General features: G+C 56.1%; 5 protein-coding genes and 1 long non-coding RNA gene across 10 annotated transcripts in view; 4 read left to right on the top strand and 2 right to left on the bottom strand.

Annotated features, from left to right (window-relative positions):
- Positions 1-8952: 8952 nt before the first annotated feature.
- On the bottom strand, positions 8953-14329 carry LOC308637589 (leukocyte immunoglobulin-like receptor subfamily A member 6). 5 transcript variants are annotated; one of them, XM_081274117.1, is made up of 6 exons: positions 13725-14329; positions 13555-13590; positions 13106-13387; positions 12666-12968; positions 12161-12231; positions 9306-9629 (listed from the first exon to the last, which is right to left on the bottom strand). In XM_081274117.1, exons 1-6 carry the CDS (start codon positions 13756-13758, stop codon positions 9525-9527), a joined length of 831 nt encoding a protein of 276 aa, XP_081130243.1. In that variant the 5' UTR covers positions 13759-14329; the 3' UTR covers positions 9306-9524. The 5 variants fall into 5 exon arrangements, with proteins under 5 accessions (XP_081130245.1, XP_081130243.1, XP_081130242.1 ...); XM_081274116.1 differs by having other exon boundaries at positions 12161-12457; positions 13725-14326; XM_081274115.1 differs by lacking the exon at positions 9306-9629 and adding an exon at positions 11675-11899 and having other exon boundaries at positions 12161-12457; positions 13725-14326.
- Positions 14330-19760: 5431 nt separating this feature from the next.
- Positions 19761-52300, top strand: LOC308637323 (leukocyte immunoglobulin-like receptor subfamily B member 5; the record flags this gene model as incomplete). The annotated part of the gene is given in 17 exon segments (XM_081273635.1): positions 19761-19862; positions 20016-20051; positions 20220-20504; positions 31758-32060; positions 32773-33079; positions 33377-33427; positions 40305-40401; positions 48000-48129; positions 48258-48560; positions 48713-48754; positions 48757-49057; positions 49093-49577; positions 49877-49927; positions 50194-50244; positions 50816-50923; positions 51090-51136; positions 52154-52300. Coding segments are annotated over 17 exon segments (2778 nt in total). The 5' UTR covers positions 19761-19828.
- Positions 33589-36010, top strand: LOC308637607. The gene is made up of 3 exons (XR_014019640.1): positions 33589-34427; positions 34594-34640; positions 35673-36010. It is a non-coding gene; the product is annotated as an uncharacterized lncRNA (long non-coding RNA).
- A 10236-nt stretch (positions 52301-62536) lies between the features above and the next one.
- Positions 62537-81461, top strand: LOC308637581 (leukocyte immunoglobulin-like receptor subfamily B member 5). Its single transcript, XM_081274100.1, has 11 exons — positions 62537-62651; positions 62823-62858; positions 63012-63296; positions 63425-63727; positions 64436-64738; positions 65038-65088; positions 65355-65405; positions 79832-79939; positions 80108-80154; positions 80957-81112; positions 81190-81461. The coding sequence occupies exons 1-11, from the start codon at positions 62618-62620 to the stop codon at positions 81334-81336; spliced, it is 1521 nt and encodes a 506-aa protein (XP_081130226.1). The 5' UTR covers positions 62537-62617; the 3' UTR covers positions 81337-81461.
- Positions 81462-106820: 25359 nt separating this feature from the next.
- The window catches only part of LOC308637576 (leukocyte immunoglobulin-like receptor subfamily A member 6), a 147611-nt gene continuing 115208 nt past the window's right edge, over positions 106821-139223 (top strand). Inside the window, 7 exon segments of the mRNA XM_081274093.1 lie at positions 106821-106924; positions 107080-107115; positions 107284-107568; positions 107706-108008; positions 108222-108263; positions 108266-108517; positions 108783-109085. Of these exon segments, the coding sequence (XP_081130219.1) occupies positions 106891-106924; positions 107080-107115; positions 107284-107568; positions 107706-108008; positions 108222-108263; positions 108266-108517; positions 108783-109085 (1255 nt within the window). The 5' untranslated portion in view covers positions 106821-106890.
- LOC308637593 (leukocyte-associated immunoglobulin-like receptor 1) overlaps positions 134954-139223 on the bottom strand; it is a gene marked incomplete at its 5' end in the record, with an annotated part of 5999 nt that continues 1729 nt past the window's right edge. Inside the window, 6 exons of the mRNA XM_081274123.1 lie at positions 134954-135443; positions 135903-135955; positions 136140-136177; positions 136260-136302; positions 136399-136524; positions 138625-138954. Coding sequence (XP_081130249.1) covers positions 135309-135443; positions 135903-135955; positions 136140-136177; positions 136260-136302; positions 136399-136524; positions 138625-138954 — 725 coding nt within the window. The 3' untranslated portion in view covers positions 134954-135308. The remainder of the gene's footprint in view (positions 135444-135902; positions 135956-136139; positions 136178-136259; positions 136303-136398; positions 136525-138624; positions 138955-139223) is intronic.

Genomic DNA, 139223 nt, shown 5'->3' with positions numbered 1-139223 from the left:
AGGGCGTCTCAGCTCCTGCGCTCAGACTCTCCACCGTCCTGCTCACGTGGGCAGCAGGGCCACCCCGTCCTGAGTTTCCACCTTGGCAGCTGAAGGGGGCACAGGACCCGCCAGCCACGCCCCCTGGATGAGGTCCCACAGGGTCGCCTGGATGGTGTGGCCTGTGGGCAGGACAGAGGGTCCCTGAGGGCTGGACAGGTCACACTGGCCCTTTAAGCCCAGCTGGGTGTTGGTCCTCTGCACCCTGAGAGGGAATCTCCTGCTGCTCCTCTCTCCGGGGCTCTGGCTGGTGGCGATGGCCCAGAATCAGGAGGTGCTAAGAACAGGGAGGGCAGAGGGAGGGGCAGCTGGGGGTGGGGACCCCTCTGTCCTGCTCGTGCAGGTGACCTCGGCGCCTTCTCAGGAGGGCCTGTGTGGCCTGGCTGACCTCACGCCCCCCTGAGGCTGGGCAGCCGTGGCCCCTGCCCTTGGTTCTTCTTAGGACAGTCTCGGGGACACTATGAAGGTGGTGCTAGGAGGGAAGATCAGGGCATGAAGTGCCCACATGAACAACCAGAGAGATCCCAAATGAAAACCAAATGATTCATCAAATACCCCTCGAAGCTCAGGGACAGACTACTTCCAACATCAGTATGAGACAGGAAACAATAAGGTTTGACCCAAAATGAAGGAAATAGACAATTAAACAAATTCAAAGCATCAATGCAACAAAGAGTCAGTTCTTCCTAAAGGTCAGCAAGACTGAGAAACCCTTAGCCAGACTGACCAAAAGAAGGACAAGGCAGACCAAAGGACACTGAAGGAAAAGGAGGTGTCACCACAGACACAGCTGGAATCCAGAGGTCACTGGAGATTACTGAGACCTTGTATTCTAATAAACAGGAAAAGACAGAAGGTCATACGTATTTCTAAACACATTTCACCTATCAAAATGGATCCCAATGATATGGAAATCTTAAAAAACAATTATCAGGTGAAGCAATTTAGCAAAAGCCTTCCAACAAAGAAAAGGCCAGGACCAAATAGATTCTCACCTGATTTTCCACCAGACCTTTAAAGAAGAATCAAGGCAAAATTACTCAAATATTCTGTGAAACAGAGAGAAAGGGAGCACACAAAACTTATTCAGGAGCCTGTATCACCCTGATAACAAAAGCAGATAAAGACACACGAAGAAAAGAAAACTACAGACCAATATCCCTGATGACCATAGATGACAAACCTCATAATAAAATAACAGCAACCCACCTTCAAAACACTTTAGGAAGACTGCATACCATGATCAAGTTAGAGTCGCCCCAGGGATGCAAGGTTGGTTCAACATACACAAATCAGAAAATGGAATTCATAACACAAATAAAACCAAGGGAAAAATCACACAATTCTACAGATAGAGCAGAAAATGCCCTGGATGAAATTCAGCCACATGTTCATGTTAGAAACAGTGAAGGGGGCTGGGCGTGGGGCTCAGTGGTAGAGCACTTGCCTAGCAGGCACGAGGCCCGGGGTTCAGTCTCCAGCACTGCAAATCACAAGCAAAAAGACACGGATGAAGCTGGGGACAGAAGGAACTCGCTTTAGCATCATGAAATCTGTATGAGACAAAACCAAAGTCCACATCATGCTGAGCAGAGGGAAACTGAAAGCATTTCCTCGGAGATCAGAAAGAAGAAAGGATCTCCCTCTCACCACACCTGTGCAATACAGTTCTTGAAACTGTAGCCAGAGCAATCAGGCAAGAAAAGGAAATTAAAGGGATACAAATAGAAGAAGAAGGAGTCCAAATATCTTTGTTTACTTTTGACATAATCTTACACCTAAAGGAACCAAAACACTGCCCCAGAAGACTTCTAGATCCAATACAGAGAATGTGACAAAATCTTTGCCAGCTTCTCTTTCAATAGGAAATAAATAAAAACAATATTAAATAACTGAAAAAACATAACACCCAAAAAAGTAATAACTTACTCAATAAATGGCTAAATGACCCGAAGAGACATTGCTCAAATGAGAAATGCAAGTGGCCAACAATAATATGAAAAAAGTTCAACATCTTTAACAATCAGAGCCATAAGTGAGATCACACTAAGATCCCACCCGCTCTAGTTAGAATGGCCATCACTGAGAATACAAATAAGAGTGGCTACTGGCAAGAATGTGGGGAGAAAGGACACCTATACCTTTTTGGTGGGACTGCAAAGAAGCTCAACCACTTTGCAAAGCTATATGGAGATTCTTCAAAAGACTAGAGTGAGAACCACCATATGACCCAGGGACCCCAGTCCTTGGTATGTATCTAAAAGAATCAAAATTAGCAGACTATAGTGACACAGCCACATCATTGTATAGATCAGCACAATGCACAATAGCCAAATTATGGAACCAGCCCAGGTGCCTGTCAACAGATAAATGAATAAAAAAATTAAATTTATACCCACAATGGAGTTCTACTCACCAAAAAGAAGAATGAAATTATGGTATTTTCTGTGAAAGCTAAAGAGAAAAAGGGAATAAAAAAGGGATCTTACAAAAATAGAGGGAGAGTTGGGGACCAAGGATCAGGAAGGAGGGAGGGCAACAGGGAGGACCTGGGGAGGGAAGTGGACCGGGTCATGCTGTGTGCAGTGTGAACAGACCTGGATGCATATCAATTTATATTTAACAGAAATGCACCAACTAAAACTAACTTAGTAGAAAGAAGACCGACCAGTAGAGTGAAGGAAGGCAGGGGAGGGGGGTGGGGGAAGAGGGAGCCCTGGGTTTGATGTGGGCAGACTGCTGTGTGCACTATGATCATGTCAAATGAACCCCACTGGTGTGCATTCCTACACGGCACTGGTGGATATTACACACATGGACTCCACAGCCCACGCAGGTTTGCAAGAGCTTGAGCTCACTGTTACCATGCAGCAGGGGCTTCTGGAACCTGGTATGCAAAGGGTGGGGGGTCTTCCCTGACCCTCAGCCAGGCTGAGCCCTGGGCTTCCTTCCTGCCCTGGGATCCCCGAGGCCCTGACACAGCTCAGGTCTGCGCCGCCATCAAGGTGAGACCAGGGCTGTGCTCAGGGCACTTGGGGACCGTCCCTTCCACTCTGGCCTGCTCCTCCTTGGTCTAGTCTTTATCTACACTGGGACACCCTCAAGGTGTTAAAGTCCTGTTTGGACTTTGGCAAATGCTCCCTTAGAGGTTCAGCAGGAGTGCGGTTCCCACACTGAGCATGAGGACACCCAGCTTTCAGGGTCTAACGTCTTTCCCAGGACAGACAGTGGCTCTTTGTGGAGCTGGTGGGACCCAGTCAGTCTGTAGCAGGGCCTGTGTTCTGCCTTGTCCCCTAGATTGACAGTGAGGCCCAGGTCAGGGGACACTCAGCGCATGTGAGCACAGGTCAGAATGTCCCAGCAGCCGAGGCCTCCCTCTGTCACTGTGGGAAGAGGAAAGGAGGCAGCGACCTCTTCCTCTTTCTGTGGGGCATGATGTAGACACCCCAGAGGGGCCCAGCCAGCACATCCTGTCCCCTGTGTCCTCTGTGGGCCCAGCTCCAGACAGGGAGGCTGCAGGAGCCTGAGCCATGGCCCCCTGCTCCATTGCCCTCCTGGCCCTTGGTGAGTCCTGGAAGGTGGGGACTGGATGGGGGGAGGTGACAGGGCAGGAAGAGGTCCCTTCCCTGCACAGGCCTGAGCCCAGCCAACCCAGCAGACTCTGTGTCCTCCCCCGGGGCTGCCCCTCACCTCTGCCCAGGCTCAGTGTGACCAGGAGCACTGGGTCCTAGAGGCAGACACCTGTGTTGGGGACAGGCCCAGCCTTGGGAAGGACTGGGCAGCAGAGAGCCTCTTGGAAGGGGACCTGGAGGTCTCGCAGCCACCCTAGAGCAGGAAGAAAGCCAAGCTGACCCTGGGAGCAGGTGGCCTGAGAAGCAGGGAGGCTGAATGCCCAGGCTCCACCAGGCCCTGCTGGCCCAGCTCTGGGGGAACCGGGGCGCTCTTCTCACTGGGCTTCTCTTCCAGGGCTCTGCCTGGGCCAGGCGATCCACGCACAGGAGGGTGAGTGCAGGTCCCAGGGCCTCCTCAAGGTCTACCACAACAGAGATGAAAGAGCAAAACGCCAAAAATGCCAGATGTTGGCCCAGGTGTTACAGGGCTGCTTCCAACCTATGGAAAGGGGGAGACACAACCCCCCTAACAAGAACCCCTGGGCCCTGCTTTCAGTGTGGTGATGAAGGACATTGGGCTAGAGCTTGCCCTGACCCCAGGGCACCACCCAGACCGTGCCCCAGGTGCAGATGTCCTGGCCACTGGGATCAGACTGCCCCAATTCCTGGATTGGAGCTGAGGTCAGTCACCCCGCCAGTGACTTGCTGGGCCTAGTAGCCGAGGATTGGCGGGGCCCTGGGTCTTCTGTCCCGACCTATTCAATCACCAAGCAGGAACCCGGGTGGTTATCCGAGTGAATGGGCGTCCCATAAACTTTTTGGTAGACACCGGGGCCACATTCTGGGTTCTGAGAGAGGTTTGGGGAAGTACCCATCCCTCTGAGTCTCCTATTGTCAGGGTAGGAGGTCAAACCTTCATCCCGCCAGAACTCCTCCCCTCACGTGCTCCTTATCTGAGTTCTCCTTTTCACACCATTTTTTGGTTATGCCTCAGTGTGCAGTGCCCTTGCTGGGAAGGGATATATCATCCTTCTTGAAGGCCCCATAACCTCACCCTTATTGTCCTCCCCTACTCATATCTTTGTCATGGCTTTACTCCCCAACTTTACTTCTTTGTGTCTGGTGTGGAGACCCCAGGGACCACCAGAACACACACTTTCCCCTCCCCTGTAAAATGGTAGATCCAATTGTATGGGACACTGAAACCCCTTCCCGTGCTAATTGCTCTCCCTTGGAAGTGCATCTTAAAGACCCTGACCACTTCCCAAACCAGGCTCAATACCCACTGCCAACTGCCAGTCCTAAGGGCCTAAAGCCAGTCATTCAGAGCTTACCAAGAAAGGGGTTCCTCCGTCCCACACACTCTCCAATTTTAGCAGTAAAAAAGCCTAATGGAACATACCGTTTGGTGCAGGATTTAAGGTTAATAAATTCTTCAACCAGGCCCATACATCCCCTGGTTCCAAACTCTTATACTATCCTTTCCTCCATTTCTGCAAACTCCACCTATTTTTCAGTTACTGATCTTAAAGATGCCTTCTTTTCGATTCCACTATCTGTCTCTTCCCAAGACATATTTGCCTTCACCTGGACTGATCCAGAAACTAGACATTCCCGACAGTTAACCTGGACTGTCCTGCCCCAGGGGTTTTGAGACAGCCCACATAGTTTTGGACAAGTCCTCGCTGGAGATCTTGAAATTTTTTTCCCTCTATGCCCCGACTCAACCCTCCTACTATACTCCCTCATTAGAAACCTCAAAGTCGGACACAGCCACCCTTCTGAATTTTCTTGCTCACCGAGGATATAGGGTTTCTCCACAAAAGGTGCAGCTCTCTCTCTCTGAGGTTGTTTACTTAGGGTTCCACATTTCCCCAGGGAAGAAAGCTATCACCACAGATAGAAAAGGCCTTATTGAAAGCCTTCCAGTACCAAAAACTAAAGAGGAGATTCTCTCGTTCCTGGGTCTGGCAGGCTATGTTAGGGCCTGGGTACCAAAGTACTCATTACTTTCCAGACCATTATATGATCCAGCAAAGGGGAACAAGCATGAGCCCTTGTGACTTTCAGCAGCACCACATTTCAGAACCCTCCAGAAGGCCCTCTTACAAGCACGGCTCTACACCTGCCAGATGTTAATAGGCCTTTTACTCTCTATGTTCATGAAAAAAAGGGCAAGGCTTGGGGGTGCTGGGACAAATGTATGGGCCCACCTTTGCTCCGGTGGCATACCTTTCCAAACAGTTAGATCCAACTGCCCAGGGATGGGCTCCTTGTCTCCGCGCCCTAGCGGCCTCCTATGTTTTATTAAAGGAATCACAAAAGCTTACCTTTGGAGCCCAAATCACTGTCACCTCCCCTCATCACCTCAAGGACTTGCTAACATACAAAGGACTGCAAGCCCCCCTCCCTGTCACTTCTCTCTCTTGGTCTCTTTCCTCTACGACTCCTCCGTGTCCTTCCAAACCTGCGCCCCTCTCAACCCGGCAGCTCTGTTACCCATTCAGGCCCAAGGTCAAACACAGTCCCCAATACATAAATGCAGGGAAAATCTAGAAAACTTCCTCCCATGCCCAATTAATATCACTGAGGGACCTCTAGACCAACCTGATTACACCTGGTTCACTGATGGCAGCTCCTTTATGCATGAGGGGATCAGAAAAGCTGGATATGCCATAGTGTCCCTATCAGCCAATCCCCTGCCTGCAAATACCACCAACCAACAGGCTGAGCTGGTAGCTGCAATGCCAGCCTGCGAATTGGCAGCAGGGAAAAATCTTACGCTTTATACTGATTCCAAATATGTTTTCCACATTCCTTTATCTCATGCAGCAATTTGGAAGGAGAGAGGTCTCCTGAACTCAAAGGGCACCTCTGTAACCACCTGCACATCCATCACCCAGCTACTACAAGCCTCCCAGCTTCCTAAAAAACTTGGAGTTGTCCCTTGCAGATCTCACCAAAATGACTCCTCCCCCCTCACACAGGGGAATTCAAAAGCAGATCAGGCAGCCAAGTCAGCCGCCCTTTCAGAACCCACTGGATCTCATCGCCATGTGCTCTCCATCGTTACCCAATAACGGAGACCCACCTCAGCATGCCCTCTTTACTCACCTCCACTCCATTTTCCACTCCAGTCCGCAGACTCTCAAAGTGTTTCTCCACTCTTTCTTTACTCTGACTCCCCAGGATAAAGAAGTGATACAGCAAACTACAGCCTCATGCCAGATATGCAAAAGAGTGAATTCCAATATGTCTTTAAAGCCCGGAACCTTCCCTTCTCATCAGGCTAGGGGCCATATTCCTGGGGCAGATTGGCAAATCGACTTTACCAACATGCCCAGAGTAAAAAACTTCAAATACATACTAGTTTTAATAGACACATTCTCAGGTTGGGTAGAGGCCTTCCCCACCTCAAATAAGCGGGCTACCACAGGATCCTGGCTTTGTCCCCAGGGTCCAGGTGGACGATTGCTGTGTCCACTGAAGACCCAATGCTGGGCGCTCTGCCCTTGTCCCAGCTCTGCAGGAGAGGGAGCTACACAGCCCGCCTGCTGGGGCTTTACCAGAGCCTGGCTGACCTGGACGGGATGGGCCAGCTCCTGCCCCCTGCAACCCTCGGGTCTCCCCTATGTGGGACAGAAACCCTGAGAAGCACCGTGAAGCTCCCTGTCCAGGCACATGCTCACGGAGAGACAGAGCTGACCGTGCACTGCTGGACACGTGCCCAGCTGCACCCCCTAGGTTTCCTGAAAAGCCCATGTACAGGAACTGCCACCCCAGGGGATGATGCCGAGGGACTGGGCCAGAGGAGACAGCTCCAGGTGCACCCTGGGGGCTGCAGAAGGAACCCAGGGCCACCAGCTTGTCTTCTGCAACAGCAGGACAGGAGGAGCCCAAGGCCTGCAGGAGGCGGGCAGGGCCAGGGCCACAGCAGGGACCTGGGCTTCCTCAGAAGTATGCACATGACCAGTGTTAGTGACAGCCCCTGCTGCAGAGCCCGCAGGCCACACTCCCCTGGAGCCTTAACCCTCTGCAACAAAGAGGGTGAAACCCTGGCCAGGGGCACCTGGGGGCGGAAGGGTGGTCAGGACCCTGAGGGCTGCAGCACCTCTCCCACCTCTCCAGGGTCTCTTAGGGCTGACCCTATCCAGCACAGGTGAGTGGTCAGGAAGTGGACCCCAGGTGTCCCCAGGGGGAGAACACAGCTGGAAATACAGGGCTACCCTGGGAGCCCACAGGCAGGGAGGTGGGAGTGGAGAGAACAGGAATCTAAAACAGTCACAGAGATGCCCGGGGCTCTGCTAACAGTGAGCAGTTCTCAAGAACAGATGGGCGTCCCAGGAAGAGACTTAGAGGGCCACCAGAGGCCAGAAGGGCTGGCAGGACACGGGGAGGGCCTCAGGGGCGCTCGGGATGGCACCAGGAGGGCAGCTCTCAGCTGGAGGTTGCAGCAGCGGAAACCTCAAGACTGGAAAAGAACTATGACTGCAAGGTCAGAGCCTCCAGGACCAAGGGACACAGGGGTCACCTCTGCACCTGGAGCACCAGGAGGAGAAAGGGGGACACAGAGACCCAGTGGGAGGACAATGACAGGGAGTCCCCAGTTACCATCAGACACAGACCCCAGACCCAGGAACTCAGAGACGCCGCCCAGGACCAGGCAGGAGAGCCACTGAGCACCTGAGCTCAGGTGCAGGAATCCAGGGTGACGATGGCCACCAGCCCACCTGCAGAGGGACGGACACAGGTCTGCAGGACCACGCAGAGACCAGGGGGGCAGGACCAGGGCCGGGACAGAGCAGGGAGGAGAGCACCTGCCCCACGCTCTGCCCTGGGAGTGCCCCTCAAGGTGGAGGGAGAGAGCGGCTGCTCATGGCCACGCTGAGGGGCTCTGCCTGCAGCCCACCTGCCTTGAAATGCTAAGCCAAGGTCCTGGGGCAGGAAAGTGCACACCATCAACCACATGCACTACCAGTGAAGGGAAGGCCTGGAGGGTGCCTTACCTTCATTGATAGTCTCTGAACTATCAGTGGACTCTCAAGTCCCTTCATTGAAACAGCTCTGTTTCTGTCACAATGGGCAGCGCATGACCTAGTGATTCCATGAAGAGAGAAACCCTGCAGGACCCAGGGAGCCATGTCAGGAGGTGACTCTATGTGACACTGCAGGTTGATACTTCTCTACACTCCAGCAGTGAGCAGAGGAATTTGGATTTAGCACCAGGACCTGGTGACGCAGTGGTGCCTAGGCATGTGAGGGTGGGAGGAGGGGACATGGACAGTAAGAGCAAACACACAGCAGGACTCTCAGGGTTTTAATGTGATTTTTCAACAGTCATGTCCACAGGACCAGCACCTGTTACACAGTCCCTCAGACACCAGCCTGTGGCTTGCATGTCCCGTGTTTCAGGGGTATCTTCACAGCTCCCAGTGGGGACTGGCGCGTGGAGGGCTGCAGAGAGTGGTGGGCCAGCCCTGGGTGTGCACAGCATGGTGGGGAAGGCTCTGCAGCCAGCACCCAGCTGGTCCTGCACCCAGTCACCTCTGCTGCCAGGACAGTCTCAGGTGCAGCCCCACCTGTCCAGGTGGTCTTCAGACTCCTGAGGGTCCTTCGTCTCCCAGCTCTGCACTCTGAGTGTGCCCTGTTCTCTCCTGTTCACCTCCTGGCTGCATCTTGGGTCCCTCTCTGGCTGTACTGAGCCTGAAACAGCAGGATCCCGAGGACCAGCAGGACCAGGCTGGCCACGCCCATCCGGATGAGGTTCTGCACTGTGTAATCCTGGGGAGGTGAGGCTGGGAATTGGACACAGAGGTCAGAGGTCGGGGAGGCCAGGATCCCCACACGTCCACTCAGGGCAGCCACCTCCCCTGGTCAGGACGTGACCCTCAGAGTCCAGTCCCATAGCTGAGAATCCTCCCAACTCCCCTGAGCTGGGGTCTGAGCTGCTCTGCGCTGGGCTGATGGTCTCAGTGGCTCCTGAGAACCAAGTAGAGGAGGGGACCTGTGACCTGCGGAGCCCCGTCCTGCCTGGGACCCACCTCCTCGCCTCATTCTCACCACAGGACTCTCTGGAGCCCCTCTGAGCCCTTCCTGGTCCTCAGGGTCCCCTCTGCTCCTCTCCCTGGTCCTTCACCCTCTCTGTGCTCTGCGAGGTCAGGACTCTGTCTGAGTCACGTTGGAGCAAAGTTCAGCTGAGCCCAGAGCTCAGGGTTGGTGGGGAGAGTGGTCCCTGGTTCAGGGTTCCCCCACCCTGTGTGCTCTGTGGGGTCTGGGACCTTGAACCACGGAGCCAGGACCCCTGGAGAGGAGGTTCAGTTGTTCCCCAACTGAGTGCCCAGGGCCAGGGTGAGGGGTGGTTTGGGGTGCCTGATGGTCAGGAGCAGAAAGGTGACAGTCTCTGGCCACCCCCTGCACCTCTCTAGCCAGTTCCCCTTGGGTGTCCTCGTCAGTTCAGCCTCATTAACTAATCATTGTGTAGCCAGAGACCCCCGCACCAGCGCCTCACACACCAGGTAAGAGGTGCAGTGCTCCAGTAGGGTCCTACCCTTGGCTCCCATAAGCATCTACTTTGTAGAAATATAAATCTATGCAGCCTAGTAACCATAGCAACACGTAAAACCCCACCAGCTGAATGACATTAAGAATGTGGATATAATATGTATATTCTTATACAGTGAGAATCAGATAATTGAATTATATAATTAGGGATTAATATTTAGATATTTATATAATTGTAGATATGTGTAACTACACACACACACACATATACACATATATCGAAGCAAGAGAAATCGGTGTGCAATTATGAAGTCAAGAAGTGAAATTTCCACCTGATTTTGTTTGACATAAATTTCTTCAGTTAATCACAAGAGATTTAAAAACCATCAGAAGGGAGAGAATCCTAAGTTAATATGAAATAAAATTAATACACCAAACTAACAGCTTCCTATACTTAATTACTATTTAGAAAATAAAGACTGACCTTATAAATTCCTAAGATAGTCAAACAATTCTGAAAATCACCCATGAATGGACCCCATTTCAACTTCGCAATATTTCTCATGTTCCTTCATAAACTTCTATGCCAAGTGTCTTGGGAAAGAGGACTTGGTCGTAGGAAGAAGGTATTCCCCACAATTAATGCAGGAATATAATCTAGACCCAGGGAAATTGGAGTAGAATTTTTTTTTTATTTTTAAGCTATAAATCCAAATATCTCAAGCTAAATTTTCAGCTTCAACAGTTTTAGAAAGGAGAGAAAACAGAGTGGAGACAGTCCTGCTGCAGAGGGTGACGTCGGAGTGGCTACAGGGAGCAGGGCCCTCCTTAGTCTCAGGTGTGCCCTGAGGCCACCAGGTGATCCCTGGAGGAGCCCAGTGGCATCCCTGCCTGGGACACCGTGTCTGGTGGGGCTCCAGCCTCACCCCCACCACACCCCACTGTGGCCTGAGCAGCCTCCGCGGTGACCTGAGAGGGCCCAGGGACCCTGCAGGGGGGGTGAGGGCTGCATCTCGCAGCTCAGAAATGAGAAATGAGAGCTGCTCAGGGGACCCCCCGCTGGCCGCTGCTCCCCACCACGGGCCCTGTTTCCTGGAGGTCCCTGCCCACCTGCTGGAGGCGAGGGGTCATGCAGAGTAAAACCTGAGTGATTTTGTGTGACCCGCGGAGGGGAGGTTCTCAACCAGGAGAGTTTGATCAATCTTTGTTGTTTCCAAAATGCTGTGTCTCTGCTTTCCAAGCCGCGCCCCGGGACGGCTGAGGAGGGCCCTGCTCCCCACCTTGGTGCTTCGGTCCTCACAGACACAGTCACTGAGAGAAGCGGTGCAGGCCCAGAGAGCGCTGGCCAGGACCCGCTCCAGGACCCGCTGCCCAGGACCCAGAGGCCAGGAACCAGGATTGGTGCTCAGGACAGGCAGCTCCCCTGATCAGATGGGGAGCCCAGGGCTGGAGGGAAAGGCCTTCCCAGAGAGCAGGCCTCCCAGGAGAAGTGGGAGGGACAGAATCCATCCCTGTAGGTGCCCTGCCCAGCAGGGGCTGAGCTCACAGCCCTCATGGAGGATTGTGCCTGGGAGTGGAGCTTGAAGCTCTGATCTTAAACACGGCGGCTGGGGTGTCAGCTGCCCCCTCCTTGCACAGGAGGAAAGTGTCCATCTTGATCTGTGACTGACACAGCAGGGTCACGTTCTCCCCTGAGGACACTGTGGGACCAGGTGGTACTGAGAGGGAGGGTGTGACAGGGAGCTGTCCTGGAGAGAGGAAGGAGGGTGAGGGTGGCCCCAGCTTGTTCTGAGCTGAGACCTCCCCAGGCCTCTCTCTGAGGACCCTGTGCTCTCTGTCTGTCTCATTGTCTCTGATTCTTCCTGTCCCTGTGTCCCCTGTCTCTGTCCTCTCTGCCCCTTTGTGTCTCTCTCCTGAGACCCCACCTCACCCTGCCCATCACCTCCTGGGGCTCCCCAACAGGGCTGTGCAGAGGCTGGGTCCCTGACTGCACCCTCTGGGCTTCTCACCTGAGACCAGGATGTCCAGGGGGTCACTGGGGGCTGACCACTCAGAGGAGAGGCCTTGTCCACCGTAGCACCTGTACTGACCCCCGTGAGAGCTGCTCACAGGGCCCAGCAAGAAGTCGGCCTGAGAGAGCCCAGCCTGGGGCTGCTGGGCAGGGCGCTGGGGGAGGTCCTGTGTCCCCTCCTTGGACAGAGTGAATCTGTCATAGGTGACGTCTGAGTGACACTGGAGGGTCAGGGTCCCTCCAGGGGCCAGGACAGGGCCCTGCTGGGTCAGGAGGGAGGGCCTCCTGAACACCCCTGGAGGAAGAGGAGCCTGGGCTGAGGGCTGGACCCTGCCAACCCCCTGCCTCCCCCGTCCTGCCTGCAGGTCACTCTGGGTCTCTGGCTCAGTGTGTCCAAGTTCCTGTGAGCCACCCTCCCCACTGGGGCTCCCTTGAGAGCAGGGATCATAGAAAATCTTTTGGGTACTCAAAAGACAGCTGAGTGAAGAATAAGGCTCTCTCACCTGAGACCTGGAGCTCCAGGGGGTCGCTAGGAACTGACCACAGCTGGGGGGTTCTCCTGTAAGAGCCGTAGCATGTGAATGTCCACCTGTGGCTGGGGGTCACGGGTCCCACAGGGAACAGGGCCTGGACCTGCCCACTGGGGTCTTGCTGTGAGTCCAGGGTCCAGGTGAGGTGGTGTCCTCCTTCCTTGGTGAGAACAAACCTGTCATATCTCTGCCCTGAGCCACACTGGAGGGTCACGTTCCCTCCTGAGGTCACCACAGGGCTGGGCAGGGCTGAGAGCCTGGGTTTGCTGTAGAATCCTAGGAGAGAAGGACGCAGGTGTTCATGGCTCCCTCCTCCCACACCACCCCCAGCTGGGCTGTGAGAGGGACCCCTGGGAGCAGACCCCCTCCCTGAGGGCAGAGCCTGGGGCTGGGACCCCTGAATGTCCTCTTACCTGTCACCACCAGCTCCAGGGGGTCACTGCGCTCTGACCACCCAGCAGGGCTGTGATAGTAGCATTGATATCTCCCTGCATGGTGCTCACTCATGGTGGGGATGGAGAACTTGGCCTTGTTCTCTGGCTCCAGCGGAGACTCTCTGGAAGCCTGTGCATGTCCTTCTTTATGCAGATAGTACTCCTGGGCCTCCAGGGGCCCCTCACACCAGATGGTCACTGGCCTTCCCCGGGCGACCACAGAGCCTGGCTCAGCCCACAGGGTGGGCTTGGGGAGGGTCCCTGCAAGGGAATCAGAGGCTGGGTCCCAGCACAGCCCCTCAGATCCCAGCCCTCAGCCCAGCCCCCTCCAGGCTCCCCAGCCTCAGCCCCCAACTCTGTTCTCCACCCACTGCCCAGGGTGGCTCCTGGTCCCCAGGAGGAGGACCTGGACAGCTGGGGACACTCACCTGCCTGCCCTCGGGTCCCGGGGCCCAGACTCAGCCCTGGAAGAGAGTTCCTGTGAGAGGGGAGCCCCTGAGGCCTGAGCAGGCCCTGTCCCCCCACAGCCTCCTGGGTTCTGGGTCTCCTGGTGGCCAGGGCCTGGCTGTGGGCTGGCTCCCCCCTCCCTTCTTCTCACCCAGGCAGAGCAGGGCCGTGAGGATGGGGATCATGGCGTCTCTCCCCAGTGGTCCCAGTGGAGGTCACAGAGCCTGGAGGACAGACACACACACAGGGTGGGGCCACTGGGAGGCGGTGTCCTGCCCGTCAAAGGGCTGTCCCATCAGCTGCCCACAGGAAGGGGAACTGCCCTCCCCAGGAGCCTGGTTCTCATTTCCAACTGGGTCTGGCCTGGGTTCCTGTGGGCAGCTCAGACAGCCATGGTGCCCTCCTCACCCCTTCCGCTGTCTGCCTGACCTGTCCTGCTCTCACTGAGGGCCAGTGTGCTGAGGCAGGTACACCTAGTGCCACAGTGACCCTGGGGCTGCTCCTCCTCCCTGGCTCTCCTTCAGCCTGCCCACGGCCCAGGGTTGTGGGCTCCTTGTCAGGACCAGCCGTCTGCCCAGCCTGGAGATGCTGCAGAGATGCAGGTCCGTCTGCTGGTGGCCCAGCTCAGCAGGCCTGAGCCCCTGATGCGCAGCTCCCTGGACCCCGTTCCAAGTCCCTCTGTCACGGATTCTTCACATGCCAGGTCCAGGCCATTCCTTCCAAGCCTTTTGTAAATTCAATATTTTCTCTCCTACACCATCCCCCAGTGGCCACTGAGTCCTCACCATGTCCAGCCTTGGGGCCAGGCATGGGGATGCTCGACGGCTGAGGGGTTCCTTCCTTGGGCCCACGGATCTCAGACCGGTGGAGACAGGACCAGCACACGGGGCAGTGGGCAATTCTGCTCGAGTCTCTGCTTCTCAGGATGGAGAAAAGGGGACGAGACTCAACAACAGGTGGAGAGGCCACCACCTGACCCGGAGCAAGGGCCGCTCTGGAGAAGGGTGGGAGCAGGGGCCTAGGGGGCTGTCATCTTGCAGGGCCTCTTGCACCACACAAGCACTTTTAAGACCATCACCAGGAAGGAAGTGGATGGTAGCAGGGCGGTCTTGAGAGCAAAGGGACACTTCTCCAACAGTTATCTGAACCCAGATGATGTGCCCACTGGTGTTCTGAGTGGTGCCCGTGGACCTCCTGCCTCTCCCACGGACCCCAGGCTGTGAACCCATTTACAGCGGAGGAGTGACACTGGGAGATCCTTGGCCTGGTGAGGAGCGTGGGCAGGTGTCGTCGGGGCTCCGCGTGTCTCTGGAGCTGACGGAGAGGCGCAGTGTGTCCGGGGCCCTGGGAGTCGTGTCTGTAGGGCAGGTCTGTGGGGAGCTGGCTGAGGGGGCTGCCGTCTAGGGAGGAGCTGGGTTTGCTGGTGCGGAGTCAGCTTCGCTGGTCACCACGGCCCTGAACCTCAGGCCGAGATCCCGAGTACAGCCCGGGGGTCTGGTGTGATGGCGTGGACAGGACTTCCGAAGCCCTCTCCAGGCCTGGGCTGTGCAGATGGCCAGGGGACGTGGGTCGGAAGGGCTCTGGGCAGTGCTGTCTGGAGCTAAGCTCTGCACAGGGGAGAAGAGCCCCAGGGCTGAGGGTAGCTCCCTCTGTGCCTGGGCTGGTGGGAGCAGCCAGCGGGCGTCCCGGGATGATGGCGTCAGGGAGAAGGAGGCTCAGGAAAAGGTTCGCCAGACTTCACTGGCGCACAGAGGGAGGTCGGAGTCCGCCAGCCGGTTGCGTCATTCTGTTGCTTCCAAACTTCCTCCTTGGACTTCCTCATTTCTGTAAGAGGCAGCGTCTCCCGCGCTCCTCCGTCCACTCCTGGGGCCATCCCTGCCTCCTCTCCCTCTTCTCTGACCCGCAGCTCCTCCTCTGGCCCTGTGGACTCTGCTCGGTGCTGGTCACTATTACTCCTGGGAGGAGAGCCGCCGGCGTCTGCTCACGAGTGGGGGTGGCCTGGATCACTAGTCAACCTGGAGCAGGAGACAGCCCCCCACCATCCTCCTCACGGGGCGAGGGGCATGGCAGCTTCTAGAAGGGCAGTTCCTGAGGAGGAAGAGGCTCCCTCTGAAGGGTTTTCCCTGGAGGAGTCCGCTGTGGGGAAGGCTCCGCTCCTCCCCAGACCTGCCCTCCGAGCCCAGAACACCACGAGAAGCCATCCTGCTCCCTGGGTCGCCAGGACTGGGATCTGAACGCTCACGGATTGAAGGCCTGTCCCCGTGCAGCGTGTTTGCCTTTGAGGGGTGATGGGTTGGATCATGGGGGCTCTGACTTCATCAACGGATTAATCCACTCAGGGATTCGTATCCTGAGGCTTTGAGGAAAGGATTTTTGTTATAAAAGTGAGTGCACTGTTCTCTCTGTCTCTCTCCCCGCCATGTTGTTCTACCCCTCACAGCCCATAACAACGGGGCCCGGGGTCCAGGGGCTGAAATCTCTGACACGATGAGCCAAAATGAACCTTTCCTGCTCGAAGATGGTGTTCTTCAGGCATTTTGTCACTGCAGCAGAAAGCTGGCTAAAAGGTGGGTGGAACGGAGAGAACCACAGAGGCGTACAGGGTGCTGGGGTGCAGCCGATCCTATACCCAGCTAAACTATCACCCAACCTGCTGGTGGGAATTTCATCAGTGTGAGGGCGCCTGAGCCCGGTGGAACTTCGGGCTTGTCTAATTTGGAGGGACTCCCATTTCACTTGACCCTCTGGGGACAGCTGCCTGCACTGCTACTGCCATTGGTGCCTCTGATTCTGCTGCTGCCAGCCTGAGGTCGCCTGGAGGTCTTCTTTCTAGGCTAGGGCAGAAGCCACTGCTGCGCCCAGAGGTCTCTTCCTGGGCACGGCCTTGGTTACCCCGGACACGAGTTCCCTCACTACCTCAAAACTACTCCACGATTTCATCTCACCCCTGTCAGAATGGCAATCATCAAGAATTCAGGCAGCAATGAATGTTGGTGAGGATGTGGGGGGGAGGCACACTCATACACTGCTGGTGGGACTGCAAATGGGAAAGCAGTATGGAGACCTGAAAAGAAAACTGGGAATGGAACATACAACATAGCATGTGCACGCCGCCCGGAACTCCTAAGGGAAGGAAAATGAGAAGAAGAACCGGAGGACGGTGGGAATCGCCCACAGTTGGAGGAACCTTAGGACCACGTGGGCCCTGGACTGTATTCTGAGCATCCGGGTCTCAGCACTGGCTTGAGGCTGAAATGGGGCGAGGACTGGGATTTTGCATAGAACATGGCCCAGCTGAGGAGGAACTCAGCCTCGCATCCTGCGATTCCTCAGACTTTGAAATGTGCTCAGTGAAAGGCAGACACCAAGTGCCCGGTGGCAAGGGGGTCCGCGCACAGGCCACAGGCCAAGGAGGCCATCCAGATGCAGAAAGCAGGAGCTGGGGCGTGGGGCACGTGGGGACGGCTTACCGGGCATAGGGTTCTCTTTGGGGGCTGAAATGTCTGGGAACTAAACAAACACAGGTGGACAGAGCGTGATGTGCTGTGCGCTCAGTGTCGCTGGACTGTGCACTTCCAAGTGCTCAGTGGCTACTTGGGTTATATAAATTATGGTTCAATAACAAAAAGGGGAAAATGATAGGATACCCTATAAATTCCTTACACCTTAAGGAGGCACCTCATGTCCTATTGGGGAGTTCGGGCAATAAAGGAGTTCCTGTTTGAACCTACAAGTGCCTCGTGACAGCTCGGTTACTTTGTGTCCAGCCAGACTGCGGCAACCTTTGCTCCCACTCTCACAGGGTGTCTGGTCTGATTCCCAGGTTGTTGATCCACTCTGAGTTGAGTCTTGTGCCTGGTGAGAGAGCGGGGTTTAGCGTCCGTCGGCTGCTTATGGCTCTGTAGTTCTCCCAGTGACGAGGCCATCTGTCCTCCAATGTGTGTTTTTGGTGCCTTTTTCTCGTATGAGACAACTGCACTTTTGATTGATTGGTGCCGATCGATCATACAGAGCAGCGGGGTTCACGGAGGCACCTCACCCCGCCGCAGGGCAGTCCTGTCCGTTCTGCTCCCGGCCCCCTCCCTCCCCTCTCCGCCCCTCTCCCTGGTCACTCCTCTCCTCCGATGGGCTCCCTTCCTTCCCCCCTTTTCCTCTCCAGCTTCCGGTGAGACAGAAAACTGCTCTTCCTGAGTCTGGCTTGTTTTCTTTGATAGGATGCTCTTCAGTTCCAAATGTTTTCCTGAAAATGAAACAATGTTTTTCTTCTTTATGCCAAAAAAAATAATAATTCCATGGTGTGTGAGACCACATGTCCTTCACCCACCCATCAGAGGACAGAACCCAGCTGGTTCTGAAGGTGGCCACTGCGAGTTTGCTGCTATCAACCCGGGAACGCCCTGACCTCTGCACTGAGCTTTCATGGCCTTGTGGGGACAGACGCCATGCACTGGGACAGCCGGATCAGATGGCGATGTTGATCTCAGTCTTTTGAGGACTTTCCACAGGGCATGAAGTCCCAGCAACAGTGTATGAAGTTCACTGTTCTGCACTTATTGTTATTTGTATCCTCAATGACTGTCTTTCTGAGTGTGGGGCTGGGGACAAGCTCCAGGCCAGAGCAGGGGCTTCTGTGCGTCGCCTGGCGCTGGGAGCTGTGGGGAACTATCGAGGCTCTGCTGAGGGTGAGCTACTCTTTCACATGTTTGCCAGGAAGCGATTCCCTTATCCAAAGTGCATGTATGAAGGCCCGAATTGGTGTGAGTATACTTGATATACAACCAGAGGGATGACAAATTATGCTGTCTGTGTGTAATATGAATGGTGATGCGTTCAGCTGTCATACATAAAAATCAATAATAACAGGAAAAAAAGAAGTGATTCCTTGGGAATAATCCCAGCCATATTAAGAATTCATGCAGTTATGGGTTAAGGTTTCTCTTCTTTGCCTCTGTTTGTAACTCTCTGATCCCTTTTGCACCAAGTGGAATTGATCTGCTACATGTAACACCCGCGGCTCCTTTGGTTGATACCTTGAGTCCCTAATTTTGTATCTACCCTTTCTACACTGGGTCCCCTCCTGCTGCTCACAGAGGGAGCTTCTGCCCCCCTGACCTCGGCTGGCCCCTGCATGGCTGACCACATCACTCCTTGCTGAGGGTTCTTTCCCACTCAGGAACTTTCATTTCTCTCTTCCCACCGTAAGTGCCATGGTGCCCATTTCAGAAATATCAGGTGGAGCGTTTCTGAGTGTTAGGAGCAGGTGAGGATTTTCAGCAATCATCCACCTTGACCCTGGGGCCCAAAGGCAAGATTTTCTCAGGTCACAGCCTCCCCAGCCCACGTCCTAAGGAGGTTTGCAGATTAACCAGGCACAGCCCTTCCCATGCACCTGCACCACTGACCCAGATCCCTCTGTGGAGAGAGTTTGTGACGACTTCCTCAAGATGAGGAAACTGAGGGTCAGAGAGGGCAGCTCAATGCTCGTGGGTACTCGGGCAAACCCAGAGCTCACCCCTCAGTGTTGTGCCCCAGACGTGACACAGCAATGGGCAGAGGTACCAAAGGGGCCCAAGGGGAAATGCAGTGCGGGGGCAGGGTCTACTCGGGTTGTTTCTCAGAACAGGGGAGTGGGGGTGCTGGATACCGGGAGGGGAAGTCAACGGGGCAGACTTAAGCAGAGAACCAACCACACTCCAGAGTCCCGAAAAGACACTTGTTACTTTCTTGGACTTCTCTGCGTCTCTCTGCTGCTCTGCCCTCCCCTGAAGAGGGAGCCTGCATCTCCCCAGAAGCATCTCCAGGGCTGGGGGATGACTGCCCTGGCAAGGGGCTCACCACCCTGTGCCCTGGACAGGCTGCAGGGGAGATGGAGCCCCAGGGAGGCCCTGAGAGGGGAGGCCCAGCCCTGGGTCACTCTCACCTGGAAGGGTCTGGCTCAGGAGGGCAGCAGGTGTATTTGGTGCTGTGTCCCCTGGAGGGATGAGGACAGACCAGACAGACCGTGGGGGTGGACAGAGGAGACCCCACTCTGTCTGAAGGGCCTGCAGAGACACTGCATCCTGAGAGGGCCACATTCCTAGGAAAACAAGACCACGCTGGGAGGTGGGCTGTCCCCTTCCTGTGGGGCTGCTGTGTCACAGTCCCAGGGAGGGAAGAACTAGTCTCCAGTCTCCACGTAGTTACACCCTGTGTGTGTCTGTCCTCCAGCTCTGTGACCTCCTCCATCTGGACCCTGGGACCACGGGAGGACACACCATGACCCCCACCCTCACGGCCCTGCTCTGCCTGGGTGAGATGTGAAGGAGGGGGGGACACCCTGTTCTGGGGGGACCCAGCCCACAGCCAGGCCCTGGCCACCAGGAGACCCAGGGCCCAGGAGGCTGTGGGGGGACAGGGCCTGTCAGGCCTCAGGGGCTCCCCTCTCACAGGAACTCTCTTCCAGGGCTGAGTCTGGGCCCCGGGACCCGAGGGCAGGCAGGTGAGTGTCCCCAGCTGTCCAGGTCCTCCTCCTGGGGACCAGGAGCCACCCTGGACAGTTGGGTGGAGAACAGAGTTGGGGGCTGAGGCTGGGGAGCCTGGAGGGGTCTGGGCTGAGGGTTGGGATCTGAGGGGCTGTGCTGGGACCCAGCCTCTGATCCCCTTGCAGGGACCCTCCCCAAGCCCACCCTGTGGGCTGAGCCAGGCTCTGTGGTCACCTGGGGAAGGCCAGTGACCATCTGGTGTGAGGGGCCCCTGGAGGCTCAGGAGTTCCGTCTGGATAAAGAGGGAACCTCAGTGTCCTGGGACAGACAGAGCCCACTGGGGCCCAGGAACAAGGCCAAGTTCTCCATCCCAACCATGACTGAGCGCCATGCAGGGAGATATCAATGCCTCTATCTCAGCCCTTCTGGGTGGTCAGAGCGCAGTGACCCCCTGGAGCTGGTGGTGACAGGTGAGAGGACACTCAGGGGTCCCAGCCCCAGGCTCTGCCCTCAGGGAGGGGGTCTGCTCCCAGGGGTCCCTCTCACAGCCCAGCTGGGGGTGGTGTGGGAGGAGGGAGCCATGAACACCTGCCTCCTTCTCTCCTAGGATCCTTCAGCAAACCCAGGCTCTCAGCCCTGCCCAGCCCTGTGGTGACCTCAGGAGGGAACGTGACCCTCCAGTGTGGCTCAGGGGAGGGATATGGCAGGTTTGTTCTCACCAAGGAAGGAGGACACCACCTCAACTGGACCCTGGACTCACAGCGACACCCCAGTGGACAGGTCCAGGCCCTGTTCCCTGTGGGCCTGTTGACCTCTGGTCAGAGGTGGACATTCAGATGCTACGGCTATTATAGGAGCAAACCCCAGGTGTGGTCAGAGCCCAGTGACCCCCGGGAGCTCCAGGTCTCAGGTGAGGAAACCTTAGCCTTTCCCGTGAATGACTCAGGTGGGACCCATGTCCCCCGGTGTTGACCTGGTGGTTGGATGCGGTGAGAGGAACCGGGTTCCTGAGCCCATTTGAAGGAGGTTGGGAGACAGTGACAGCAGAGATTCAGAACTGGGCAGATGGGGACAGGACCAGCAGAGGCTCCAGCAGACAGAGGTTCTTCACAGCCGCTTGGCTGCGGTGCTATTCGGGGATCAGCTTGAATGTCACCTTTAAGTGTGGCTTCTCAGTGCCCGACTGAGAACCCAGATGGCCTCCTCCCCTCCTGCCTGGTATGTGTGCACACACCTCTGTGCTTACAGCGCACAGACCTGTGATCTGATTACTCCATGCTGAACACGCATACACGTGTGTCACGCCTACCTGTTTATGCTTCCCGGTACACGCGTCACTCCCTGGGTGGTCTGTGGCACAGCCTGTTCTTCCATCTGTGGAGGGGCCTGACCCCCTGAAGTCATGGGGGGCGCACCTGTGTGGAGGGCACACCTGTGTGGAGGGGGCACTGTGTGGAGGGGGCACTGTGTGGAGGGGGCACTGTGTGGAGGGGGCACTGTGTGGAGGGCCTGTATAGGGAGCAGGCCAACCGGGCAGGGAGGGCAGCCAGCCGCCGCCCCCTCCTTGGTGCTGAAATCTTGGGTTCTGGAGGGTCATTCCCGCTACCAGGACCCCACCTTGAAACGTAGGGTACAGGGGCCTCTCAATTTGTCGACAGGGTTTGGGGACCACTGAGGGTGACTGCTGCAAGTTGAGTGGTCTCAGGTCTCTTGGGGTGACACCTTTGGCTAAATCTCTCCAAATCTGGGGCTGTCTCCTGTCCATCAAAGGCCACATCCTGTCCCTGTTGTCCAAAGGTCGCCACCTCTGAACTTCTCGGGTTCTTTAGGAGGGGAGGTGTCTGGCTGACCTCCCTGGGGACTGCAGTCCACTCTGGACTCTAACCAGTCCCTGTGGTCATGGTGAGGAGGGCTTCTGTGACCCGGGGAGGGCAGCCCAGCTGCGAAGACGCGAACCTGAATCCACTCTGGACTGGACAGAGCTCTGCCGCTGTCCTGGACAGCCCCACACATTCCCCGCGATTAATTCTCCTCCTCCTCCCCAGACTCAGCCACAGACTCGGTTTTCAGGATGTGAAATAGGGAAAGGAAAGAGAAAGTGCGCGTGGGGTTCAAGCCACCCTGGAAATGTGTGGCCAATTCACAAGGGAGAGGCCAGGCTGAGTGTGGGGAGGAGTGGGCAGGCGGCCCAGGCACCGTGAATCCAGGGCCCGGAGGGCACTCAGCACTGGAGCCTGAACCTGGCGCCTGGGTGCTGCTTAGATCTGGGCCAAGGTTCCGTGAAGGGAGCGCAGACCCAGAATTCTCCTGTGGGGACATCGTTGCAGGTGTGGGTGGGCCCCACACTTGACCTGCCCTCTTGACCACCTCACCTGCAGCTCAAGGAGCCGGGCATTGGGGCAAGACGCACGTGCCCTTCACACAACCCACCAACACAGGATTATAGGTCCAGCCTCGAACATTCCATTTAACATCCGAAACCCACCCCTCCCCTGGCCTGGGATTCAAACCCCTGTCCCCGCTGAGCCCTGTGGTCTCCACTCCTACCTGCACCCCCTCTCCAGCCCGTCTTCTCTCCCCAGCCTCCTTCTCCTGCCTCCGCAGTCCTCCCTGGGCCCTTCTCCCACACGAAGCCAATCGGAGCAGTTTAAAGGTTTTGTTGGTTCCGTTGTTCTACATGACGGTAGAATCCGTCTGGCGTGGTTATAAAAGCATGGCAGATAATTTGCTCCAAGTCAGCCCCCAGTACTTCCCCTTCCCCTCTCCTCCTCCCTCCTGTTCCCTCCCCTCTACTGGTCTTTCTGTGATTTCCTTATAGTGGTTTACTTTTTGTTAGTGTCTGGTGACGTACACGTGGTGGATTCGCTGTGGGTGTTTTAATTCCTATTCCTGCTCTTGATCAAATTCTGGAGTCTCTAGCAGAAGGTCCCCAGGGGCAAGAAGAGCTGCCCTAGTGTTGAGGACACCTGGTCCCCTCTTCCCAGTGCCACCTGCAGGGGCAGCAGGCCCCTCCTCTGCTTCCTCCTGTCCTGTCCCACCACGCGCCTGGTCCCAGCCATGTTCTGTGACGCAGGGCTGCACTGTGGGCAGGCGCTTCTTGCGACCCCTGCTTGGTGCAGGATACTCTCTCTGGGCTTTTATTAGGGCAATACAGTCACATAGCAGCCCATGGACAGGTCCAGGTGGCTCACAGCATAGCTGGCCCGTCCTGTCCCAGGGCGTCCCCCTCTGCCCCTCCCGTCCTCTCTCTCCTGTCTCCCTGCGGTCCCTGTCGCTGATCCTCACCATCACGCGCTTCCCATGACGCACCTCTGTGGACAGACGGCCTCCAGAACATCGGGACACAGATCTGCCACCTGTATGCGTTAATTCCAGACTCTGCTCCTGTGTTGAGGATTTTCTTTGGGTATTTTCTAACGTGAGTAAGTTCTTCCCTTGCTCATCAGCGAACAAATCAGTCAATCAATACTTCTTCCTGAGAAAAGCGGTTCCGTGGTCTTGGCTGGTATTCCCTCCTGTTTTTAAACATGCTGCTGATATTTCAGATCTCCAGCCAGATCCTTTCCATTTGTCCACCTGAATCTGTAAAAAAAACTATCTTTTTGAAGATTCCTCTGCTTTTCACATTTGCGCCCCTACTTGAAGGGACTTTCGGAGTCTTGCTCACTGTAGATTCCCATCTCCCGAAAGAGGCGCTCTGAGGCTGAGGCCGCCCTCCCTTTATCCTAGAACAGACAACGGGAGGGGGGCACAGTCATCGGTACCACTGCAACGGCCATCAGTAATGAGCTCCCTAGTGTCCTGCTGGCCCTGGCCTGGTGTCCCCAGGGGGATGCACAGACTTGGCAGTGACAGGTGGTGATGGCTGGGATCTCCACCTAGAGGGTGCAGCTGGGGCTGAGCTAACCACAGAGCATCTGGAGAGCAGGGTCTGCAGACCCCCTCCTCCCTCCCCTGAGCTGCAGTGCAACACTAGAGGCCCAACCTCTCCAACACTGAGGGCTCCGTCCTGGTCAGGATGAGCAGGGGCTCCGGCTGCCCAGCCTCAGGGGGGCGTGAGGTCAGCCAGGCCACAGAGGCCCTCCTGAGAAGGCGGCGAGGTCACCTGCACGAGCAGGACAGAGGGGTCCCCACCCCCCAGCTGCCCCTTCCTCTGCCCTCCCTGTTCTTAGCAGCTCCTGATTCTGGGCCATCGCCACCAGCCAGAGCCCCGGAGAGAGGAGCAGCAGGAGATTCCCTCTCAGGGTGCAGAGGACCAACACCCAGCTGGGCTTAAAGGGCCAGTGTGACCTGTCCAGCCCTCAGGGACCCTCTGTCCTGACCACAGGACACACCATCCAGGCGACCCTGTGGGACCTCATCCAGGGGGCGTGGCTGGCGGGTCCCCCATCAGCTGCCAAGGTGGAAACTCAGGACGGGGTGGCCCTGCTGCCCATGTGAGCAGGACGGTGGAGAGTCTGAGCGCAGGAGCTGAGACGCCCTGAGGAAGGGGACAGCCAGCTGCAGCCACGTCCTGGGTGAGGTCGGCCTGGGGACTCCACAGCAGCCCCCCCTGCAGTGCTGCTCAGAGACAGTGCAGGACAGAGAGGGCCTCACACCTGAGAGGACACCACCTTGGAAACCCTGTTCCCCTCATTGGGGTTCTCAAGAAAACCCCTGACCCGGCGGGTCCCCTGCAGCACACAGCTCTGCCCACAGGAGCCCCCACCTGGCCCTCGGCCTCTGGGATGGTCCCAGGCCCAACCAGCCTCCTGTCCACCCAGTGCCCTGCTGGCTGCCTGAAGGTGGCCCAGGATTTCCTCCCCAGGAAGGAGACACATTTTCTCTCTATTTTGAACCAAAGATTGAAAATGACATTTTCCACTTGCTTCCTTTCTAATGTGAAGGGCTGTGAACGCTTCTCTTCAGGACGACGCTGTGAAGTGGTCATTTTTAAACCCTCGTATATTTGAAGCAATGAACACTGAACAGAAGATTAGAAAATAGACTCAGACCCTCATCTTCCAGGACACAGGACCAGAGACCAAACCCCTGGTCCAGACAAGATCTGAGGACCCAGGAGGAGAAAGGGTCTGGGCACCGTTTCCTTCTGAGTCGTCTCCCCAGTGTGGACACCTGAAAGCGCTGCCCACCACCTGCCAGGTCCTCCCACAACATGTGGCCGAGAGGAGGAAGGAGGGACATGGGCTGTCACTGGGGACCAGGAAACCCTCGAGGGGAGACAGGAGGCCTTGCCAGACCCAGCAGCTGCCCCGTCCTACCTCTGCCCCCTCTAGGGGATGATGCTGATCTCAGCCCAGGACGAGAAAGGGGGTGAGCAATGGCCACGGGGAGACCTCACGCAGCTTCTCTCAAACCCCAGAGATGCCTGACCTGGCTCATGCTTCTCCCCTAGTGCTGGGTGGGGTCCAGGCCTCCCCACTGCCCCTCCCCAGCCCTCCTTAATGTAACCGTCCATGGAGAAAGTGAAGGAGCAACCCACGCTGAGGCCTGTCCACTCTGGGAGAAACCAAGGTCATGGTGAAGACTCCTGGGGATTTATTTATAGTTAATGACACATAAGTATTTCTCGTATTTGGGGCACTCAAATTGTCGAGTTGGGATATGTCTACACTGTGACATGAGCTCCACACTGAGCTCATGGACACACCCAGCTGCCCCACAGCTACGGTTGTCCCTTGTTCCTTCTCATGGTGAGAGCACCACAGATCCACCCTCTGCAAATCTCACCTGCACAACATGGCTGTGTGCACAACAGTCCCCAGGGCTGGGGTGGTGACTCAGGAGTTGCCACAACAGAGCACCCAGTGTGGTTCTGCAGGACACAGAACTTCTAGAGGTCAGCGTGTCCCTTGGTGACCACAGCTCGCAGGGCCTTCAGGTTCCACTTGGTTCTCGAGGCGTGTCTTTGTCAGGGTGGGGGTGGACAACAGGACCTGGACATGGGGAGCAGTCACCCAGCCCCACCCAGTGGGACAGCAGCTGGTCTCTGCTCTTCACACTGTACCTGCTGAGGGTTTGCTTGTTGTTGAGGCAGGACTCTTGTGCTGCCCACACTGGCCTCCTGGATTAAGACATCCCTGGGCTCCTGAGCCTCGGAGTAGCTGGGACCTCAGGAGCCCAAAGCCTCACTAGGCCCCACAGGGCTTGAAGGGGGAGCTTCTCCCTCTCTGTGCTGTCCACGTGCTCCTCTGAGATAAAGGACTGTGGGAGGAGTCGGCCACTGGGCACCAGGAGCAGCAGGTTTGGTGGGACGTGAGGTGCCCTCCACCCCTGTCACAAGGGCCCCACCCAGCACCATGCCTGCGCCCGTGGCCTTCTGCAGAGGGCTCATCCCTCCAGGCTTAGGGAGCCCTCAGCACTGAGCAGAGTTCGACTCCGCAGCATCTCCAGAAAGAAACAGGGAACGCACCACCATGAAGCACCTGTGACACGGAGAGAAATTGTTCAGAGCTGATGCAGACAAATAGGTACCATGGTCTCTGAGCTCTAGATGCACCTGAGTCTCTCTCAAAGACGACACAGCAATTCAGCATCAAAACCTGAAAAGTACTGTGAGTTAGAAGAGGGTGTTTTACTCATTTCAATTATAGTAGGAGACGGAGGAGATGGATGGAAACTAGTGAAGACTTTAGAGAGACCAGGAAGGCTCAGAGGCCCAGGGATTTAATTCCAGCGACTCCGGAGGCCAAGGCAGGAGGATGGCAAGCTCAAGGCGACTGGGGAACTGAGGAAACTCACGACTCAACATGAAAAGGGAAGAAGAAAACAAAACTGGGGCCGTAGCTCATGGGGGAGGCTGCAGAGCTCCCCAGGGCCTGGGGCCCTTCCTCAGTGCCTCAGAGAAATCAGAACAAACCAACCATGATATCAGATAAATGGAGGTACTGAAAGGTGGTCAAGGGGGCTGGGGTGGGCTCAGCGGGAGAGCGCTGGTCTAGCACCTGCGAGGCGCTGGGTTCCATCCTCAGCACCACATATAAATAAATAAATAAAATAGAGTTATTAACTCAAAAAAGGTCAGGAAGGCAGAGTCAGCAGAGCTGCCACCAGAGAGGCTCAGGGGCGAGCTCCCCGAGGGCGGAGAAGGCAAAGGACACGAAACAGTGGCCACCCGGGACACCAGGACCTGGAAGGCAGGCCAAGTCTGCTGACCTGGAGTTGCTGACAGGGACACAGCAACAGGAGCACAGAGCACGCTTGTGACTTACTCCTGAACAACAGGAGACCCTCATCACCCTGGGACTGTGACATGGAACCCATTGCACCCCACAGGCCCCAACAAAGGCAGTGAGATGCAGTAATGTCGCGAGTTTTGTGCACGGCCACAACAGGCCAGCAGTGTGAAATGGGGTGGTCAGCAGGAGGTGGAGCTGCACCCAGGCCTCATCTGCAGCTGTCCATCCCAGGCCCCTTGCTGGGGAGAGAGCTGGTCACCTTGCTGTGGGGAGAAGGCAGCAAACCTGCAGGGTGTGAGGGTCCTGTGACCACATCCTGCTCACTTTGCTCAGCTCTGCATCCTGGCCCCAATGTGGCCCCAATTCACCCACCTCCTGTCCCTGCTGGGCCCTGGAAGGGGAGGCAGCAGAGGACATGGTGGAAAGTCCCTCCTGAAGACACTGGGCCTCCAGAGCCCAGGCAAGAGGACGGAGCCCTGGGAAGCTGAGGTCATGCACTGAGGAGCCCAGGGTGACCTGCCACGGCCAGCACTAGGGACAGGCAGAGTCCTGGGAGGGAGAGTCCACAAGGGAATAGTCACCTCTGTGTGGTTGTCCCTCCAGGATTCTGTCTGGGCAACATGGTTAGGGACATATTGTTAATAATTCAAGCCCAGGTTGTGACTTTGGCCAAATTGAGGGTTCCTCCCAGGCAGGAGGGGTGGGGACAATGAGGGGACCTGGGACCTTCTGCACTGGGTCCTCTGGAAGCAAAGGAAAAGGACGCTGGACCCTGACGCTCCCACTCTCCTCTGAGACCTGCCTGGACGCCTCCTTGGCCTCAGCCAGATCCGCAAAAGGCTGAAGTGATCACGTTCTGGGGTCTCCAGGGTGGGCGGGTCACCTGGTGAGCAGGGAAGCTCCAGTGCTGGACACAGGGACCCCTGGGGACCAGGCACTGCCCGAGGGTCTCCACCTGACAGGGGACTGAGGTCAGGGTGCCCCTGCTGCAGTCACGGGGACTGGCCAGCAGCAAGTGACCTCCAGACCTTGAGCACTTTCTGATGAAGAAGAATCTTAAATGGGCTTCAGTTTTGTCTTGTTTTGCTTGATCTGGGGGATGTCACTCTAGGGCTTTCGCTGGTTCCTGGTCTTCTATCAGAATTCACAGGCTCTGACCCTGCCCCGTCCACGCCAGCCTCAGGGTGTCCTGGGGGAGCTACTCCAAGGAGGTGGGCCTCCTCCTGAGCTCCGGAGGGGACCTTTCCCAACAGCTCCCATGAGCCTGTGACCTGGCCCTCGGGCACCTGCAGTGAGTGGTTCCTCACCAGGACTCACCCTCGCAGAGCTCCTCACACAGAGACCCCTGGAGCTCAGGGTCGCAGGAGGGAGAGGTCCAGCCCATTCCATGTCCACGCAGTGTCCACAGGGCACCCCACCAGAGCCACAGCAGTGGAGCTGGCAGGGAGCCGAGGTGACAGAGACCTTGAACACGGAAGGGTCAGAGACAGACTGGACTCTAGTCCTGGGGCTGGTGTCCTCGTCAGTGAACTCAGGGAGAATCCACTCCTTGACCAGGACATGAGGCTGAGATGCCTCCTCCTGACCCTGAGCTGGGGAGGGCTCACAGATTCAGATGTCCTCCCATAACAGCAGGGTCCAGGAGCAGCCCTGCTCAGCATGTGTCCACCTGAGCCCACTCCTGCTGCCCCTGATCCTCCGCTGCCCCACCCTGGCCACTCCTGCAGGGAGCAGGCTTCAGAGCAAGCTGAGATCACAGCAGCCCACACTGGACCTGTCCCCAACCTCTGGCCACCTACTCTTTGGCTCTCAGGAGGTACACCCTTGGGGGCTGAGGGGCAGCAGGGAAACAGTGCTCAGCCACAGGAGGTGGACGACCTTCCTGCTCTGGCCAGAATCTCCGCCTCTTCCCAGGGCAGCAGCAAAGAGCACTTGGGGTGTGGGATGGACCTGGGCTAGACGTCCACGTCCCTTCCTGGCTCCCTGATTGCACAGATGTGCCCACTGCTCCTGGAGCTGGGGGTGCCTCTTGGAATAGAGAGAGTGGCTGGGGGGTGAGGGCTGGGGACTCAGGAACCAGCACACACTGCAGGCCACTGGGGTCCCCTCACACAGCCACCAGCACAGGTGCTCAGGGGTGTGCTGATGACAGATGCACCAGGTCCTCCAGGATGGGCCACCAAGCTGACTCCCTCAGTGGACCTGGGGTAGCTGGTCTCCCTGGCACTGTCCTCTGTGCTAACTGTCACTGGTGTTCCATCAAACCCAGGTCCAAAGGGGCCAGGACGGGGTCATAGAGCTAATGGGGTGAATGGTGCAGAGGTGAGGGTCCCCTTCCCCAGGCTGACCTGTGGGGTGTTGAGGACCATGGTGGACACCAGGACCCTGGACTTCTCTTAACTGGCTGCCCACATCCCTGCTCCTCAGGCCCAGGGTTGCTGACCTGCAAAAGGAGATGGTGGATGGGCAATGTGGCAGGATGGGGCATGGATTAGAGGGGACAATGGGGAGGTGGAGGTTGGCCTGGGGGATGTGGGGTAAGTTGTCAGGATCTAGGGGGGAGGGCTGAGCAACCTCAGGCACACCCCTGCCCCATTCTGGTCTTGATGGAGGACCAGGAGAACATGCCCAGGGCCTCGCTCCCCCTTCACCCCACACATCTGCCTTGAAGACCCAGAGCCCAGGGAGGACCCCGGGAAGGACAGGAGGTGACATCTGCAGCCCTCACCTCAGCTGCCACCCTAGTCCTGTGGCCTCCTTCCCCTGTGCAGCCTCACCCTCAGCCGTCCCTTCCCTGCTGTGTGGACCCTGCAGCCAAGGACACACAGGAAGTGATGAGCCAGGTAGAGCTCTGAGGCCCGACAGGAGGGTCCCACCCCACCTGGCACAGTGTGGAGCATTCAGTTTAGGATGAAGAGCATTTTCCTACAAGGACAGCCAGGCTCCAGGGTTGGTGACGCTCACCTCAGCTCTCAGCCATGCTGCTCTGTTGATGGTGGGACAGGCTGGAGCATGGACTCCAGAGCAGATGGGACGGATCGTCCCCCACACCCCAGAACAGAGCATTTCATGTGCAGCACGGGGACCTGGTTCAGGGAGGAGGGCTCGGTCCTTTCAGCTGCTGTGTCAGTCAGCTCTGCGCTACTGCAACAAAACACCAGAGACCACCAACTTAAATAGACCAGAGCTGCTGAGGGAGGGGTTTGCTCCTGCACAGGCTGCGCCATGGTGGGCTGCACTGGAAATCAGCCCTGAGCTCCTTCAGCTGGTCCAGCTCCCAGAGGGCAGGATGCTGGCCTCCACCATGCTGGGCCTCTGGAGCCTGGCACCCACCTGCCCAGTAGCTGATCATGTTTCACCTGGTCTAGGAGTGACCCCCACATTCCCTTCCTGGATCCTCTGAGGACATAATCCTGGGTTGGACTCAGCCTGTGTGGGGCCGACTCAGGTGGGGCCTGGGGCCTGGCCTGGCTGGGCAGCATTCAGGTCAGTCATGAGGGCCTCAGGGTCAGGGCGGACCTCAGCTCTTTACTGAGATGTCCCCAAGGGGCGTGATCTTTGTGAGCCTTGCCCTGGGGAAACCAGAGAAAGGACAGGAGGGGCCGTCCCCATCCGGTGGGTGCGCAGCTCAGGGGACAAGGGGCCAGCAGCAGCCCCTGCTTACCACTTCCGTGCTGTCTGACCTGCAGGGCCTGCACTCTCCTCTCTGGACGCTGGAGTCTTCAGAGCAGGCGGCATGAGGTCCACCCTGCCTGTCCTCCTCTGCCTCGGTCAGTGTTGGAGGGAGGGACACAGGCTGGGTGGGGAGGGTCCCAGGTGCCTGTTCACAGGGAACCCTCAGGTCTTAGTCTCATATGGTACCCAATGGCTGCTGTGACCACAAGGGACAATAATTCTCCCCAACACTGAGATGCCAGCTCCTCACGGGGACCTCTCTTCCAGGGCTGAGTCTGCAACAGAGCCTCCGGGGGTCTTCAGGTGAGGGCCCTGCAGCTTCCCACGTCCTGCCCAGGCTCAGCCCCTGGGGTCTCAGGAGAGAAGAGAGCAGCCTGGGCGGAGGGTGGTGACAAGGTAGGGCAGTGGGACCTGGGGTAGGTACAGGTCAGGACCCAGCCTCTGGTTTTCTTGCAGGGACCCTCCCTAAGCCCATTCTGTGGGCGGAACCAGGCCCTGTCATTCCCCGTGGAAGGTCAGTGACCCTCTGGTGTCAGGGATCACAGGACGCCACGTGGAACTGTCTCAGTAAGGAAAAACCCTGGAGCCCCACTTGCAGAAGACCCTTACAAGGTCCAGGGAACAGGGCCATGTTCCCCATCCCCACCATGACTGCGCAGGATGCAGGAGGGTATCAATGCTACTATCAGAGCCCTGCTGGCTCCTCCCAGCACAGTGAACGCCTAGAGCTGGTGGTGACAGGTGAGTGGACACTCAGGGGTCCCAGCCCCTTGCTCTGCCTCAGGAAAGCGGTCTGCCCCCAGGTGTCCCTCTCACAGCCCATTAATGGGGGAGGAGGGAGCCATGAACACCTGCCTCCTTCTCTCCTAGGATTCTACAGCAAACCCAGGCTCTCAGCCCTGCCCAGCCCTGTGGTGACCTCAGGAGGGAATGTGACCCTCCAGTGTGGCTCATGGAAGGAATTTGACGGCTTTATTTTGGTGAAGGAAGGAGAACACCACCTCACCTGGACCCTGGACTCACAGCAAAAACCCAGTGGGCAGTTCCAGGCCCACTTCCCCGTGGGGCCTCTTAACCCCACCGACAGATGGACATTCACATGTTATGGCTATTTCAGGAGCAGACCCCAGGTGTGGTCAGAACCCAGTGACCCACTGGACCTCCTGGTCTCAGGTAAGGAATTCCCATCCTTCACTCCAATATTTGGTGAGGCTGCGACCTTGTGGGCAGAGACTCAGGGTATGAGAGGGTGACCTGCAGGTAGGACGGGGAGGCAGGGGGTTGGCAGGATCCAGCCCTCAGCCCAGATACCTCTTCCCTCCAGGGGTGTGCAGGAAGGCCTCCCTTCTGACCCAGCAGGGCACTGTCCTGCCCCTAGAGAGAAGCTGGCCCTCAGTGTCACACTGACATTGGCTATGACCAATTTGCTGTGTCCAAGAGGGGACACAGGACCTCCCCCAGCGCCCTGCCCAGCAGCCCCAGGCTGGGCTCTCTCAGGCCGACTTCCTGCTGGGCCCTGTGAGCAGCTCCCACGGGGGTCGGTACAGGTGCTACGGTGGACACAGCCTCTCCTCTGAGTGGTCAGCCCACAATGACCCCCTTAACGTTGTGGTCACAGGAGAGGATCCCAGAGGGTGCAGTCAGGGACCCAGCCTCTGCACAGCCCTGTTGGGGAGCCCCAGGAGGTGATGGCCAGGGTGATGTGGGGTCTCAGGAGGGAGAGAGACAGGGAGGGGCAGAGAGGACAGAGACAGGGGGACACAGGGACAGGAAGAATCAGAGACAATGAGACAGACAGAGAGCACAGGGTCCTCAGAGAGAGGCCCTGGGGAGGTCTCAGCTAAGAACAGGCTGGGGCCACCCTCACCCTCCTTCCTCTCTCCAGGACAGCTCCCTGTCACACCCTCCCTCTCAGTGCAGCCGGGTCCCACAGTGTCCTCAGGGGAGAACGTGACCCTGCTGTGTCAGTCACAGATCAAGATGGACACTTTCCTCCTGTGCAAGGAGGGGGCAGCTGATCCCCCCCTGCGTCTGAGAGCAGAGTACCGAGCCCCATGGTACCAGGCAGAGTTCTCCATGAGAGCTGTGACCCCAGCCCTCGGGGGGACCTACAGGTGCTATGGCTCTCACAGCTCATCCCCCTACCTGCTGTCATGGCCCAGTGCCCCCCTGGACCTGGTCATCTCATGGGAGTGACCCCTGACCCCATCCTCTTTGAGCTCAAGGATTCCCCCAGGGCCCTGCCCAGGACAGCTCTGGGTGGAATGGGAGGGAGGGGCCCTAGGGAGGGTCGGCCAGTGGGACTCACCCCTCAGAGAGGAGGGGCCAACGGGGTCCTCCAGCCTGTGCACCCACCCACCACTGGAATCAGGAAGGTGCAGGTGGGCACAGGAGGGTGCTGGGGAGGCCAGGCAGGTGTAGGAGGATGGGCAGAGACAGTCCCCAGGGGCAGCCTGCACCCCTCACCCTCCTGTTCTCCTCATTCCCAGGACCCTCTGGGGGAACCAGCCCCCCACCCTTAGGACCCAAGTCAACAGCTGGTGAGTCTCACGGGCCTCTGTGCAGACAGTGTCCTGCATTCTTGGGCCACCAAGAATCACTCTGAGCTACAAAGTCCAATTACAAACTCAGCTCAGCTGTGTCCAGGGCACTGCAGAGAATGGTCAGGATCTCAGGCCCTGGGGCTGAGGGCTGGGAGGCATGAGGGGGAGGTCCAGGCAGAGGTGACTCTGGGCCCAGCCTGGGGAGGAGCAGCCAGCTGAAGTGGGGGGCAGGCAGCCCAGCCCTCACCTCCCACCCACCCCAGGAGGCCCTGAGGACCAGCCCCCCACCCCCACGGACCCAGGACCCCAGAGTGGTGAGTGAGGGGCTCTGGTGGGAGGTGGGTCCAGGGCAGGGCTGAGCTGAGGGGGAGCAGCCCCCTCTGGAGATGCTGACGGGGACCAGCCCCTCCCCTCTGGGCCTCAGTTTCTCCCAGGGCAGAGGAGAGGCCTGGCCCTGACCTTCAGGTGCCTCTCAGGCTGACCTTGGCTGTGCCCTGCTGGGAGAGGGGCCTCCAGGGAAGCCTCCAGGACCTGAGTCTGCAGGGCCCTGTCCCCTCTGTGCAGTGACAGTGACACTGAGCAGGGGAGGGCTCAGGGCCATCGGGGGGTCAGGCTCTTTTCCTCCAGCTCAGGGCTGAGCTCTGGGGGAGAGAAGGAGACTGGGAGTCAGACCCCCCAGTTCAGGCCCCGCTCTGCTGCTTCCTGCTGGGTGACTGGGCAGGGGACCCCCCTCTGAGCCTCAGTTTCCTCATCTGTCCTGGGGAGTGGGTGGCAGTGCCATGATGCCTGAGTGACAGGGCTGGAGGTGACGGGTGGAAAGACCAGCAGGGCTGGCACACAGTAGGTGCTCAGGTAAGCACCGTGGCTCCTCGTCCACACCCGTGCCCAGGACTGGGAAGGAGTCTGAAGATTCTGGTGGGGGTCTCGGTTCCCCTCCTCCTGCTGCCCCTCTTCCTCCTCCTGGGACATCAGTGTCGGGGACCATGCAGGAAGGCAGGTGAGTGGGGAGGGGAGACGTGGTGGCGTCCCAGGGAATCAGCAAGTTGTGCTCAGGGCACACAGGATGGGAAGTCCTGGTTGTCACCCCGACCAGCAGGACCACCCAGGTGACCCAGCAAGAGCCCGTGTGGGCCTCACAGGTCTGCCTTCTTCTCGTCACACAGGGCTCAGCACTGCTGTCACCTCCCCAGAGGCCACCCAAGGCCACCAGGTGACCTGTCGTCTCCTCCGCCCTCCTCTCTGCCCGCTGCCCTCTTCTCTCCTCCCAGCTGATTGTGCTGATGGACTCGGGTCGGCCTCCTGCCCTGAGGCCTGGGCGCTGGCCTCTCTCCTCTGCCTCCTCCCCCTGCTGAGCTGGCTGCACCTGCTCCTGAGGAGGACGTGGACCTGGCCACAGCCCTGCCCTGCACTGGCCCCCTCCCAGCCACACAGATGGCCGACTCCTGGGGGTTTGCTGTTGGCAAGGCTCTATTGGGGGCTTGTACAGCAGCAGCAAACACAGTCTGGTGTTCAGACACAGGACAGCCCCGGGACAGACAGACGGGGCAGAGGCAGACAGGTGTGGGGAGACCAGGCAGGGCAACGGCTATGAACCCAGGATAGAGCCAGGTGGGGCGGGGGCCATGGGCAGGAGCAGGAGGGTTAACTGGACAGTCAAGGAGGGTTCCCTGGGGAGGACCTGGACAGAGCCCTCACCACAGGGACAGGCCTGAGAGCATCTCAGGAAGAGGGTCCTGCCAAGGGAGGAGCAGTGTGAGGCCAGTGGGCACAGGCTGACCTGTCCAGCAGGCACGAGTCCTGGTGTTGCAGGTGATGCATGAGGAGCAGGTGTGATGGTGGCAGGACAGAGGTGGGCAGGGCTCAGTCCTGCAGGTGCCTCTGCTCTGGCAGAGCCTGAGAAGCCCCTGGAAGTTCTGCTGGGCATGGAGAGCTGACTGCTGGCTGCAGGTCCCTCCAGCTCCCTGTGGGAGGTGAGGGGCACAGCCAGAGGGGACTCAGGAATCGCCTGCCTCTGTCCCCTGCATAGAGCCCTGTGGATGAAGACGCCTAGGCTGTCACCTGTGCCCAGAATCAGGGCCATTGTGGAGTGTCCACTTATCCCCTGAGTCAGGGCCATTCCTGGTCATGAAGGACACATCAGAGGGAGAGGACAGCCTGAAGGGTGTCATGTGGGTCCTGTCCCATCTAGGCCCCAGCTCCCCAGGCACCACCCTCACCTGTCACCACTCTGTCCTCACTCCAGGTGGCTGCATCTGGTGTCCCCCAGGATGTGACCTACGCCCAGCTGAATTACCTCAAGCTCATGCAGGGGACAGCCACTCCTCCTTCCTCCCAGGGACAGGAGCGTCCAGCTGAGTCCAGTGTCTACACCACCCTGGCCTTCCACTAGCCCAGGACACCACTCAGATCCCACGCTGCAAGGACAGGGACACGGGGACCCCAGCAGGCACTAGACAGCCCATGGACATGCAGCTGGGTGTCACGGCCAGCCTGGGGCCTGACATGCATGGCCAGCAGCATCTGAGACCTGCTGGACGTCACCTGATTCCCAGTCACAATAACTGGTCCCCAACCATGTGCCACGTTGGGCCATTTTATTCTCCTAGTCACCAACAGGCAAGGGGAGGAGTCACAAGGCAAGTGAGCAGATGTGTGACGGGAAAGTGCATCCAGCTGGTGACGCACAGAAATGAAGTGACTTTGATCAAAGGAAACTTACAATAAAGTTCAAAATGTGCTGGGGTGACCCTGGGGGTCCATGTCACCTGGCTTCCTGCTGATTTTCACATCTGGCTGGGACCCCTCTGTCCAGCAGCATGACCTGGGCTGAGTGGCAGCCTGCAGGGGTCCCCTGCCCACCTCAGGAAAGGTCAGTGGAAAGGGGAACAGCAGACCTGGAGCCACCCAGGAGCCCAGTGGGAGCAGAGCCTGGGGACCCAGAGACAGAGGAACAGAGGGAGGGACGGGGGGGTGCAGGGGGTGGGCGAGGGGCATGGACACCCAGGGGCATGGAGACATGGAGGGGACAGACAGACGGCAGGGCGACCTCACTCCCCCAGCTCCCAGGGGGGAGGGGGAGTCCCCAGCTCACACCTCCTTGTCCTCAGGGTCCACAGAGAACCCCCCTCCAGATGCTCCTGCGGGGGCTCTGGTTCCCACTGCCCTGTCCTCCTCCTCCTCCTACTCCTCCTCCCTCTCTTCCTCCCCTCCTCCTCCTCCCTCTCTTCCTCCTCCTCCCCTCCTCTTCCTCCACCTCCTCCCTCTCTCTAATGCCCTCCTTCTTCCTTCTCCTCCTCTTTTCTTCTTCCCCTCCTTCCCTCCTTCTCTCCTCTTCCTCCTCCTCCTTCTTCCCCTCCCTCCTCCATTGCCTCCTTTCCCTTATTCTCTGTCCCTCCTCCTTCCCTCCTCCCCCTGTCCTCCTCCTCCCCTTAACTTCCCTCCCCCTCCCCTTCTCTCCCCCTCCCCTTCCCTCGCCCTCCCGTCCCCCTCCCCCTCCCCCTCCCCTCCCCCCCTCCCCTCCTCCCCCTGCAGGGTGGTGCATCCCCTTGTGATCATCCCTCCTCCCCCCTCCTCCTTTCCCTTCCCCTTCACTGACTCACTCTCCCTCTACCTTCTCACACTCCTCATGGTTTTTCTGAGGCTGCTTTTGGGGCTCTATTTCTATGGGCATGAATTCAAGTGCATAAAATCATCCAAACGTGAATTCTCCCTTTCCCTAGCAAATGTAGGGACCCTACAAGAAAACCTCAAAGTTGGAGTCCTTAGAACACAAGGCCATACCTCCCTGTGTCCTAACCTCCCAGGCTTATTTCTCTTGATGGACCACATTCACACTTAGCAGGAATCATTTCAAAAAGCAGATATGAAAGTATGTTCTAAGTCTGTTTGACTCTTATATTTTCCTTGGTTCAGTCTTGGTCTCAGCTCAGGATCAAGAAACTCTCTTCCCCTGTCCCAGGCCCCAGCCTCCTTCTTGGTGGCCGGCCTGTTACACCTCTTAGTCTCCAGAATGAGCATACGCAGACTCTTCTTAAGACTGAAGTCAAGAATTGCAGCACTTGTTATGGTTTAGATGTGACTTGTCCCCAGAAGCTCACGTAGGAGACAATGCAAGAGCTTTCAGAGGGACATGATCAGGGGAGGAGTCCTGTGGCACCTGGTAACTTGATCCAGGCTTAATGCCCTGATTGGTGACTGGGCAATAACTGTGGGCAGGTTGGCACAGCTGGAGGAGGGGTCCCTGGGGCTGTCCTGGGGGTTTCTGTCTGGTCCCTGGTGGGCAGACGCTGTGTCTGCTGCTCTGTTGCTGCATCCTGAGCTGCTTTCCTGCCCCAGGCCCTTCTGCCATGATGCCCTCCCCCTCTGGGGCCCAGAGCAGTGGGGTTGGCCACTGGGAACTGAGGCCTGGGACTGTTGAGAGCCACAGCCCAAGTGGCCCCAGCAAACTTCCAGCTGCCAGCTGATTGGCTCCTCTGCGGTGATGCTCATTGGGCTGTTTCCCCGCCCTTTCAGACCCCGGAGCTGCTCATTGGGGGACTCCTTTGTCTCCGCCCACGTGACCCAGCCAATCGGCCTCCAAACAGGAGGAGGGGGCGGGGTTGAGAGGCTTGTGGGAAGCCCTTGGTGGCAGTTGGGCTCTGAGGGGATTCCTGAAGAGCTGTGTGGTGTGGTGTGTGTGTTCTAAAAATAAAGTTCCTTTCTGCTTGAGAAGTGGCTTGTGAATTGTGCCCAGCCAGACTGCGGCATTGGACACTGTGAGCCAAATAAACCTCTCCTCCTCTAATTGTTCATGTCAGGTCTTTGTCACAGTGATGCAAAAGGTGACTTAAACAGCCACCTTAAAAACAGAGAAACAGAGAGGGAGGAAGAGAGGGAGAGGGAGAAAGAGAGAGGGATGGAGCTAGGGGGAGAGAGACAGAGTGAGGGAAAGAGGGAGGGAGAGAGAGGGAGGGAGGGGGAGAGGGAGAGAGAGAGGGAGAGAGAGGGAGGGAGAGAGAGAGGGACGGAGCTAGGGGGAGAGAGAGAGGGAGGGGGAGAGGGAGAGAGAGAGGGATGGAGAGGGAGGGAGAGAGAGAGGGTGAGAGAGAGGAAAGGGGGGAGAGAGGGAGAGAGAGAGAGGGAGGGAGAGAGATAGAGTTAGGGAAAGAGGGAGGGAGGGAGAGGGAGGGAGGGGGAGAGAGAGAGTGAGGGAGAGAGAAGGAGAGAGTGAGGGAGAGAGAGGGAGGGAGGGGAGAGAGAGGGAGAGAAGGAGAGGGAGAGGGAGAGGAAGAGAGGGAGAGAGGGAGAGAGAGAGAGGGTGAGAGAGAGGAAAGGGGGGAGAGAGGGAGAGAGAGGGAGGGGGAGAGAGAGGAAAGGGGGGAGAGAGGGAGAGAGAGGGAGGGGGAAAGAGAGGGGGAGGGAGGGAGGGAGAGGGAAATGCTCTTCTTTTGACCCCTAAGAATTTCATAGAAAATTTCCATAACCGCAAGTTTTCTATTTGGTCTTTGTTAACACTGGAGGTGTCTCTGGTGTGTGTAGTCAAGGACTGGTCAATAGAATATTAGGGATGGAAATATTTTGCATTTATCTCACCACAAATAATGAGAGATTAAAATATTTAATAGTAATGTGTTAGAGTGATTTTCCTTATAATTCATTTATGGGTAAATGGCCATCTTCACGTGGGGAAGCACACACCACTGGTGAGCACCTGCTATGACACACACACATCATGTGAACAGGTGAGCGAGTGACAGGTTCACAGGACGGGGTGTGAACAGTCACGAAAGCTGCTGTTTTGTTTTGCGTAAGTGTGCAGGACAAGGATTCATTTCATTTCTTTTTACTGGTGATGTTTTTGTGGGATTTCTGTAGTGAGGAGTGGACAGGCCAGTAAGAGCAAGGGCTCACAGCCCTTGGGGGAGGCCTTGCTTTGCCTGTCCTTGATGAGAGGTCCACCTTGGGCCTACCCTCCCCGAGGTAGGAGGCTGAGCAGGTGCTGTGTGTCCTGAATGTATGACCTCTTGGGAGTTTCCCTAAGAACTCCCCAGGTCTTTCAGATAAGGAGCCCCTAATGCAATATGGCAGCAGGGAAATGGCCAGTGGGCGGATAACAAGTGGTTTTGAAAATTCTCTAATTGGTCCTCCCATCTTCCGCACTTGTGGACAGTTCATGATCCCCATGAATCTTAAGCAAGGCGGACATGCGTGCGCCGTAGGTGATGACCTGACCTTTACTATGATTGGCCCCAGGAGCTTCCTGGTTGAAGATAACTGACTCTCACTTTCTCTATAAGATAGCAGCAGCTTGCAATAAAGTGCTTCATCTTTGTCACTGCTGTCTGTGGGTGTGCATTTTAATCTCCGACCACGAACCTTGGCTGTCATGACCCAGCTCACAGAGACAGAGCAAAGCCAGAGACAGAGGGAGGCCTCGGCTGCTGGGACATTTCTGACCTGTGCTCACAGGCGCTGAGTGTCCCCTGACCTGGGCCTCACTGTCAATCTAGGGGACAGTGCTACAGACTGACTGGGTCCCACCAGCTCCACAAAGAGCCACTGTCTGTCCTGGGAAAGACGTTAGACCCTGAAAGCTGGGTGTCCTCGTGCTCAGTGTGGGAACCGCACTCCTGCTGAGCCTCTAAGGGAGCATTTGCCAAAGTCCAAACAGGACATTAACACCTTGAGGGTGTCCCAGTGTAGATAAAGACTAGACCAAGGAGGAGCAGGCCAGAGTGGAAGGGACAGTCCCCAAGTGCCCTGAGCAGAGCCCTGGTCTCACCTTGATGGCGGTGCAGACCTGAGCTGTGTCAGGGCCTCGGGGATCCCAGGGCAGGAAGGAAGCCCAGGGCTCAGCCTGGTTGAGGTTCAGGGACAACCCCCGTTTGCTTACCAGGTTCCAGAAGCCCCTGCTGCATGGTAACAGTGAGCTCAAGCTCTTGCAAACCTGCGTGGGCTGTGGAGTCCGTGTGTGTAATATCCACCAGTGCCGTGTAGGAAGGCACCACAGTGGGGTTCATTTGACATGTTCATAGTGCACACAGCAGTCTGCCCTATGTCAGTCCCCAGGGCTCCCTCCTCCCCCACCCCCCTCCCCTGCCTTCCTTCACTCTACTGGTCGGTCTTCTTTCTACTAAGTTACCTTTAGTTGGTGCGTTTCTCTTACATATGAATTGATATGCATCCAGGTCTGTTCACACTGCACACAGCATGACCCGGTCCACTTCCCTCCCCAGGTCCTCCCTGTTGCCCTCCCTCCTTCCTGACCCTTGGTCCCCAATTCTGCTCGACTGGTCTCCCTCTATTTTTGTGAGATCTCTTTTTTATTCCTTTTTTATCTTTAGCATATCTAGCAAATGCTGTAATATCATTCTTCTTTATGGCTGAGTAGAACTCCACTGTGTATCAATCGTATTTTCTTTGTTCATGTATCTGTTGACAGGCACCTGGGCTGGTTCCATAATTTGGCTATAAACATTGATGTGGCTGAATCACTACACTATGCTGATTTAAGTTCTATTGGATAAACACCAAGAAGTGGGGTCACTGGGTCATATGTGGCTCTATTCCTAGTCTTTTGAGGAATCTCCATAGTGTTCTCCAAAGTAGTTGTGCTATTTTGCAGTCCCACCAACAGGGTATGCGTGTTCTTTCTCCCCATATTCTTGCCTCTATTCATTGTTATTTGTATTCTTGATGATCATGTGATTTTGCTTTGTATCTCCCTGATTGTTAGAGTTGTGGAACCTTTTTTCCTATGATTGTTGGCCACTCACATTTCTTGTTTTGAGAAATGCCTCTTTAGGTCATTTGGCCGTTTATTGAGTAGGTTGTTAGTTTTTTAGGTGTTACGCTTTTTAGTTCTTTATATATCCTTGTTATTAATTCCTTATTGGAAGAGAAGCTGGCAAATTCCTTGTCACATTATGTTTACCAGATCTAGAAGTTTCTGGTGAAGTTTTCAGTTCCTTTAAGCATCAGTCATCAAAGATATTTGAACTTATTCTGTCCTATTTGTATCCCTAGAATGTCCTTGTCTTGCCTGATTGCTCTGGCTACACTCTCAAGAACGATCCTGGATAGGAGTGGTGAGAATGGAGATCCTTGTCATGTTTCTGACTCTGGAGGCAATGCTCAGTATGACGTGGGCTTTGGATTTCTCACATAGGGATTTCATGATGCTAAGGTGAGTTCCTTCTGTCCCTAGTTTCATCAGAGTTTTGTTTTGTTTGTTTGGTTGGTTGTTATTTGCAGTGCTGGAGATTCAACCTGGGGCCTACACATGCTAGCCATCGTTAAACCACTGAGCCAGTGAATGTGTGCTGGATTCTGTCCCCAGGGTTTTCTGCATCTATTGAGATGATCATGTGATTGTTGTCTTTGGTTTTACTTATGTGATGAATTATGTTGATTGACTGGTGGGTACTGAACCAAGCTTGTATCCTGGGTTGAGTCTAACTTGATCATCGTATGCAGCCTTTATAAGGGGTTTTGAATATGGTTTGCTATTATTTTATTACCAAGTTTTGCATCTATGTTCATCGTGGAAATTGGTCTACAGTTTTATTTTCTTCGTGTGTCTTTATCTGGTTTTGTGATCCGGGTAATATTGGCGTCATAGAGTAAGTTTGGTAGGGCTGCCCCCTTCACTATTTTACAGAACAATTGGAGGAACTTTGCATTGGTTTTTCTTTGAAGGTCTGGGAGCGGAGAATACATCTGGTCCTGGGCTTTTCCTTCTGGGAATGTTTTTTGTTACTCCTTCCCATGATATTGGCCTTTTTAGGTTTTCTATAGCCGTCGGTTCCTATTTGGTAGGTCCAATGTGTCTAGGAATATGTCTGTATGTTCTATTTCCTGCAATTTATTAGAATATAAGTTTTCAAAATAACCCTGAATGATCCTCTGGATTTCAGCTGTGTTTGTGCTGATGTGTCCTCGTCCACCTTTGGGCTTGCCCTCTGGTTATATTGGTCAGTCTGGCAAAGGGTTGGTCAACCACGTTTATCTTTATGAAGACTGACCCTTTGTTTCATAGATACTGTGAATTTGTTTATTTCTCTATTTCATTATTTTTTTGTTCAGACCTTATTATTTCCTGTCTCATTCTGATTCTGAGGCTCACAGCCTTCAGGTTGCACTTGGTTCTCGAGGCGTGTCTTTGTCAGGGCCTTGATGGACACCAGGACCTGGACACGGGGAGCCGTCACCCAGCCCCACCCAGTGGGACAGCAGCTGGTCTCTGCCCTTCACACTGTATCTGCTGAGGGTTTGCTTGTTGTTGAGGCAGGACTCTTGTGCTGCCCAGACTGGCCTCCTGGACTCAAGACATCCCTGGGCTCCTGAGCCTCGGAGTAGCTGGGACCTCAGGAGCCCAAAGCCTCACTAGGCCCCACAGGGCTTTGAAGGGGGAGCTTCTCCCTCTCTGTGCTGCACACGTACTCCTCTGAGATAATGGACTGTGGGAGGAGTCGGCCACTGGGCACCAGGAGCAGCAGGTTTGGTGGGAGGTGTAGTGCCCTCCACCCCTGTCACAAGGGCCCCACCCAGGACCATGCCTACTCCTGTGGCCACCTGCAGAGGACTCATCCCTCCAGGCAAAGGGACCCCCGAGCACTGAGCAGAGTTGGACTTCCCCGGCATTCATGAAAGACACAGGGGAACACAGCACCATGAAGCACCTGGGGTAGGAAGACAGATCCTCCAGAGCTGACAGAGACAAATGTGCACCCTGGTCTCTGAGCGGTTATCTAACTGAATCTCTCAAAGTCGACACAGTAAGTCAGCAACAAGAACGCAATAATATCATCAGCTAGAAGAGGATGCTTTACTCATTTCAATTATAGTAGGAGACGGAGGAGATGGATGGAAACAGTGAACCCTTAAAAGGTATTACAGAGACCAGCCCAGCACAGGGGCAAAGGGCTTTAACTCCAGTGACTCTGGAGGCCAAGGCAGGAGGATGGCAAGTTCAAGGCCACCTGGGGAACTTAGGAACCTCATGACTCAACATAAAAACTAAAAAGGACTGGACAGGATGTAGCTCATGGGACAGGCCTGCAGAGCACCCCCAGGGCCTGGGTCCACCTTCAGGGCCGCAAAGGAATCAGAACAAACAAACAAAAGATATGAAAGGAATGAGAGGACATGAAGGTCAAGAAGGCAGAGGCACTTGAACAGGGACGTGCTCCCAGGTTATGGGAAAGGAAGGACCTGGGACAGTGAACGCCCAGGATGCAAAGCAGGTCAAGTCCCCCACCTCTGCTAACCTGGACACCTTGTGGGACACGTCAGGAGCAGAAGCATAGAGCACCCAGGGACCCATTCATGCTCCATAGGAGCACCCTCATCACCTTGGGCTGAGGCAGGGAATCCATTGATCCCACAGACCAAGAGAGGTGCTGAGACATATTGAAATGTCTCCTTGCACGTAAGTGGCCATGTGGAGCCTGCAGTGTGCACACAGGGGAAGGCAGCAGGAGGGGGAGCGGGGCCTTGCAGGGCTGGGGTTGCACCCAGGTCTCCTCTACAGCTGCCCACCCCCGGCCCGTCCTGGGGTGAGGAGCTGGTCACCTTGCTGTGGGGAGGAGGCAGCAAACCTGCAGGGTGTGAAGGTCCTGTGACCACATCCTGCTCATTGCTCAGCTCCTGCATCCTGGCCCCAATGTGGCCCCAATTCACCCACCTCCTGTCCCTGCTGGGCCCTGGAAGGGGAGGCAGCAGAGGACATGGTGGAAAGTCCCTCCTGAAGACATTGGGCCTCCAGAGCCCAGGCTGGAGGGGGGAGCCCTGGGAAGCTGAGGTCATGCACTGAGGAGCCCAGGGTGACCTGCCACGGCCAGCACTAGGGACAGGCAGAGTCCTGGGAGAGAGTCCACATGGGTTACCTCTGTGTGGTTGTGTCACAAGTGCTCCATCTAAGCACCTGATCTAGGGACACACGAGGATCCTCCCAGGCGCAGATTGTGGTTTTGGCAAAACACGAGGGTTTCTCCCAGGTAGGAGGTGTGGGGACAATGAGGGGACCTGGGACCCTCTGCACTGGGTCCTCTGGAAGCAAAGGAAAAGGATGCTGGACCCTGACTCTCCCACTCTCCTCTGAGACCTGCCTGGACACCTCCTTGGCCTCAGCCAGATCCGCAAAAGGCCGAGGTGATCACGTTCTGGGGTCTCCAGGGTGGGCGGGTCACCTGGTGAGCAGGGAAGCTCCAGTGCTGGACACAGGGACCCCTGGGGACCAGGCACTGCCTGAGGGTCTCCACCTGACAGGGGACTGAGGTCAGGGTGCCCCTGCTGCAGTCACAGGGACTGGCCAGCAGCAAGTGACCTCCAGACATTGAGCACTTTCTGATGAAGAAGAATCTTAAATGGGCTTCAGTTTTGTCTTGTTTTGCTTGATCTGGGGGATGTCACTCTAGGGCTTTCGCTGGTTCCTGGTCTTCTATCAGAATTCACAGGCTCTGACCCTGCCCCGTCCACGCCAGCCTCAGGGTGTCCTGGGGGAGCTACTCCAAGGAGGTGGGCCTCCTCCTGAGCTCCGGAGGGGACTTTCCCAACAGCTCCCATGAGCCTGTGACCTGGCCCTCGGGCACCTGCAGTGAGTGGTTCCTCACCAGGACTCACCCTCGCAGAGCTCCTCACACAGAGACCCCTGGAGCTCAGAGTCGCAGGTGGGAGAGGTCCAGCCCATTCCATGTCCACGCAGTGTCCACAGGGCACCCCACCAGAGCCACAGCAGTGGAGCTGGCAGGGAGCCGAGGTGACAGAGACCTTGAACATGGAACGGTCAGAGACAGACTGGACTCTAGTCCTGGGGCTGGTGTCCTCGTCAGTGAACTCAGGGAGAATCCACTCCTTGACCAGGACGTGAGGCTGAGACGCCTCCTCCTGACCCTGAGCTGGGGAGGGCTCACAGATTCAGATGTCCTCCCATAACAGCAGGGTCCAGGAGCAGCCCTGCTCAGCATGTGTCCACCTGAGCCCACTCCTGCTGCCCCTGATCCTCCGCTGCCCCACCCTGGCCACTCCTGCAGGGAGCAGGCTTCAGAGCAAGCTGAGATCACAGCAGCCCACACTGGACCTGTCCCCAACCTCTGGCCACCTACTCTTTGGCTCTCAGGAGGTACACCCTTGGGGGCTGAGGGGCAGCAAGGGAAACAGTGCTCAGCCACAGGAGGTGGACGACCTTTCTGCTCTGGCCAGAATCTCCACCTCTTCCTAGGGCAACAGCAAAGAGCACTTGGGGTGTGGGATGGACCTGGGCTAGACGTCCATGTCCCTTCCTGGCTCCCTGATTGCACAGATGTGCCCAATGCTCCTGAAGCTGGGGGTGCATCTTGGAATAGAGAGAGTGGCTGGGGGGTGAGGGCTGGGGACTCAGAAGCCAGCACACGCTGCAGGCCACTGGGGTCCCCTCACACAGCCACCAGCACAGGTGCTCAGGGGTGAGCTGATGACAGACACACCAGGTCCTCCAGGATGGGCCACCAAGCTGACTCCCTCAGTGGACCTGGGGTAGCTGGTCTCCCTGGCACTGTCCTCTGTGCTAACTGTCACTGGTGTTCCATCAAACCCAGGTCCAAAGGGGCCAGGACGGGGTCATAGAGCTAATGGGGTGAATGGTGCAGACGTGAGGGTCCCCTTCCCCAGGCTGACCTGTGGGGTGTTGAGGACCATGGTGGACACCAGGACCCTGGACTTCTCTTAACTGGCTGCCCACCTCCCTGCTCCTCAGGCCCAGGGTTGCTGACCTGCAAAAGGAGATGGTCGATGGGCAATGCAGCAGGATGGGGCATGGATTAGAGGGGACAATGGGGAGGTGAAGGTTGGCCTGGGGGATGGTGGGGTAAGTTGTCAGAATCTAGGGGGGAGGGCTGAGCAACCTCAGGCACACCCCTGCCCCATTCTTGTCTTGATGGAGGACCAGGAGAACATGCTCAGGGCCTCGCTCCCCCTTCACCCCACACATCTGCCTTGAAGACCCAGAGCCCAGGGAGGACCCCGTGAAGGACAGGAGGTGACATCTGCAGCCCTCACCTCAGCTGCCACCCTAGTCCTGTGGCCTCCTTCCCCTGTGCAGCCTCACCCTCAGCCGTCCGCTCCCTGCTGTGCGGACCCTGCAGCCAAGGACACACAGGAAGTGATGAGCCAGGTAGCGCTCCGAGGCCCCACAGGAGGGTCCCTCCCCACCTGGCACAGTGTGGAGCATTCAGTTTAGGCTGAAGAGCATTTTCCTACAAGGACAGCCAGGCTCCAGGGGTGGTGACGCCCACCTCAGCTCTCAGCCATGCTGCTCTGTTAAGGGTGGGACAGGCTGGAACATGGACTCCAGAGCAGATGGGATGGCTCGTCCCCCACATCCCAGAACAGAGCATTTCACATGCACCATGGGGACCTGGTGCAGGGAGGAGTGCTCCCTCCTTTCAGCTGCTGTGTCAATCAGCTCTGCGCTACTGCAACAAAACACCAGAGACCACCAACTTAAATAGACCAGAGCTGCTGAGGGAGGGGTTTGCTCCTGCACAGGCTGTGCCATGGTGGGCTGCACTGGAAATCCAGCCCTGAGCTCCTTCAGCTGGTCCAGCTCCCAGAGGGCAGGATGCAGGCCTCCACCATGCTGGGCCTCTGGAGCCTGGCACCCACCTGCCCAGTAGCTGGTCATGTTTTACCTGGTCTAGGAGTGACCCCCACATTCCCTTCCTGGATTCTCTGAGGACATTATCCTGTGTTGGAGTCAGGCTGTGTGGGCCGACTCTGGTGGGGCCTGGGCCCTGGCCTGGCTGGGGGCATCTGAACTATAGAAGGACCTCAGTGTCAGGGGACCTCAGATCTGTGCTCAGATGTCTCCAAGGAACCAAATCCCCTCAGCCCTGCCTTTAGGAAACCAGAGACAGGACAAGAGGGGCCGTCCCCTTCCAGTGGGTGTGCAGCTCTGGGTACTAGGGGCCAGAAGCAGCCCCTGCTTACCACTTCCGTGCTGTCTGACCTGCAGGGCCTGCACTCTCCTCTCTGGACGCTGGAGTCTTCAGAGCAGGCGGCATGAGGTCCACCCTGCCTGTCCTCCTCTGCCTCGGTCAGTGTTGGTGGAGGGAGGGACACAGGCTGGGTGGGGAGGGTCCCAGGTGCCTGTTCACAGGGAACTCTCAGGTCTTAGTCTCATATGGTACCTAATGGCTGCTGTGACTACAAGGATCAATAATCCTCCCCAACACTGAGATGCCAGCTCCTCACTGGGACCTCTCTTCCAGGGCTGAGTCTGCAACAGAGCCCCCGGGGGTCTTCAGGTGAGGGCCCTGCAGCCTCCCACGTCCTGCCCAGGCTCAGCCCCTGGGGTCTCGGGAGAGAAGGGAGCAGCCTGGGCCGAGGGTGGTGACAAGGTAGGGCAGTGGGACCTGGGGTAGGGACAGGCCAGGACCCAGCCTCTGGTTTTCTTGCAGGGACCCTCCCTAAGCCCAACCTGTGGGCAGAACCAGGCCCTGTCATTCCCCGTGGAAGTTCAGTGACCCTCTGGTGTCAGGGAACACTGTACGCCCAAGAGTACTGTCTCATATTGGAACGGACCAGGAGCCCCACATGCAGAAGACCCTTACAGGGTCCAGGGAACAGGGCCATGTTCCGCATCCCCACCATGACTGCGCAGGATGCAGGAGGGTATCAATGCTACTATCAGAGCCCTCCTGGCTTCCCACAGCACAGTGAACGCCTAGAGCTGGTGGTGACAGGTGAGTGGACACTCAGGGGTCCCGGCCCCGGCTCTGCCTAAGGAAAGGGGTCTGCCCCCAGGTGTCCCTCTCACAGCCCATTAATGGTGGAGGAGGGAGCCATGAACACCTGCCTCCTTCTCTCCTAGGATTCCACAGCAAACCCAGGCTCTCAGCCCTGCCCAGCCCTGTGGTGACCTCAGGAGGGAATGTGACCCTCCAGTGTGGCTCTTGGAAGAAATTTGACGGCTTTATTTTGGTGAAGGAAGGAGAAGACCACCTCACCTGGACCCTGGACTCACAGCAAAAACCCAGTGGGCAGTTCCAGGCCCAGTTCCCCGTGGGGCCTGTTAACCCCACTGACAGGTGGACATTCACATGTTACGGCTATTTCAGGAGCAAACCCCAGGTGTGGTCAGAACCCAGTGACCCCCTGGACCTCCTGGTCTCAGGTAAGAAATTCCCATCCTTCACTCCAATATTTGGTGAGGCTGTGACCTTGTGGGCAGAGACTCAGGGTGATAGAGGGTGACCTGCAGGCAGGACGGGGAGAGGCAGGGGGTTGGCAGGATCCAGCCCTCAGCCCAGGCTCCTCTTCCTCTAGGGGTGTCCAGGAAGCCCTCCCTCCTGACCCAGCAGGCCCCTGTCCTGCCCCTGGAGAGAACCTGACCCTCCAGTGTCACACTGACATTGGCTATGACCAATTTGCTCTGTCCAAGGAGGGGGCACAGGACCTCCCCCAGCACACTGCCCAGCAGCCCCAGGCTGGGCTCTCTCAGGCCGACTTCCTGCTGGGCCCTGTGAGCAGCTCCCACGGGGGTCGGTACAGGTGCTACGGTGGACACAGCCTCTCCTCTGAGTGGTCAGCCCCCAGTGACCCCCTTAACGTTGTGGTCACAGGAGAGGATCCCAGAGGGTGCAGTCAGGGACCCAGCCTCTGCACAGCCCTGTTGGGGAGCCCCAGGAGGTGATGGCCAGGGTGAGGTGGGGTCTCAGGAGGGAGAGAGACAGGGAGGGACAGAGAGGACAGGGACAGGGAACACAGGGACAGGAAGAATCAGAGACAATGAGACAGACAGAGAGCACAGGGTCCTCAGAGAGAGGCCCTGGGGAGGTCTCAGCTCAGAACAAGCTGGGGCCACCCTCACCCTCCTTCCTCTCTCTAGGACAGCTCCCTGTCACACCCTCCCTCTCAGTGCATCCTGGTCCCACAGTGTCCTCAGGGGATACCGTCACCCTGCTGTGTCAGTCACTTATCAAGATGGACACTTTCCTCCTGTGCAAGGAGGGGGCAGCTGATCCCCCCCTGCGTCTGAGAGCAGAGTACCGAGCCCCATGGTTCCAGGCAGAGTTCTCCATGAGAGCTGTGACCCCAGCCCTCGGGGGGACCTACAGGTGCTATGGCTCTCACAGCTCATCCCCCTACTTGCTGTCACAGCCCAGTGCCCCCCTGGACTTGGTGGTCTCAGGTGAGCGACCCTGACCCCATCCTCTGTGAGCTCAAGGATTCCCTCAGGGCCCTGCCCAGGACAGCTCTGGGTGGGATGGGAGGGAGGGGCCCTAGGGAGGGTCGGACAGCGGGACTCACCCCTCAGAGAGGAGGGGCCAACGGGGTCCTCCAGCCTGTGCACCCACCCACCACTGGAATCAGGAAGGTGCAGGTGGGCACAGGAGGGTCCTGGGGAGGCCAGGCAGGTGTAGGAGGAGGGCAGAGACAGTCCCCAGGGGCAGCCTGCACCCCTCACCCTCCTGTTCTCCTCATTCCCAGGACCCTCTGGGGGACCCAGCTCACAACCCTCAGGACCCACATCACGAGCTGGTGAGTCTCAGGGGCCTCTGTGCAGACAGTGTCCTGCATTCTTGGGCCACCAAGAATCACTCTGAGCTACAAAGTCCAGTTACCAACTCAGCTCAGCTGTGTCCAGGGCACTGCAGAGAATGGTCAGGATCTCAGGCCCTGGGGCTGAGGGCGGGGAGGCATGAGGGGGAGGTCCAGGCAGAGGTGACCCTGGGCCCAGCCTGGGGAGGAGCAGCCGGCTGAAGTGGGGGGCAGGCAGCCCAGCCCTCACCTCCCACCCACCCCAGGAGGCCCTGAGGACCAGCCCCTCACCCCCACGGACCCAGGACCCCAGAGTGGTGAGTGAGGGGCTCTGGTGGGAGGTGGGTCCAGGGCAGGGCTGAGCTGAGGGGGAGCAGCCCCCTCTGGAGATGCTGACGGGGACCAGCCCCTCCCCTCTGGGCCTCAGTTTCTCCCAGGGCAGAGGAGAGGCCTGGCCCTGACCTTCAGGTGCCTCTCAGGCTGACCTTGGCTGTGCCCTGCTGGGAGAGGGGCCTCCAGGGAAGCCTCCAGGACCTGAGTCTGCAGGGCTCTGTCCCCTCTGTGCAGTGACAGTGACACTGAGCAGGGGAGGGCTCAGGGCCATCGGGGGTCAGGCTCTTTCCCTCCAGCTCAGGGCTGAGCTCTGGGGAGAGAAGGAGACTGGGAGTCAGACCCCCCAGTTCAGGCCCCGCTCTGCTGCTTCCTGCTGGGTGACTGGCAGGGGACCCGCTCTGAGCCTCAGTTTCCTCATCTGTCCTGGGGAGTGGGTGGCAGTGCCATGATGCCTGAGTGACAGGGCTGGAGGTGACGGGTGGAAAGACCAGCAGGGCTGGCACACAGTAGGTGCTCAGGTAAGCACCGTGGCTCCTCGTCCACACCCGTGCCCAGGACTGGGAAGGAGTCTGAAGATTCTGGTGGGGGTCTCGGTTCCCCTCCTCCTGCTGCCCCTCTTCGTCCTCCTGGGACACCAGTGTCGGGGACCATGCAGGAAGGCAGGTGAGTGGGGAGGGGAGACGTGGTGGAGTCCCAGGGAATCAGCAAGTTGTGCTCAGGGCACACAGGATGGGAAGCCCTGGTTGTCACCCTGAGCAGCAGGACCACCCAGGTGACCCAGCAAGAGCCCGTGTGGGCCTCACAGGTCTGCCTTCTTCTCGTCACACAGGGCTCAGCACTGCTGTCCCCTCCCCAGAGGCCACCCAAGGCCACCAGGTGACCCATCCTTCCTCCACCCTCCTCTCTCCTCCCAGCTGATTGTGCTGATGGGCTCTGGTCTGCCTCCTGCCCTGAGGCCTGGGCGCTGGCCTCTCTCCTCTGCCTCCTCCCCCTGCTGAGCTCCCTGCACCTGCTCCTGGGGAGGAGGTGGACCTGGCCACAGCCCTGCCCTGCACTGGCCCCCTCCCAGCCACACAGATGGCCGACTCCTGGGGGTTTGCTGTTGGCAAGGCTCTATTGGGGGCTTGGGGACAGCAGCAGCAAACACAGTCTGGTGCTCAGACACAGGACAGCCCCGGGACAGACAGACGGGCCAGAGGCAGACAGGTGTGGGGAGACCAGGCAGGGCGACGGCTGTGAACCCAGGATAGAGCCAGGTGGGGCGGGGGCCATGGGCAGGAGCAGGAGGGTTAACTGGACAGTCAAGGAGGGTTCCCTGGGGAGGACCCTGGACAGAGCCCTAACCACAGGGACAGGCCTGAGAGCATCTCAGGAAGAGGGTCCTGCCAAGGGAGCAGCAGTGTGAGGCCAGTGGGCACAGGCTGACCTGTCCAGCAGGCCCGAGTCCAGGTGGCTGCAGGTGATGAATGGGGAGCAGCTGTGACAGGTGGCAGGACAGAGGTGGGCAGGGCTCAGTCCTGCAGGTGCCTCTGCTCTGGCAGAGCCTGAGAAGGCCCTGGAAGTTCTGCTGGGCATGGAGAGCTGACTGCTGGCTGCAGGTCCCCCCAGCTCCTTGTGGGAGGTGAGGGGCTAAGCCAGAGTGGACTCAGGAATCGCCTGCCTCTGTCCCCTGCATAGAGCCCTGTGGATGAAGACGCCTAGGCTGTCACCTGTGCCCAGAATCAGGGCCATCGTGGAGTGTCCACTTATCCCCTGAGTCAGGGCCATTCCTGGTCATGAAGGACACATCAGAGGGAGAGGACAGCCTGAAGGGTGTCATGTGGGTCCTGTCCCATCTAGGCCCCAGCTCCCCAGACACCAGCCTAACCTGTCACCACCCTGTCCTCACTCCAGGTGGCTGCATCTGGTGTCCCCCAGGGTGTGACCTACGCCCAGCTGAATTACCTCAAGCTCATGCAGGGGACAGCCACTCCTCCTTCCTCCCAGGGACAGGAGCGTCCAGCTGAGTCCAGTGTCTACACCACCCTGGCCTTCCACTAGCCCGGGACACCACTCAGATCCCACGCTGCAAGGACAGGGACACGGGGACCCCAGCAGGCACTAGACAGCCCATGGACATGCAGCTGGGTGTCACGGCCAGCCTGGGGCCTGACATGCATGGCCAGCAGCATCTGAGACCTGCTGGACGTCACCTGATTCCCAGTCACAATAACTGGTCCCCAACCATGTGCCACGTTTGGCCATTTTATTCTCCTAGTCACCAACAGGCAAGGGGAGGAGTCACAAGGCACGTGAGCAAATGTGTGATGGGAAAGTGCATCCAGCTGGTGACGCACAGAAATGAAGTGACTTTGATCAAAGGAAACTTACAATAAAGTTCAAAATGTGCTGGGGTGACCCTGGGGGTCCATGTCACCTGGCTTCCTGCTGATTTTCACATCTGGCTGGGACCCCTCTGTCCAGCAGCATGACCTGGGCTGAGTGGCAGCCTGCAGGGGTCCCCTGCCCACCTCAGGAAAGGTCTGTGGAAAGGGGAGCAGCAGACCTGGAGCCACCCAGGAGCCCAGTGGGAGCAGAGCCTGGGGACCTAGAGACACAGGAACAGAGGGAGGGACAGGGGGGTGCAGGGGTGGGTGAGGGGCATGGACACCCAGGGGCATGGAGACATGGAGGGGAAAGACAGATGGCAGGGCAACCTCACTCCCCCAGCTCCCGGGGTCGGGGGAGTCCCCAGCTCACACCTCCTTGTCCTCAGGGTCCACGGAGAACCCCCCTCCAGGTGCTCCTGCCGGGGCTCTGGTTCCCACTGCCCTGTCCTCCTCCTCCTCCTCCTCCTCCTCCTCCTCCCCTCCTCCTCCTCCTCGTCCTCCTCTCCTCCTCCTCTTCCTCTTCTTCCTCTCCTCCTCCTCCTCCTCATGTTCCTCCCCATTTCCTTCTTTTCTCCCTCCTCTCCCTTCTCCGTCCTCCTCCTCTTCCTCCTCCTGCTTCTCCTCTTCCCCTTTCTCCTCCTCCTCTTCTTCCTCTTTTCCTCTGAGTCTTCACCTTCTCCTCCTCTCCGTCTCCCCTGTCCATCCTTCCTTCTCCTCCTCTTCCTCTATTTTGCTCCTTCTTCCTGTTCTCCACTTCCTCATTCATTTTACCCTCCCCCTCCTCCTCCTCTTCTTCTCCTACTCATCCTTTTTTTAGGTCTCTCCTCCTTCCTTCCCTTCCTCCTTCTAACCTCCCTTCCCCTCCTCCATTTTCTCCTCTTTCACATCTTCTCCTTGTTCCCTCCCCTCCAGGTCCCTCTCCTCCCCTTATCTCCCTCCTCCTTTTCCAACTCTTCCCTCCTCCTCTTCTCTCTCCTACTCCTTCCTCCACTCCTCCTCCTCCACCTCCTCTCTAGTGCCCTCCTCCTTCCTTCTCCTTCTCTTTTCTTCTTCCCCTCCTTCCCTCCTTCTCCTCTCTTCCTTCTCCCTCTCCTCCTCTTCCTCCTCCTCCTCCTTCCTCCCCTCCTCCCTTACCTCCTTTCCCTTATTCTCCAGTCCCTCCTCCTTCCCACCTTCCCCCTGTCCTCCTCCCTTTAACTCCCCTCCCCCTCCCCCTTCCCTTCCTGTCCCTCTCCCTCCTCCTCCTCCTCCTCCTCCTCCTCCTCCTCCCTACCATTTCTGTGGAGTATAATTATTATTCATCTTCCCCTTCTTCTTTACCTTCTCTTGACTTACTGACGGTTCCCTTTGTTTTCTAAATTTTCTACTGGTCTTTCTGATACTATTTTTTACTTACTATGTCCGTGAATTAAGTACCTAAAATAACCCAAACTTAAATTTTTCATTTACTAACAAATAAATGATCCTACAAGAAAACCTCAAAGTTGGAGTCCTTAGAACACAAGGCCATACCTCCCTGTGTCCTAACCTCCCAGGCTTATTTCTCTTGATGGACCACATTCACACTTAGCAGGAATCATTTCAAAAAGCAGATATGAAAGTATGTTCTAAGTCTGTTTGACTCTTATATTTTCCTTGGTTCAGTCTTGATCTCGGCCCAGGATCAAGAAACTCTCTTCCCGTGTCCCAGGCCCCAGCCTCCTTCTTGGTGGCCGGCCTGTTACACCTCTTAGTCTCCAGAATGAGCATACGCAGACTCTTCTTAAGACTGAAGTCAAGAATTCCAGCACTTGTTATGGTTTAGATGTGACTTGTCCCCAGAAGCTCACGTAGGAGACAATGCAAGAGCTTTCAGAGGGACATGATCAGGGGAGGAGTCCTGTGGCACCTGGTAACTTGATCCAGGCTTAATGCCCTGATTGGTGACTGGGCAATAACTGTGGGCAGGTTGGCACAGCTGGAGGAGGGGTCCCTGGGGCTGTCCTGGGGGTTTCTGTCTGGTCCCTGGTGGGCAGATGCTGTGTCTGCTGCTCTGTTGCTGCGTCCTGAGCTGTTTTCCTGCCCCAGGCCCTTCTGCCATGATGCCCTCCCCCTCTGGGGCCCACAGCAGTGGGTTGGCCACTGGGAACTGAGGCCTGGACACTGTGAGCCAAATAGACTTCTCCTCCTCTAATTGTTCTTGTCAGGTCTTTGTCACAGTGATGCAAAAGGTGACTTAAACAGCCACCTTAAAAACAGAGAGAGGGAGAGGGAGGAAGAGAGAGAGGGAGAGAGAGGGAGGGAGAGAGAGAGGGAGAGAGAAGGTGGGAGAGAGAGGGAGGAATAGAGAGGGAGTGAGAGAGAGAGGGAGGGGGAGAGAGGGAGTAAGAGAGAGAGGTAGAGAGAGAGATAGAGGGAGGGAGAGAGAGGGAGAGGGAGAGAGAGAGGGAGAGAGAGACAGAGGGAAGGGAGAGGGAGAGAGGGAGAGTGAGAGAGACGGAGGGGGAGAGAAAGAGTGAGGGATAGAGACAGGGAGGGAGGGATAGAGAGAGGGAGGGAGAGAGAGAGATAGAGGGAGGGAGAGGAAGGGAGAGAGAGGGGAAGAAATATGATTCTTCTGACCCATCAGACAATGTCATAGGAATCTGAGTGACCAGATGTTTCCTCCTGGGTCTTGGTTAGCCCTTTGCAATTCTGATAACCAGGAGACTCTGTGGTGGTCAAGGACTGGTCAGTAGAATCCTAGGGATGGAAGTGTTTCACGTTCATCTCGACACAATAATATGGAATTAAAATATTCATAAGCCAATGTGTTAATTTTTCTTAGTTGTTTATTTATGAAAATAGAAACCAGCTTACCTCCATGAGGTTCATACCATAGCTGAGCACCTGCTGTCACACACACACACACACACACACACACACACACACGTTAAAGAAGAGTGATGACAAGGTCATGGAGAGATCTGCGCAGGACAGTGCTCTGAACACTCACAAAAGCTACTACTTTTCATTCCATGGCGTGTGCAGGACAGGGATCCTCAGTTCATTTCATTGGTGTTATTTGCTCAGCAGTTGTGTAGTGAGTGGGTGGACCGGCCAGGGACAGCATGGCCCTCAGCCCTTCCTGGAGGCCGTGCTTTGCCTGCACTTGAGGGTCCACCTGGGGAGGGAGGGTGAGAAGTGCTGTGGGGCCTGAATGTGCGACCACCTCCAGACGCACAGACAGCAAAGCCACAGCTCTGGGCTGGACAGTGGCCTGTGGAAATCCCTGCAGGCCCAGGCCACAGCAGGAAAGAAATAGACAAATTGGGTTTCATGAAAACTTTCAGGTTTTGTGCAGAGGAGACAACATCGTCACTGGGCACAGTGGCACACCCCTGTGGTCCCTGCTCCTGGGAGAGCTGAGGCTGGAGGATCACAGTTGGAGGCCAGCTGAGCACATTTGTGAGGTCCTGCCTCTCAATTTAGAAAATTTATGTATCAATTCATGCGTACGTACTTAAAATACATGTGGTATGGTGAGCTGAAGTGTGGATCTCTTATGGGGAATCCATCAAGTTAACTCTACAGCTGTTTGTAGTGAACCATGCCAAGGTGGAGAAAATTCTCATTGACCCTTGCTTGGTCTCCTGAAATTCAGGCCTTTACAAGATGTCCATCACTTGGAGGCTTTGAATGATCCCAGAGGTGCTGGGGCTCAGGAGCCATGGCCCTGGTTGCTGTGGACCTTCCCAGCGGGTCCTCAGGTGTCAGCCCTGGGAATGGGGCTGGTGCCCTGGGGCGGTGCCGTGTCTGCTGGTTGTCTCCATTGTGCTCAGGAGCTCAGGAGGCTGGTCTCTGGGCTGCACTGACTGCCCGGGTCACCACACCTGCCCCTTTGCAGAGAGGCCCAGAACCTGATCTAAGCTGTCCACAAGCACAGGTCCTGTGGTGGGGTTCCCTGGGCAGAAGTGTCCCCGAGGAGATCCTGGGGCACTGTCCCTGCTATCAGGAGAAAGACAGCCAATTGTCCTGTGGTTGCATCCCACTGCCCACGGTTGCAAACTGCTGGTGCCTCTTCTCATTGTGACAGGGACAAAGGCCAGCATCCCCTCTATCCAATCTCCCCCCTTTGCAGTGGCAGGTCCCCAGCACTGTCCCCTCCACAGCAGAGAGGACCTGCTTTCACTCACCACCACCTTGAAGCCCAGGCGTCTGCTCCTGCCCTGCCCCTGCTCCAGGAGGCCAGCTTAGGCTGGCACTGCCCAGGGCTGGGCTGCTCACCCCCAGGGGCAGTGTTTCCTCTCTATGCAGAAACTGGACCCCAAAAATGAGAAAAGAAGAAGAAGAAGGGGTGGGGGATCCCATGGAAACTGACGGGAAACCAGGGGAGAGGGGAGAGAGGGAGTGGGAAAGGAAGAACTGTGGGTGAAACGGATCAAATTTTCCCAGGTTCACACCTGAACATCCACCGAGCATCCCACACTGTGCCTGTCCATAAAGCACTAACTAAAAACACGACAAATAAACAGACGAACGTCCAGGAGGGTGAGGAGGGGAACAGGCAGGGGGGGGGGAAGGGGAGGGCTGGGGCCTCAACTGGAGCAACCATCTCCCATGCCTGCACGACTGTGTCGAGATGAACCCCAACGTCATGTGTGTCTTCTGTTAACGAAGAAATACCATAAAAGACACAGCAAATCAGCATCAAATCTTAGAAATGTCATCATTTAAGATAATATATTTTAGTCATTTTATCCAAGTTAAAGGACAGATGGAATCAACAGAAAGTGGTGAATTTTGAAAGATATTAAACAGCTGACTCAAGCCTGGTGGTACACCCCCCGTCTACTCCCAGTGACTCTAGAGGCTGAAGCAGGAGGATCCCAGGTTTGAGGCCACCCTGGGAACCTTAGAGAAGAGTCACCAGGGCTGGGACGTGGCTCGGGGTAGAGCACTCGCATACCCAAGTCCTTGTGCAGGGCTGAGGTCAGCCCCAGGTGGGGGAAAGAGATGAAAGGACTGAAGTCCACTAAGGTCAAGAAGGACAGAGTGACCAGAGCTGAACCCAGGAGCACCAGGGGCGGGCTCCAGGTGCACGGGGAACGTGATGGAAAGGTGGAAATGACCCCCAGGACACGGTGGATGTGGGCAGGCCCAGGTCATCCAGCCTCTACTAAACGGGAATTGTTGATGAAGAGCACACAAGTAAGGAGTAGAGGATTCACTTTACTTCTACACCATCCTGTGTGAGTATTGACTCCCGTGTTCATGTGCCTGGGGACTGGTGCCCAGGACAAGTTGCATAGACCCAGGAAGGTGGTGAGACGTAATGAATGTCTGTGTGGGTGCTGCATGGCCACAGTGGGCTTCCAGTGTCCACAGGGGTCTCTGTGAGGGGCCGAGCGGGGCCTGGGAGGGGCCTGTGCTGCACCCAGGTCTCACCTGACAGCTGCCCTCCCCGGCCCTTGCTGGGGTGAGAAGAAGCTGGTCACTTTGCTGTGTGGGAGTGTGGACACCCCCAGAGGCCCGTCTCCATGCGCTCTCCAGGGGCAGCAGTGATAAAGAGCTCCCTGTGCTGGTCTCTCACACAGGTTCAGGCTCACTCTGCAGGTCGAGCTGTGAGAGAGCTGGCCACGTCCTTCACGGGTCCCCTGTCTATCTCTGCAGCATGTATAGACCATTCCAAGGCCAGCGATTCTGTTCCTGCTGAGCCGTGGATGCTGGAGCCTGAGAAATTTTTGCTGGTTTCAATGATCCACTTTCCACCATCTCTGAGTTCACTAGACCAGCCCCCCTCTCCAGTCCACAGGTTCCCCTGCCAAAAAGTTTCAGATTTAATTCATCTCTGCTGCTATTTGCAGGCCACCCTCTCTGCCTGCACGTCCCCTTCCCTAGGGGCTGATCACCCTCTGCCACTAGCCTGTCCACCTGGGGCACCCTTCACAAGTGATTTCTCTCTTTCTTTTTCGTCCTGGGATTGAACCCAGGGCGCTTCACCACTGAGCCCCCTCCCCAGCCCTTTTTAGTGTTTCATTTAGAGACGGGGTCTAGCTGAGTTTCTAAGTGGCTGCTAAGTGGCTAAGGCTGGCTCTGGTCCTCCTCCTCTGCCTCCTGAGCTGCGGGGATTACAGGGTGCAGCACCGCGCCCGGCTACACGGGATTTCTCACATGCTGTTCACTCTCTTGGTCTGCACAGCGTGAGGTTCCAGGAGCTGTTAGTTCTGCACCTGGAGGAGCACCTTCCTGCTGCCCAGGTGGTGCTGGGAGGGTCCTTCCTGGAACCCGCCCCCTCCCTGGCCATGCACTGGCCTCCTGCTGGGCCTGGTCATCTCAGCTTCTCCACCTGGAGCTCAGGACCTGCCCAGAGAAGGTAGGACGAGTCTCAGTGCTCAGGGACAACTTCTGCCTCGCTGCCCAACGTGGACACGCCTCAGGTGCCCAACAAGTGACGTTCCAGATGACGTGCCACCTCAGTCCCAAACAAGGCTGGGAGCCATCTGGTCACCCTCACCACATGCCTGGCCGTGGACACGTGGCTTAGGTGCTGAACGGAACCTCCCCAGGCTGACCAGCAAGTTATCCCCGACACTATGTCCTCCCGTGCCCAGGGGTCTCAGCCCACGTCCCCTGGGGAAGCCACGTCCCCTCACATGCGGTAGGCGCTGGGAGCTGGTGTCGCAGACCCTCCTGGGCCCTGTGTTCCTCCTCCTCCCCCTGAACAGCTCTGCTCCGAACATCCCAGGAAACACTGCACACAGCCAGGGCTGCTCAGCTCTGGGCCCCGCCCTGCTGTCCCTCTCCTGGGGACGTCCTGCTGACCAGCACCTGGTGCTCACACCCATGTTGGGGAGTCTGTGGAGCCCAGTGTCCATGCCACACGCCCCAAAGGGGAGTTACCGCCTCCTGATACCCATGGGTCTGACTTGCCTGATCTGACCTTTGGGACAGTGGTGGGGTCTCATGAACTCTGGCCATCAGGGGCCATCAGAGGAGCCCTCCCACAGGAAGTCCCCAGACACACCTGCCTGGTCACTGACAGGGCAGGTGCTGCCACCTCAGGGCCCCTCCAGTGAGACCCCCAGGGTGCCCTGTCCTCCTAGGAGCACTGTGGTCATTCCACTGTCCAGACGTGAGGCGAGTGGCTAAGGCTGAGCACTGGTGGGCAGAGGGACCTCACGCTACAAGCCTGGCTGTGCCCTCCCCAGAGCTTCCTGGAGGACCCTGTTCTGTAGGAGGCGAAGGAGGGGCCCTGCACTTCTCCTCCCTGGACCCCAGAGTGGAGCGGGGCCTCTGCAGGCCGCTGGTGCTGGGAGGATCCCTAAGGAGCAAGGACAGGCTTCAATTTGTCCCCACAAGGTAAACGGCCCTCTCAGGTCACCAGGGGGCTGTCCACAAGGTTGACAGGAAGTGGTGAGTGGGCTGAGCTGTGGCTCCGCCTGGGCTCTGCCTGACTGCAGGGGAGTGGACAGCCCACCCTAGACCCGTGGGCTTCACGTCCTACCTTCCTTCCTGTGAGCACTGAAGGCCTGACCCAGACGCTGCAAGTTTCAGATTAGGAGGAAGGACACTGCACTCGCCCTGCCCACCTCCTGGGGGGTCCGTCCTCCCAGGGCCCCTGTAGCTGTGCATGGTGGGAAGGTCCCCCTGAGTAACTGTGAGCACCTGAGATTCCAGGAAGACTCTGAGAAGCTTAGAGCTGAGGGGACTAGAAATCTCTGGGTCCTCCTAGCAGGCCAGGGACAGGGCCTGGGACCTTCCCAGTGGAGTCCCGGTCTCACCTGCAACCTCCTGGGCTGACCCTCACCCGGCCCTGTCTGACAGGGTCCTGCCCAGAACCGCCCCAAGCCCCACCGAGGCTCCCCAGGCTCCAGCCTGCTCTCCCATCTCCTCCCACTCCTCCCCAGCCCCATGGAGTCTCCTCTCTCCCTCTCTGGTCTGCACACAGGGAAGACCCGCTCCCCAGCACCAGCCCTGCTGTTGGCCACCCTCCTCCATGTGACGAGGCTTGGAGGCTGACCTCCCCCATGAAGGGGAAAGGCTCCTTGGTCTCACAGGGGCAGAGGTCTCAGTCCACGGTCCCACGGTCCTGCTGCCTGGGGCCTGTCATGAGGGGTACAACATGGTGACAGGTGGTGGAGCCACCAGGGCCACTACAGAGGGGAGCAGGCCAACCCACAGCCTGCGGGGCTGGTCCCCTGACCGGCCACCTCCACTGGGTCTCACCTCTTAGAGGTTCCGTCCTCCACTGCACCAGGCTCAGGGTCACCCTTCCACACCCAGGCCTGGGCGCCACCAGAGCTGACCCCAGCAGCCTGCCCCTGACTCCTGCTCTCCCAGGGCCCCAGGGCTCCTGCACCTGCCGTGGTCAGAGCAGGTGGATAGCTGGCTGGGACCCCTGTGCTGGGCCTTGGTGGCTCTGTTGGCGTTGTAGAGACTCAGGCCATCATGGGGGGACAGGGCATGGGGTGCCCAGCACTTCCCACTGTCGGGACACCCAGGGCGTCTTCTCCCAGGGCAGCCGTCACCCACACAGGGAAGTGGGGTGGACTGTGGTCATCCCTGAAGCCCACATGCTGAAGCCTTGGCCACCCGCCGTGCTGCTATGGGAGGTGCAGGAAGCTCAGAGGTGGGGCCTGGTGGAAGGGACGTGGGCCTTGGGGACGAGCCCTTGAGGGGACGTGGGGACCCTGGCCCTCCCTGGCTCCCTTTGCTTCCCACCTGCCAGGAGCTGAGAGCTTAGCTCCTCCGTGGGCTTCCACATGTGCTGCCTGAGCAGGGCCCAGGGCACAGGCTGGCCACCAGGACGAGGCTCTGCCCCAGGAGCCGCAGTGACCCTTCCTCTTAGCGGCTTTCCCCAGGATCTGGCCTTGGCGGTGGAAAGTGGACCAGCTCCTCTCCACGTGCACAGGGAGGACCTCACCTCAGCAGCTCCACAGCCCAGGGCTCCTCCAGTCCAGAGCCTTGCACTCATGGAGGAGGATCTGGCCGGGCAGCCTGGGAGGCCTCGCTGTGTCCCCTTGTCACTGACCCCGTCCTGGGGTGACCCTTCCTTTATGCAGGACCTGAGTGCTCACTGCCCCCAGACTCTGCACCTGGGGAACTGACCTGCTGCGAGCTTGGGGAAGCCCTGGCCCCTCTCCTGAGCTCCTCCACGGGAGACCACAGGCAGAGCATGAGGCCAGGGGACCCAGTGTCAGCCAGAGGAGCACTGTCCTGCCAGCACAGCCAGGCTCAGGGGTGGTGACAAACACCTCAGCTCTCAGCCAGGCTGCTCTGAAGATGGAGGGAAAGGCTGGAGCATGGACCCCAGAGAAGATGGGAAGGCTCTTCCCCCACATCCCAGAACAGAGCATTTCATGTGCAGCACGGGGACCTGGCGCAGGGAGGAGGGCTCGCTCCTTTCAGCTGCTGCGTCAGTCAGCTCTGCGCTACTGCAACAAAACACCAGAGACCACCAACTTAAACAGACCAGAGCTGCTGAGGGAGGGGTTTGCTCCTGCACAGGCTGCACCATGGTGGGCTGCACTGGGAAATCAGCCCTGAGGCCCATCTGCTGGTCCAGCTCCCAGAGGGCAGGGCACAGGCCTCCACCATGCTGGAACTCTGGGGCCTCTCACACACCTGCCCAGTATCTGCTCATGTTTCACCTGGTCTGGGAGTGACCCCCACATTCCCTTCCTGGATCCTCTGAGGACATAATCCTGGGTTGGACTCAGCCTGTGTGGGGCCGACTCAGGTGGGGCCTGGGGCCTGGCCTGGCTGGGCAGCATCAAGGTCAGATATGAGGACCTCAGGGTCAGTGGGACCTCAGGTTTGTGCTGAGATGTCCCCAAGGGGTGGAATTCCCCTGAGCCCTGTCCTGGGGAAACCAGAGTCAGTTTAGGGAGGGGCCGTCCCCATCCGGTGGGTGCGCAGCTCTGGGGACCAGGGGCCAGCAGCAGCCCCTGCTCACCACTTCCGTGCAGTCTGACCTGCAGGGCCTGCACTCTCCTCTCTGGACGCTGGAGTCTTCAGAGCAGGCGGCATGAGGTCCACCCTGCCTGTCCTCCTCTGCCTCGGTCAGTGTTGGTGGAGGGAGGGACACAGGCTGGGTGGGGAGGGTCCCAGGTGCCAGTTCTGGGGCAACCCTCAGGTTTTAGGTCCATATGGCACCAAATGGCTGCTGGCACGACAGGGAGATATTAGGCCCACACCCAGATGCCAGCTCCTCACAGGGATCTCTCTTCCAGGGCTGAGTCTGCAACAGAGCCCCCAGGGGTCTTCAGGTGAGTGCCCTGCAGCCTCCCACGTCCTGCCCAGGCTCAGCCCCTGGGGTCTCAGGAGAGAAGAGAGCAGCCTGGGCCGAGGGTGGTGACAAGGTAGGGCAGTGGGACCTGGGGTAGGGACAGGCCAGGACCAAGCCTCTGGTTTTCTTGCAGGGACCCTCCCTAAGCCCAACTTGTGGGCGGAACCAGGCCCTGTCATTCCCCGTGGAAAGTCAGTGACCCTCTGGTGTCAGGGATCACAGGACGCCAAGTGGAACTGTCTCAGTAAGGAAAAACCCTGGAGCCCCACATGCAGAAGCCCCTTAGAGGGGCCAGGGAACAGGGCCATGTTCCCCATCCCCACCATGACTGCGCAGGATGCAGGAGGGTATCAATGCTACTATCAGAGCCCTGCTGGCTTCTCACAGAACAGTGAACGCCTAGAGCTGGTGGTGACAGGTGAGTGGACACTCAGGGGTCCGGCCCCGGCTCTGCCTAAGGAAAGGGGTCTGTCTGCCAGTTGTCCCTCTCACAGCCCATTAATGGGGGAGGAGGGAGCCATGAACGCCTGCCTCCTTCTCTCCTAGGATTCTACAGCAAACCCAGGCTCTCAGCCCTGCCCAGCCCTGTGGTGACCTCAGGAGGGAATGTGACCCTCCAGTGTGGCTCATGGAAGGAATTTGACGGCTTTATTTTGGTGAAGGAAGGAGAACACAACCTCACCTGGACCCTGGACTCACAGCAAAAACATGGTGGGCAGTTCCAGGCCGAGTTTTCTGTGGACTCCATGACACCCAGCCACAGGTGGACATTCACATGTTATGGCTATTTCAGGAGCAGACCCCAGGTGTGGTCAGAACCCAGTGACCCGCTGGACCTCCTGGTCTCAGGTAAGGAATTCCCATCCTTCACTCCAATATTTGGTGAGGCTGCGACCTTGTGGGCAGAGACTCAGGGTGAGAGAGGGTGACCTGCAGGCAGGACGGGGGAGGCAGGGGGTTGGCAGGATCCAGCCCTCAGCCCAGTCTCTAGTTCCCTCCAGGGGTGTCCAGGAAGCCCTCCCTCCTGACCCAGCAGGGCCCTGTCCTGGCCCCTGGAGAGACCCTGACCCTCCAGTGTCACTCAGACGTCACCTATGACAGATTCACTCTGTCCAAGGAGGGGGCACAGGACCTCCCCGGCGCCCTGCCCAGCAGCCCCAGGCTGGGCTCTCTCAGGCCGACTTCCTGCTGGCCCCTGTGAGCAGCTCCCACGGGGGTCAGTACAGGTGCTACGGTGGACACAGCCTCTCCTCTGAGTGGTCAGCCCACAATGACCCCCTGGACATCGTGGTCACATGTAAGGAGCCAGAGGATGAAGTCAGAGAACCAAACTCTGCACAGCCCTCTGTGGCAGCCCCAGGAGGTGATGGACAGGGTGAGGTGGGGTCTCAGGAGAGAGACAGGGAGGGGCAGAGAGGACAGAGACAGGGGACACAGGGACAGGAAGAATCAGAGACAATGAGACAGACAGAGAGCACAGGGTCCTCAGAGAGAGGCCCTGGGAGGTCTCAGCTCAGAACAAGCTGGGGCCACCCTCACCCTCCTTCCTCTCCCCAGGACAGCTCCCTGGAACACCCTCCCTCTCAGTGCAGCCTGGTCCCACCGTGTCCTCAGAGGAGAACGTCACCCTGCTGTGTCAGTCACATATCATGATGGACACTTTCCTCCTGTGCAAGGAGGGGGCAGCTGATCCCCCCCTGCGTCTGAGAGCAGAGTACCGAGCCCCATGGTACCAGGCAGGGTTCTCCATGAGAGCTGTGACCTCAGCCCTCGGGGGGACCTACAGGTGCTATGGCTCTCACAGCTCATCCCCCTACCTGCTGTCACGGCCCAGTGCCCCCCTGGACCTGGTGGTCTCAGGTGAGTGACCCTGACCCCATCCTCTGTGAGTTCAAGGATTCCCTGAGGGCCCTGCCCAGGACAGCTCTGGGTGGGATGGGAGTGGGGGGCCCTAGGGAGGGTCGGCCAGTGGGACTCACCCCCCAGAGAGGAGGGGCCAACGGGGTCCTCCAGCCTGTGCACCCACCCACCACTGGAATCAGGAAGGTGCAGGTGGGCACAGGAGGGTCCTGGGGAGGCCAGGAGGTGTAGGAGGATGGGCAGAGACAGTCCCCAGGGGCAGCCTGTATCCCTCACCCTCCTGTTCTCCTCATTCCCAGGACCCTCTGGGGGACCCAGCTCACCACCCTCAGGACCCAGGTCAACAGCTGGTGAGTCTCAGGGGCCTCTGTGCAGACAGTGTCCTGCATTCTTGGGCCACCAAGAATCACTCTGAGCTACAAAGTCCAGTTACCAACTCAGCTCAGCTGTGTCCAGGGCACTGCAGAGAATGGTCAGGACCTCAGGCCCTGGGGCTCAGGGCGGGGAGGCATGAGGGGGAGGTCCAGGCAGAGGTGACTCTGGGCCCAGCCTGGGGAGGAGCAGCCGGCTGAAGTGGGGGGCAGGCAGCCCAGCCCTCACCTCCCACCCACCCCAGGAGGCCCTGAGGACCAGCCCCCCACCCCCACGGACCCAGGACCCCAGAGTGGTGAGTGAGGGGCTCTGGTGGGAGGTGGGTCCAGGGCAGGGCTGAGCTGAGGGGGAGCAGCCCCCTCTGGAGATGCTGACGGGGACCAGCCCCTCCCCTCTGGGCCTCAGTTTCTCCCAGGGCAGAGGAGAGGCCTGGCCCTGACCTTCAGGTGCCTCTCAGGCTGACCTTGGCTGTGCCCTGCTGGGAGAGGGGCCTCCAGGGAAGCCTCCAGGACCTGAGTCTGCAGGGCCCTGTCCCCTCTGTGCAGTGACAGTGACACTGAGCAGGGGAGGGCTCAGGGCCATCGGGGGGTCAGGCTCTTTTCCTCCAGCTCAGGGCTGAGCTCTGGGGGAGAGAAGGAGACTGGGAGTCAGACCCCCCAGTTCAGGCCCCGCTCTGCTGCTTCCTGCTGGGGACCTGGGTGAGCCTCAGTGTCCTCGTACCTTGGTGGGTGGATGGGGTGCTGGTGCCTGTCACATGATTGACAGTTGCAGGTGTCATGCAGTTGCTCTGGGCTCAGCTGAACTTTGCTCCAACGTGACTCAGACACAGTCCTGACCTCCCAGAGCACAGAGAGGGTGAAGGACCAGGGAGAGGAGCAGAGGGGACCCTGAGGACCAGGAAGGGCTCAGAGGGGCTCCAGAGAGTCCTGTGGTGAGAATGAGGCAAAGAGGTGGGTCCCAGGCAGGACAGGCTCCGCAGGTCACAGGCCCCTCCTCTACTTGGTTCTCAGGAGCCACTGAGACCATCAGCCCAGCGCAGAGCAGCTCAGACCCCAGCTCAGGGGAGTCGGGAGGATTCTCAGGTATGATGCTGGACTCTGAGGGTCACGTCCTGGCCAGGGGAGGTGGCTGCCCTGAGTGGACATGTGGGGATCCTGGCCTCCCCGACCTCTGACTTCTGTGTCCAATTCCCAGCCTCACCTCCCCAGGATTACACAGTGCAGAACCTCATCCGGATGGGCGTGGCTGGCCTGGTCCTGCTGGTCCTCGAGATCCTGGTGTTTCAGGCTCAGGACAGCCAGAGAGGGACCCGAGATGCAGCCAGGAGGTGAACAGGAGAGAACAGGGCACGCTCAGAGTGCAGAGCTGGGAGACAAAGGACCCTCAGGAGTCTGAAGACCACCTGGACAGGTGGGGCTGCACCTGAGACTGTCCTGGCAGCAGAGGTGACTGGGTGCAGGACCAGCTGGGTGCTGGCTGCAGAGCCTTCCCCACCATGCTGTGCACACCCAGGGCTGTCCCAGTGCTGTATACAGCCCTCTACGCGCCAGTCCCCACTGGGAGCTGTGAGGATGCCCCTGAAACACGGGACATGCAAGCCACAGGCTGGTGTCTGAGGGACTGTGTAACAGGTGCTGGTCCTGTGGACATGACTGTTGAAAAAGTCTCATTAAAACCCTGAGAGTCCTGTGGTGTGTTTGCTCTTACTGTCCATGTCCCCTCCTCCCACCCTCCACATGCCGAAGTACCACCACGTCACCAGGTCCTGGTGTAAATCCAAATTCCTCTGCTCACTGCTGGAGTGTAGAGAAGTATCAACCTGCAGTGTCACATAGAGTCACCTCCCGACATGGCTCCCTGGGTCCTGCAGGGTTTCTCTTCTTGGAATCACTAGGTCCTGTGTGCGGCCCATCGTGACATTGTGATGTCACTCCCTCCTCCCCACCTGGGCCCCTGTGTTCCCCTCACTCCTCCCCCTGTGTCCTGGGGGCTAGAGCACAGGCTGAGTGCGAGGGGCTCCTGGCCACGCTAATGGACTGGGCACCTGTGGCTTCCCACCCAGCTTCTCCCAGAAGCACCCCCAGGACCACCAAGACCAGCCCAGCCAGGCCCAGGGGACAGTTCAGCTCCATGGAGTTCTGGGGGGTGGAGGCTGCAGGCAGAAGGACACGGCTGACTGTCAGGACAGGTCACTGGCAGGTGGACAAGACCCACCCCAGGGCCCTGAAACAGGAGCCACTCCCCACTTTCCAGACCAGAACCTGTCCCTGTGGGCACTACCCCATGCAGAGTCCCAGGTGACCTACTGTTAGGGACCGGTGAAACGTCGGAGGAAGAGACCACCAAGAGACTGCCTCATGCAACAGCAAAAGGGTTTATTTGGGGACCAGCATGCTGGGGCTCAGAGCTCACTAGAGCAAAGAGAGAGAGCCCTGAGAACAGCTTAAGCAGAGCTTATATACTTTTCTTGGAGAGGACAGGGAGGGAAGTTCATTGATGGGTCAGGGCGTGTGGGCAGTTTGCCTGCAACCAAGTGAGGGAGTGCATCCTGCAGTTTGGCAGTTGGGGACAGCACATCCTGGGAACAAGATTTCAACAGTGTTTTGTTAAGCATATGGAAAAACAGAGTGACAAGTACCTATTTTATTAACCTTTCACTACTGTGGGGCAGCTCACTCCTGTGGGTGGGACTGATGTCACCTGGGACTCCTAGGAGTCAGAGGCTGGTGAAGGGCTGGGCAGCCTCTGCCCTAGGCTGACTGTGGACTCCTGAGCCCTTCTCCTGACTGTCCCATCATTGGGATCACCCTGCCCCACCTCCCCTGCGCCCTGTGTCCCTCCCAGGTCTCCCAGTGAACAGGAGGGCCCTGGGGACAGGGGACTGGAGCACACACAGCTGCCTTTGATCAAACTCAGCTCCAAGTCTAAGGCCAAGGCCATCTGGAGAAAACGGGGGACGAGCAGCCTCTGCCACCTGAGGATGAGAGGGGAGCTCAGGGCCTGGTGGTGCCCACAGCCCACTGTGAGAACCAGCCATGGGAGGGCAGAGTGTGACCCTGGGCGGGACCAGGGCTGTCTCTGCTCTGCCAGTTCATCCAGCCCCACGTCTGCTGGACCTTTGGGTGTCCCCATCCCTCCTCTCAGCCCAAACCCCAGCATCTGAGGCCTTGGGAAAGGGGTCAGGGTGGGTGACCCCTGTGTGTGCGTCCCTAGGGCAGGATGGAGGGACTCTGCTGGCCCTTCACTGGGTGACCCTCCTCCCCCAACACCCAGGGTCACCTGGGGACACAGTGCTGAGCTACAGTGAGCAGGACCCAGAGTGCATGGGGCTGGGGTCCCAGGTGCATCCCCAGCCCAGTGCACCCTGGAGCTGACCTCCTGAGCTGGTGATTGACAGAGCTCTGGGTCTGCAGGTCCCAATGGAGTCTCAGTGCACAGGACCGTGACACGTCACCTCACAGACACGGGGGAAGCCCTGACAGGACCAGGGTCCCCACAGCATGGGGACAGGGAGGGGATGACCGAGGGTCCACACAGGGACACTGTTAAGGTCCCCAGGCTCCTGGATCCACATGCCCCTGTCCACAGCTGCCCTGTGAGGAGGCTCTGGGACCTGCACTCACCCTCCTGTGCGTGGATCGCCTGGCCCAGGCAGAGCCCTGGAAGAGAAGCCCAGTGAGAAGAGCGCCCCGGTTCCCCCAGAGCTGGGCCAGCAGGGCCTGGTGGAGCCTGGGCACTCAGCCTCCCTGCTCCCCAGGGTCAGGGTGGCCTTCTTCCTGTCCTGGGGTGGCTGCGAGACCTCCCAGGCCCCTTCCAAGAGGCTCTCTGCTGCCCAGAGAATGAGGACCACGTTGCTCTCCTGGTTGCCTTCTTTCTACTGATTCCTTTTTAGTTAGTGCGTTGACATTACATGTAAATTTGACATCCATTCAGGTCGGCTCAAGTCTGCACAGAGCGCAATGTGGTCCTCCTCCTTCCCCAGGTCCTCCCTGTTGCCCGCCCTCCTTCCTGCTCCTCGGGACCCTCCTCTGCTCCATTGATCTCCCTTGTCCTTTTGTGGTCCTTTTTTCATTTCTTTTTTCTACTTAGCTTTTGCAGTCAATGCCATCATGTCATTCTTCTCTTGGCTGGGAAGAACTCCACTGTGTGTATGGACCAGATTTTCTTTATTCATTTATCTGTTGACAGGCACCTGGGCTGGTTCCATCATTTGGCTACTATGAATTGTGCTGCTATACACATTGATGTGGCTCTATCCCGATAGTACGTGCATTTAGTTCTTCTGCGTAAATACCAAGAAGTGGGGTCACTGGGTCATATGGTGCTTCTATTCCTTGTCTTTTGGGGAATCTCCATACGGCTTTCCAAAGTGATTGTGCTACTTTGCAGACACCAACAGGTATGCGTGTCCTTTCTCCCCACAGTCAGGCCTGTATTCATTGCTATTTCTATTCTTCATATCTATATACACACAGATATGACAGAGGAATGCATTACAGTTCTTATTACAGGTACACAGCACAATTTTCCGTATCTCTGGTTGTATTCTTGATGATTGCCATTCTAACTAGTGTGAGATGGGATTAATGTGATTTTGACCTGTATCTCCCTGATTGTTAGAGATGTTGAACCTTTTTTCCTATGATTGTTGGCCACTCACATTTCTTGTTTTGAGAAATGCCTCTTTAGGTCATTTGGCCATTTATTGAGTAGGTTGTTAGTTTTTTAGGTGTTATGCTTTTTAGTTCTTTATATATCCTGGTTATTAATTCCTTATTGGAAGGGAAGCTGGCAAATTCCTTGTCACATTATGTTTACCAGATCTAGAAGTTTCTGGTGAAGTTTTTGGTTCCTTTAAGCATCAGTCATCAAAGATATTTGAACTTATTCTGTCCTATTTGTATCCCTAGAATTTCCTTTTCTTGCCTGATTGCTCTGGCTACACTCTCAAGAACGATCCTGGATAGGAGTGGTGAGAATGGAGATACTTGTCATGTTTCTGACTCTGGAGGCAATGCTCAGTATGTCGTGGGCTTTGGATTTCTCACATAGGGATTTCATGATGCTAAGGTGAGTTCCTTCTGTCCCTAGTTTCATCAAAGTTTTGTTTTGGTTGGTTGTTTGTTATTTGCAGTGCTGAAGATTCAACCTGGGGCCTACACATGCTAGCCATCGTTAAACCACTGAGCCAGTGAATGTGTGCTGGATTCTGTCCCCAGGGTTTTCTGCATCTATTGAGATGATCATGTGATTGTTGTCTTTGGTTTTACTTACGTGATGAACTATGTTGATTGATTGGTGGGTATTGAACCAAGCTTGCATCCTGGGTTGAATCTAACTTGATCATCGTATGCAGCCTTTGTTAGGGGTTTTGAATATGGTTTGCTATTATTTTATTACCAAGTTTTGCATCTATGTTCATCGTGGAAATTGGTCTACAGTTTTATTTTCTTCGTGTGCCTTTATCAGGTTTGTGATCCGGGTAATATTGGCGTCATAGAGTAAGTTTGGTAGCGCTGTCCCCTTTTCTATTTTACAGAACAATTGGAGGACCTTTGCATTGGTTTTCTTTAAAGGTCTGGCAGCTGAGAATCCATCTGGACTTATTGACATGTTAATGACGAATAAAAATCCATTGTGTTTGGGGGGTACAATTTGTCATGTTGGGATGAGTCCATTGTGACATGAGCACCACATTGAGCTCATGAACACCCCCAGCTGCCCCACATGTTATGGTCAGAGGTGGTGACCTGCAAAAGCTCGTGTGGGAGACCACGCGAGAAGGTCTGGAGGAGAAATGACTGGGCTACAGCCATAGCCTGGTCAGTGGGCTAGTCCCTGGTGGGAAGCTGACGTCCAAGGGTGCGGCTGGAGGAGGTCAGACCTGGGGTGTGGCTGTGGGGCATAGATGTGTATCTGGAGGGGACCTCTGCTCCGGGTCACTGTGCTGTGAGCTGCTCTCCTCCTCCACACCCCCAGTCAGGATGTCCTGCTCACCTGGACCCCAGAGGAAGGGACAGAGGTGTCCCCTCGGTAACTAGGGGCTCTGGAATGCACTTTTCCTCCTCTACCATTGGGCTGGTCAGGCCTTAAGTCACAGCAGCGAGAAAGAGACTGAAACACCCGAGCTGCTACCTCCACTTTTCTTTTCCTGTGGTGAGAACACTGAAGGTCTACCCGCTGCAAATCTCAAGTACACGACACAGCTGTGTGCACTGCTGTCCTCGGGGCTGGGGACATGGGAGACCCCACACCTGTGGTTCTGCAGGATGCAGGACTTCTACAGGTCTGTGCACACCGTGGTGACCACACTCGCAGACACTAATGATTCTACTTGATAGTTAAGGCTGGGACTTTTTTTCAGGGTTGGGGGTGAACACCAGGAATCCAAAATGCTGAGCAACTGTCTCAGCCCCACCCAGTGGAACAGAAGTTGGTCTCTGCTCTTCTCGCTGTATCTGCTGTGGGTTTGCCTTTGTTGCTGCCGCAGGGTGTTAAGGGCTGCCCAGACTGGTCTCCTGGGCTCCAGACGTCCCTGGTGCTCCAAGCCTCCTGAGGAGCTGGGACCCCAGGCTCCCAACACTAGCCCTCCCAGGTCTTTGAATGGGAGTTTTCCTGATCTCTGCCAGCTACGTCCTCCTCTGAGATAATGGACTGTGGGAGGAGTCGGCCACTGGGCACCAGGAGCAGCAGGTTTGGTGGGAGGTGTAGTGCCCTCCACCCCTGTCACAAGGGCCCCACCCAGGACCATGCCTATGCCCATGGCCTTCTGCAAAGGGCTCATCCCTCCAGGCTTAGGGAGCCCTCAGCACTGAGCAGAGTTCGACTTCCGCAGCATCTCCAGAAAGAAACAGGGAACGCACCACCATGAAGCACCTGTGACACGGAGAGAAATTGTTCAGAGCTGATGCAGACAAATAGGTACCATGATCTCTGAGCTCTAGATGCACCTGAGTCTCTCTCAAAGACGACACAGCAATTGAGCATCAAAACCTGAAAAGTACTGTGAGTTAGAAGAGGATGTTTTACTCATTTCAATTATAGTAGGAGACGGAGGAGATGGATGGAAACAGTGAACCCTTAAAAGGTATTACAGAGACCAGCCCAGCACAGGGGCCCAGGGCTTTAACTCCAGTGACTCTGGAGGCCAAGGCAGGAGGATGGCAAGTTCAAGGCCACCTGGGGAACTGAGGAACCTCATGACTCAAGGTAAAAAGTAAACAGGACTGGAAACGTAGCTCATGGGAGAGGCCTGCAGAGCACCCCCAGGACCTGGGTTCTATCCTCAGGGCCTCAAAGAAATTAAAATACACATATATTAAAGAAATGAAAGGACTTTAAAGTTCAAGACGGCAGAGTCACCCAAGCAGGGGCGTGCTCACAGAATATGGAGACAGTGAGGGACATGCAACAGTGACACCCAGGACACAAAGGCAGGTCAAGAACTCCCACCTCTGCTGACCTGGGATGCCTGAGGGACACGGCACACGAGTGAGCTGCTTGTGATCATATGAGCACATGATCACCATGGGGACTGTGGCCTGGAATCCACTGCGTCCTGCAGGTGCCAAGAGAGACAGGGAGATACAGTAAAGGGTCTCTGTGGTTTCCACGTGGTCAGCCCAGCACAGTGGCCCAGGGTTTCAACTCCAATAACTCTGGAGGCCAGGGCAGGAGGATAGCAAGTTGAAGGCCAGCCCAGGGAACGGAGGAAAACTTGTGACTCAACATAAAAGAAAATAGGACGGTGGACATAGCTCATGGGAGAGGCTGCAGAGCACACCCAGGGCCTGGGTTCCTTCCTCAAACCTCAAATAAATTAAAGCAAACAAAAAGTTTTCAGAGAAATGGAAGCTCATAAAGGTCAGGAAGCCACAGTCACCAGAGTTGACATCGGAGAGGCTCAGGGGCGAGCTCACAGATGGTGGAGAAGGCAAAGGACAAGTAACAGTGACCACCTAGGACACAAGGACCTGAAAGGCAGGCCAAGAGCAACCCTTCTACTGACCTGGAATTCCTGGTGGACATGACACAAGTAGGAGCAGGGGGCACACGAGTGACCAATATGAGACACGGACCACCAAGGGGACTGAGGCATGAGTCCACTGGATCTCAACCCAAGGACGGCAGTGAGATATTCTAAAACGTCCCCAGGGATCTATGGGCCACATTAAGCGAGCAGTGTGCACACAGTGGCTGGTCAGCAGGAGGGTGCGTGGGGACTTGGAGAGGCCTGTGCTGCACCCAGGTTCCTCTGACAGCTGCCCAGCCCCAGCCCCTTCCTGGGGTGAGGAGCTGGTCACCTTGCTGTGGGGAGGAGGCAGCAAACCTGCAGGGTGTGAAGGTCCTGTGACCACATCCTGCTCATTGCTCAGCTCCTGCATCCTGGTCCCAATGTGGCCCCAATTCACCCACCTCCTGTCCCTGCTGGGCCCTGGAAGGGGAGGCAGCAGAGGACATGGTGGAAAGTCCCTCCTGAAGACATTGGGCCTCCAGAGCCCAGGCTGGAGGGGGAGCCCTGGGAAGCTGAGGTCATGCACTGAGGAGCCCAGGGTGACCTGCCACGGCCAACACTAGGGACAGGCAGAGTCCTGGGAGAGAGTCCACAGGGGTTACCTCTGTGTGGTTGTGTCACAAGTGCTCCATCTAAGCACCTGATCTAGGGACACACGAGGATCCTCCCAGGTGCAGATTGTGGTTTTAGCAAAACACGAGGGTCTCTCCCAGGTAGGAGGGGTGGGGACAATGAGGGGACCTGGGATCCTCTGCACTGGGTCCTCTGGAAGCAAAGGAAAAGGACGCTGGACCCTGACGCTCCCACTCTCCTCTGAGACCTGCCTGGACACCTTCTTGGCCTCAGCCAGATCTGCAAAAGGCCGAGGTGACCACGTTCTGGGGTCTCCAGGGTGGGCGGGTCACCTGGTGAGCAGGGAAGCTCCGGTGCTGGACACAGGGACCCCTGGGGACCAGGCACTGCCTAAGGGTCTCCACCTGACAGGGGGCTGAGGTCAGGGTGCCCCTGCTGCAGTCACAGGGACTGGCCAGCAGCAAGTGACCTCCAGACCTTGAGCACTTTCTGATGAAGAAGAATCTTAAATGGGCTTCAGTTTTGTCTTGTTTTGCTTGATCTGGGGGATGTCACTCTAGGGCTGTCCCTGGTTCCTGGTCTTCTATCAGAATTCACAGGCTCTGACCCTGCACGGTCCACACCAGCCTCAGGGTGTCCTGGGGGAGCTACTCCAAGGAGGTGGGCCTCCTCCTGAGCTGCGGAGGGGACCTTTCCCAACAGCTCCCATGAGCCTGTGACCTGGCCCTCGGGCACCTGCAGTGAGTGGATCCTCACCAGGACTCACCCTCGCAGAGCTCCTCACACAGAGACCCCTGGAGCTCAGGGTCGCAGGTGGGAGACTCCAGCCCATTCCATGTCCACGCAGTGTCCACAGGGCACCCCACCAGAGCCACAGCAGGGGAGCTGGCAGGGAGCCGAGGTGACAGAGACCTTGAACATGGAAGGGTCAGAGACAGACTGGACTCTAGTCCTGGGGCTGGTGTTCTCGTCAGTGAACTCAGGGAGAATCCACTCCTTGACCAGGACGTGAGGCTGAGACGCCTCCTCCTGACCCTGAGCTGGGGAGGGCTCACAGATTCAGATGTCCTCCCATAACAGCAGGGTCCAGGAGCAGCCCTGCTCAGCATGTGTCCACCTGAGCCCACTCCTGCTGCCCCTGATCCTCCCCTGCCCCACCCTGGCCACTCCTGCAGGGAGCAGGCTTCAGAGCAAGCTGAGATCACAGCAGCCCACACTGGACCTGTCCCCAACCTCTGGCCACCTACTCTTTGGCTCCCAGGAGGTGCACCCTTGGGGGCTGAGGGGCAGCAGGGAAACAGTGCTCAGCCACAGGAGGTGGACGACCTTCCTGCTCTGGCCAGAATCTCCACCTCTTCCCAGGGCAGCAGCAAAGAGCACTTGGGGTGTGGGATGGACCTGGGCTAGACGTCCACGTCCCTTCCTGGCTCCCTGATTGCACAGATGTGCCCACTGCTCCTGGAGCTGGGGGTGCATCTTGGAATAGAGAGAGTGCCTGGGGGGTTGAGGGCTGGGGACTCAGGAGCCAGCACACGCTGCAGGCCACTGGGGTCCCCTCACACAGCCACCAGCACAGGTGCTCAGGGGTGTGCTGATGACAGATGCACCAGGTCCTCCAGGATGGGCCACCAAGCTGACTCCCTCAGTGGACCTGGGTAGCTGGTCTCCCTGGCACTGTCCTCTGTGCTAACTGTCACTGGTGTTCCATCAAACCCAGGTCCAAAGGGGCCAGGACGGGGTCATAGAGCTAATGGGGTGAATGGTGCAGAGGTGGGGGTCCCCTTCCCCAGGCTGACCTGTGGGGTGTTGAGGACCATGGTGGACACCAGGACCCCTGCCCATTCCTTAACTGACTGCCCACCTCCCTGCTCCTCATGCCCAGGGCTGCTGACCTTCAGGAGATGGCCAAGAGGTGATGTGGTAGAATGGGCCATGCATTAGAGGGGACCCTGGGGAGGTGGAGGTGGCCTGGCGTTGGTGGCTAGTTGCCTGGATCTAATGGGGAGAGGCCTGAGTGACCTCACATATACCCCTGCCTTGTTCTGCTCTTGATGGGAGGACCAGGAGAGTACACCAAGGCCTCTCTCCATTTTGCACCCACAGATCTGCTGTAAGACCCAGAGCCCAGGGAGGACCCCATGATGGACAGGAGGTGAGATCTGCAGCTTGGCCCCCACCTCAGCTGCCACCCTAGTCCTGCCGCTGCCCCCACTCTGACCACACAGAGCTGCCCAAGAAGGACCTGGATCCAGCCCTGGGAGGATTCCCAGATTCTCTGTCTCCTCCTACAACCATCCGGTGCCTCTGAGGAGAAAACAGCAGAGTGAATACTTATAGGATGACCCTGAAACCTGGAGGTCCCAGCAGGTGCCTTGTCCCAGAGACTAGGAGGCTGAGGCAGGAGGATCACAGGTTCAAGGCCAGCCTGGCACTGTAGCAAGACCTGTCTCCAAACTGAAAATAAGCAGCCTGGGATGTAACTCCAGGGTAAAGAGACCCTGGGTTCAGTGCCCAGGACTGAAAATCCACCCCCAGGGTCCCTTAGCAGAGAGCCAGCTACTCCAGCCTCCACTGTGAGGTGCAGACAGGGCGGGGCGTGATCCCCTGCGCACCACCCATCTGTCCTGCTCCTCATTATCCTGCGGCTCTCTCTAAACCCTACTGAGGGCTTCTGGAAGTCTGAGGCGTAAACTCAGACAATCTTCAAATTCTTCAGTAAACTTTCATCTTCTTGTTTGGCACCAGGGATTGAACCCAGGGGTGGTTGAACACTGAACCACAGGCAGCCCTCCTTTGTATCTTACCTAGAGACAAGGAATCACTACCTAGCTCAGGGCCTTGCTGAGTTGCTGGAGGCTGGCTTTGAATGTGTCATCCTCCTGCCTCAGCCTCCGAGCTGCTGGGGTTACAGGAGTGCCCCAAGGTCCCGGCCTTCAGTGTTCCACATCCGCGCCCTCCCACAGGGCTCCCTGTGAACACGTTGGCCCCGTAGACTAAAATTAGGGAGGACCCACTACCTGGAGGTAATCCAGCTCCTTGGCCCCCTGAGCCCCGGTCAAATCTCTGAAACCTCCTGTGGCTGCAGCCTGTCCAGCAAGGCAGGGAGACTGGCCATCCTGGGTCATGGTGCAGGGCCAGACACCGACTCCTTGCCCGTGACCTAGGTCTCCTGCAGGAGACTCCAGGGGGTGACAGTGTCCACCTCCATGGCAAGATGACGTGGTCTTCTGGGAGGTGGTGACGAGCAGAGGCCCTCCTGGATCCTCCCCTGGCCCCCCCCTGCAGCTACCTGCCCCAGCGACGTCCCCCACGCTGTGTCCTCCCAGGCCCACGAGTCTCAGCCCACGTCCCCTGGGGAAGCGCACGTCTCCCCCACACATGGGAGGCTGACTCAGGTGGGGCCGACTCAGGTGGGGCCTGGGGCCTGGCCTGGCTGGGCAGCATTGAGGTCAGTATGGAAGGGCCTCAGGGTCAGGGGGACCTTAGTTCTGGCTGAGATGTCTCCAAGCGCGGAATTCCCCTGAGACCTGCCCTGGGGAAAGCAGAGTCAGGTCAGGGAGGGGCCGTCCCCATCCGGTGGGTGCGCAGCTCTGGGGACGAGGGGCCAGCAGCAGCCCCTGCTTACCACTTCCGTGCTGTGTGACTGCAGGGCCTGCACTCTCCTCTCTGGATGCTGGAGTCTTCAGAGCAGGCGGCATGAGGTCCACCCTGCCTGTCCTCCTCTGCCTCGGTCAGTGTTGGTGGAGGGAGGGACACAGGCTGGGTGGGGAGGGTCCCAGGTGCCTGTTCACAGGGAGCCCTCAGGTCTTAGTCTCATATGGTACCAGATGGCTGCTGTGACCACAAGGGACAATAATCCTCCCCAACACTGAGATGCCAGCTCCTCACGGGGACCTCTCTTCCAGGGCTGAGTCTGCAACAGAGCCCCCGGGGGTCTTCAGGTGAGGGCCCTGCAGCCTCCCACGTCCTGCCCAGGCTCAGCCCCTGGGGTCTCAGGAGAGAAGAGAGCAGCCTGGGCCGAGGGTGGTGACAAGGTAGGGCAGTGGGACCTGGGGTAGGACAGGCCAGGACCCAGCCCCTAGAGAGTACCTGTCCCTCTAATGTCACACTGACATCAGCTATCACATATTCACTCTGTCCAAGGAGGGGGCACAGGACCTCCCCCAGTGCCCAGGACAGCAGCCCCAGGCTGGACTCTCTCAGGCCGACTTCCTGCTGGGCCCTGTGAGCAGCTCCCAGGGGCTTGGTGTAGATGCTATGGTGGACACAGCCTCTTGTCTGAGGGGCCAGCCCCTAGTGACCCCCTTAACATCCTGGTCAGAGGTGATAAGCACAGAGATCCTGTCAGTGATCGAAATGTGCAGAGTGTTGTGTGTGGAGCCCCAGGAGGTGATGGCCAGGGTGAGGTGGGGTCTCAGGAGGGAGAGAGACAGGGAGGGGCAGAGAGGACACAGACAGGGGGACACAGGGACAGGAAGAATCAGAGACAATGAGACAGACAGAGAGCACAGGGTCCTCAGAGAGAGGCCCTGGGAGGTCTCAGATCAGAACAAGCTGGGGCCACCCTCACCCTCCTTCCTCTCTCTAGGACAGCTCCCTGTCACACCCTCCCTCTCAGTGCAGCAGGGGCCCACAGTGTCCTCAGGGGAGAACGTGACCCTGCTGTGTCAGTCACAGATCAAGATGGACACTTTCCTCCTGTGCAAGGAGGGGGCAGCTGATCCCCCCCTGCGTCTGAGAGCAGAGTACCGAGCCCCATGGTACCAGGCAGAGTTCTCCATGAGAGCTGTGACCCCAGCCCTCGGGGGGACCTACAGGTGCTATGGCTCTCACAGCTCATCCCCCTACCTGCTGTCACAATCAAGTGACACCCCTGGACGATGTAGTTTCAGTTGAGAGGCCCCTGACTCCATCTTTTGGAGAATTCTACGATTCCCTCAGGGCCCTGCCCAGGACAGCTCTGGGTGGGATGGGAGGGAGGGGCCCTAGGGAGGGTCGGCCAGTGGGACTCACCCCTCAGAGAGGAGGAGCCAGCGGGGTCCTCCAGCCTGTGCACCCACCCACCACTGGAATCAGGAAGGTGCAGGTGGGCACAGGAGGGTGCTGGGGAGGCCAGGCAGGTGTAGGAGGATGGGCAGAGACAGTCCCCAGGGGCAGCCTGCACCCCTCACCCTCCTGTTCTCCTCATTCCCAGGACCCTCTGGGGGACCCAGCTCACCACCCTCAGGACCCAGGTCAACAGCTGGTGAGTCTCAGGGGCCTCTGTGCAGACAGTGTCCTGCATTCTTGGGCCACCAAGAATCACTCTGAGCTACAAAGTCCAGTTACAAACTCAGCTCAGCTGTGTCCAGGGCACTGCAGAGAATGGTCAGGACCTCAGGCCCTGGGGCTGAGGGCTGGGAGGCGTGAGGGGGAGGTCCAGGCAGAGGTGACTCTGGGCCCAGCCTGGGGAGGAGCAGCCAGCTGAAGTGGGGGGCAGGCAGCCCAGCCCTCACCTCCCACCCACCCCAGGAGGCCCTGAGGACCAGCCCCTCTCCCCCACGGACCCAGGACCCCAGAGTGGTGAGTGAGGGGCTCTGGTGGGAGGTGGGTCCAGGGCAGGGCTGAGCTGAGGGGGAGCAGCCCCCTCTGGAGATGCTGAAGGGACCAGCCCCTCCCCTCTGGGCCTCAGTTTCTCCCAGGGCAGAGGAGAGGCCTGGCCCTGACCTTCAGGTGCCTCTCAGGCTGACCTTGGCTGTGCCCTGCTGGGAGAGGGGCCTCCAGGGAAGCCTCCAGGACCTGAGTCTGCAGGGCCCTGTCCCCTCTGTGCAGTGACAGTGACACTGAGCAGGGGAGGGCTCAGGGCCATCAGGGGTCAGGCTCTTTCCCTCCAGCTCAGGGCTGAGCTCTGGGGGAGAGAAGGAGACTGGGAGTCAGACCCCCCAGTTCAGGCCCCGCTCTGCTGCTTCCTGCTGGGTGACTGGGCAGGGGACCCCCTCTCAGCCTCAGTTTCCTCATCTGTCCTGGGGGGTGGGTGGCAGTGCCATGATGCCTGAGTGACAGGGCTGGAGGTGACGGGTGGAAAGACCAGCAGGGCTGGCACACAGTAGGTGCTCAGGTAAGCACCGTGGCTCCTCGTCCACACCCCTGCCCAGGACTGGGAAGGAGTCTGAAGATTCTGGTGGGGGTCTCGGTTCCCCTCCTCCTGCTGCTCATCTTCGTCCTCCAGGGACACCAGTGTCGGGGACCATGCAGGAAGGCAGGTGAGTGGGGAGGGGAGACGTGGTGGCATCTCATGGGGAATCAGCAAGTTGTGCTCAGGGCACACAGGATGGGAAGCCCTGGTTGTCACCCTGACCAGCAGGACCACCCAGGAGACCCAGCAAGAGCCCCTGTGGGCCTCACAGGTCTGCCTTCTTCTCCTCACACAGGGCTCAGCACTGCTGTCACCTCCCCAGAGGCCACCCAAGGCCACCAGGTGACCCGTCCTCTCCTCCACCCTCTTCTCTACTCCCAGCTGATTGTGCTGATGGGCTCTGGTCGGCCTCCTGCCCTGAGGCCTGGGCACTGGCCTCTATCCTCTGCCTCCTCCCCCTGCTGAGCTCGCTATGCCTGCTCCTGATTAGGAGGTGGACCTGGCCACAGCCCTGCCCTGCACTGGCCCCCTCCCAGCCACACAGATGGCCGACTCCTGGTGGTTTGCTGTTGGCAAGGCTCTACTGGGGGCTTGGGGACAGCAGCAGCAAACACAGTCTGGTGCTCAGACACAGGACAGCCCCGGGACAGACAGACGGGGCAGAGGCAGACAGGAGTGGGGAGTCCAGGCACATCGATGGCTTTGAACCCAGGACAGAGCCAGGTGGGGTGGAGGGCCACGGGCAGGAGCAGGAGGGTTATCTGAACAGTCAAGTAGGGTTCCCTGGGGAGGACCCTGGACAGAGCCCTAACCACAGGGACAGGCCTGAGAGCATCTCAGGAAGAGGGTCCTGCCAAGGGAGCAGCAGTGTGAGGCCAGTGGGCACAGGCTGACCTGTCCAGCAGGCCCGAGTCCAGGTGTTGCAGGTGATGCATGAGGAGCAGGTGTGACACGTGGCAGGACAGAGGTGGGCAGGGCTCAGTCCTGCAGGTGCCTCTGCACTGGCTGAGCCTGAGAAGCCCCTGGAAGTTCTGCTGGGCATGGAGAGCAGACTGCTGGCTACAGGTCCCTCCAGCTCCCTGTGGGAGGTGAGGGGCACAGCCAGAGTGGACTCAGGAATTGCCTGCCTCTGTCCCCTCCACAGAGCCCTGCAGATGAAGACCCCTGGGCAGTCACCTACGCTGAGGTGTCCCACTCGAGAGTAGGGCATGGAGGACTGTCCACTTCATCCCCTGAGTCAGGGACATTTCTGGTCATAAAGGACACATCAGAGGGAGAAGACAGCCTGCAGACCTGCAAGGTGGGTCCTGTCCCTTCCAGGGCCCAGGCTCTCCAGGCACCAGCCTCTCACCTGTCACCACTCTGTCCTCACTCCAGGTGGCTGCATCTGAACCTCCACAGGATGTGACCTATGCCCAGCTGAAGGACCTCAAGCTCAGACAGGGGACAGCCACTCCTCCTTCCTCCCAGGGACTGGAGCATCCAGCTGAGTCCAGTGTCTACGCCACCCTGGCCATCCACTAGCCCAGGACACCACTCAGATCCCACACTGCAAGGACAGGGTCACGGGGACATCAGCAGGCACAAGATAGTGCACAGACACTGACCTAGGAGTCACAGCCAGCCTGGTATGGCCTGAACTGGAGCAAATCATCTCCCGTGCCTGCATGAGTGTGTCATGATGAACACCAATATCATGTAAGTCTTCAAATAACTAATAAATACCAAAAGACACAGCAAATCAGCATCACATCTCAGCAATATCATCATTTAACTTAATATATTTTAGTCATTTTGTCCAAGTTAAAGGACAGATGGAATCAACAGAAAGTGGTGAATTTTGAAGATATTAAACAGCTGACTCAAGCCTGGTGGTACACCCCCCGTCTACTCCCAGTGGCTCTAGAGGCGGAGGCAGGAGGATCCCAGGTTTGAGGCCATCCTGGGAACCTTAGAGAAAAGTCACAGGGCTGGGACGTGGCTTGGGGTAGAGCACTCGCATACCCAAGTCCTTGTGCAGGGCTGAGGTCAGCCCCAGGTGGGGGAAGGAGATGAAAAGACTGAAGTCCACTAAGGTCAAGAAGGACAGAGTGACCAGAGCTGAACCAAGGAGCACCAGGGCAGGCTCCAGGTGTCCGGGGAACGTGATGGAAAGGTGGAAATGACCCCCAGGACACGGTGGATGTGGGCAGGCCCAGGTCATCCAGCCTCTACTAGACGGGAATTGTTGATGAAGAGCACACAAGTAAGGAGTAGAGGATTCACTTTACTTCTACACCATCCTGTGTGAGTATTGACTCCCATGTTCATGTGCCTGGGGACTGGTGCCCAGGACAAGTTGCACAGACCCAGGAAGGTGGTGAGACGTAATGAATGTCTGTGTGGGGGTTGCATGGCCACAGTGGGCTTGCAATGTCCACAGGGGGCTCTGTGAGGGGCCGAGCGGGGCCTGGGAGGGGCCTGTGCTGCACCCAGGTCTCACCTGACAGCTGCCCACCCCCGGCCCCTTGCTGGGGTGAGAAGAAGCTGGTCACCTTGCTGTGGGGAGAAGGCAGCAAACCCTGCAGGGTGTGAAGGTCCTGGTGACCACATCCTGCTCACTTTGCAGCTTTGCTCAGCTCCTGCATCCTGTCCCACAACTTGGCCCCAACTCACCAACCTCCTGTCTCTGATGTGCCCTGGAAGGGTGCCACAGTCTTGGCTGGGCACAGAATCACCAGCCACCACACAGCTTTGTAGATTCAAACAGCAATTCTTTATTCCCGAACTCACACCGGCCTCCACACATGCTCTGGGGCAATCCCGTTCTGCCGCCGCCCAATTCACCTACCCCACGAGGCTTTTTTCCAAAATCCCATTTGAATCTCACGAGAACTCAACGGGAACAAGCAGCAGGAACACCCTAATCCCAGCAGCAATAATCTTCAACCTCCAACTTCCCTAAAACCCCTATTGTCTTAAACCGGGAACGCCTTAAACCCAAGGACCGGGATACTTCCTCAAACCTGATCAGCTCTAAACCCGGATCCGCCTTGGTCCTTGAGCAAGGTCACCTTACATGCAATGTCAACAGCGAAATCCATTTAACATGGGGTACACTGGCAAGGAAATTTCGATGCGTCATTCCTACTTGGCAATGGCCCTCAGCAGAAGGGGAGGCAGCAGAGGACATGGTGGAAAGACCCTCCTGAAGACATTGAGCTTCCAGAGCCCAGGCTGGAGGAGGGAGCCCTGGGAAGCTGAGGTCATGCACTGAGGATCCAAGTGTCACCACTGAGTGACAGAGACCGTCATGGGTGGCATTCACAGGGGGATGTATTATCTCTGCTTTGGGTGTTGAGGGGCACTGGGGGAAACAGATCTGAGCTGTGGTAGAGGCAAGGGTTTACTGCTCAAAAAAAAATGTCTTCTCCCAGGAAGAGCAGGAAACCCACATCAGAATCTGGAGTAGACCTGGGCAGATGTCCACTATAGACACAGTGATTGACCAGGTTCAGGGACTTGCATAGATTCAAGACCAGGACACTTTCAGACCACTGTGGACTGCCTCACACAGAACCCGGCACCTGGGGGCTCAGAAGTCTGCTCTGACAGAAGCACAAGGTCCTCAACAATGGCCCACCACGCTGAGTCTCCCACTGAACCTGAGGTCACCCCATCTCCATGGCACTGTCTGCTGTGCTAACTGGCCAATGGTGTTCCATCAAAACCACGTCTAAAGGGGACAAGGCGGTGTCATGGGAGCTAACCGTGGTGAAGACGTAAGAGGTGTGGACTCACTCCTTAGGCTGATCTGTACTGTTTTGTTCAGGACCGTGGGGACAACAGGTCCCCTTCTCTTAGCTGCCCAGCACACCTGCTCCTTCTCTGAGAAGAAGCTACTCCTGTTGTTTTCAATCTTCATTTGTGTGGAGAGATTTTCCCTCCTGTTTCCTCCATCCTGTGAGTGCCTCACCTGTGAGACAAGTCTCGGCATACAGTCGGACTCTGTGTTTTGATCCACTCTGCTCATCTGTGTCTTTTAATGGGGGGTGAGACCATTTACATTCAGTGTTCGTATAGATTGTGTCCGTGTTTCCTGCCTTCTTGGTGTCTTGCTTGTCCAGGAATAGCTGTGTTTTGGCTTTGACTGTCTTTGCTAAGTGTTTAAGATGAAGCAAGTCAAACTGACTTATGTTTCTACCTATTGTTAACAGTCAGCTGAGTTACCCTGGGAGTCCTCGGGAACTTCACAGCAGCTTCTCAGTTCTGCTAGTGCCATTTGCGCTAGGATGGGTCCAGGCCTTGCTTGACCATGTGGCTTCCCTCGGAAGCATCAGGGATGTCTCCCTTTTCTGATGACCCTCCTCTTCACAGCAAATGCACTGATTGGCCTTCTGCCCTCCACTGGTCTCATTAATCTCCTGGCTCGGGAAGTTATGTGGCCTAGAGTTGCAGAGCCCTTTGAAAAAGTTCCCTCTTCCCTGATTCAGACTGATTCAGAGGGCAAGAGCCAAATTTTTAATTTTAAAACTTAATCTTAAACATCTAGCAAATAAATTTCAACAGCCTTATACTAAGAGTACTGGACTTTAATGTCTATCTCTCTATCCTGTAGGTGATAACTTCTTGTCTTAAATTAACCCAGGTTGTGTGTTCTTAAAGCAGTATCTCTGTAAAACATTAACAGGCAATCTTAAATCATTTATAAGAAAACTATAAAATAAAATTATCAAGAGTAAAAACATTTAGTTCATATAATAGCTACCTTGAATTTTGGTGGAGTATATCCCCTGTTTGAGATCCTGGCAATCGTGACAAAAACCAACTTTTGGACACAACTTTAAATGTACTGAAATCTAGCCTACTTCTTTCATAGTCACTTTCACATGCAGTGAGATGGGACATAGAGCCTTATCTCAAGTAAGGTGGGGCTCTTCATAAATCTTAAATACTATAGTTCTGAAGCTGATCTTTGGTTTTTAGACATTATTTTACAAAGCCTACGTAAATTGTTGCCCAAGTTCACATGAATATTAGCTAACACAACATAATATCACATCTAAAATATGAATTAAAGAAAGGCTGAAAGCTTTTAACTTTTTGTAGAAAAGTAGCAAAGTACTTTTGTGTTTTGTAATAAAACCTTTACATAGATTAGGCTCTCATTAACTTAAAAAATACATTTAAATTGTATCTCAGTGTAAAAAGTAACATGGAACTTTACATAACTTATTGATAATAAGTACAGTTATAGAACACAAATGATATAAATAAATTTTCAACATGTTTTTCTTTTAAGCCTAAAATTACCATACAATTTTAGAACACCAGCTTGATATAATGCTCTTTCTAAAGCTTCCACCTTTCAGACTTGTATACCTGGAAGATATGAACACATTAATGGCACCAATTACATTGATGTTTTTATATTAACCAAGTTTAGCTTTTAAAGAAATAGCATAGCACAATTCTCTAAAACAACAGCACTTGTTTAACCAGCTGTTTAATTTCTTTAAGATTACTTGCTCAAAAACTTACACTTATAACCAACTTACACAGACCTTCTTTATATCACTTACTTAAACCCTCTTGATTACTTAGTCACATAGACTCTCTTATCCAGAAACACATTTTCCCTCTACTAAATCCATACCTAGAACCTTCTAGTTTCTCTTTTTATCTGTTAACTTCCTTCTGTTCACATTCTGAAATAATACTTGTAAACTTTTGAATTTAAGCAGATTATTTCATAGACATCAACATTTTATTAGGGCCTTTTTGAACACCTAGAAAAACTTATAAGCTTAATTTTAAAGACATCTTTACTTTCATCTGTTTACCCAATTTAAATTGAGCCATTTGAATCACGTGAATCAAAGATATTTGGATCCGTTTTTAATTTTTCATGAGCGCTCCTCATATATCTATCAATTGTCATATCACTGCAGGATATATGGACATACACACAGACATACGGACATACAACACGTAACACAAGTGTAACACATAACACAAAAGGCCTTTCAGCTTTCTCAGGTGAAATCTCATTGCAATGTTTTAAAAAAAACTCCAGTTGATCAAAAATAGAACTTATCAGAAAAACATTAACTTGTCTGTAGGATAAAAATCATGAGCTCAAAAAAAACATAGAATCTAAGAAAAGGCAAAAGTCCTAGAAAAAAATGACTGGCCAGTAATTAGTAAATGCCATACAATTTACTCTTTGGTTTAATCTAGTTTGAGTTCAGGTAAAAGACACCTTTACTTTTTTTTTTCTTGGGCCTCAGATCTGTCTCCTACTGAGTGCTCCAGGCTTCTTCTATTTGCACTTAAGTCCTGGCTGAGGTCTGGAAGGAACTGGGAAAACTGGAATTCTGAGCAGAAACCTCATGCCTAAGGCATTTTAACCATAAGTCACAATTTTTAGGTTTGGATGTTGGAAATTATGATAAAAGTTTAAGATACAATTTACAAAATTTCATCTTTATATCTTCCTACACTAGAAAAAACTTGCTCACACAAAACTGAAAATAGGATCTTTCTTGATAATATAAAAGCTACCACAGAAGAAATTTCTTCAGGATCATTAAGCCACTTTCTTTGTTCTTAAGTTCCTAAAGTAGTATTAAGTTACATTAAATCACCTGAAAACATTTTAAAAAGAACCACACACTACCATTAATGTCATTTCAATAAGCCAGACCAACCAATGTCCCAATCCAACACTTTTTTTTTCCTGAATCTTTACACAGAGGGGAACAGATACCATATCATAATTTACTATCCTTGTCCAAGTTAATGCACTGGTATACCTAGTGAAATCTTTTCAGGCTACCCAGTTCAAAAATTGATGAGAAAAAATAAAGCTAAATGATTGGTAGTTACTTGCCAACTTGGAAGTAGAGTTCTTTAATTTTCTGTCCTAAGTATTTAATTTCTCCGGCATGAATTATCTGAAATCAAACTAATCAATTACCTAACCCTAACTTTTAACTGCAAGATTATGCAATGCTTCAAACTCATTTAGATACCAGATGTTACAATGAAACATCTTTTAGACACACATTTAGCCTAGATTATCCCCAAGAAACAATCTATAATAACCTTTAAAACAGACCAGATAAGAAAATATCTCTCCAGGTTTTGAACTTCCATTTAATTATGACTCTTATCAGTGGCACCTTAGATTTCCCCATGAGTGGACCAGATGTTCTCACATAGGGGCAACTATAGGTGTAAAATCAAGGGTCTCAGTGTGACTGACTTTACTGCATTTAGGTGGAGTAATCCTTAAGTGCAGGGAAATTATGAGGAAATTTCCCCAAAGCGAAAATGGTTCTGGCAGCTGCTGGGAATTCCTCAGTTTCCCTTTCACTTGCAAGATTAGCTCCTTTGGATAGATCCAATCCTAGGCAATCTGGCATATCTCCTAACTTTCCAGTAGAGTCAGTTTTTATCTGCCTTAGGTCTTGAAGGGGGAAGGGGGTATGTACTTTGATCAGCCCAAATTTTTTTCTTGATTTTTTTTTCTCTAAAAATGTCTCTCTTAGCACCTTAAGGAACACAGCACATTTTAAATATTGGGGTGGTAAAACAGACTATTGAAAGTTATCTATGCTCCTTAGAGAACCTGGGCAGATTTTACTAATTATCTTATGTCTTTTTCAGTCCTACAACTTGAATTGCTAACATTTCTAACCTGAGAAAGAAGGGGAGCATCCAGGAGGAATGGATGTGGGGTTGGGAGTGTTGCGTAGCCCATAAGAAGGCAAATGTGATTGGGGCTTTCCCTCAGTGCCATTCATCTACCGATCACCCTAGATACCCCTGGGGGCTGTCGGGAGGGGGCTCAAGAGAAAGGACCTTAGGAATACGTCTGAGGGTAGCCCAGACCGGAATTCCGCAGTTGTTCCAAACTCTTTCCTCCACCTCCACGCATCCGAGGCAGACCGGGATTTGGGACACTGTGTACTCACGCCAATTGCTCTCCGGGCCCAGACAGAAAAGTTGGAAGTGGCTTTGGCAGAACCCAACATGCCTGCTCTGTACCGAACAGGTGATTGAGAGCTGCCTAGGCCGGGAAACCTCTCACCCGAGTCTTGAAGAGTGGCGGCTGCACTAATTGCGTTTAAGTAGCCGTCGGGTGCCCACCTTACCCTCCAGAAAGAAAGAGAGAGAAAGATGCACCTCAAACAGACATGTGGTGCGTACACTTACCTCGGTGTAGAATCTCGGTCTGGGACAGAATTTATGACTGAGGAGCACCCCTCTCCCCTCCCGGGAGGGGAGACGGCCAGGGGGCGGAGAGGACAGGTGGGTGGAGGGGCCGGGAGGAACAGGGACAGGACAGATCCGCCATACCGCCGATGGTCAAGGGTGAGGCTCAAGGGAGTTGTTATAGATTGTCCCATGTTAGTTTCAGTCGGAAGGAGGAAATAAAGAGTTAAGACAGACACAAAAAGAAGACTGAACAGAAAGGGCGCGGCACGTTTCCGACACAAAGCAAAAGTATCTGATGGCTCAAGGGGAGCAGGCACTCCTCCTTCAGTCACAAGAACAGTGTATCCTTCGGATACACCGGGGGTCCCCCAAAAAATGGACCCCTCTGACCCCTGGGACGTCTCCCAGGGTGGCAGGGGAGAAGTCCGAGTTCGTCAACTCCTTCTCAAGCTGCCTCAGAATACAGAGCGATCACGCGTAATCGTACAGTCGCTGCGCCACCCCGCAGACACAGACAGACACGACACAATACACAATAGCTCGAGCTGGCCAGCTTACCTCCCAGTGATGCCCAGAGTCCCTCCGGACAGGGGGTTTGGACGGAGGGGAAGGGGGAATCTCGGTGGGACCTCCAAAATGAAAGACCCTCAAATCCCCCATCCAAAAGAGAACTACGCATCACACTGGCTGCAAAAGCAAGAGGCAAGTTTATTAATACACAGGCGCCTGCGGGTGCACGGCAAAACCTCAGCCGAAGCTTTGGTGAACTGGCACACCGGGCTTTGGGGTACAGTTCTTTTATAGGGAGAGGGGAGCTGTTTCCCGCCTAGCACACTATCAGGTATCTCATTGGTTCTTTTGAATCCAGCATTAGGGTAAACTTGCTTTTCACTATACGTTCTCGGAAAACCTGCAGGGTTACGTTCCATTCTGTCTGTTCCTGCTTATCTGTTCCTGTTAGCTCAAGTATGTCCTGAGATATGGGTGCAGTGCTCTTTCTCAACCGGTTATATGGTAAGCTCATCCGGTACTTGTGCCTGTTTATTGCATACTTTTACTTTCTCAACAAGGCCTCAGGTTATGGGGCTGGAGTCTTTCAGCTACATTGGATTCCATCCTGGGTCTCATTTAGTGGATCACTTCTCAGGGATATCCCTGTACGGGGGGACTTCCAGATTCGGTTCTGAGTTCCTCTGTGTGCAGGTTATCTGGAGTGTTCTTTTAGTGCTGGGTGGTGGTCATGGATTCTTTCTGTTTATCCTTGTCATGGAGAGTTTTATTTCCCTCCTTGAACTAGAAAGAGAGCGTTGCTGAGTGTGGTGACCTTGGCTGGCAGCTGTTTCCTTACAGCTTGAAATATCTCACTCCAGTCCTCCTTGATTGTCAGGTCTAAAGGGACAGGTCAGAAGGAGTGTTGCTGGTTTGCTTCTAAATGTGACCTGAACTTTCCAGAAGTTTCATATTCTTTCCTTATTTTCTTTTTTCCCCCATGGAGGAAATAATATGAAACATTTATTTGATATATCGAACAACATCAGAGCTAAGTAACCCAACTCCACTGCAGCACAACAAAGGCCATCACCCCTCGACCCCGTGTAAGATTGAAGTGCAACCTGCATAAGGCACGTGTCACGAAATAGCAAGACTGCTGCTGCCTTCCCAGGACTTCCGGCCCCTACCAGGTGACAGTGAAATACTGACGGTCCCCAGAGTTTTATTGAAATCATTCATTTAAAGTGCATTTTTAAAGACGAATCAAAATGCCTCAGTCTCAGTAACCATTTATTCACCTGAAACTTTTATCTATGTAAATGAGATTTATTTACTTCCCACTCGTGAGTCTATTTTACTCACACTACAGCAATGGATTTTCCATACTTAGTGTCTGCCTTCCCCAGTATCAAAGGAAACAATCCAAAATGATTAGTAAAGAAAGATGTAGGAAATAACACCATGTTTAGTTTTAAATATTTTAAGGTTTAAAAAGTGTTTAAAGTTTGTAAGTCCTAGTAGGAAAACATTATCTGAAAGGACACCCTAATGGCCAGCCATGTGCAATGCTGCACCTGCCCTGGCTGCACAGGGGCAGGGTCACCTTGAAAGCACCCCCGCTCTCCTGATGAGGTCGGAGGTCGCCACAGCCACTCAGTGATGGAGGGTGCTTTTCTTCAGTGAGGGTTGTGTGCTGGGCGTTCTGCTGGACCTCCAAATTTGGCTGACAACTGACTGGTGAGATGCCTAACCTGTGGGTTGCTCTGACATCATGACATCTTTGCGGGGTTCTGGGCCACGTCCTGGAAGGCCACCCTGACTCCTGGATCCTGCATGGCTACAAGACCATGGCAGCACGCCCCCGGCCTCTCCAGGCATTCCCCCGGGAAAGCACCTGGGGAAGAGCCCACCGGAGCCTCTGCTTGTGGTCCGGCTTCCTCCTCCCTCTGGGCCCCTCTGCTCTTCTGGAGCCTTCTTTACCCCTCTGTTCTTCCTTGGATCTCTCGCTCCTCACGATTTCGCTCTCGTCTTCTCCCATATTCTGCAGTTTTCTGTGCCCGAGGTGGACCTTCTTTCAGCCTGGCCTTAGGTCATCATCCCACAGGCCAGGCCAAGACGGAGGGCTGCCCTACCCGTGGCCCACACGGTCTTGGGCTTTCCCTGGCCACTCGCAAGGCTGAGCTGAATCAGGTTGGTTTCGATGGCTCTGTCACACTCTCGAATGGCAGCATTTGGCTTCTGCAATTGGATGAAGACCCTGGCTCTCTCGGCCTGCAGAGTGGCCAAGCGAGGATTCAGCTGAGAGCCCCTGGGGCTTCCTGTAGCTGCCACCATTCAGGGCTCCCCGGCAGCCCCTTCTTGCCCTGGGCTTGGTCCATCATCTCCTCGGTTACCTCTGCATCTTCACCTCCCATTTCCTGAGGGGCCTCAGCGTCTGGCTCAATTTCACCTTCGCTATCAATTCCTGCACCACTTTCCTCACTTGACGCTCCTCTCTCTCTGTTTTCTTCTGTCCTCTTGCTCTCTGCTTTCTCTTCCTGGACGTTTCCTTCTGTTTAGGTTCATGAGCAGCAGGTGGGACTCCGCCAGGCTCTCCCCCCTCTCTCTCAGGAAGCGCATCTCTTCAGTTTGCAGGATCCTCCTTTTCAATAATCCTACTTCTTAATTGAAATGATCTTCTATATCCTGTATTGACTCTGTTGTTTCACTGCTTAGATCTTTTTATTCATTGAACATTTTAATAATCAGTTTCTCATGATCTTTCTCTGGAATTTCTTCCACTTTGATATTCTGGCATCCTTGGTTGGGGGATCGTGAATTTGGGGGTCAGTTTTGTTTCGTGTTTCCCCCTGTTGTCAGAGACCCTGGACGTGAGCATCAGCTGAGGGGGAGTCCCCTGCCTCTTTTCTAAGCGTATCTTGGGTGAGTACTTCTCTTTTTAGTGAGGGGACTTCCCTGATTCTGACGTATGAGTAGATGTCAGGGTGGGAGCCGAGGTCCCTCTAGTTGTTTCTCCCCGGGTCCTGGTTGCTGGTTGGGGGTTTTGTCTTCCCTGTTCTGAGTTGAAGTAATGGTACATTCAGGTTGAGTTAGATCAAGGTGGCATGAGGGTCACTGTTGCTTGATGGAGGTGATTTCCCAACAGCAAGATCTCTCCTCTGTGACCTTCAACTATCCCAGGAACTTACAGCCATCTAATGTCAGCAACAGATGTGCCGCCTTCCGATGCAAGCCCAGTGTCTATCTGACATCTGTAACACGACCTGCCACCTCTGTGGGAATGGGGGGGGGGTCAGCATTTCACATCAGCACCAGCAGATCAGGCGTTAGACAGCAGGTGTCCACTAGGTCATCTGCTGTATTGATGATGAACACCACATGAATGGGATAGGAATCACATAAAATAGTGTAAGAAGGTGAGAGAAAGCTTGAAATGTTTTTAAAGTGATCAGAGGAGAGGCAGGAAATAGGTAGCAGACGTAAAGAAGAAAAAATGAAAATTAACTGACAGTGCTGGAAAAGAAAGAGTGGAAGAGGAGGAGGAAATGGGGCTGTCCCGGAGGCTGGAGGGCGAAGAAAGTGGGAGAGGAGCCTCAAGACCAGGCTGTGGGCAGTCCAGCAGGGCAGGAACACAGTAACTCGGACCCCTGTCCAAATACACCCACCTCGGACAGGTCAAGTTCCAGACGTAACCAGGGCAGAAGGAAGCCGATAGTGGACAGGGAAAGTGGGATGAGTGTGTCGGTGTCCTGTGAACCTGTCCGTGCAGGGAGGACAACTCGCACACCACCCCAGACGCACCAAGTCTGCACAGCGGAGACAGGAAAAGTGATGTGATGGAGTGAGGTCTGAAAAAGTCACCAACAGTTAAAATTGAAAAGAAAAAAGAAAACAGTGGAAATGCCAAGGGGAAGAACAGAAATAATGAAAAAGAAAAAAAGAGAAAAAAACCTCGATAAAAACAGAGGGCTTGTATCCACGGTGGGGGCCACACTGTGGGCAGACACGGGTCTCCGTTCTTATATCCATTTTTGGCTCGATGACCCTTGGGTGGAGGCTGGGTGTGAGGTCCAAGGTCTCTGCTGCTCACCTGGCTGCTCTCAGCCTCCTCCCCCAGGACAGGGAGGGGGAGACGGGTGGGGGGCTGAGAGATGGGGGACCCTGAAGTGGGGTGGAGCTCCACAGGGAAGGTGCGGTAATTGGGGTCTGGACTCGGTCGGCGTGGTAGCTGTTGGTGGGTGTTGAGGTCTGATCCACGTCCCCTAATGCTGGGCGCTGCCTGTCTCTGGCTCAGGATCACACCTTCAACACCTGGGCCTGGAGGACAGTCCAGCATGGCCCCAGCAGCATTGCCTCTTGACTCCTGCTCTCCCTTGACCTCCGGGCTCCTCCATCCACCACGCACAGAGCAGGCAGCACTGTGGCAGGGATCTCTGTGCTGGGTCTCTGGGGATGCCCTTCAGGGTGGGTGGAGACTCGGACCATCATGGGGGGGACAGGGCATGGGGTGCCCAGAACGTCCCACTGTCGGGACACCCAGGGCGTCTTCTCCCAGGGCAGCCGTCACCCACACAGGGAAGTGGGGTGGACCGTGGTCATCCCTGAAGCCCACATGCTGAAGCCTTGGCCACCCGCCGTGCTGCTATGGGAGGTGCAGGAAGCTCAGAGGTGGGGCCTGGCAGAAGGGACCTGGGCCCTGGGGACGAGCCCTTGAGGGGACGTGGGGACCCTGGCCCTCCCTGGCTCCCTTTGCTTCCCGCCTGCCAGGAGCTGAGCGCTTAGCTCCTCCGTGGGCTTCCACATGTGCTGCCTGAGCAGGGCCCAGGGCAGAGGCCTGGCCACCAGGACGAGGCTCTGCGCCAGGCGCCGCAGTGACCCTTCCTCTTAGCGGCTTCCTCCCTGGGGCTCCCAGTGGGGGGTGAGGGGCACAGCCAGAGTGGACCCAGGAGCTGCCTGCTCTGTCCCCTCCCCAGGGCACTTCAGATGGGGACCCTGTGGAGTCACCTACAGCCACGTGGCACACTCCTGATAGAGGTGCAGAGGGGGTCCCCTATGTCCCCAAGTCAAGGCCATTCCTGGTCATGAAGGACACATCTGAGGGAGAGGACAGCCTGCAGGAATGCCAGGTGCTCCTGCCCCTCCAGGCACCACCCTCACCTGTCACCACTCTGCCCTCGCTCCAGGTGGCTGCATCTGAAGCTCCCCAGGGTGTGACCTACGCCCAGATGAAGGACTCCAAGCTCACACAGGGGACAGCCACACCTTCTTCCTCCCAGGGATAGGAGCCTCCCACTGAGCCCAGTGTCTACACCACCCTGGCCTTCCACAAGCCCAGGACACCACTCAGATCCCACGCTGCAAGGACAGGGACCCAGGGACCTCAGCAGGCACAAGACAGCCTGAGGACACACAGGAGTCACTGGGAGCCTGGGGCCTGACATGCACGGCCAGGAGCATCTCAGACCTGCAGGACGTCACCTGGTTCCCAGTCACAGTAACTGGTCCCCAACCATGTGCCACGTTTGGCCATTTTATTCTCCTAGTCACCAACAGGCAAGGGGAGGAGTCACAAGGCAAGTGAGCAGATGTGTGATGGGAAAGTGCATCCAGCTGGGGACGCACAGAAATGAAGTGACTTTGATCAAAGGAAGCTTTCAATGAAGTATCCAAACAGGACAGGCCTGGGTTCTCTGCTCTGTCCCTAAGAGTGTAGGTGAGCTCAGCCGCGGGGACTCGGTGTGCAGCTCCTCACCCTCCCGCTGCCCCAGCCCGCAGCACCTCTCAGACCATCAAGGTCAGCAGGGCACATGGCCAGGAGCACACCTGTGAGCAAGCACTTTGCACAAGAGCAAAGGTATGGAGCCACCCTCCGTGTCCCAACAGATGAATGGAAATAAAGTGGTCTATATCCAGGGTGGAGTTTGATCACCATAAATAAAGAGGAAATCATGCCATTTGCAGGAAAGGAGATGGAGGGGAAGAGCATCGCGTTAAGTGACAAAAGACAGACTCAGAAAAACAAGTGCATGTTCTCATTCAAGTGAGAAAGGTAGAGAGAAAAGGGGAAAATAAACAAGAAAAGAAATGTCAAAAAGACTGAGGGAGGCTGGGCTGTGGCTCAGCGGTGCAGCGCTCCCCTAACACGTGCAAGTCCTGGGTTCCATCCTCAGCACCACATAAAAGTCAACAAACACAATAAAGGAAAAGACTAAGGGAGGTGTGCGCGTCGGTAACCCCAGAGGCTCGGGAAGCTGAGGCAGGAACATGGCAAGTTTAAAGCCAGACTCAGCAATTACTGAGGCCCCAGCAACTACAAGCACCTGTCTCAAAATAAAAAATAAAAAGGGCTGGGGGTGTGGCTCAGGGGTTAAGCACCCTAGTTTTCAATCCCTGGGTAAACACACACACACACACACACACACACACACACACGTGCACACCATACGCACGCGTGCGTAGTGGGGGGAAGAGACTAAGGCAGCCACTGCGGTGGATGACATAGATGGGGAAGGGGTGGAGGGGAGGTGCTGGTCAGTGAGACCCATCTGTGCTGTCACATGATGTCCTGGCGTGCCACAACCTAACTTGCCCCTCTGCACAATTGATATCCACCCAATCACAGGAAGAAAGGAGGACCAGAAAAAAAACAGTGAGTCCAGGTAGCATTTCAAAACCAGAGCAAATGAGTTGAGAAAGGCAGACAGAAGGCGATTATAATCACCAAACAATGATAATTTGGGGAAATACCTAAACAACCTAAATGTATAAAATTGGCCCTTCAAAGCCCAGTGACCTTACAACAGGGGCCAAGGGCACCACAACATGCAGAGAACACGGAACAGCAGCACTTCCAGCAGCTCAGGGCGCCCAGGGCCAGGATGTAGCCAGGACCCACCTGACATGTTGCAGCAGAGAGGACAGAAGGACCTCAGCCAGGACCTCAGCCAGGACCTCAGCTGGGACCCGGTGTCCTGTGTGGACCTAAGTGGGGACTTCAGACTGCACCTCATCCAGGACCTCATCCGGGACCTCATCCAGGATCTCAGCCTGAACCTCAGCCAGGAACTTAGATGCAGGTGCTGCTGGACACGCAGGGGACCCTACCCTGCAGGAGATGTCCAGGAGCAGCACAGGGTCCCATGGACAGGGAGGAGCAGATGGCATGAACCACAGCCACTGCCCCAGGAGAAGGGCTTCACACCTCTTATGCAGGTCCTGCACCCTGTCCAGGAGGGCAGCTGTCCATGGGGCAGGAAGGACACACAGGACGCAGGTCGCTGGGAGGAGCAGGGGCCGTGTTCCACGTCCCCTCTGGGAGCTGCTCCTGGGCTGCACCAGGTCCCCACACCCTGGCTGGCTGCAGACACGCAGGAGGCTCTGGCCTGTGAGCTGGTGTTCACTTAGCTCTAGGGGCAGAGGACGGCCACTGTCACTGGGTGGAAATCAGGGGCAGCCGGACCTGCCCCTCCTGGCTGCTCCCTCCCAGGTTCAGTGCTGGAGATGCAGCCTGCCTGCTCCTCAGGCCCCTCCGCCACGGGGGGACACACGGCTCTTTGGCATTTGTAACCCACACACGATGAGTTCAGCTCTCTGGGGGACACTGTGAGGGTCAGGCCCGCTCACGGTGAGCAGTGATGAATCAGGTGCGAGGTCCACTGGGGCAGACACTCACCCCTGCTTTGTAAACCCTCGTGACCTTCTCCCCTGTGCTGAGGTCTGGGGACATTGTTGTCGGCTCAGCTGCCCTGCTGGGCAGTGGGACAGAACCCCCCTCCTGCTCTGTCCAGCCCGCACTGTAGGATCCTCAAATGTCCCAGGACTCCGTTTGTCCCCACTGTGTCCTCTATACAGGGAAATCTGTCCACCTGAACTTACGAGCACACTCAAAAGCATCCCCAGCACCATCAGCAGGGACAGCGTGGCCCTGCTGTCACCTCCATGCGGGAACCCTGCTGTGCCACTGAGTGCCTCACATACCCGCCAGGCTGGCCCTGGGTGACCCTGTGAGCAGCCCGCTGCGGCCCTGGGCAGGGGGAGCACCCGCTCCTTCGTGCTGCGTGGGGTCCTCCAGGACAGGCCACAGACCCTCAGGCAGTGGCTTCGGCAGAGTGACCAGCACATGGGTCACAGGAAGACTGGGTGGTCCCTAGAACGCAGGGCGATGGCCGTCCCCACAGACGGCACAGTCATGGAGCAGGGTCCATGTGGTCGTGGGCAGGGTGGGCAGGAACATGGCTGCCGACTCCAGGGGGCTCAGTGACCGCCCCCACAGTTCTGATGGGGTTTAAAACAAGGAACTAGACAGGTCCACTCCCAGGGGAAAGTCGCCGTCCACAGGCAGATGTCACTCACGACCATCTTTGGGGCAACGTCGGGTTGCTCTTGTGTGGGTCGAGGCCACCTGCCACCGTCCACCTCGACTTTGAGACTGCACAGGCCTGAGGGACCTGGGGGGGTGGGACCAGCGTCTCTGCTCCATGGAGCCCCAGGTCCCCTGGGCCTGCTCCTGTTCTGAAGGCAGCTCTTCCCAGCTCCCCTCCAGGAGGCCTTCCCCAGGTTCCAGGTGTGTCCAAAAGGACAGACCTCACCTCACCTTTACCTAAACAGAAGAGGACGCCACCTGCTGCTCAACCGTCCCTCATCACCACTTGCAGGAGACCCACAGGAACCTGGGCCTCAGGGACCCCGTGGTCCCCCTGTGACATGTACCTGGACCAGCAGAGCAGGATGAGCCTCTGCCACACACACTTGGGACAGGCCAGCGGGCTCTGGGATGGTGCCTTGGGGTCAAGGTTGGCACACAGCTCAGGGACAGGAGCCCTGGGGTCAGACCCAGGCAGTGGGCATCCAGGCCCAGGCCCCTGCCCAGGAGCCTCTGTGGGTCTCCACACTAAGGTGGGAGGGGCCGAGAGCCCACAGGTGAGGCCCACCTGATGGTGCTGCTGTGTCAGCCTGGGGTCTGCTCTGGCCACATCCTCCCTGGGGACAGTCGGAATCCCCTGGGGGAGGGTCACTAACTCCTGCAGGGCCAGGTGAGGAGCCCAGTGGCTGGAAGAGGGTAGATGACAAGCCACTCTGCCCCAGGGGGTGCAGGAAACAGGTCCCCAGTTAGCCCAGGGTCCTACTGAAGGGACATGTGACTAAATCAATCAGGGTCACTCCTCATGAATCTGGGCTGACTACATAAAGACACAGACACAGAAAATACATTTTTCTTTGGGTTCAGTGACGGCTCCTCAGCCACAGCTCCCACAGGAGGCAAGGCAGGCAAGAAGGAGAGGGCACACCTCAAACCCAGGTTTTACTACTGGGGAGCCAATCCACGGAACATTCTATCCAAAAAGGGAAAAGGGTAGGGTTACCAAATAGGTGGGTGTGATTCAACCCCATCAGGTGACGCCCCCCCGCAGAGCTGCACCTTTCTATGGGAGCAGAGGTAGAGTCCTATTGCACTGCGATGGGTGCTATACCATTTCAGTTCCCCTTTACTCAGGACTTAAAGGTGGGTGAACAGCTCCTGTCCAGTGCACCCCCAACATCCTCCTGTTTCCAGTCAAGACTGAGTTCTCTGGAGAAGGAACAGGAAGTTTGCCACACCAACCAAGCACAGGAAGGAAGTGTGGTTGCCAAGGGGGGAGGCACACAACGTGAGCCCCACCCTCCAGACAGGCACTGGGTCCTGCCCAAAACTGAGGCCCATGAGGGCAAGACAGACTCCTGCTACCCACCATGGCCATCCTTGAGCAGTGAGCACCAGCTGAGCACAGTCCAAGCAGGGCTACCAGACCAGCAGGGCTACGGGACCAACCAGCAGAGTTCACCCAGCTGTGTGCACTGGCCCTGAGGCATGCAGGGTGGACCACACAGGGAGTGGCCCTGGGGCAAGGGTGGAATATTACAGGGACCCAAGTCCCTAGATTACTTTGGACCTGCGGTGAATGAGCATCTAACGTGCCACATTCAGAGAGGTCTGGATGCAGTGCCATCTGTGAGACCTGCAAGTCACCTGGAGGCCACTTCCTTCCCTGGAACACACTCCAGCAGGAGACAGCAGCAAATCCTGCCCCCTGAGGCTGAAGCCTGAGCTGAGGGTGGGTGGGTGGGGCCCACAGCTGCCCTGGGCAAGGACTCCAACATCTGCTCCATCGACATGGAGCATCCCCTCACTCACTTCAGGGGAAGGACTCCCAGCCACCCGTGAGGTCCACAGGGAAGTAAGAACATGACCCTGGGACGCACTGCGGAAGGCTGAGGTGGGGACACCCACAACAGCAACCAGGTGCTGACCATGGCCCATGAGCACGGGAAGGTGCCCTTAGAGTGGATGGAGCCAGGGGCTGAGCAGGCCGCTCTGAGGCCCAGGGCCAGCTCCATTCACAAGGCTCTGGATTCTATCCCCAGCACCAGAAAACAGGTGGGTTGGGGCAAATATGTACAGTCTGGGTGCCTTCCCCTGGTTTAGAAGATGTAGATACAGGGGATACACAGAGACGTTCATTCTTAGGGTTTGAATAATTTTGTTATTTTTTCCCTGAGTAGGATCCATGAAGATTGAAATGAGCATCCAGAGTCACTAGGCACTCAGAACACCAGATAGCCAAGACTTTTTAAAAAAGAACCTCTCCATGACATACTGTGATTTAAATGCCTAACATACAGGAAACAAATGCTATTTTAAAAGTTTCAAAAGTAAAAATGTCAGTTTACATTTAGAGGCAACCCTGTCAGAATTACTTCCAATCTCTTAGCGCAAATCCTGAAAATCCAGGAGGACTTTGAATCACGTGTCCCAAACCCTGAAAGAAAATAACGGCCAACAACTATTGCTGGATCCAGAAACGTTATCCTTCAGAATCAAATAAGAAATCAAAACCTCCCAAGAGAAGTGAAACTAAAAGAATCCGTGACTACTAAAATGGCACTATAGGAAATACTTGTAAAAATATTTAACTCAAAAGAAATAAAAAACCACATTAAAAAACCACAGAGGGCTGGGGATGTGGCTCAAGCGGTAGCGCGCTCGCCTGGCATGCGTGCGGCCCGGGTTCGATCCTCAGCATCACATACCAACAAAGATGTTGTGTCCGCCGAGAACTAAAAAAAAATAAATATTAAAAAAAAAAAAAAAAAAAACACAGAGCTCACAAACAGGTAAGCCTCATCTGAAGAGTAGCTAAGCAAATGAGAAACAAGACCCACTTAGACATTAAAGATAAATCAAAATGGTGGGAATTAATAACACATCTCTACAGTCACATTGAATGTACGTGGTCTCAACTCTCCCATTAAATGACTTAGACTGGAAGAATGGATTAATAACAAGACCCAACTATGTTTTAAGCTTAGTTAAAATATCAGGATCTCGGGGATGAAAAGGCACCTTTAATTTACTTCTCTTGTGCTTTCTTCCCTACTTCAGAGATATTTACAAGTGCACCACTTAATTTTGAAACAGTTGACGTCGGGGTGGGGTTCTATATATCTCAAGGTGATTGAGTTCTAATATAATAAATCATGCAGGAGACATGGTCTACAAGATTTCAAATATTAAAAAAGTAAGGAAATGCATTATATATTGACTATGACTTACGTGCAGGTCAGAACTGATCAAATTGCATACTTACAATGTGCACATTTTATTGTACTTCAATTGTATCTCAATAAAGCTATGAGAAAAATTTTTAAAAATCAACCAAAATCAGCCTTTTACAGTACTGAGATTGTGGCTCAGAGGTAGAGCGCTCGCCTAGCACGAGCGGGACCCAGGTTCAATCCTGAGCACCACATAAAAATAAAGGCACTGGGGCCGGGGATGTGGCTCAAGCAGTAGCGCGCTCACCTGGCATGCACAGGGCGCTGGGTTAGATCCTCAACACCACATAAAAATAAAATAAAGATATTGTGTCCATCTTAAAAAATAAAATAAATAAATAAATAAAAGGCATTGTGTCCATCTACACCTAAAAAATAAATATTTTTTAAAAAATCAACCTGGGTGGGGGGTGCTGGGGTTGTGACTCAGCGATAGAGTGCTTGCCTAACATGTGTGAGGCACTGGGTTCGATTCTCAGCACCACTTACAAATAAATAAAATAAAGGTTCATCAACAACTAAAAAATATATTTAGAAAAATCAACCTTTCCAAACACCTACAGAAATCATATAAACATGGAGATTGAAGAATACACCTTTGAACAATAAATGGATGATAGAAGAAAAAGTAGGAGAAATTTTCAAAATTTTAGAATGAAATAAGAACATCCACACAACATTCCAGAACTCTAGGCCACTAGGAAGATGGTTCTAAGACAAGAGTTCATGGCTGTGATGGCCACAGAAGAAAATCAGAAAGTCAGCAAATAAACCACCTGGTCATTCATCTCAGGACCCCTGACTCACAGGAACAAATCAATTCCAAAGTAAGTAGAAAGAGGGAAATGATCATCATCAGAGCTGAATTTAATAAAATTTAGAATTAAAAAATGATACAAAGAGCCAGGAGAGGTGGCGAAGGCCTATAAATCCCAGCGGCTCGGGAGACTGAGGCAGGAGGACCACAAGTTCACAGCCAGCCTCAGCAAAAGTGAGGCCCTGAGCAGCTCAGTGAGCCCCTGTCTCTAAATAACACACAAAATAGGGCTGGGGGTGTGGCCCTGATAGACCCAACCTGATCTTTTCTTAAAAATTGGGAGCCATCTCGCCACAAAGCCATGAAAAGATAATTTCGGCTTTACTATAAATTACTGCAAATTCTGAACCTGCTTGGAATGCCTGCCCGGGCCTTGAACTCACCCCTGCCTGGCTCTCTGACCAGATAGCAGCCCTCTCTGAAACTTAAGTGACGCCTCACAAATCTTGGCCTTCCCTGGCCAGACAACGACCCTCTCTGAGGCTCTAATGACCCTCATAAATTCTGATGTTGGGGCCAGCAAAAATGTAAACTGCCATTAGTGTGATGCTTGTCAGAGTTCTGTTATCTGTAACCCCCCTTTGTGTAACTTTCTGGGCTATAAAGCTGGGCTGCAGGAAAGCTGGGGGGGCTGTCTTGTTCCCGAGGTTTTGGGAGGGAGAGGCAGCCTGGCTGGTAGAAATAGTAAGTTTGCTTTAATTTGATTTTAATTGGAGTCAGTGGTCTTTTCTTGCATCCTGGTCTAACAGCCCAGGGGTTGAGTGCCCCTGAGTTCAATTCCTAGTACCAAAAAATAATAATAATGATACAAAAGATCCATGAAATGAAGAGTCACTTGTCCCTAAACATAAACAAGATTGATGAGACCTTAGTTAACCCTAAACAAAAGAAAAAGAGAAAAGTCCCAAATTTTTAAAAAAATAGAGATAAAAAAAGAAATTACCACAGATATTCAGAGGATCATTAGGGACTGTTTTCAAGATTTTTGTTCCAATAAACTGGAAAACCTAGAAGAAATGGATCTCTTTCTAGACAAATTTGACCTGCCAATGTTGAATCATAGAAAACCTAAACAGACCTATAACTAGTAACAAGACAGAAGCAGAAGTAAAAAGACTTCAACAAAGAAATCCACAGGATACATTCCCAGCTGAGTTCTAGAAGACCTTTAAGAAAGAACTGATTTCAATGCTCCTCAAATTATTTTGTGAACCAGAAAGGGGTGGAGCACTTCCAAATTTCTTCTAGAGCCAGTATCACACTCCTATAAAACCAGATAAGGACACATCATGGAAAGTAAACTATAGATGACTATTGCTCATGAACTTAGATGCAAATGTTCTTAGTAAAATATTGGCGAATTATATTCAAGAACATATTAAGAAGAACATGTCTCATGACCAAATTTGTCTTGTCCCAGGAATGCAAGGATGATTTAATACATTCAAATCAATGAATGTAATTTACCAAATTATAGAATTAAGAAAAAAATCATTTAGTCATCTCAAGAGTTGCAGAGAGAGCCTTTGAGAAAATTCAGCACCCATTCATAATAAAAGCACGGTCGGAGCCAGGTGCAGCGGCACATACCTGTACTCCCAACACCTGGGGAGGCTAAGGCAGGAGGATCACAAACTCAAAGCCACACTCAGCAAAAGTAAGGCACTAAGCAACTCAGGGAGACCCCGTTTCTAAATAAAATACAAAATAGGGCTGGGATGTGGCTCAGTGGTCGAGTGCCCCTGAGTCCAATCCCCAGTACTGCCCCCCTCCAAAAAAAAAAAAATTTGTCCCATTCAAATAAGCTGAAGAAAAAAATAGGAATAAAAGTAACCAAGGTGGTGAAAGGCCTCCACAGTGAAAACCGTAGGACACTGAGGAAATGAACTGAAGAAGAAGAAGGTGCAGTCTTCCCATGTCTGTGGAGAGCCAGAACTGATATTGTTAAAATGGCCACCACCAAAAACAATCCGCAAATCCACTGCACTCCCCACCCGATTCCAGTGACTCTGTTAAACTAGGAAAAAAAGTCTTAGAATTTGTTTGGAAGAATAGAAGACCCACAATAGTCAAAGCAATTAAAGCAAAAAAAGCAGTATTAGCGGGATCACACACCTGAGCTCACCTTACACCAGAGAGCTACAGGACAGAGCTGCATGGCCCTGACATAGCACAGTCCCAGGGACAGAGGGACAGGAGAGGGGACACGGAGCACCCACATGCTCCCAGCCATCTGGTGCTCAGCACAGCTGCCAAAGCACATGGGAGGAAAGACAGCCTGCAGCAACGGGGCTGGGACAACAGGAGACCCCAGGAGAAGAATGACACTAGGCCCTTGTCACTCACCCTGCCCAACGTCAGCTGGAAATGGATCAAACCTCGGAATCAGACCAGAAATGTGCGACTCACAGAGGAAGACCTCTGTCTACCCTGCAGCACACAGGACGGCCTCGGCCTTCTCCGTGCAAGTTGAAGACTCGGGGACAATGTCAAGACTTAGTAAATGGATGGATCAGATTAAAGAGCTTCGCAGGACACGAAGCTCTTAATGTGAAGAGAGAACCAGGGAGTGGGGGAGAACCTTCTAGCTGCTCTTCTGACAAAAGTGAATATCCAGAAGACATAGAGAGAGAGCTCAAAAACTTAACAGGGAAAAAAGCCAATGAATCAGCAAACGAACCATCATTTCTCAAAGAAGAAATAGAAATGGCCACAAACACATGAAAACACACTCAACACCATGACCAGATAAGGAGAAGGAATGAAAACTGCACTGAGATTCCGTCCCCACCAGGCAGCATGCCCGTCATCAGGAATAGGTGACACTAAGTGCTGGGGGGTGGCAGAAAAGGAGCACTCTACCCCCCAGTGGGCTGGTGATGAGCACAGCCACCATGGAAACCCTGTTGAGCTTCCTCCAAAGACGAGGCGCGGAACCCCCTGCGCCCCAGCTGTGCCACCTCAGTGTCTGTCCTGAAGAGTTCGGGTCATCTTACTGCAGAGAGACAGCACACCCTGTTGACAGGCAGCAGCACACCTCCCAGGAGCCAGGCTGTGGAACCAGCCCTGGTGTGACCCGTGGGTGACTGATAGAGAGAACGCGGGGTCCACACAGTGGAGATTTAGTCACATAAGAAGAAGGACACATGGCGTTTTGAGGACAATGGATGGAACTAGAGACCATTGTGTTAAGTGAAATAAGACAAACTCAGAAGGTCAAGGGTGGCGTGTTTTCTCTTATGTGTGGAAGCCAGAGAGGGAAAGGAAAAGAATGGCGGGGGGTCTCCTGGAAATCAGATAGGTCAGCAGAGGACAGGACAGGGCCAGGAGGAGGGAGGAGGGACAGAAAGGGGAACACGGGTGGCAATGGTGAGTCACGTGCTGAGTTGTGTGCATGTGTGAACGTGGAACTGCACACCCACCAGGCGTACAACGACCGTGCACCAACAGGGAATGTGGGAAACCAAGTTCTACTGCACACTGTCTGCAAGAGATTCCCTTGATCTGGTGTTTTTGTTTGTTTGGTTCATTTTTTCTTTTCTTTGTTCATTTATTTCACAGACTGAGTCTTCCTATCTTGCCTGGCCATCCTTGAACTCCTGGGCTCCAGCGATCCTCCCCTCTCCCTCCCACACAGCCGGGACTGCAGGTCCTGCCACTGGGCACACCTCGGGAACCACACTTCAGCTCAAGGACACACAGAGGCTGAGGGTGAGCACGGAGGAGAATGTTCTGTACCAACAGGAACCGAGAGAGAGAGCGGGGGAAACTCCAGTCACATCAGCAAAAGAGAGGGCACCTCAACACGCACCTAGAGACCCAGAGAGGGACATTAACAGTGATGAAAACCCCATCCATCACCCTCCTGGGACCATTAGGGACACACTTCCACCCACGAGGCACTCAGATGGACAAGAGAAACAGCTGGGTGCAGTGTCCACTCCTGTGGTCCCAGCACCCAAGAGGCTGGGGCAGGAGGGCAGCAGGTTCCAGGGCAGCCTGGGCAACTTAGTGACCACTAAGCAACTGTGTGAGAAAAAGGTAAGAAGTGCTGGGGACGTGGCTCAGTGGTGATGCATCCCTGCCATCAATCCCTGGCACCAAGATGATGATGATGATGATAATAATAATAATAATTCAGGCAGATGTGCAGGGGAAAGCTGAGAAGGGCAGTAATGGGAGATGGCCGCAGCCCACTTTAATGCTGGACACCACATCCAGGCAGGACATCCAGGACCAAACAGGACAGGAGGACGGGAACCCCAGAGAGCAAGTGGGCTGCAAGAAGGAGCCCAGCCAACCTGGGGCACAGCCAGGACGCCCGCAGGGCGCATCTCGGCGGGTGGCAGGACAGTCCCCACCAACCTAAGAAACAAAGCCCTGTCAGGTGTCTGTTCAGGCCTCAGTGGAGTGAAACTAGGAACCGGTCCTGAGAGGGAACCAGAGCTCCCCAAGGCTGGAGGGGAGACCCTGCCTCCTGGAACATCCTTGGGACAAAGAGGACACTGAGAGGGATCAGAAAGCTCTTCAAGACAAACAGAAATGACAACAGGACACATCAGAACCACTGGGATAAAGCTGGGGTGGAAGGTCACTGTCCAGGCTGGACCCTGGTTCTGCCCCAGCAGGGGGTGGGGGAGAGAGAGGAGAAGAGGGGAGAGGAGAGGTGGGGAGGGGAGGCAGAGGGGGAGTGGAGGGAGGGAGGACAGGACAGGAGAGGGGAGGTGCAGAGGAGGGGCTGGTTGCTGCTCTGGGCCCAGGGGACAGAGCCAGCCCAGGCCTGGCTGGAACCTGCCTGGAGCACAGCACAGCGCCCACCCTCCCAGAGCCCGGAGCCCACTCCCACCCCACATGGAGCAGGGCCTCCTCCTCCATGACCCCTGGTTGATCTGAGACCCAGAGGACCCTTCCATGTGGCTCCTTCTCCATTTGGGGACCTTTCCAGTCCCCTTTCTGCTGATGAGGAGAGGAGCTGCAGGTGGCAGACATTAAGGGACAGTCTCTGAACGCTCGGAGCACATGGGGCCTCCCTGGGACCACACAAGTCCAGCTCCCACCTCTCCTGGCCCAAACCCAGGCTGCCCTGCCCTGGAGGAGAAGCCGGCTGAGCCTGTCCACATCCAGGCCCTGCTGACCCCACACTCCCACCGTGAGGGGCAGACAAGAGCTCCACACAGGCAGCAGTGGCTGCGGGACCAGAGTCCCTGCTCAGGAGGACAGGGCAGTGGAGATGAGCGGGCACTGAGAGCAAGAGCTGGCCCAGGAGGAGCGTTCGGCCCCAGGAGACAGGGGCTCCCCTGGGCAGGAAGGGCTCAGCTTACTCCCAGGGAGATGTGGGTTCTGGGGCTAAGGAGGGGGCCATGAAGGGGACCATGAGCAGGGGAACCCAAACCAGCTACAGGAGGAGCGGCCAGTCCTTCCCTGGCCCCTGCGTCCCTCTGTCCCCCACACGAGCTCCAGCTGGCTCACAGCCAGGTGCTCGGGGTCTGCCGCTCTGCGCCCACCTGCAGCAGGAACCTGCTCCTTCCCCAGAGCACCTCCAGGGCTGGGAGACGACGGGCCCAGCAAGGACCCAGAACCCTGTGCCCAGGACGGGCTGAGGGAGCCCCCGGGAGGCCCTGAGAAGAGGACCAGCCCGGGTCACCCTCACCTGGAAGGGGCCGGCTCAGGAGGGCACCAGGGAGTTTGCTGCTGCGTCCTGGCCCTGGAGGGACGAGGACAGGTCAGGCGACAGCAGAAGGGGTGAGAGGGCAGCACTGCTGTCTGAGCCGCCTGCAGGGAGCCCAGGCCACCCCACCCAGTCCTGGGGACAAGAGCCAGGCTCTGGGAGGGCAGTTCCCCTTCCTGTGGGCAGCTGATGTGACAGCCCTATGACAGGCAGAACCCGGCCTCCAAGTGGCCACACCCTGTGTGTGTCTGTCCTCCAGCTCTGTGATCTCCTCCATCTGGACCCTGGGACCTCGGGAGGACACACCATGACCCCCACCCTCACGGCCCTGCTCTGCCTGGGTGAGATGTGAAGGAGGGAGGGGACACCCTGTTCTGGGGGGACCCAGCCCACAGCCAGGCCCTGGCCATCAGGAGACCCAGGGCCCAGGAGGCTGTGGGGGGACAGGGCCTGCTCAGGCCTCAGGGGCTCCCCTCTCACAGGAACTCTCTTCCAGGGCTGAGTCTGGGCCCCGGGACCCGAGGGCAGGCAGGTGAGTGTCCCCAGCTGTCCAGGTCCTCCTCCTGGGGACCAGGAGCCACCCTGGGCAGTGGGGTGGAGAACAGAGTTGGGGGCTGAGGCTGGGGAGCATGGAGGGGGCTGGGCTGAGGGCTGGAATCCGAGGGGCTGTGCTGGGACCCAGCCTCTGATCCCCTTGCAGGGACCCTCCCCAAGCCCACCCTGTGGGCTGAGCCAGGCTCTGTGATCTCCCGGGGAAGGCCAGTGACCATCTGGTGTGAGGGGCCCCTGGAGGCCCAGGAGTTCCGTCTGTATAAAGAGGGAACCTCCGTGCCCTGGGACAGACAGAGCCCACAGGGGCCCAGGAACAAGGCCAACTTCTCCATCACATACATGACTGAGCACCATGCAGGGAGATATCAATGCCTCTATCTCAGCCCTGCTGGGTGGTCAGAGCACAGTGACCCCCTGGAGCTGGTGGTGACAGGTGAGAGGACACTCAGGGGTCCCAGCCCCTTACTCTGCCCTCAGGGAGGGGGTCTGCTCCCAGGGGTCCCTCTCACAGCCCAGCTGGGGGTGGTGTGGGAGGAGGGAGCCATGAACACCTGCCTCCTTCTCTCCTAGGACCCTTCAGCAAACCCAGGCTCTCAGCCCTGCCCAGCCCTGTGGTGACCTCAGGAGGGAACGTGACCCTCCAGTGTGGCTCAGGGCATGGATATGGCAGGTTTGTTCTCACCAAGGAAGGAGGACACCACCTCACCTGGACCCTGGACTCACAGCAACCCCCCAGTGGGCAGGTCCAGGCCCTGTTCCCTGTGGGCCCTGTGACCCCCAGCCACAGGTGGACATTCACATGCTACGGCTATTTCAGCAGCAACCCCCAGGTGTGGTCAGGACCCAGTGACCCCCTGGAGCTCCTGGTCTCAGGTGAGGAGGCTCCATCTTCCCCTGACACAGTTGGGGACATTAAGCAGGGACTTGGGGGCCTCTTCTTTAGGATGGCCCCAGGTAAGAGAAAGGGGAGAGAATCAGGGTCTCCTGACCAGAGTCCCCAGGTGTGAGAGGGTGACCTGCAGGCAGGACGGGGGAGGCAGGAGGTTGGCAGAATCCAGCCCTCAGCCCAGGCTCCTCTTCCTCCAGGGGTGTCCAGGAGGCCCTCCCTCCTGACCCAGCAGGGCCCTGTCCTGCCCCTGGAGAGACCCTAACCCTCCAGTGTCACTCAGACGTCACCTATGACAGATTCACTCTGTCCAAGGAGGGGGCACAGGGCCTCCCCCAGCGCCCTGCCCAGCAGCCCCAGGCTGGGCTCTCTCAGGCCGACTTCCTGCTGGGCCCTGTGAGCAGCTCCCACGGGGGTCGGTACAGGTGCTATGGTGGACACAGCCTCTCCTCTGAGTGGTCAGCCCCCAGTGACCCCCTGGACATCCTGGTCTCAGGTGAGGAGCCCATAGGTGCAGTCAGGGACCCAGACTCTGCACAGTCCTGTTGGGGAGCCCCAGGAGGTGATGGCCAGGGTGAGGTAGGGTCGCAGGAGGGAGAGACACAGGGAGGGGCAGAGAGGACAGAGACAGGGGGACACAGGGACAGGAAGAATCAGAGACAATGAGACAGACAGAGAGCACAGGGTCCTCAGAGAGAGGCCTGGGGAGGTCTCAGCTCAGAACAAGCTGGGGCCACCCTCACCCTCCTTCCTCTCTCTAGGACAGCTCCCTGTCACACCCTCCCTCTCAGTGCAGCCTGGTCCCACAGTGTCCTCAGGGGAGAACGTGACCCTGCTGTGTCAGTCACAGATCAAGATGGACACTTTCCTCCTGTGCAAGGAGGGGGCAGCTGATCCCCCCCTGCGTCTGAGAGCAGAGTACCGAGCCCCATGGTTCCAGGCAGAGTTCTCCATGAGAGCTGTGACCTCAGCCCTCGGGGGGACCTACAGGTGCTATGGCTCTCACAGCTCATCCCCCTACCTGCTGTCATGGCCCAGTGCCCCCCTGGACCTGGTGGTCTCAGGTGAGTGACCCTGACCCCATCCTCTGTGAGCTCAAGGATTCCCCCAGGGCCCTGCCCAGGACAGCTCTGGGTGGGATGGGAGTGGGGAGCCCTAGGGAGGGTCGGCCAGTGGGACTCACCCCTCAGAGAGGAGGGACCAGCGGGGTCCTCCAGCCTGTGCACCCACCCACCACTGGAATCAGGAAGGTGCAGGTGGGCACAGGAGGGTCCTGGGGAGGCCAGGCAGGTGTAGGAGGATGGGCAGAGACAGTCCCCAGGGGCAGGCTGCACCCCTCACCCTCCAGTTCTCCTCATTCCCAGGACCCTCTGGGGTCCTGCCCCTACCTTTGGGGTCTGTCCCTAGAGCTGATCACTGAGGTCTCAGTGCTCTCCAGGGGCCTCGACTCCCCCATCCCCTCCACTGCCTGAGTCTCTGGGATCTCTCCTTCCTCATCAAACCTTCCCGCACGGATTTGTGTCCAGGGATCCAGAGCTTAGGAAATGTGGGTGGGGACCCCAGACTCCAGGGCTCAGGGCTGGGAGGCATGAGGGGGAGGTCCAGGCAGAGGTGACTCTAGGCCCATCCTCGGGAGGAGCAGCCAGCTGAAGTGGGGGCAGGCAGCCCAGCCCTCACCTCCCACCCACCCCAGGAGGCCCTGAGGACCAGCCCCCCACCCCCACGGACCCAGGACCCCAGAGTGGTGAGTGAGGGGCTCTGGTGGGAGGTGGGTCCAGGGCAGGGCTGAGCTGAGGGGGAGCAGCCCCCTCTGGAGATGCTGACGGGGACCAGCCCCTCCCCTCTGGGCCTCAGTTTCTCCCAGGGCAGAGGAGAGGCCTGGCCCTGACCTTCAAGTGCCTCTCAGGCTGACCTTGGCTGTGCCCTGCTGGGAGAGGGGCCTCCAGGGAAGCCTCCAGGACCTGAGTCTGCAGGGCCCTGTCCCCTCTGTGCAGTGACAGTGACACTGAGCAGGGGAGGGCTCAGGGCCATCGGGGGGTCAGGCTCTTTCCCTCCAGCTCAGGGCTGAGCTCTGGGGGAGAGAAGGAGACTGGGAGTCAGACCCCCCAGTTCAGGCCCCGCTCTGCTGCTTCCTGCTGGGGACCTGGGTGAGCCTCTGTGTCCTCATACCTTGGTGGGTGGATGGGGTGCTGGTGCCTGTCACATGATTGACAGTTGCAGGTGTCGTGCAGTGCTCTGGGCTCAGCTGAACTTTGCTCCAACGTGACTCAGACCCAGTCCTGACCTCCCAGAGCACAGAGAGGGTGAAGGACCAGGGAGAGGAGCAGAGGGGACCCTGAGGACCAGGAAGGGCTCAGAGGGGCTCCAGAGAGTCCTGTGGTGAGAATGAGGCAAGGAGGTGGGTCCCAGGCAGGACAGGCTCGGCAGGTCACAGGTCCCCTCCTCTACTTGGTTCTCAGGAGCCACTGAGACCATCAGCCCAGCGCAGAGCAGCTCAGACCCCAGCTCAAGGGAGTCGGGAGGATTCTCAGCTATGGGACTGGACTCTGAGGGTCACGTCCTGGCCAGGGGAGGTGGCTACCCTGAGTGGACATGTGGGGATCCTGGCCTCCCCAACCTCTGACCTCTGTGTCCAATTCCCAGCCTCACCTCCCCAGGATTACACAGTGCAGAACCTCATCCGGATGGGCATGGCTGGCCTGGTCCTGCTGGTCCTCGAGATCCTGCTGTTTCAGGCTCAGGACAGCCAGAGAGGGACCCAAGATGCAGCCAGGAGGTGAACAGGAGAGAACAGGGCACGCTCAGAGTGCAGAGCTGGGAGAGGAAGGACCCTCAGGAGTCTGAAGGCCACCTGGACAGGTGGGGCCACACCTGAGACTGTCCTGGCAGCAGAGGTGACTGGGTGCAGGACCAGCTGGGTGCTGGCTGCAGAGCCTTCCCCACCATGCTGTGCACACCCAGGGCTGGCCCACCGCTCTCTGCATCCTTCCACGCACCAGTCCCCACTGGGAGCTGTGAGGATGCCCCTGAAACACGGGACATGCAAGCCACAGGCTGGTGTCTGAGGGACTGTGTAACAGGTGCTGGTCCTGTGGACATGACTGTTGAAAAAGTCTCATTAAAACCCTGAGAGTCCTGCTGTGTGTTTGTTCTTACTGTCCATGTCCCCTCCTCCCACCCTCCACATGCCGAAGTACCACCACGTCACCAGGTCCTGGTGTAAATCCAAATTCCTCTGCTCACTGCTGGAGTGTAGAGAAGTGTCAACCTGCAATGTCACATAGAGTCACCTCCTGACATGGCTCCCTGGCTCCTGCAGGGTTTCTCTCTTCATGGAATCACTAGGTCATGTGCTGCCCATTGTGACAGAAACAGAGCTTTTCAATGAAGGGACTTGAGAGTCCACTGATAGTTCAGAGACTATCAATGAAGGTAGGGCACCCTCCAGGCCTTCCCTTCACTGGTAGTGCATGTGGTTGATGGCATGCACTTTCCTGCCCCAGGACCTTGGCTTAGCATTTCAAGGCAGGTGGGCTGCAGGCAGAGCCCCTCAGCGTGGCCATGAGCAGCCGCTCTCTCCCTCCACCTTGAGGGGCACTCCCAGGGCAGAGCGTGGGGCGGGTGCTCTCCTCCCTGCTCTGTCCCAGCCCTGGTCCTGCCCACCTGGTCTCTGCGTGGTCCTGCAGACCTGTGTCCGTCCCTCTGCAGGTGGGCTGGTGGCCATCGTCACCCTGGATTCCTGCACCTGAGCTCAGGTGCTCAGTGGCTCTCCTGCCTGTTCCTGGGCGGCGCCTCTGAGTTCCTGGGTCTGGGGTCTGTGTCTGATGGTAACTGGGGACTCCCTGTCAGTGTCCTCCCACTGGGTCTCTGTGTCCCCCTTTCTCCTCCTGGTGCTCCAGGTGCAGAGGTGACCCCTGTGTCCCTTGGTCCTGGAGGCTCTGACCTTGCAGTCATAGTTCTTTTCCAGTCTTGAGGTTTCCGCTGCTGCAACCTCCAGCTGAGAGCTGCCCTCCTGGTGCCATCCCGAGCGCCCCTGAGGCCCTCCCCGTGTCCTGCCAGCCCTTCTGGCCTCTGGTGGCCCTCTAAGTCTCTTCCTGGGACGCCCATCTGTTCTTGAGAACTGCTCAAGAGCCCTGGGCATCTCTGTGACTGTTTTAGATTCCTGTTCTCTCCACTCCCACCTCCCTGCCTGTGGGCTCCCAGGGTGGCCCTGTATTTCCAGCTGTGTTCTCCCCCTGGGGACACCTGGGGTCCACTTCCTGACCACTCACCTGTGCTGGATAGGGTCAGCCCTAAGAGACCCTGGAGAGGTGGGAGAGGTGCTGCAGCCCTCAGGGTCCTGACCACCCTTCCGCCCCCAGGTGCCCCTGGCCAGGGTTTCACCCTCTTTGTTGCAGAGGGTTAAGACGCCAGGGGAGCGTGGCCTGCGGGCTCTGCAGCAGGGGCTGTCACTAACACTGGACATGTGCATACTTCTGAGGAAGCCCAGGTCCCTGCTGTGGCCCTGGCCCTGCCCGCCTCCTGCAGGCCTTGGGCTCTTCCTGTCCTACTGTTGCAGAAGACAAGCTGGTGGCCCTGGGTTCCTCCTGCAGCCCCCAGGGTGCACCTGGAGTCATCTCCTCTGGCGCAGTCCCTGGGCATCATCCCCTGGGGTGGCAGTTCCTATACATGGGCTTTTCAGGAAACCTAAGGGGTGCATCTGGGCATGTGTCCAGCAGTGCACGGTCAGCTCTGTCTCTCCATGACCAGGTGCCTGGACAGGGAGCTTCACAGTGCTTCTCAGGGTTTCTGTCCCACATAGGGGAGACCCGAGGGCTGCAGGGGACAGGAGCTAGCCCATCTCGTCCAGTTCAGCCAGGCTCTGGTAAAGCCCCAGCAGGCGGGCTGTGCAGCTCCCTCTCCTGCAGAGCTGGGACAAGGGCAGAGCGCCCAGCATTGGGTCTTCAGTGGACACAGCAATCGTCCACCTGGACCCTGGGGACAAAGCCAGGATTCTCTCAGGTCCCAGCCTCGCCACCCATCTCCTAAGGAGGTTTGCAGATTAACCAGGACGGAGCCCCTCCATGCTCCCTGCACCGCTGACCCCAAGCCTCTTGGAGAGGGTTTGTGAGGACCTCCTCAGGACGAGGAAACGGAGGGACAGACGAGGGTGTTCCTGCCACAGGTACATGGGCAGGGGATGAGGACCACCAGGGGGTTTCCCCTGCTGCCAGGTATTGAACCTAAGGTGTCCTCTCCCACTAAGCTCTCCCCCAGGCTGAGCCTCTTGCTCAGTTTCTCAGGACCTCACTAAATTGCTGAGGTGGCCTCAAACTTGTCATCCTGCTGCCTCCGTCTCCAGAGATGCTGGGATTGCAGGGTAACCAGGAAGTTCTACAGATCAGCTTCTGCAAAGCCAGAGCTCACACTCACTGTTGTTCCCCAGATGTGACATGCAAAGGGTGGAGGTAGCAATGGGGCCCAAGGGGACATGCAGTGCAGAGAACGGGGGTGGGGGGTGCTGGAGGGAAAAAGGGAAGCGGATGAGGCCAACGTTCAGCAGAAAACAAACCACACTCCAGAGTCTTTAAAGAGACTTGTTATTTATTTATATATTTGTACCAGGGATTGAACCCAGGGGGGCTTTATCAGGGAGCCACATCCCCAGTCTTTATATATTTTATTTTGAGACAGAATCTCACTAAGTTGCTTAGGCCACAAAGATGCTGAGGCTGGCCTTGATCTTGCCATCCTCCTGCCTCAGCCTCCTGAGCTACAAGAATCAAAGCCTGGGCCACCAGCCCGGCTCTTGTTATTTCCTTCAATTTCCCTGCGTCTCTGTGCTCATCCCCAGCAGGAAGCGCCAGGTGAGCTGCACAGCCAGGTGCTCAGGCTCTGCTGCTCTGCCCTCCCCTGAAGAGAGAGCCTGCGTCTCCCCAGAAGCATCTCCAGGGCTGGGGGATGACTGCCCTGGCAAGGGGCTCACCACCCTGTGCCCTGGACAGGCTGCAGGGGGATGGAGCCCCAGGGAGGCCCTGAGAGGGGAGGCCCAGCCCTGGGTCACTCTCACCTGGAAGGGTCTGGCTCAGGAGGGCAGCAGGTGTATTTGGTGCTGTGTCCCCTGGAGGGATGAGGACAGATCAGACAGACCGTGGGGGTGGACAGAGGAGACCCCACTCTGTCTGAAGGGCCTGCAGAGACACTGCATCCTGAGAGGGCCACATTCCTAGGAAAACAAGACCACGCTGGGAGGTGGGCGGTCCCCTTCCTGTGGGGCTCAGGAGCCACCGCCCAGGAGGGAAGAGCTGGCCCCAAGGGCTGCTTAGTTCCCCTCTCCTGACACAGAGCTGTGGCCAGGGCAGCCCCAGCAGGGGGCACCAGGCTTCCTCCCTCCCCTGGCACAGCAGGGCCTTTGCTGTGTGTCCTGCAGGCCCCTGGCTGAGCTCCTGGAGGTCAGTGTCATGATCTAGGGATGCACTGTCCTGAGCGCCCCTTTAGGGTTCAAGTGTCAGCATTGCCCACAGGTGGCCGCCACAATTGACCACTGACAGGATTTCCTCTGCTGCACAAGGAACTAAACCAAAACTTCTCCAAAGATGCACAAAGGGCCCAAAATAATATGAAACAAACAAACTGTGTTGGGCTTCTCTCGCCAGCAGGGGAGAGCAACACACTAAGTCCATCTCAACCAGTCAGGGTGTCCATCATCAAGAAAATAAAAATGATTAATTCTTTCTCATTTAAAAAAAAATACTATGCCTTTCTTTCATTTTTGGTGTCTCTCCTGCTGTGTCTTCAAGTTCAAGTTCACTATTCTACTGTGGTGCAGTGTTTACTAACATCTGGTTTATTTCTTGACTATATGGTAGCTGTTATATCTAGAAGAGCCATTTAGTCCACACACACACACACACACACACACACACACACACACGTGCGCGCGTTTTAGAACATCTTTTATATATTTACTAAATTTTTGAAAATACAGAATACAGTTATAATAAAGAGTTGGGATCTGGTTTGGGGCTGGGACTGACCCCAGGGCCTCACACGTGCTAGGCATGTGCTCTACCACTGAGCCACCCCCTCAGCCCCTGTGACAACTGTTTTACTGTCTCTGTCTACCAGTTCTAACATCCAGGGACCTGGCCTAGGCTCCACAAACAGAGCCCAGCAACCCCAGGCCCCGAGCAAATGCCAGGTCCCTGTGGTAGCCCAGGAGCATGAAATCAAACCCAGGTCAGTTTCTGTGGACGGGTGCTGTGGTTCCTCCCCGCTGCCCATCTGGTCATGACTGATGGGAGGCCAGACAGTGTTCCCTTACTCTGTAGGGGCTGGACGTATTCCTGTCAGTGCTCTGAAGCTCTGTTCTAGAACTAGGACAAGAGCCTGGGAAGCAGTCTGATCCTCTAGGTATTATTGCCATAAGCCAAACTAGAGCTGCCTTTACCTAGAGGTGCCCAGTCCTCACCTCTGCAGCAGGCCCCTCTGCACTCTGTGCCTACTCCACTGCCCTGCGCCACCCTCCAGGGGGGGTTCCTGTCTGGCTGGGGAAGCACCAGACACTGTTCTCTCTAGCCCAAGGACTCATGCTTCAGACCTGCCCCAGGGCTGCAGGTTGGCACATGTGCCACCTCAGATCCAGGTTGGCATGTGCAGCCAGGTTTGGCCAGCCCTACACCCCCAGATTCCAGGCCCCGGCTACAGATCCAGTCAATATGCCCATCCCATTGGCACTAGGGAGTCCACGACCCAAGTGCCACGTCCATCCACCTACAGACCCAGGCACAGTTAAGAGTGCCCGGGGCTCCAGCAGCAAACCCACATGAAGTCCCCACCATGAGACTTCCCTGGAACCTCTAAGTGGCTTCCTGGTACGTGGCCTTCCCTGTTGAAGCCTGTCTATAAGGACTACTTCCTCAAAGGTGCAGACACCATTGCCAGGCCACAAGGATCATGAGGAGCCAGGGACACTGCTGTCCCCGACCAGCATGGGCAGCTGGACTTAAGGTCGCTGGGGTGAATTTTCAGGGACACCAAATGAAACACTTTACCTTTAAACAAGCCTCAGGACGGCTTATCCACCCTCGGCCTCAGGCTCCCCAAAAGGGAGAGCAAGAGAAGGTCCCGAGAGGCTGGCGAGGGGACCCTTTTTTTGGAAGGTTCTATCCAAAAAACTCCAGAAGGGGCAGGGTTACCAGGGACAGAGGAGTATAATTCAACCCAAGTGGCGACACCTATATCTGAAGACTCAATGGGACAGCGCCCAAGTCACCAGGCAATGTCCTGATCCGTCAGAGCCTCGTGCTTCAGGATGGAAGGTGCACCTCATTTTCCCCCTTCCTTCTTTGAAAGAGCAGGTGGTGGGTCACTATTTCAGAGTCCCCGAATTCTTGTTCTGAGGGCTCTCCCTCCTACCATTACAATACAAGAGAGAATTAGTAGCCAAGAGAACAAGACAAGGATCTACCGTGCAGAGTGTTTAAGAATTGTCCGGGGTCACAGCCATTCAATTCTCTGAGTATTTCATCAGCTAAAGAAGTAGCATCCAAAAAACTCCATCTTACTTTCTTGTATATCTTGAATATGATGATGCAGCTCCCAAAGATCGAAGCTCTTATTATTATTTTGCCCAATATCCAACAAATGATGGTTAACCTTTTCCCAACCCCATTGGGAACCAGTGCATTTGGCAGCAGTAACACACACATAGTTATATTTAGCATGACATTTAAGACTTTCCTTAAATTTCAAAGCTGAAAGCTCATGACCAGTATTTATAGCAGTAGCCTCTAAGGCATTTAGTTTAGTTTTAATCCTTTCATAAATATTTATTTGGTTATGAAGAGCCTTGGAAGTGTTCTTAGCCAAATTATTAAGAAAACCTGCATGTTGAATATTTTGAGATAAGGCCACCGAAGCTGTGACCATTGAAGCAATAAATAAAACCAAGGCAACAACTCCCAATACTATGAGTCCAAGAGCACCTTTGGTCTCTCTAGCTGGGCAGGTATTTGTTGTAAGACTTGAAAACTAGCATCAGCGTACCACGGCTCTGAAATGTTAGCTGGCAAAGAGACAAAAGAGGGCTGATGGAGTATCAGCCTTCCTCTTCCTCTATTATATCTGGTGATTCAGTTAGTTAAATTACATTTATTACATGTTACAAGGTATCTATCATCTTTCCTTTCAACTTTCACATTTCCAGTCATTAAAACGTAAGGAGACTGAACACAGGCTCATGAGCCATAGCAAGATCCCTCCTTACAATTTCTGCCTACAAAGTCTGGTAAAGGGTCGTCAGTAAAATGTAAGAATTCTGAGGCAGCAACTAAGCGCCTAACATCTTTCTGAATGCCACCTTCACTAAAGGTCAGGATGTTGCTAACAAATCCTCCAGGGGTCGTGGCAGTACCCTTGTGTAATTGCTTTTAGTCAATTCTAGACCAGCCCAAAATATACCCACCATTTCTAGACACCTAATGCTGTACTGGAAAGGTGTTTATACTATCCATCCATTTAGGAAAGGTGCCAATTTCTATCGCAGAACAGTTAGGACAATGAGGTATTCATGGGTGTTCGGCTGAAATAACTGGTTTGTCATGAGAAAGTCCCATTTTAATAACTGATCTGATATAAGGTTTTGAGTCTTCAGGAACAGTATGATTAGTTGATTTGGGTCCCCCAACTGCTGTCTTTTCCTCAAATGACACTTTTAGACAGCCAGTATGTATATCGTGGGACCAACACCAAGGTAGTTGGGCACTGTAGCCAGAACAATTGAACCCATTCACAGGATTGGGAGTAACAGGGGTGTCTGTAAATCCTCCCATCATACATGAGTCATTAGTAAACACTGGGACGGATTCTCCAGTCCGCACCGCTGGGTGTACCGGGGTGGATCTGGGAATTATGACCAGTAGCTTTCTGCCTGATTCCCTCTTACCCGACAGTCCAGCAGGTCTATCACTGCAGCGAGCGCCATCGTTGGAAGTTTGACTTTCCTTGTTGTCGAATCAGTTGTTCAGTCTGCGGTGTCAAATTCCTCAGGCCCTTCCATGAGGGTGGCTTCAGCATTGGTTCTCTCTGGACCATCTTTCTCCCCCTCTTCCTTCGAGAGTTCCTCTGGTCTGGGGGGGGGGGGGAGTCAGGTCTGGCATCTCTGGGTTGATCTTCAGGTGTTTGAATCTTGCTTCTGGGTCCTCCAAACCTGATGGAGCATTCAGGTGCCCAAATAGGACGAGAAGCACCTTCTGGGAAAATACAAGCTTGACATTTACCCCCATAATCACGGGATCTGGTCCCCCCATTGGCCAGTCTGAGAATCTTTCCACCAAACTCGGCCTGAAGGGCCTGTTGCCGTGGAAGACGAGTGTCGCTCAGCTGCAGTGTGACCTTCTGAGTCACAGTTTAGAAAATTTAAGATGACAGAGCATGACTGAGGCTATTTTGGGGGGTCCTAGTCCTATCTCCCCCTTTCAGTTTTTGTAATTGTAGCTTAATAGATAAATGAGCTCGTTCTACAATAGCTTGACCTTGAGGGTTGTGAGGAATACCTGTTTTACGGTCAATACGAAACTCTTGGCAAATTGCTAAAAGAAGAGCTTACGTAAGCCGGCACATTATCAGTTTTAATCTCTAAAGGACATCCTAATACTGGAAAGGCAGCTAATCACTGAGAAATAACATGTTGAGTATTTTCTTTTGCACGGGCTGTGGCAAAGATAAATCTAGAATAAGTATCTACAATTACTTGTACATAACATTGTTTACCAAATTGAGGAATGTGAATTACATCCATTTGCCACAATTGATTTGGTTTTAATCCAAATCAATTAAACGGGGTTTTACTCCAGATGGGAAAGATGGAGTGTGTCTAACACACTGGGGGCAGTTACGTACAATTTGATGAGCTTGCTCTCTAGTAATGTTGGTTTTTTTTATGTAAGCTAGAGGCATTTTGATGATGCAAAGAATGTGAAGCTTGTGCAGAGTCATACAAAGACATTTGTTGACAAATGGCAACCAATTTGCCAATCTTATCATTACCTGATGTTACGGGCCCTGGAAGATTAGTGTGGGCCCATATGTGGCCTATAAAACATGGGTGCTTTCACAATTGCACCATCCTTTGTAGAATACGAAACAAATTGAATAGCTCTTGTGACGATATTTTTTATAACTCCAACTGCCTACAAGATGTCAGAGTAAATATTGATGGGCTTCTTTGCAAAAATGACTCAAAGCACGAATGAGAGCTTGTACTTCTGCTCATTGGGCAGAAGATTTGTATCACCTCTGTATGAGCACGACTATAAAAACCTGCTTTACTTGAACTTGAGCCATCAGTGAATACTGTTAGTGCACCATTTATTGGTTGTGCACATACAATCCTTGGAAAAATGAATGGAGTGACCAATGAAAATTGGGTAATTTTATCATGAGGATAATGACTCTTTATCTGACCAGGGAAATTAGCAAAAACTACTTGCCAAGTATTAGAAGTTTGGAAAAGCCAAACATTTTATTGAGCAGAAAATGAAATGATTATAATATTAGGTTCTGATCCAGCCATCTTTAAGCTCTTTTTCTGCCCATTATCACTAATTGAGCAACAGAATCATGAAAAGGAGTTCATGACTTTTGAGGAGAGTGGGCTAAAGGAATCCACTCAATAACTCCCAGCGATTGCCATATTGCCGCTGTAGGAGCGTATGCAGTTGGGAATATCATCAAATATATAGGCTCTTGTGGGTTAATTCTAGTAAATTGAGCATTTTTAATAGCAATTTCAACTTTCCCCAAAGCTGTTCTCACTTCTGTTGTGAGCTGAGGAGAAGTTGGAGAAGGATCTCCCTGTAATATTTGAAATAAAGGACTTAAATCTGAAGTAGTTGGCTTTAAAGATGGCCTTAGCCGATTAATATCTCCTAATAATTTTTTAAAAATCATTAAGGTTGTGCAGCTTCTTGACTCTTATTTGTAAGTTTTGAGGATGGACTGTCTGTCCTTCAATCACTTGACCTAGACATTGAGAAGGAGAGGTGCTTTGCACCTTCTGAGGTGCAGTGCACAAACCCATTGCCATGAGTGAAGTCTCTAATTGGGCAAAATTTTTAAGAGTACATCTGAATTAGCATGAGCTAAATGCATGTCATCCATGAAATGAGTAACACATGCACTGAGGAATTTCTCCCTCACAGGTGTGCCGGCCTGTGCCACAAAACTCTGGTGTAAAGTTGGACTATTACATGTTCCCTGAGGCAGCACTTTCCACAATATCTTTTAACTGGTTCTTTAAAATTAGTTGCTGGGACACTAAAGAAAAACTTTACAGTTGTCTGGGTGCAAAGGTATAGAGAGAAAACAACCTTTTAGACCTACTACTATCAACTAATGATCTAAAGGAATCGCTGTAGGAGAAGGAAGCCCAGATTGCCGTGCTCCCATGGGCTCTATAACACAATTAGTACCTCTAAGGTCTTGTAATAATCTTCATTTACCAGAGTTTTTCTTAATTACAAAGATGGGTGTGTTCCCAGGGCTGAGCGTAGACTCTAAATGGCTGCCTGAAGTGGTTCCTCAACTAACATGTGGGCTATGTTAAGTTTTTCCCCTGTTAGGGGCCACTCACTAGCCCAGATTGCTCTTCTATGAGCCAATTAATTTTTTCTGCTGTTCTCTGGGTTGGGGATAAGGTCAGGGCCCCTACCAAAAATGTTGGCTGGGTGCACTAATTAATCTCTGTTGGGAAGATTGGGTTACAGGGGGGTATACTTCCTGAAAATCTCCCTCAATTTCTCTAGGAATTTATTTTTGATTGAGTCCCTCAAATGACATGATAGAATTTGGAGCTGCTAATAATAATCCTAAACGGATAAAAACATCCCTACCCCATAAATTTACTGGTAAGGTGTCTAAAACATAAGGCTTAAAAATTCCAGCATCACCATCTTTATCTTCCCAGTGAAGATACTGGGCACTTTGAGCAGGTGGAGAGATGGGCCTATGCCCTCTAAGTTGGTGGGTGCAATATGTAAAGGCCAGTTTGGGGGCTAAAGTCTACGAGATAAAACAGATTCATCTGCCCCAGTATCTACGATACCTCCACATTTTTTATGATTGATTTTAAGTTCCAGCAGGGGGCGCTCCTGCTGGATTAATTTGACCCAGTACGCTGGGTCTGGTCTGGGTACCCAGAAGTGAAAGTCTTAAGCGGGCAAAAGTACTAACTGTGCCAGCACCTGTTTTGTAGAGAGCTGAATGGCACGCTCTGATTGCACAGTGATTTCAATCTCATCTCTTAAATCTGAATCAACTACCCCTGGCATTACCTGGATTCCCGCTTTTAAATTATTTTTTCCCAAAATTAGGCCTATGGTACCTGGGGGTAACGGCCCGCGGAATCCAGTAGGAACTCTCTGCGGTCCCACTTCAGGTGTGAAATTCACTACCAGGGCTGGTCATGAAAGTACCCTCTGGGTGGAGCTGGCTGGGGATAGTGACAAGCCACCATGGCCGGCTCTGATGACGACAGGGTCTGCGAGTCCCACTCCTCTTCCCGCACATGCAGCAAAGCCCCCGTTGTTTGGCCCCTAAGGAGGCAGGAGTGAGGTCAGAAGTGGAGGTGGGCCACCACCCTCTCTGTCCCCATCCCCCCTCACCACGCAGTTTTCTGTCCAGTGGCAGCGCCACCTGCGTGAATGGGGAGAGGTCTCTGCCCTATTGCGCAGAGATTCGCAGTCCTGAGCCAAGGTCCTGCCACAGTTGAAACCCCACCCTGGAGAATGGCGCCTCTGAGACTGGGTTGGAGGACCTGTTTGAAAGCCGCCGTGAGCGTAAAACCCTGGAATTGTGTGGGTCCGACATCCGCACAAAGACGGATGAACTCAGAAACTGCCCCTTTCTTCCGGTGGGTTCAGAGGATGTCCTGACACACTTTATTGGCATTTTCAAATGCTCGCTGCTTGACCAGGAACTCAGAGGCGTTTGGGTCTCCGATCGATCTGTTCTCTGCCTGGCACAGACGCGCCACGAAATCAGGGAATTGTTCTTCTGACCGCTGTTTAAGCTGACTAAAATCCAGAGTAGATTGATCCCGGGAAGACATCTCCGGCCACGCCCTTTTGGCACAGGCAGTGATCTGATCATAGATGGGCAGGTGGTGATTCACCTGTCTCCCTAGGTCTGCAAATTCCCCAGTTCCCATTAACATCTGCAAAGGGGCACCCAACCTTGCCTCCTGTTCCTCTCCGCCTGTTCAGTGCATAGCCAGTCCAGTGAGACCGCCAAAGGAGATAATCACCCCGAAAGGCAAGCCTTTGCCATCGAAATCCTGTCATTTGGGGGTAAAGGCTCGGGGCATAACAGATCAAGCCGACTTTGAACAAAGGGTGAGTTTGGACCCTAGGTACCGCAAGCATTTGGAGCTCCTTCAGAGTATTGAAAGGAACTGCAGCGTGCACACGGACACGCTGGTTTTGTTGGTTAATCTGCTCAACCACTGGAAAAGCTGAAAACAATCCTGCGCCGTTCTAAGTCCTCCTTCTAGGGGTGTGAGCATGGCGACCGCCAGGTCAGAGTGGTTATTGAACCCTGTTCTCCTGGAGGAGAGCGGCTGGATCCGGATGGCGGGCGCTGGTCCAGCTAGACGTGATGTGACTTACCAAAACCCCCCTCCAGGTCTTCTGATTAGGTCCCCTCAGGTTGGGACTCTCTGTCCATTTTGTTCCTCTCCATTTTGAATCCGCTCACAGAAGTCCGGTGGGGGCTGGTTTCCTCTCTGGAACGCTCCTTGGTGCTCCCCTAAGCTGCTGCTTCTGTCTGGTTGAGCAGTGAACGGTGGGTCACAGGTCCTGCCCCGACGCCGTCCGTCTGCTTCGCGAGCTGCAGACTGAGCGAGAATTGACTCTGCCTCGGTCCACCCTGCTTGGAGGCAGCCTCGGCCGCTTCTCTTGCTCCAAACTCTCGATGGCTCTCTGAAGCCCTCTCAGCAGGTCCTTGGGAGACCAGGGTCCTTTCTCCATCTTCAAAAGGACACATTTCTAGAGCGGTCCAGACCTTCTGAACACTCGATTGTACCCTCGGACAGCTTGGCAGAGAGGTGGCCTGTATACAATTTCTACCTCACCTCTCCCAAGCAGTAAACCTGGCGAATCTTGCTCACAAAACCACGGGATACGTCATTGACGGTTTTCAGGAGAGCCAGCTGGGCCCTCAGACTTGTTTTCCTCTCTGGTTGATCAGAGTCTCCAGGATCAGTAAGTACATTTCTTTATCTGAAGACATGGAAATACCCATGATAATTCTTTGACATCCCTGGCTCTGAAACGGCTTCCTCTGTAACCCCCGAAAAAAAACACAGTCACTCCGTCAGTCAACCTGGAAATTCACCCTGAGCCGTCCCTGGTTCCAGGCGCCACCTGCTGCCCCCGACCTGCGTGGGCAGCTGAAGCTGAGGAGGCTTGTGTGAATTTCCAGGGGCAACAAATAAAACACAGACACACACCTTACCTTTACACAAGCTTCAGGACGGCTCCTCTGCTCTCCGCCTCAGGCTCCCCGATTGGGAGAGCAAGAGCAGGTCACGAGAGGCTGGCGAGAGACAGCAAGCATGTTCGGAAGTGGGCTTTTACTGGGGGGACCCTTGTTTGCTAGAAAGTTCTATCAAAAAAGGCCAGAAGGGGCAGGGTTACAAGGGATGGGTTAGTGTAACTCAACCTCAGTGACAATTACATCTGAAGACACACCTTCTACTTCCTGAGCTGGGACAATGCCCAAATCACTACAAAATGCAGTGACCAATCAGAGCCTTTGCCTCAGGATGGAAGGTGCAGGTCATTCAGAGTGTCCCCCCCACAGGACACGTGGCCTCACCCAAGGAACTATGTAATGTACCAGGAACTGACCCTGAAGGAATGGTGACCTGCGAACTATCTGGGAGAACATCAAAATAATAATCTTAACGATGTTCAGTGGGTCACAAGAGAATTTAACAGAAAACTAGTCAAATTCAAATATGCAAAAATTAGAAAGTCCAACAGAGAAATTAAACCCAATAAGGGAAGCAAAGAGACAGTCTGAAGTTAAAGAACACAGGTACTGAAGTGGAAATTCTAGAGAGAGCTTCACCAGCAGACTTCACAGAGTAGGAGACAGAGCCAGTGACCGCGAAGCCAAGACGTTGGAAATGACCCAGAGGGTAGAAAGGAAAAGATACAAAAGAAAGAGGAAAATCTATGGAACACCATCAAGTGGGACGCTGTACAGTCAACAGGAGTCTTAGCAGAAGCCGAGAAAAGAGAGTAGCAGAGAGCTATTTAAATACATGATGAAGACAAATCCCCAAATCCAGAGAGAGATGAACATCCAGATCTGCAAGTGGAAAGAGCCCGACATGGAAGAAACAGAGATGTTCACCAAGAGGCCATCTGACCAAATCCTCAAAGTCAGAGACAACTTTAAAGCAGCGACTCATCCCATCCATAGGCACCCTAGAAAGACAATCAGCAGACGTTATGCAGGAATCTTGCAGGGAGGAAAGATTGGGATGCTCTACTCAAAGTGCAGGAGAAAAGGAAACCTAACAAGACTGACCTCACCAGTGAGACTTTCCTCCACGTGCTCAACCAGGTCCTGGAGCCACACGTGGGCCAGGCCCAGGTGCTGGGTGTCCAGCGTAAAGGGCACCCTGGGACACGGGAGCTGACACCGAGGGAGGCTGGGGAGTGTCCACTTGGATCCCTGGTGCAGGTGGAGGACGTGTTCAGACCCTGCAGAGTGTCCAGGTCCAGAGTGCACAGTCCATGGTGGCACTGGGTCCCTGGGGCTCACATGGGCTGAGTCCTATGGGCATCTCCCCTGGGCCCTGGGGTCAGGCTCTCTGGAGGAGGCTCTCTTCTCTCTGTGACCTGAGCCAGCTGTGCCAAGCTTCTCCCAGAAGCACCCCCAGGGCCACGAAGACCAGCCCAGCCAGGCCCAGGGGACACAGTTCAGCACCCTGTAGTTCTGGGGGGCGGAGGCTGGAAACAGAAGGACATGGCTGACTGTCAGGACAGGTCATTGGCAAGTGGCCAAGACCCACCCTAGGGCCCCTGAAATAGGAGCCACTCCCCACTTTCCAGGCCAGAACCTGTCCCCATGGGCACTACCCCATGCAGAGTCCCAGGTGACTTACTGTGGGGGAGCTCACTCCTGTGGGTGAGGGCTGATGTCACGTGGGACTCCTAGGAGTCAGAGGCTGGTGAAGGGCTGGGCAGCCTCTCCCCTAGGCTGACCGTGGCCTCCTGAGCCCTTATCCTGACTGTCCTGTCATTGGGATCACCCTGCCCCACCTCCCCTGCGCCCTGTGTCCCTCCCAGGTCTCCCAGTGAACAGGAGGGCCCTGGGGACAGGTGACTGGAGCACACACAGCTGCCTTTGATCAAACTCAGCTCCAAGTCTAAGGCCAAGGCCACCCTGGAGAAAACGGGGGACGAGCAGCCTCTGCCACATGAGGATGAGAGGGGAGCTCAGGGCCTGGTGGTGCCCACAGCCCACTGTGAGAACCAGCCATGGGAGGGCAGTGTGTGACCCTGGGCGGGACCAGGGCTGTCTCTGCTCTGCCAGTTCATCCAGCCCGACGTCTGCTGGACCTTTGGGTGTCCCCGTCCCTCCTCTCAGCCCAAACCCCAGCATCTGAGGCCTTGGGAAAGGGGTCAGGGTAGGTGACCCCTGTGTGTGCGTCCCTAGGGCAGGATGGATGGACTCTGCTGGCCCTTCACTGGGTGACCCTCCTCCCCCAACACCCAGGGTCTCCTGGGGACACAGTGCTGAGCTACAGTGAGCAGGACCCAGAGTGCATGGGGCTGGGATCCCAGGTGCATCCCCAGCCCAGTGCACCCTGGAGCTGACCTCCTGAGCTGGTGATTGACAGAGCTCTGCGTCTGCAGGTCCCAATGGAGTCTCAGTGCACAGGACCGTGACACGTCACCTCACAGACACGGGGGAAGCCCTGACAGGACCAGGGTCCCCACAGCATGGGGACAGGGAGGGGATGACCGAGGGTCCACACAGGGTCCCCTCCTCCTGGAAGGTTCAGGCAAACAGCAGAGGGGGCAGGTGGGACTGATCCACGCAGACAGCTGGACCAACAGGACAGACAGTGGGGGACACTCCACCCCGTCACATGGACGGGGAGGCAGAGGTGACCATGATGGTCTGGGGTCAGGATGGGGTGGGCGTCTGCATGACCACTCCACACCTTGTCACCTGCCAGGAGCCACGTCCCTGCCCTGGGGCCACATCCTGAGAGGTGCAGGGTGTGTCGTGGCCCCTTCCCGCCAGGTGTCTGCTCACCTGTGGAGTTCACGGTGGTCTCTACAGAGCTGACCTGCTTTACACCAGCCCCTGTGTGCCTGCCTGGGGCACAGGTGGAGTCACACACCTGAGGTCTCTGGGCTCCTGTGGGCCGTCCCTCGCCCCCACAGTGTCCTCTAACTCCTGCCTGGGCCCTCTCCTGTACCCTGGATTATGGTGACCTTTGCAGACCCCCAGGGTGGGCAAGGAGACCTGGGGACCCAGGTGGCACCTGAGCTGATCCTGCTGTGCACCCACCAGCACTCACCAGCAGGTCCTGGTCATGGGCAGACAGGGTGGGGAGCCTCACCAGGACACAGGGTCAGGAGGTCTGGGCACTGACCTCACCTAGGGGCCACTGTGCCACCAGTAAGTACCCAGGATCCTGGGGACCTGTCAGAGCCTCAGGATAAACTAGTGAGTGCCCCCAGAACTGACTGGGGCCCCACCCCTGGACACTGTGCATCTGGCCCACCCCTGGACACTGTGCATCTGGCCCACCCCTGGACACTGTGCATCTGGCCCCCAGGATGTCTGGGCTACAGCAGAATTCACAAGGAAGGGAGAGAAGACTTGGCTTTAAATGGAGAGTGTCCCCTGTCCCTCTCTGGGATGGGCTGACCCTCCTGGACACTAACCAGACTGAGCACAGAGGACGTGGACCATCACATCCCAAAGCTTCCCCTGTGCCCCTTCCAGCCCAGGTCAGGGCCAATCCTGGGCCAGGTGACCTGCCCAGTGGGAGGGGACTACACCAGATGTCACCCTCAGCCACCCAGGCTCTGGCCCCGTGGGAAGGACAGTGAACCCTCCATCTGAGTGAAGAGACACTGTTCTGGAAGGGGTCTGCCCCCAGCCATCTCTGGGGACCCCTCTCCACCCAGCAGCAGGGCCAGCTCCATGCCCACCCCATGCTGGACCTGTGTCCAGGTCACACAAAGTGGCCCATGAGACCAGGGCTCCAGGGACCTCAGGGCATGAGGGCTGAGGGGACACTGTGCAGAGGGAGGGGCCTGGGGTCAGATGGGGGCAGGAGGCTGTGGACAGAACGGCAGCTGGGACAGGGTCCAGGACCTGGGGACCAACCTGATGGCTAAGCTGGGACTGGGGTGGGGGCCTGGGTGACGTCCTCCCTGCTCAGCACCAGTGTCAAGACTTCACTGAGCTCAGACCACGTGGACTTTAGGTAGAAGCAGTGATAACGCCCAGCAGTGTCCTCACTCATGGAGGGGAACAGGAACCTGGCCTCTCGCTCAGAAGGTGAACTGTTCCTCTTATCCCAGATCTGGGGTCTTCCCTCCTTCTCCAGGCGAAAGTCCTCAAACCCAGCAGGGGCCCGGCACACGATGGTCACGGGCCTCCCCCGGGGGATCACAGAGCCTGGCTCAGCAGAGATGGAGGGTCTGGGCAGGGCCCCTGGGAGGAAGCAGACAGCGGCTCAGCGTCCACTGGGCAGAAGTCGCCTCGTCCTCTCCTGCAGGACAGGAGGGTCATGGCCAGGACTCCATGGCCTCCATCTCTCCTGCTCCCCACTCCAGCTGAAGCCACGTGGAATAGAGGGTTGAACCTGGACACCCCAGCAGAGGGCTGTACACCCTGAGGCCCTCTCTGTGCCCACAAGGTGCAGCCCTGCTGGTGAGACCCCAGGAAGGAGCTGGAAGAGCAGCAGTTAGGCCGACGGGGCCCTTCTCCTGTTTCTGCCTTTCCTTGCCTTCCAGCCTGCACAGGGGTGGGATGGCTGGGGCCCTCGCAGGCATCTTGCAGCAAGGGGGTGGGTGAACTTCAGTGGCTGAGAACTGGGTTACGCTCCAGCAGGAGGGAACCTGCACCTCTGCGGGCCTCCTGGACGGGCCCCTGGGGCTGTCTGTGGCTTCAGAATCAGGGAGACGCTTCCTTGCAAGACTTGGGGGCAGATGTGAGAACGTTTATGGGGACAGGTGCCCGGACTCTGGGTGGTTGGACGTGGGTGGACATTAGAGGGGGCCAAGGACAGCTCTCTGTCGTCTGGCCCGGAACCCAGGACGTTCACTGAGGAAATGTGGGGCTGGGACCTGGAGGCCAGGTGCGTGGGGCGGAAGCCTGGCCAGAGGGCAGGCCCTGAGCGGGAGGCGGCTGCTGCCTGGCAGGGGCCTGCAGCCGTCGGGAGAAGCCTGAGGCGGTGTTCATGTGGTGTAGGCTGGGGCTGGACTCCCTCCCAGGGTGGACACCACTGCCCTCCAGAGTGGCCTGGGTGGACGGTGAGGACCTGTGGGCATGACTCACCCTCCTGCGTGTGGCTCCTGTGGCCCAGGCAGAGCACTGGAAAAAGACCCCGTGAGAAAGTCACCCACAGTGCAGGGTCCTCGAGGGGCATCAAGGGTCAGCCTGACCAGGGAAGGACTCAGCTGCCTGGATCCCACCACCCGACCGACACTGCTCTCTGCTGGTGGTTTCCTTGCCCAATACAAGGTCCAGACAGGCCTCGATGGACCGTCCTGTCCCCTCTCCACAACACACCAGGGCCTTGGGTCCCTCCACCGTTGGCTCAGGCCCAGGGACACTAAGAGGGCAGGGCTGCCTCCTCCCCCAGGACTCAGCGTCCTGCACCCCTCGCCCATCTCCCACCCTGGCTGCCCCTCAATGCCTTCGTCATCCCCAGGCTCACCGAGGCTGGGGGGGGGGTGAGGGCACATGGCCAGCGTCCCTGGCCTGCACTGTGCTTGTCCCGTGTGGGAGGACAGGTCCTGTGGCAGGAACTGTGCAGAGTGAGGCCACAAAGCACGTCACAGGGAGGGAGGGAGGGACGCGGCTCTGGGCCTTTTCTAACTTCCCCCACGTGACCACGACAGGTCTTGGGTTCCGGAAGGCGTTCCAAGTGAGGTATTTCATAGCTACACTGCACACATGTCCAGGTTAGCCCACGTGGCCACTGTCCACAGGACGGGTACACAGACCGACAGCACTCAGCTGGCAGAAGCAGGCAGACCCACACAGCGCCTGATACTCAGCGAGGTACCTGACTGACGGACATGACGACGGCTTGAGAGTGGGTGGTGGGTGGACTGACGGGTGGGTGACGGATAGATGGACAGGGGTGGGGGCAAGTGGACTTGGGAGGAAACCTAGAAGCCCACACAAGGTCAGCGGGGGCTGGAAACCTCCTGTCAGGGATTCTGGTCCTGACGGGCTCCTGGTTCCCCTCAGACACTCTCACACTAGCTGCCAGCACCCCTCGTGGGAGGCAGGTGCCCAGCTCCTGATGACCTAGCATCATCTCACCTGTGAGGCGCCCGCGCAGGGCTGTTTGTACACGGCGAGGACATTCGCTCCGATTCCACCCTGTTCCCAGGGCAGTGACCCTGGTCAGCTCTGGGCCCTGGTCCCGCCTGCCCCTACTCTCTTGCTGGGGCCCTGGACCTGAGTCCTGCTCAGCCGCCTGGCCCCCAGGCGGGCTCCATCCCTGGGAGCACTAAGGGATGTGTGGGACAGGGCAGGTGGTGGCACGTTGGCCTCCTGATGCCCAGCTGGCCCCTTCTGATCTTCGGCTCCCAGGCCAACAGAGGCCCGTGCACCCAGACCACTGGGCAAGCCTTGATGGGTGGTTCTGGGACTGGTGGACTGTAGCCCCCGGTTCTGGGTGTGGCTGGATTCTTGTCTGTACGCTGATGGACTTCCCAGGGCCCATGTAGGCCCAAGGGCTCCGAGGCTCAGGGAGGGGTCTGAGAGCCCCGACCCTGATCTGTGGCTCGCCCCCCCCTCCCCCTCTCTGTTCCTGGAAGCCGGAGCCTCCCCCAGGACCCAGGACGTGGCTCTCGGCGTGTCCTTGGCTCCCAGTGCTGCTGTCCAGCCCCAGGGAGCTGCTGCGTGTCGGGGACACCTCTTCTCTTCACCTTCTCCCAGGTCCTGTGCCGCCCGCTGGGGAAGCCTCCGTTGGGCTCTGAGTCTCTGGTGGCCTCCAGCCCAGGAGCCTGCTCACCCTGGGGAGGCAGCCAGGAGCCAGCTCTGTCCTGGGCGCCTAAGGACACCATGGCCTCTTGGGTAAGGGACCAGCCCCCTGAAGAGGAGACGGACAAGGAGACCGTGGTATGGAGGGAAGGAATTGAGCCTGAGGGAACGGCTGGGGGAGCCTGAGCTCCAGGTGGGCTCCAGGCAGAGCTGGGGGTGGGCTGGTGCCCCATAGTGTTCTGGGGGTGGCAAGATGGGGTCTGATGGAGACGGAGGGGGTCCCCAGTCTCAGCCGGGTGGCTCCTGAGTCCAGGTGGGCTCAGCCTCTGCAGGGCCGAGACCCGTGACTCCCCCAAGACTCTGATTCAAGCCCAGGGGGGAGGCCACCCAGGGGCCATGTTTCTTCAAGGAGAAATGTCCTGAGCTCTTGGGGTCGTTGATGACTCAAGGCCAAGTGCTGTGTGACTCTTGGTCAGACCCTCCCCCACAGAGGCCCAGACCTCGGGTCACGCCTTCATAAAATGCTCCCATTGACCAACCCTGCTCCTGCGTCCCTGAACTCCCTTCCACCTTGACCTGGCTCTGGGCTTGTCTTGTCCTCCATCCAGGACCCTGTGGTGTCACTGTGACCCTCCACCTGCTCACCCTGGGGTCTGATGGGTCCCCACCACCAGCTGGTGCCTGGGCACCTGGCTGCCCTCAGCAAGAATCCTGCCCGCTCGGCTCAGGGAGCCCCTCCCGACACCTCATCTGGTATTTGTCCACCCGCTGACCCCCCACCCCTGATGCAGCCACTCTGCCCCAGCTGCACTCAGACCTGGGTTTTCTTTCACTGCAAGATCCCATCACGGTGGTCCCCACACCTGTCACAATGGTCCCCTAAGGTAAGGCCTTCCTTGCTGTGCGTGGACAAGTGCCCGTGGATCTTGTTCCTTAACACCACTCTCTGGCCCAGGACTCTAAGGAAGGAGTCAGCCTGGGCTCTGCCCTGGACAGAACCGGGAAGCGCCTGCTCATGGGTGTGGGGCATCCCCAGGGGCTGCCGGTGTCTGGGCTCAGCCGTGGGGTCCACTCTGCTCATAAGAGCCCTTCTCTTCCCGTGCGAAGACAGCCCCCTCGATTCCCAAAGAAACTGGGAGAAAAGTCCAGCAAAAGGCCCCTGTGGAAACTCACTCACCCACACACTAAACGCAGACGCAGCAGGTACGCAGCACCGCGGCCCACGACCCGCCAATCATGCCAACTGCGGCCCCTGGGAAGGCTGGCCAGCAGGAGGGTGCGTTACTATTAGAGGCCACCCCTGTGAGAGGGGCGTGTACTCAGCCCAATGTGCTACAGACCCACCACGGTCCAAAAAGTGTGAGGGTGGACCGTGCCTTTGATGGAGTAGGTGAACAATCACCGTATGCATGGAGATACGCACGGAAACTGGGACAAATAAAGACGTCCCTCGGGCATGTGGCCCAGCACTTTCCATGCACTGGACTTCGCTCTATTTTGTTGAAGCATCATTAAAAACACAAGAAGGGACACTTCACTCCTCAGGAAATTAAAACAGGGGAAGTGCTACTTCATGGGAGTGCAGGGGCCATCACAGATATGTGTGCACGGGTGTGCATGTGTGTGTTGTGTATGTGTGTGCATGTGTGTATTGTGCATGTGTGTGTCATGTGTGTGTGCATGTGTGTGTTGTGTGTGCATATTGTGTGTTGTGCATGTATGTGTGTGTGTGCATGTGTTGTGCATGTGTGTTTTGTGTGTGCATGTGTGTGTTGTGTGTGCATATTGTGTGTTGTGCATGTATGTGTGTTGTGTGTGCATGTGTTGTGCATGTGTATGTGCGTGTGCATGTGTATGTTGTGCATGTGTGTTGTGTGTGTGCATGTGTGTGTTGTGTATGTGCATGTGTGTATTGTGTGTGCATGTGTGTGTTGTGCATGTGTGTGCATGTGTGTGTTGTGCATGTGTGTGCATGTGTGTGTTGTGTGTTGTGCATGTGTGTGTATTGTGTGTGTGCAAGTGTGTGTTGTGTGTGTGCATGTGTGTGTTGTCTGTGTTGTGTGTGTATTGTGTGTTGTGTGTGTTGTGTGTGCGTATTGTGTGTTGTGCATGTGTGTGTGTTGTGTGTGTGCGTGTGTGTATTGTGTGTGTGCAAGTGTGTGTTGTGTGTGTGCATGTGTGTATTGTGTGTGTGCATGTGTGTGTTGTGTGTGTTGTGTGTGTGCATGTGTGTGTGCATATGTGTGCATGTGTGTGTGTGTTCGCAGGTCGTGATGCAACTTGGTTCAGCAGGAGAAATACAACGTCTCTGGTCCGTCTCATAAGCTGCCTCCTCCATCACTGCCCTCTCGGCTCCCCCCAGGTTAAAACGTCACGATGGCCACTCTCTCCAGGTCAAGTCCATCTCTGCCCCCCCCATCTCCTTCCTGGGTGGTGTCCTGCTGGAGGGAGCAGGTGACCCAGGTGGTGTTGGGTCCTCCCGCTGGTCCTCTGGTCAGACTGACTGAGGTCTCACTTGCTTGCCAGGTGGAGGGGGCCACCTAAGTCTGTGGGCAAAGATCGGGGCTCCCTCCCCTCCCTGCTCCCTTGAGCCTGGCCACACTTCTTGTGAACTAAGCGTCCACTTTGTCCAAGGTCCTGGACCTCCGTGAGCATCTGCTCCTGCCCCAACTGGTCAGGTGCCATCTCTCTTTGACAGGCCAGCAGGGGATCCCTGGCTTGGGTCCCCAAATAGGGTTCTCAGAACTGGGAGGTGGGGGTCCCTAGTCAAGGGGGTCCTTCCCTCCCCTGGCCACTCCGCTGGCCCCACCCTGGGTGTGCTAGCTAGTGCTGCCTCCTGCAGGGGCGGCCGGGAGCCTGGAGATTGCTCCCTTGCCTCTCGCCCCTGGACCTGTGTCCTGCAGGTCCCGGGGTCAGGGAGGAAGGCCAGTCCTGTCCCTGCTGTTCTGTCCTCTCCCTGGCCCTCCTCCTCCCACTGCCCCTCAGGAAAGAAAATGTGGTGTCGAGTTTAGCTCCTGTCCCGCCTTCCAGAGGCCACGCTCTGGGGGTCGCAGGGCCTGGTGTGCACCTGTGCCCAGGGAGTGGCGGAAAATAGAAGGACCCCCCCCCGCCCCGCAATGCCAGGGTCCATCCTCTGCTAAGAGCCTCCAGCCACCTGTCCACCTCTGCGCCAGCAGGATTCTTGGGGAAACGCCGGGATGAAGTTGAAAATACCTGGGACAGACACGGAGAGGAGCTGGACTGTCCAACAGAAAGTGGGTCTCGCTGTCGCAGCAGGGAACCAGACTCGGGGCAGGGGCATCAGGCAGATCCCCGCAGAAAGCCAACCGCAGGGAGCGGAAAATGAAAGAGCAGACCAAGGAGGGTCATCGGAGGCGGACACCAGGCTCTGAGCCGGGACAAGGACCCCGTCGGTCCAGCTCGCGACACACCGAGACTGCCCATGTGCGGTCCCTAGGTCCCGGCAAAGCAGACAACGTGGTGCTGTGGGCGGTGGGACAGGGGCGTGCCCTGATGTTGGTGTCGAACCAAACCGAGGTGGCCATCAGCCCTGGAAGAGCCGGCTGAATTTTGTTCTCTTTTAAAATATTCTCTTTTCTGTACCAGCACGCGCAGGGACACACACACACACACACACACACACACACACACACACACACACACGGTTTAAATCTCGCCCTATAACAGGTTTTCAGGATCCTGTTATTTTATTCTTTTCTTTGACGATTGTATACATATTTCTGATATCCCGTGAAGGGCTCATAATTTTAAGACGTGAACACGCGCACAAAAAGTTCTCTGTTCCTTTGGGATTCTTGCTTTTTTATTTATTTGTTGGTTGGTTGATTGATTTTTGAGACAGGCACACATATTAATCAAGATGAGGCACTCCCGCCCCCTAGCGGTCCACAGGGTAATTGTTCTATTTTAATTTGAAACAGGGTAGCACCTCACAGGTACTCGGGGTTTTCCTGGGGTGTGAGAGTGCGTGTGTGCAATGTACCTATGGGGCGTGTGTGTGAAGGCATGTGTTAGTGGTGCCTGTGTGCCTGGATGTGCATGAGTGTGGTGGGGGTGGGTGGGGCAGCCTTTGCCCTCTGCACCTCCCTTTAGACCCCCTCCCTTCTCCATCCCCGACCCTCATGCTCCATCAGGAAACACTGATTGGCTTCCAGTCTTCAGATGAGCAAGTCCCGGGATCTAACGTGCAGGTGCAGCTGTGCTGAGGGTTGATTCTAGAAATCTACAGGGCACATGCCTAGGTCAGGTCCTCATGGCGCACACCCCGAATATATGCAGCCTTGCTCAATTCGATGTGTTCTGCAGAAAACAGGAAGCACTGACAGCCCTCGCAGCCCCCACTCTGCTCTGAACAGCTGAGACCGCAGCACTGGGTCCACATGAACCTCTCTGGCCTGACCCGGGGGGCTGGGATGTTCTGTTTTAAAGAGGTCCATTGATGTACCAAGTGAGGTCCGGCCCAGAGATCGGCTCAGCTCTCGGCAGCCTGAGTGCGGCCCAGTCTCAGTCAGGGTCAGCACTGGACCCCAGGGAGGCCGTTAGGGACCACTGAGCATCATCAGCATGCAGTCTCTGAGGTAGGTGGGACCCCAGGTGTGGCCGTTAGGGACCACTGAGCATCATCAGCATGCAGTCTCTGAGGTAGGTGGGACCCCAGGTGTGGCCTTTAGGGACCACTGAGCATCATCAGCATGCAGTCTCTGAGGTAGGTGGGACCCCAGGTGTGGCCTTTGCTGGTTCTCTGGAAGCAGCCCTAGGATGAGACCTTGGTTTCGGGGTCTCTGGAAACAGCCAGGGACTGAGGCTGGGTCTCTGGAAGTAGCTGTGACCCAGCCTCTCTGACAGCTGGTCAGCTGTGGCAGGGGCCACCTGGTGGATGAATCTCCCAGATGCTCTCAGAGACCTCCAGGCCCCAGCTGCTGTCTCCAGCAGAGCTCTCTGAGGCCTGGGTGAGTCCAAGAGAAGCCCTCCGAATGGCTGCTTCAGGCTTTTGGAAGAGTGGCTTGGAGTGACCTCAGGCCCAGGAGTCAGTGTCTGGCAAGGGTCGCATATGTGCTGGGCTCTGTGGTCAGTGGGGACCCAGCTCGGGCTACCCTCTCTGTGAGGGCTCCGTGGTCCAGCTGAGCATATGTCACCTCCTGGGGATCTTTTGCAGCAGGGGCCTGAGGGAGAGGGGCCCTGGATGAGGGTGGGGGACTGTGGCAGCCACCTCCCAGGGCCCCACCTCCTGGATCACATCAGTCCCCGCACACAGGGAACCAGGGCTGATCTGTGGGACCACCAGAATGTGGCAGAAGTGGTGGCAGGTCACTCCAGTGAGGCTGCAGAAGACAGTGTGCCCTCTGCCCATCCCAGGCCTGGTCTCCCTCTGGGTGAGCCAGCTGCTGTGGGGTGCGCCACCTTGGATGTGGGTCACCTTGGACGTGAGTCCTCCTGCCCAGGCAGGCCTGCAGATTCCTGCAACCTAGTGGACACCTCTGCTGCAGCGTCATGAGAGACCTGAGCCAGAACCAGCCAGTTCAGCTGCTCCCAACGTCCTGACCCAAGAAATGGGGACGTGTTGCTGGGCTGCTAATCTGGGGACTTCCTTATGCAGCGGGAGGTGACCCAGGCAGACTTACAGAGTTGCCGGTCTCCCTGTCCTTCTCAGGGAGTCTCTCAGCCGTGGCCATGTCTGGAGGGAAGCAGACAAGTGGTCAGTTCTCTGGGGTGGACAGAAGGTCAGCTTGATCAGACCTCATTCTGTACCCACCTGGAACCTCCCAGAAAGGCCCTAAACCTGCTCCTCCCCTGCTGCCTCCTGACCCCTTGAGCCCCCACTTCCCTCTCCAGGCCTGTCCCTCCTCTCAGTCCTTTACCTGGTGACCTCTCCAGGCTGTCCACAGCCAGGCCCAGCCTGTGGGAAGGAGCAAATCAGCACTAGGGCAGCCAGAGGCTGAGGACTGGGCGGGGGCCGGGATCATTCCCAGGGGTCTCACCTCTCCTGTGGCCTCTGCAACTGGCCCTGGCCACCGGGAGGCCCTGAGGACAGTCAGGGTCTGAGTTTAGGAGGGAGGCCTTGTCCCCAGCACCGACAGCCCGCCCAGCCGCCCGCCCACCCTTCCCGGGAAGTCCTACCCTGCTTCCTCTGACGCTGGTGATGGAGGCAGAAGAGGAGCAGGAGGAGGAGACAGAGGATCAAGGCCAGGGGGACCCCGATGAGAAGGTAGAGGTGCTCCGTGGTCAGGAGTAGAGCAGGGGCGGCTGGGGGTGGGACAGGTGTGAGCACCCCGCGCAGCCCCCGGTGCTGCTGCTGGGCGTGGACCTGAGACCTCCTGGGCACAGCTCTGCTGCCAAGGGGAGTCACTCACCCGACCCAGGGGGGCCCAGGGGACGCTCTCTGTGCCCAGGGACACGCTGGCCACTGGCAGAGCTGGAATCTGACCACCACCAAAGCCCGTCTTTCCCCTTCCCCAGGGCACACCTGGGCTCATGTGGGATGTCACGGCACTCTCCAGGGTTGTTACCGTCCTCTGTAGCCACCTGTGCCGCTCTGGGGAGGAAGGGTCTGGAGGGGGGAGATCAGAGGCCAGAGCTGGGCCCAGCCAGCAGGGTCCTCCCCACCCACTCTGCCGCCTGCAGGACCCTGGGCCTCTCCCTCCAGACTAGCCCTGCCCAGAGGGGCTTCCCCACATCTGCGCTGCCCAATGCAGTGGGCACCAGTGGCTGTGGACACTCAGATTGAACCAGAGGTAGAGGAAGGAGAGGTCGGTCCTGCCTGCATTGGCCGCACTTCCAGGGCTCAGGAAGTGGAGATGTGGTGGGGAAGGGTCTGCAGGCTGCTGCTCCCCCAGAAGGTCCTGCCACAGCACACAGGGGAGGCTGGACCATCTGAGCCCTGCAGAGTGGGAGCAGCTTCACCCCCACCACACCGCACCTGGCAGAGCCGGGAGACACCTGGGAGGGTCTGCAGGCCCCAGGACTTCATCCCTGTCACCTTGCATGGGCTGTGCCTCCTCCCCACGGCACCTTCCCTGGGGGCCTTCCCTAACCCTTCAGCCACCAAGAACTTACCCTTCTCCCAGGTCAGGGTTTGGAAGGTGGGTCCTGGTGGCTCCAGGTAAGGTGTAGCTGGGGACCCTGGGCCTGCAGTGTGGCCCCAGGACTGGTTCTGCCCCAACCCCTTCAGAGCCTTGTGCCTTTGACAGAGGGACTTAGTTCTCTGGTCTCAGCAATGGGGGAGGTACCGCAGGGTCGGGCTGCCCCGGCCTCACAGGTTGCTGTGGCATTAGATGCTTCAGCAGAGCCTGGCCTAGAGTCACGCGTATCAGGGACATCCGGGTGCCTGAGGATGTGCCCCTCACTCTGGCCTTCCCAGAGCTCCACTCCAAAGCCAGGGCTAGGGCTGGGCCCTAAGCTCCACCCAGCTCAGGGGCCTAGTGCCCCTCCCACTGTGAGTCACCTGCAGGAGAGCAGGGCTCTGTGAGGGGACCTGTGGGCTGCCGGCTTCTGCAAAGGGGGCGGGTTAGATCAAGGAGCTTACTGGGGGCCTTTTAGAGCCTGTCCCACCAGCCTGCCCACTTCACCCTGAGCATTCAAGTAGAGGACACAACTGGCCATCACTCAGCCCCAGACAATGTCCTGAGACTCCTGAGGAGCAGATCAGGGGCCAGGAAGGACAGGAGAGCCCCGTCATAACCACGCTGCTGGGGCAGGTCTCTCTCGGCCTCTCCCACCACCTTCCCCTGCTGGACCTCACAGAATCAGCACGGGGCAGCTCTTCGGAGCCTGAGGAGACATGGAGGCAGGCCAACACTGCACTGGACCTGACTCCAGGACGTCTTAGGGCCAAGCACACACAGGACATGGACCACCTCATCCCAAAGCTTCCCCAGAGCCCCATCCAGCCCTGGTCAGGGCCATCCCTGGCCCAGGTGACCTGCCCAGTAGGCGGGGACCACGCCAGATGTCACCCTCAGCCACCCAGGCTCTGGCCCCGTGGGAAGGACAGTGAACCCTCCATCTGAGTGAAGAGACACTGTTCTGGAAGGGGTCTGCCCCCAGCCACCTCTGGGGATCCCTCCAATGTCCCCTTCCCATGTCTCCCTCTACTTGTCCTCTCCCTGTGTCCCCTCCCTATGTCCCTTTACTGGGTCCCTCCCAGCAGCAGGGCCAGCTCCATGCCCACCCCATGCTGGACCTGTGTCCAGGTCACACAAAGTGTCCCATGAGACCAGGATCCCAGGGACCTCAGGGCATGAGGACTGAGGGGACACTGCAGAGGGAGGGGCCTGGGGTCCGGTGGGGGCAGGAGGCTGTGGACAGGATGGCAGCTGGGACAGGGTCCAGGACCTGGGGACCAACCTGATGGCTGACCTGGGCCTGGGGTGGGGGCCTGGGTGACGTCCTCCCCGCTCAGCACCAGCCTCAAGTCGTCACTGAACTCAGACCACGTGGACTTTAGGTAGCGGCAGTGATAACACCCAGCAGTGTCCTCACTCATGGAGGGGAACAGGAACCTGGCCTCTCGCTCAGAAGGTGAACTGTTCCTCTTATCCCAGATCTGGGAGCTTCCCTCCTTCTCCAGGCGAAAGTCCTCAAACCCAGCAGGGGCCCGGCACACGATGGTCACGGGCCTCCCCCGGGGGATCACAGAGCCTGGCTCAGCAGAGATGGAGGGTCTGGGCGGGGCCCCTGGGAGGAAGCAGACAGCGGCTCAGCGTCCACTGGGAGGAGTGGCTGTGCCACAGATTGAATTCAGGTGCACAGCCCAGGGTTCTTGGGCAGTTTACAGAGCTGTGCAGCTGCGGTCACTCTGTGGCTTCACAGTTATCCACCTCCCTGCCTCCTCTCTCTGGGCTCACCTCCTGGGTCTCCCTCCCTGTGTCCCTTTGCTCTGTCCCCTCCCTGTGTCCCCCTCCCTGTGTCCTCCCTGTGTCCCATCACTGTTTAAGCTTCCCCAT

The sequence above is a fragment of the Spermophilus citellus genome (assembly GCF_964194105.1).
Source record: "Spermophilus citellus genome assembly, chromosome: 18".
NCBI lineage: Eukaryota > Metazoa > Chordata > Mammalia > Rodentia > Sciuridae > Spermophilus > Spermophilus citellus.
The sequence above is the reverse complement of the archived record's forward strand: the minus strand, read 5'-3'. Positions and strand labels throughout refer to the sequence as shown.

What these genes read in the sequence shown, in the direction of transcription:
- LOC308637589 (XM_081274115.1), bottom strand. Translation starts at nt 13,758, where the DNA reads ATGATCCCCATCCTCACGGCCCTGCTCTGCCTGG. An exon ending in CCTGGAGCTCCAGGTCTCAG is followed by an intron (nt 12,458 to 12,665) that starts GTGAGAGAGCCT and finishes CTCTTCCTCCAG; the next exon opens with GGGTGTTCAGGAGGCCCTCC. An exon ending in CCTGGACATCCTGGTCTCAG is followed by an intron (nt 11,900 to 12,160) that starts GTGAGAAGCCCA and finishes TCCTCTCTCCAG; the next exon opens with GACAGCTCCCTGTCACACCC.
- LOC308637581 (XM_081274100.1), top strand. Translation starts at nt 62,618, where the DNA reads ATGAGGTCCACCCTGCCTGTCCTCCTCTGCCTCG. An exon ending in AGGACCCAGGTCAACAGCTG is followed by an intron (nt 65,089 to 65,354) that starts GTGAGTCTCAGG and finishes CACCCACCCCAG; the next exon opens with GAGGCCCTGAGGACCAGCCC. An exon ending in GGACCCAGGACCCCAGAGTG is followed by an intron (nt 65,406 to 79,831) that starts GTGAGTGAGGGG and finishes ACCCCTGCCCAG; the next exon opens with GACTGGGAAGGAGTCTGAAG.